This window comes from Hippopotamus amphibius, chromosome X (genome assembly GCF_030028045.1).
Source record: "Hippopotamus amphibius kiboko isolate mHipAmp2 chromosome X, mHipAmp2.hap2, whole genome shotgun sequence".
Classification (NCBI taxonomy): domain Eukaryota; kingdom Metazoa; phylum Chordata; class Mammalia; order Artiodactyla; family Hippopotamidae; genus Hippopotamus; species Hippopotamus amphibius.
Window position 1 is genome coordinate 103,281,002 of NC_080203.1, and position 144,179 is coordinate 103,425,180.

Below are 144,179 nucleotides of genomic sequence, written 5' to 3' on the forward strand. Positions count from 1 at the left end.
TACTTTCTTGCTTGGACTGAAATACCCATTATTTTCTTAAAATATTATATACATAATAATAGACTTCTAGAAAGTGGTTTTTTGGTATAATAATATGTAATATACCAGAATACTTGAGAATTTGGTATTATAAAATACAGTACTACATTTTGTGATATGGCAAAATATCTGATAGAATGTTCTGCTCTAAATTTAGATTTAACTGCTACATATATGTCTTGGAAAGCGCTTCAAAGTACCCCTAAAGAAATATGATAATTAGCAATGAGTCGTAGAACCTGTTTTTGGCAAAAAAGGCATTTTTGAAGAAGCCTCTCATTTTGTGTGCAAGACTTTCAACATTTTAGTTATATACAACACATACTGCTGTGGATTTAATGCTATTGGAAATTAGAATTTTGAAGTCATAATAACTAATCTGTATTATTTGGTGTATTTTAAAATAAATTTATGTTTTTAACTCTGCATTTGTGCTGAGGCGAATGTATTGTAAAGAGTACAATTTTATTAATAATACTAATTTATTGAGCAGTTCTTCAAAACTCAATAGTGCTTTAAATAATAGTATGTATTCATTCCTAAATACAGTTAGGAATAAGCAGTTATATTCTATTCACAGATTATTCTCGTGTCCCCCCAAATAATTAAGCAATTACACTAGTTTACTAGTGAATGTGAAATGTATCATTAGAGAGGTGAGCTTTTTTTTCTCCAATGACACAATCATATTTCTGTAAGTACTGTGAATTGTGCAAAAAATCTTTTTTGTGAAGTAAATTCTGTTCACTTGGGAAATGCACATTCCAAAACTAGCACGTCGTGTTTGACTATTCTCCAGTATATGGCTTTGCAAAATGATTTCCCCTAATAATTGGATTCTACAAAATCCATTTTAAAAATTTGTGTTAATTTAGCTCCATTAAGTCCATGAGATTAAAATTCAGACTTCCTTTCCAAGTAGAGCTCCCCCAGATGTTCAAAGTTGGGAAGGCTGTTACCTTTTTAGAGAATGGACTGCCCTTCCTAATCAGATTCTACAACCAAACTTTTGCACTTAGAATGTTCCAGTCCTACTTCTGGAAAGTCTATATAAAACTCATGGTATAATTTGCATGTTCAAGAGCAAAGGGATTCTACTGCTACCAGCATCTTCAGAAGACATCTCTAATATTGAAAGACTAAAGTCCTAAAAAACAGAGACAAAACAGATCATTTAAATCAATCTTATTTAAATACATCCACGTATAAGGGTTACTACAGTCAACTTGGACAAAATTCGGCGACAGAAGTTATTTAACTGGTAATTGCCACTTAAGTACAGATCATAAAACAAAACTTATGGGGGCAGCATCAGAGGTCCCACTAGAACAAAGGCAAAAAGATCATGTGCTAAAGATTGACAGTTGTCAAGTAGAGTGTATATCTTCTTCAGACTGATTGCTAAGTCACAACTACGTTACACACTTTATAATAACAGTACACATTAAAGCATGTAAATTAACCCTACACAAAATATATTTTTAAAAAGCATTAGCAGGAACAGTATTACTCTACTTATGAAACTGTATTCTGTGTATACACATATACACATTCAGATGTTTCTCCCCTCATCTTTGTACAGTGCTCGTTATTTCTGAAAAAATGAGAGCAAGGTGTGTATTTGGGTACTTTCTGAAAATCTGTGTCCACGTTCAAGACATTACGTCCATCTGCTGGTTTCAATATAGTAGGTGGTTCTAGAACAAGAAGACATAGCTTGGCTCTCAGGTGATTCTGAATACAAAGAGTAAGTAGAGATAGGCTCTGAGAAGAGTGGAGGAGGGGAAGACACAAAGGTTTCCTTATGCAGACACTTGTGGCAATTTCCAGAATTCTTGTCCCCAAAAGTGTAGGAAAGAATGACAGGTTTTTGTGAGGGCAAGATAATTAATAGGGATTAATAGTCAGGGACAGAAGCATCATTGTTCTGGTATCTTTCATGGGCCTGGTGGGGTGAGGGGGGGAGGCAAGGGGTGTTAAAACACTTCTCTAGAAAAAAAATATTATAAGCATACCATAAATGTACCATGCCAGACTAACCATGTTTTGACAGTGGTAGCTGGGTAATGGCCACAATCAGGAGGTGGAAACTTACAGACACAGAACTCAACAACTTCAAACAGGTTCCTTTATCCAGGAGAGTTTTCTCAGAATCTCTGATATGTTAGTGCACCATGTACATCTCCAAAAGGGGGTAAAAGAATAGAACATTCCTAACTTATTTCATCATCGAATCTGTTTTTCCACAGGGCAGTCCTTGGTCCTAGTGTCCTACAGTTGGGGAAACACCGCAGTACTCAAGTAACATGCAGCGTTTGGTTTCCATTTTCTCTTATAACAACAAAACCACACGTACACTGTAGGAGGACCTTGTTAATACTGTGGAACAGCAGTGGGATGCTAGCCCTGCTGTCCAATGCAACAGCCAACCCACGTGTGGCTCTTGAAGCACTTGAAATATGGCTAGTCCAATTGGAGATGTGTAGTAAGTGTAAATCACACCAGATTTTGAAGTACCAACAAATGTCAAATATCTCATTAAAAATTTTATATTGATTACATTTTGAAGTGATAATATTTTGGATAGACTGAGTTAAATCAACTACATCATTAAAGTTAATTTCACTTTTTTTGCATTTTTAATGTGGCTCCTAGAAAATTTTAAAACTACATATGTGGCTCACACTTGCGGCTCTATTTGTGAAACTCCCATCTGTTCTCTTCTGCAAGATGGCTACTAACAGCTTTAACCTGACAACAGAAGTTTTAATGAAAATGGATGCTTAAGATAGACAACTCGAAGTATAACTAGGGCCCTCATTAATTATGTGCTAATTTATTAGAGAGCAGTTAACACACAATGAAGAGCCACTCATTAATCAGTGTATGCTTGCATATATCTGTTCACTCAGATACATCTAAGAGCTAAATGCTGGGTTTTATTTCATACGTGATTCTGACTAAGTCATTGTCTCCCTCCCTCCCTCTCTCTCTCTCACACACACACACACACACAAAACAGACATACACACAAACTATTTCCTACAGGGACAAAACAAACAAACAGGAAATAAACAGGAAGTCCTTGCAAACTGTGTTTTCACAGTCTGTGACAGTCAAACCTTGTGTATCTTTTCTTCCTCTCTCCCTCTCCTTCCTGGATATTGTGCATGGAGGAGAAAGGCAAGAAAAGAAAGAGTCATCTGCTCTTTTAACCATGCTACTCACCAACCCCACCCCCTGCACAGAATAAAAACATGGATGATTTGGTTTTCATTTTAAATTATTTTTTCAAATTCAGTTCAGAGGGGTAACGGGTACATAAATGCAAAAGAAGATGCAGGAAATTCTGCAGATAAGGAACTTGGCCATTTGTGGAGAAGTCCACATGGAAATGACAAGGTTCAGTACTTGAAGAAAATAAAACAAATATATTTTCCACCCCAAAGGCATCATCCATCAGGCCTCAATTCATTAGCACTTGCAATTAAAGAAACCAGGAGAGAGAGGGCACCTACAGTATGAGATTTATGATAATGTAGGAGGCCCAGATATTTAATGTAGCATGAACTTTTTTTTTCTCCCACAGCAGTACAAATAAAATGACCAGGTTTCTTTATGGAGGAGAAGCAGGATAAACACAGCTGCTCTTCTCCTCACGTGAACAGCTGCGCTCGGGCTGGGCCGTCTTGGACCTGTGATCTGACTGCAGAATGGGTCCAACTGGTTCAGCTGCTGACCTTGAGGTCGGCCCTGCCATCTAGAGGGGAGTCCAGCCTTCCTGAGCCTGGAGCTCTTAGCTACCAACTAACATGGATGGAAGAGACAAGGAGAAAGCCTACCCTCCCAGGTGACAGGAGGTCACATGATTAAGCATACACAGGAAAAAAAAAACATATCAGAATATACTATTTAAAGAGGAGAACGAGGACAAGAAGTTGCTGAATCAGAAGTAGTTTGGGATTAGTGGTCTCAAGAAGCAATAAAACCCATGAGTAAGATGACTGGTTTTTAGCAGCATTAAACGTGCCTCCACAACTCACGCTGAGATGTTGAGCTGTGGCAAGCTTTCCCCCACTCACCCCTTACCTGCCTTCTCATTTGCTTTTCTTGCCAACTTTGTGCCCAAATCACCCGGCCTTGGCAAATATGAGGCTTTGTCATTTCGCTATTGATTTGGGACAGTGTTAACCAATAACTCAGGTCCCCAAAGGAAGGCCTTATATGCCTTGGAGAGTATATTTCTGTCGCTCTATGTCATGCAGTTCTGAGGCTTGAATTTAAAGTGCAGACCAAACTCAACCCCAAATTATTTTATTTCCCAGTTCATGTTTGCTCTGCAGACCTAGCCCGCAGCTCCTTTTCTCCAGTTACTGGCACTGTAATCCTTTGTTTCCAGTGAGTAAAATAAATATTTGCATTAAAAGGAGCTCCTGAGTGAACCAGCCTATTCCTATGTACTCAGCCCCAGTGAATCAGAACCTTCCGAGGCACAGATGCTATAGTCAGGATTGGTTCTAGAATATAAAAAACATGCTTCGTTTTTACCCATCAGGTGATCCAGACTCCAAGCACTGCATCCACACAGGGAGATTCCAATTGGCTGAAATGCTTACTTGAAGTCATAATTGAGCATGGGTTTCTATTGCACGTAGCAGGTACTTAAAATATAGCTTCACTTTTAAACATATAAAGGACCTGCCTATTATAAAACTCTCTTATACCCATTTCCTCATTGACCACCCTGCAAGGTGGAGAGGGTGATGGGATGATGGTGATTATTACAGTGGCCCATGGAGGTCACCGAGCAAGGATTCGAGATTTCCAAATCAGGGTTCTTTGCATTACCAATGTCTTTTCTTTTAATCATGTGTTCCCTGAACATGGTTGTAAATCACAAACGTACGTTTGTTGCACTGAAATTATTGAGATTTTCTCTCTATAGAAACTGAACGAATTTGAGCACTATCTTGATTAAAATCTTAAGTGTGTCAAGTTAAAGATACAAGTGGTTGTGGAAAAGTTCCAATTTAGCACAGAAAATGACTGTTTCTCGAGGTATCAGAAACTGAATACTATTACCTTAATAGTGGAGTCAATTACCTAAAGAAGCACAGGGGAATATATGCTGTGAAACCTCTGTTCTCAGTCACCAGGTTACAAATGGAATAAAAACGTAAAATCTGATGACTGAAATGGGATTAGGCAAAATAAAGATACATTGGGTGGGGAGGGGGGGAAGAGAAGGTACATAATTGTGTTAATGAAACAAAATACACAGAGTTGTAATATTTTCCCAAACTCCCCGTTCTCCAAGTATAAGGCAGTCTCCCCCATTGTTGACAGATGTTTTCAATCTATCCTCAAATATTTCCACTGTTACCTTCAAGGTTTATAACTGCTTGTGTCACATATAGTAAATAACATTAAAGTTATCCTAGCGGTGGTGAAAATACCCTTGTAGCCTTCAAGAGGCAAGGCACTTCAGAACTGTTCAAAAAAGAATGTTATTACATAGAAGGGAACATATTGATTAATTAAATAGGAAGTGACATGCCACACTTTTCTACAGCAACACTAAAGGTCTTTTTCCCCCTTCTTGGGAAAACAATATAGAAGAGGGTCTTCCCAAACCTGTAATTCTACCCTCTCAGGAAAATGAAAGTTTTCAACATGTTTAAGTGCTAAACAAGCTTACCCTTGTTTCTAATTTGCTGAGTTGTCAATTCATAAAGACCCAAACATGGCCTTTTCTCGGATTTGACACACAAAATGGGTGCCTTTTCACAATGACTTGTACAACATCCTCATAGTTGTCCTTCTGGACCTTAGAAGGGCGGGTGAGCAGAAATGAGATCAGTTTTTCTGAAGTTCCTAGAAATGAAACTGATATGTTGAGCTAGATTATCACTTCCTAGTGCTTCAGGTTTTAGGTCTTAAGGATGAATGGTGGAAGAATCAGCAAACAGAAACATAAGCTAACTTCTAGGGTATTTTGTTCACTGCTGTTCTAGTCTAGAATACCAAATAAATACACATGGGAAGTGAAACCCTGGGTCTGAAGCCTCATCCTGTGCCTTCCTAACTGTGAGACTGGTTCAATTATGGAAATCACCTTGAAGGGTTGCTGAATGATGAAAACAGCATGCATTCTATAAAGCCCTGCATACTGAATGCTTATTACCATCAGCCTATGGGGTCATATGAAATGAATTTAAATCCAGATGGTGAAAAGCTGGTACCAGTACCATTTCAAAAGGAGACTACTTTGTAGAAGGCATTTTGTCTTCAGACTTTCTGAGAGGTCCTTGACCATTCATGAAAGAACTTCTAGAACCCAACTCTGGGAGTCACCTGAAAGCTGCTATTTATGTGGTATTGCTCCAATCTGAGTATGTTCAAAGATGAACAATTGAGGCCAATTTTATATACTCATATCTGAGGATATGAAAATGAAACAATGAGCTAAAAAGGTACATGCTTTTCAAAACCACTTTGTCCTAGTTTGTTCTGATGAATGCAGACATAAAATCATAAAATATACCAAGATAGTTCTTACCTTTCTTCAGCCCCAGATTCTTTGAGAATCTTGTGACTGCTAGAGATCCTCTTCCCAGAAAAAAGATTGCATGCATGTGCGCATGCCCGTGTGAGCACACCCACACATTTTTAGGCAACACGGTATTCCCCAATGCTTCCCAAAGTTCATCTATGAATCAAGAAGTTAGGAACTACTGAACTAGATAAGTACTTAAGTTTCCCCATGTAAACCTAAGCGCTTATTGATACATATATATTCTACATCTATCACGTATATTCAAATATTTAATGACTATTTAAATAACTGTTAAATCTTATACAGTATGCAATTTCCGCCTCACTCTGATATATGAAATTGCCATTGACAAATTCTAGAAAATGGGTAAACTCCTGTTCTGAGTGTTGAAGTGACAGATGCTCCCACAGTGTTCTGGAAACCACTACTTGAAGTAGTTTTACAGCTTCTATGTGTTTACAGCACAGCTTAATTTAATGTGACAACTTGGCTCACTGGGTAGTGTAGACAAATTCTAGTGAAGCCTGTGTCTTGGAGGGTAAGGTGATCAGTCACGGAGCCCACACATCTCTTAATCTAATAGTATAAAATTGAGCAGTGTTCTTTTCATAATCACTGGTCCCTTTCTAGTCCAGTGTGTGCCTGTCCCAAGGGACACAGTATTCCATCCAAGGCGGAAATGACCCACCTTTGTAGTGGTTACCCTGATCTTTGAGATGAGTGATTTTTACCATGAGTATATTTTACAGTTCAGCTAATAGCTTCATAGGAATTACATAGGCATTTTAAAAATTACTAACAGACAGTACACAGCTTATGCTTCAGACTGAGAAAAACACTTAACAGCAACACTTGCTACAGTATTTGCTAGCCTGTGAATTTTGCTATTCTAATTGAGCTTTCAAAAAGAAAAAGGAACCAGGAAAAGAGATGCTCTAAGACCTAAGAGAACTTGGAATTTGGGGGTTTAAACACAGTTATGATATGATTTCTTTAAAGTGCCCAGGGTAATGATAAAAAATAGAGATTCATATGCAAATTTCTCCATTCATTAAAAATCATGAATTTCAATAAGTAAAGGCAAAGGACAACCAAGAGTTTCCCTTTTTGTCCTTCGGCAACCTGACACATGTCTCCTACCAGTTTTCAGCTGGGCAATTACTTTCGTTTTCTGATTGTCTTTATTTCTGAATTTAGGGGTGGAGAGCACCCACAAATGGTCAAATTCTCTCTCCAATTGCAAAGGTATTTTTGGCATTTCACTGCCATAGTCCACATTTCAATTTTGTTTTCTATGCCGTAAGTGAAAGACAGATGATTTCTCTTTCCCTTTTTCCTCTGATCTCTGGTCTCCCATCTATTCCCTGAACTATTCCACCTCTAGGGCTTTTAGAAGAGTTGTGGTGTCTTTATGTTTGCAGGTTCTTGCACTGTTCTCCCTTCAATCAAGTATCATGTTGCCTTCACCTGCCTGCTCCCTTCCTTCCTTCCTTCCTTCCGGCGGCAATGTTAAGGCTCATGGTTGTGATACCAATGTGGCTTATGTGGAAATTGCCTCAGGTAGTAGGCTCAGGAAACCTCAGGAACCTTCTGCAGGGCCATGGTAGGGCATGGAGCCTTCTAAACAAAGACGCTGAAGAGAGGGAACTCAGCCTGGTTGGGCTGCAGCAGATCAATTAGAAAGCACACCGTCCCGGAGAAGCCTTCATACAAGCTGTATATACTTTCAAGTACCCGGGAACCAGCCTTGAATTCCTCGGTAAATAAAAATTCAGCAAACCTAAGAGAAGAAGAAAACATGAACACTTTTCACATGCGTGTTTCCATATTATTGACCCTGGGTTGCTTCTTCCTCCCCTCTGCTAAGTTCAAGTTTTAGCATCATTCTCTTTCCAGATGTGTATAATATTTTAAGAAAGACTTCTTCCCTGTTAAAAAACGGAGAAGTCATTATGCCATTGTGTATGTTTCACAACAAATCATGTTGGCAAGCAAATTCAACTGTTTTCAGCATTTGCAAAGCAAAACAGTTTCTGAGGATTTCATTCTTTCTATCATCTGATAATTAAGAGTAAAAAAGACATATAAATAGCCATACTTTTATTTATCCTGACTAGAAGCAAGCTGATATATGCCTGTGCCTTTTAAAAAAAAAGTAAATATGCTGTGTTTTTGCAGGCATATTATTTCTGAGCTGGGTTTCATTTATATGTGACAGAGAGCAGAGACTGTGAAAATAAACGGGCAAGGTTTTATACAATCTGTGCTTTGGGCAAACAAAAGAATAAGATGAATGGGAAAAGGCAGGCAACATTTTATAATCATGACATCAAATAGCAAACTCACCTACAAGATAGATTATTTTTAGGACATCTGCCTTAAAAATAAATCACTGACCTCTAAATTCTCTATAAGAGATCTTTTTTTCTTTTACCTGTATTTGTCACAAAGCCTATTCAAATCATGTATAATGAGTAACATTTTTAGTAGTTTACAGGTTTTAAAGTGCTGTCACCTCTTTACAGACTTGCTGTACCCATTCCCATCGACAACAAAAATAATCACCAATTCAGAGGCTAGAGCTCACAGGTTGAAAAGACCTGACAGCTGATTCTGCCAAAAATTTATATTATTGCTACTACATAGGGGGTCCTATGAAGAGTAATTACTTATTTGATCTTTTTAGGGCTCTTGGAATTATTGACGGTAGCTTAAAACAAAGCAGCAGGAAGCATATTGCAGTTCTGTTTGGGACAATTTTTCTCTCAACTACTTTCCTGAATATGCAACAATTTTTAATGGAAGTCAAAATTTTAAACAGTAGAATAATGATGCATCTTAAGAGTTAATTCAGAATTTGTAATAATACACGGAAACTTCAGCTTCAAGGGGTCTCAACCTTTTTAGTTCTATGGATCATTTGGCAGCCTGGACTCCTTCTCAGAAAAAAAAAAAAGTCTTCAAATATGTAAAGTAAAATACACAGGATTCCCAAGGAAATTAATTATATTAAAGAACTGTTAGCAAAAATTTTTAAACCAAATTTGTGATACATTGATATATGGATTCTTTATTAACACATTAAATAACAAGATCTAGTAGTGGGTCTAGTAACTGCTGACATTTCTAAGTAGTGATGGGGTAAAATATATTTCACAATATCTGCAACAAGAGTAATAACATGAGAATATCTATGACTTCTATTGGTGACAGAATCACAGCTACTGCGAATTCAGAACTGAAGGAAATGCTACATTTCAGCTTGAAATGTAATACTTTTCTCAAGTAAATTCATAAACCCTAGATTACGAAGCCCTGGTGTAGGAGAAAGAGGAAGGGCTTTGGGGTTGCAATACCCAACTCTGATAATTTCAGTTTAGATGACCTCTGGCAAAGTTCTTAATCTGATTTTAAAATGGTGAAGTTGCAGAATTGCATAAGATTATCTGTAAAGATCAAAGATACCAGATATCAGGGCTCTGAGCAAATAGCAAGCATTCGATACACGGTAAATAGAATTTTTAAACAAAAACGTAGTATAGCAGAATATTTGTAAAATAGAGACAACCATTCCATCACATTTTAAGAGAAATCCACAGTTAATTTTGCTCCTTCCTCTGACCTTTCCCCCCTAGGGTTTGATTTATTTATTACATTATTGAAATCATAGTCTGTATAATATTTAGTATCCTACATTTTTAAATTAAAAATAATATAATAAACTTTTTTGCACTTTTTAAAATAACCTCTAAATGATATATAGGAATTTACAAGAGTACCAGCAATGTGTGAAAGTAGCAGTTTCATTGTATTCTGAGCTATACTATATAGCATGTTATCATATTAAAGTGAAAATGATTGTTTCTAAAATTTACCCAATGGTGCAAGATTCAAAGTAACAAATTCATTTTCCTAAGAAACTCTGTCAAAATAGAAGTCAGAATGGTAATTATGGGACTAAAAAGAATTACAGACACTGATAACACTACATATCAAAATCTATTGATTATGACCAAAGCTGAACTCAGAGGAAAATTCATTGATCTGAGTCATTGTTTTGTTGTTGTTGTTATAAAGATGGAAGGTATTCTGATTAAGCATTTTTTAAAAACTGTAGAAAATAATAAAATAAAGGGAAGGAACACTGTAAAATCAAAAATAAAGGCAGAAAATAATGAATTAGAAGCAAAAGAGAAAAATAAAAAGAATTAATAGAAAGCAAAAACCAGTTCCTTGAAAGGATAAACAACATAGACAGAACCCCAGTATGTCTGGCCCAAAAGGAAAAGCATTAGGAATGTGAAAGGGCATGAAACCACAGACATGGGAAATTTTAAATATCATGGAACAATACTGTTTGAACTTTATGTCAAACATTCAAAAATACATATGAACTAGATGCTTTAATAGTAGTTTATTCACTACCGAATATAATTCAAAAAGAGGTAGAAAACTTGAATAATTAAATAATCACAGAAGAAACTGAAAAGGTTGTCAAATATTTTTCTGGAACCATAAATTTCAACTCTGCCTTAAAAGAGTAATAGGTGATGTCCAAATAATGTTTATTTCAGGAAGGTACCTATTATTTCGACTTAACTGTTTCAGGAACTGCCAAAGAAAGTCTCCCAAATTTGGACCACACCACATTTAACTTTGAGTTATAACGAAGTGGAAATTTCAGTACACTAAAGAATTAAATAAAATGCCCAAACAATATTCAGATATTACCTGTACATTTTCAGTCTTTACCTGTAAGTGAGAAATTTAAGTTGTCTGAAGGGCCCTGTCATCCCAGACCTTATAACTAAGACTCTGTAAACTAGGACTGGTTTCCCAGAAAAATAGAGGGGCTGTTCTGATCCTTTTTAATAGGCTTTCTATAATATGACAAACTCTGATGAAATTTATTCCAAAGGTGATACTGAATTAGCCTAAATAAGATCGCAAGTGACTTTTTTCCCCTATATTTGGGAAATAAAGGGCCCCATTGCAACCTAAACAGATTAGGGAGCCATGAATCAAAATATATTAACAGACTTCCTAAACAATGGAGCTACAAATAGGGGACTCACATATGTTAGTACTTTTCCTTCCGTGCATACATGCAAATATCATAAAGGGTATTTTATGAGTTTTTTTTAAGATGGAATATTAGATAAATTGCCTTGGGAAGGCCTCTCTGAGAAAATGACTTTTGAGTGACGGTCTGAATGAAGTGAGAGCGCTGGGACATATATGTAGAAAGTGAACATCACAGGTGGAAGAAACCAAAACTTCAAAGGCCTTGAGGTAGTTTGTAACTGGCACCTTAACAGAATCACAAGGAAGCCACTGTGGTGCAAAGAACCAGGAGCAAGACATGTAGGGCATGATATCAGAGACGTAATGGGAGGCAAGATCCTGGAGGGCCTTTTGTTCAGAGAACAGACTTCGGGTTTTACTCTGAGTCATATGGGAAGCCATCAGGTTATCCTGAATGGAGGAGTGTCATAATCTGACATGATACACATTATAAGAAGCAAATTTAAAAGATCATGGTGAGACATAGATGCACTCCTAATGAAATCAGCATAAAAGCAAGGATGTTTATTATCCGTATTATTATTGAATACTGTTATGGAGATTCTGACCCATGCAATAGGAAATGGAAAAAAAAAAGAGTATATAGTTGAGAATGGAAGTAACAAAATTATAATTATTTGCAGATAATATGTGTGTCTACTTTGGAAATCCAATGGAATTTAATGAAAATCTAATAGAAAGATTAATGGGGTTCAGTACAGTGGCCAGATGTGTCATTTTGATATTTATCAAAACTAAGATATTTGTAAGATACAGTGAAGATTTATATGAGAGAAGGGCATCTTAGATTGGTAAACTGCAATAATATGTATGTTTTTAAAAGCTTTCATAAATGCTGGTAATAAATGACCTGAAAATATAATGGAGGAAAAGATTCCACTCACAATTCTGGAAACATAAAATTAATAAAATAAAATTAACAAGAATATACAAAGTCCTTCTTCATAAGATCTAAACTTTACCAAACGACATTTTTACAAACTTAAATCAAGGGAAAACATATCATGCTCTTGGGTGGAAAAACTCAACATTCTAAAAATTTTAATTCTCACTAAATAACATATAAACTCATTGAAATTCCAATCAAACATTCATAGGATTTTTTAATTTTTGAAAAATTGGTTCTAAAATACAATTGGAAGATTCAACGAAGGAGAAAAGCTAAGATAAATTAGAAATAAATGAATAATGAAATACAGAAAGTCCAGAAACAAACCTATACATTTATATAAATTCAGTTTGTAATAAAATTGGAATTTCAAATCATTGGGGTAATTGGTCAACAGGTGTTATGGGAAAGTTTTGTTTTTTCATTAAAAACACAAAGATAGATACCAATCTGACACTACTTTAAAAAGTAAGCTAAACTAATAAAAAAATTTAAAAGTTAAAGTACTTTTTAAATTGGTGGGAGAAATGGGTGAAGGGGTATAAATTTATTTTAAAAATTAAAATAAAAGCCTAAAAGTATTAAAAGTGAATGTAAATTAATATTTTTATAATCTTGGAGTGGGAAAGGTCTTTCTAAGTATAACACAAAATCCAGAAATCTTGAAAGTTTGACAACTTTATCAAGAAAAACACTTAAAATTTTGGTCTGGCAAAAGACCACAAAATAAGTTGAAAGAAAAATGGCAAAGTAGAAAAATATTTACGGCATATATTGACAAAGAGTCACAGTCCTCAACATAAGCATCACGATAGGAAAAAAATGGGCAAAAGAGCAAGACAGTTTAAAAATACCTCTGGATTTAACGACCTCAATTTAAAAATTTTTCTGACAAGTGCACAGAAAGGTATGTATTGGATATTTGGGACAATTTTGTTTGTATTAGTAAACGTTGCACATATACCAAGTGTCCATTACTTAAGGATTAGTTAAATTAATCATGGTACAACTATAATAAATGACTATATAGTCATTAAAACAATGAGACAGATCTACACAAACTGAAATAAAGGATGTCCCTTAAAAATTGTTTATTTAAAATTATAAAATGCAGACAGTATGTACAGCACTGTTACACATACATAATTGTAGGATCTTAATATGTACATAGAATACACACACATATATATATAGATATAGGAACACACATTCATGCAGAGAGAAATGTCTGGAATGATATAACTCAAATTGCAGTTACTATGTGCCAAGCACTGTTCTAAATGATAAATGAGGACAGTATGCTAAGTGAAATAAGCCAGTCACAAAAAGACAAATACTCCATGATAACACTTACATGAGGAATACACACCAGTCAAACTCATAGGAGCAGAAAATAGAATGAGGGTTGCCAAGGCCTGGGGTGGGGGAGAGGAAATGGGGAGTTTTTCCTCAGTGGGTATAAAGTGTCCTTTATTGAAGGTGAATAAGTTCTAGAGATATGCTGCCCAACATTGTGCCTGTAGCTAACAAGATGTTACTGTACATTTTAAAATATGCTAAGAGAATAGATCTCATATTAAGTGTTCTCACCAGAATAAAAAAAAAATTCAAATATACATACACTTTGGCCCAGTAATTCCATTTCTAGGGATTTACCTACAGATATACCCATAGGTGAACAAAATGATATATGTACAAGGCTATTCATCACAGCATTATAGGTAATGCAAAATATTGGAAAGAATCAAATTGTCTTCCATATGGGACTGGTTACATAAACTATGGCTCATTCATAAGATGTAATACTACACAGTAATAAAAATGAAAAGTCCTTTATTTACTGATTTAGGGTGATCATTAAGATACAAAGACCATTTGTATCAAAAAAAGAGGGACAAAATATTACATATATGCCTATCTGCTTGTATAGATATACAGATATGTATAGCTCTGAGAAGATAACTAAGAGACTGGTAACTCACTGTCTCCTGGGATGTGAACTAAATTGGTATAGCGTACAGTGGAAGTATTTCTTTTTACACTTTTAAAACTATGTGACTCTATTACCTGAACATTAATTGGATTAACATTTGGAGAAAACAAACAAACAAACATGCAAAGAAAGGCTGACCTTTGGGCTCGGTAGATGTATTTAGAGTTTCCCGTGAGCCGGTATAGCAGCAGGAAGACGTAGGCACTGCCAGCCACCCCGTGGCAAATCCCTGGCCCCTTCTTTAGCAGGCCCTTCTGCCACGTGAGTTCCCCACACCGGATACATGTGTCCAGGTACTGTGGTTTCTTGGAAACCAGATAAGCTTTGGCAAACAGATAAGCAATTCCTGTGAAAACATCAAAGACATCAGAGGAGATACTCAGGGCTTAATGCTATAGAGTGGAACTTCTCAAAGAGGCTCACACATCACCAGTGTATTAGTAAAATATCCATTCTAATCTAGTAGGTCTGAGTTGGGGGCCAGACATACTGCATTTCTACAAACTGCCCTTCCGGGGACCACATTTTGAGTAGCAAGTCTATAGAATCTTCTCCAAGGGAGTCTTATTTTACCTGTGAGATTAAGTTGTTTGAATTGTATGGTGATATTGGCCTTGAGAGAAAGAGCAACAAGTACCTAGATTGATAAAATCCATAATTTACAAATGGGTTAATATTTAAAGGCACATACCCTGATCAGCATTATGCATATCTGGCTATTTGGAATGGCTAAATGTTTATACAGTTTGCTCATTCCCCCATGGATGTTCAGAATTTGTAATGTTAAAGTACTTATAACTATACGCCTTTTCTTAAGAGCCAAACTGGGAGTCCTTCCAAAAACAACAATGATCTCAAGTGACCTAGCCAAGACTCTGGCTTTAGCTGTGAAGTGAGGCCCTCCCTGCTTGACTGTTCCAAGGAAAGACACGTTTCTTCAAAACTCCTCAACCAAGGCAATGTCAATTACACAGGCAGGAACGAAAACAAAAGAAGTGACAGCTATTAATAGAAACAATTTCCCCCACATTCCAGGTGCTCATAGTCAGAGAGGAGATTAGTAACCCAAGATCACTCTCTCTCTTGCCTCACCTACCCTTCTCCTATAGAAAGGGGGGAAGACTGGAATTTAGTAGATATTTTGACTAGCTCATCCATCAGGGTTATCTCTGCCTGTCTTCGACTAGCCTATTTTACAACTGTGTAGAGATAGAAATTACCTTGTAGAAGATCGACAGTAATGTAAATAATACCTGTCTAGAAACTCACATTCTGTCCAGTAGACATTGCATTGACTTCCCTCAGTCTTTGTGGCAGCAGCTAGTTTTTGCATCTATGAAGCAAATTCATGTCAGCATTCCTAATGGCCTAGAAATATGTCTGCTCTTTGAACCAGCTGTAACACCTTTCTGGTTCCCTCATTAATTTATGAGTTAAATAAAATTGTTGACATATGTTTATTTTATGTTTGTATGAGAGTCATGATTTTTTTCTCTTTAAAAAATTTATCCTTTGGGACCTCCCTGGCGGCACAGTGGCTGAGAATCTGCCTGCCAATGCAGGGGACATGGGTTTGATCTCTGGTACCGGAAGATCCCACATGCCTTGGAGCAACTAAGACCATGCACCACAACTACTGAGCCCGCATGCTGCAACTACTGAAGTCTGTGTGCCTAGAGCCCGTGCTCCACAAGGAAGAGTAGCCCCCACTCACCACAACTAGAGGAAGCCTGTGAGCAGCCATGAAGACTCAAAGCAGCCAAAAAAAAAAAGTATCCTTTAACACTCCCTGTGATGAACACATAACAACGGGCTCTTCTCAGCCAATGCTTTCCAGTCAACCACTGACAATAGTCACCTATAGCACTGTCCTCCTTCAGTTTTAGGAAGAACGTGTCATTCCCACAAAGAATGATATATTTTTTAAAGAATTGAACTTAGTTAATTACACATTCATTCAGTCACTACATCCATTCATTTCTAAGTGTTCATGGATGATCTGCTGTATGTATAGCCCGAGGGAGGGCCAGCTTCATGGGCATGTGATCTGTACAGCCTCACAAAGGGCCTCCAGAAGGGCCTCGCCCTGGATTGAATGCTCTGTTGTTGCCATCTTGAAATTCTTAATCATTTTTTTAAAAAGGGTCTGCATGTTTATATTTGTACTGAGTCCCCCAAATTATGTAGCCAGTTCTGGCCCTGGGTGATATAAAATAAATGCTAAACATGATTCCTGCCCTTCAGGAAGGCACTGTCTAGAAAGGGAGAGAAAAATATGTACTTGTGACTGATACATAATAAGACACGTAGTTCATGATGCTGTCGGGACAGAAAATGAATGGCGCTGAAAATAATACTACAGAGATCAGAGAAGTGGAAGTTCCCTGAGGGAGACAGTCGGGGAAGCTTTGATGGAAGTAAGGCTTTCTTCAGGACTGTGTAGGGTGCACAGGAAACTGCAGGCCCGAGGAGAGGGAGAGAGAGCATTCCCGGCATCAAATCAGCAAGGGCAAAGATTCTAAGCCACAATAAACAAGTCACGTGGAGACGAGTGGGGCAGTGTTCTAAGCAACAGGACAATGCGTTGGAAGGGTAGATTGGGCCCACATTTTGGATGATTTTATAAGTCCAGTCGGGCAGCTTGGACTGTATTCATGGGCAGTAGGGAACCAGTGGGAGGGTTTTGTTGTGAATTGGTTGGTTTATATTTTTAATGATGTGATTATTATTATAGATGAAATGCCCCACTGTGGGGTCAACCAAGACCTAAAGAAGGGCAATAGGGTAGCTATGAGCTGATCGTGGTGGCAGAGAGATGGCAAAGAGGCTAACGAGACAGCTCACAGGATTAGTGGCTGTTTAGATATTAATTGAGCACCTACTATATACCAGGACAGTAGTAGGTGCTAAGGTTTTTAAAAGCCCCTGCCTTCATAGTTTTTACAACCTAACTGGGGGCATTCATTAGGCTACGTGAGGGGAAAGAGAGGCGTTGTGGAAGCACAGAGGAAGGCTCCTAACCCACACTTGGAGGTAGGAAACGCCCCCTGGTGAAGTGACACTATCTAACCTGGGTACCAAAGGAGGAGTAGGAATAGGCCAGGTGAACCAGAAGGCCCTGGTCCTCTATCGGATCCCTTTACTTTACTGGCAGGTGCCCCATCTTCCAGTTGCTGAGAGCCGGCTGCTGAAAGAGCTCAACTGCTGCCCTCTTCTTGGGAGATATGCCCTCAGCCAAAGGGGAGGCTACGCTAGGCACTCCCTTCCCAGCAGAGTTTGGCCAATGACTGACTGCTCAAGACAGACCAACTCTGCAGTGTCATCTGTGCTTCTTAGCTTCCCTCCAACCTCCCCAGAATCCAGGTGAAGCTACTCTCCAGGTGAGACACAGAGAGCCCTTTGCCACCCAGCTCCTACTCTGTCCTTCTGCCACTTCTTCCCCATTCCCTCCGTAAGGCTTTTACTTCAGCAAAATCAAACCACCCCATAGTTCCCCTTCCTTCACCATGTGGTTCCATGCCTCTGACTGAGGAACAAACGTCCCACCTTTCTTAGTCTGACTAACTTATCTCAGGGATCACCTCCTCCAGGAAGCCATCTCAGAACTGGAGGAGGGCCAGAAATCCCTCCTTTGAGCTCCCATCACTCATTATACAAACCTTAGCACTTATACAGTATCATATTAAAATTACCTGGTGTTTAATATAAATTATTTTTAAATTGAAGTATAGTTGAATTATAATATTTGTTTCAGATGTACAGGCTAGTGATTCAGTATTTTTACAGATTAAACTCCATTAAAAGTTACTACAAGATGACTAATTTCCTGTGCTATACAATATATCCTTGTTGCTTATCTATTTTATACACAGTAGTTTGTATCTCTTAATCCCCTACCCCTATCTTGCCCTCTTCCCTTCCTTCTCCCCACTGGTACCCACTAGTTTGTTTTCTATATCTGTAAATCTGTTAAAATTACCTGTTTTCCTGTCTGCTGCCCCTAGTATTGTGCCAGCTACCCAAGGTCAGGTACTCTGTCTTGTTTTTCGCTCCCTGATCTGTGGCGTGGTGTTTGACACATGGCAAGGCCTCCACAAATGTCTGCTGACTCTACAATGTCCTATTTCTTACTGCAGTGCAGGCCGATGCAGAAGCAGAGATGAAAGATGTGGACGGAAGACAGGCTGAGATGGTCTAATTGCTAAACCAGGCCATTAGCCCCAGGCAGCTTAATGGGTATTGATCCTATGGTTCTGGCCAGAGACAAAGGGCTTCTTCCTGCAGCCTGGATCACGGAATGGTACATGGAAGGGACCTTAAAAAACTTCTAAACCTATTGTCTCCTTACCTAACCTAATGAAATCCACAATAAGGTGGCTTAATCTGAAAGGAAAGGATGCTGGATTTCTTTGCTTTTGCCGGGAACAGTGTCATTTCGTCAAGGGAACACTGATTATCGTGCATTGACATGAAACCCTGAGGCAGCAATGATATGTGTCTTTGTCAAATACAAATGGGAAAAGGCATCATTACTTAAGAAGTATGGTTCAAGAGGCTAAATCTTGGAAAATGTGATCTGGCAGAGCCTTGGGACAGCCAGACTTGGCACGAATCGTTTCAACATCCTAGAGAATCAGCTCACAGGTCCATTCTGGGACCTGCAATTTCACTGAAGCACGCATTGTACATTGTGCACTACAAAGCTTAGTGACCAAAGACACCTGCATTGTACAAGTCCTTGCTGTTCTCTACTCAAAGTCACCTACCCAGGAGCCCTCGTGAAATGATTTAAAAAAAATATAGATACACCTGTGTTTCACCCAGAATAAAGGAAATGCACCATCAGTGTGATCACAGTAATGATGCAACACAATGCGATCTAGAGTTTATTTTAGCCACAACATTTGTTTTCATGATTTTGTATATGGCTTTCATCCTGTATTGCAGAATCTTTAAGGCAAGGAAGGGGTCAGGTGAAACTGCCCACTATACTTCACTGCATTTAGTGAGAAAAGCTCTACACTGCATTGGATATTTATAAATGTGAGTGTCTGCAAGTCTTTTGGGCCATATTCCTCAGGAACGGTAAGGGTCCACAGGATAAAAGAGATCTGTGGTGAAAAAAAGGACTGAGTTTCACTGCTCTATCTCAACCCACTGGTTTCACAGATGAATAAACAAAGGCACAAAAGAAACAGTGGTTTTCTCAAGGTTACTTAGCTGATTAGTCTTGGAGCTACAATTAGAAGCCAGAGTTATTAACTTAAGGGTCCAGAAGTATATTCACGCTACATAAATGATAACTAAGGCTGTCACCTGTAGAGGTGGGTTGAAGGAAAGTCAACAGCAAACAATTATAGGAGGAGATAAAGTATCACTGATGAAGTTCCACATTGTGGATTATTTCTGGCAGGTTTTTAATCACAGAATCAGTCTGCTGCCCCAAACCATCTGCACTGTTCACAAATCTACTCTTAAAAAATGTTTTCCTCACATAAGTGAGAATTATTTTTCTAGGTCATCTCCTGTTTTAGAATTTTGGGAGAGCTTACTGTTGCCAACTTCAGAGGCATCTTGATGGTCTTTAACCTGCACTGGGATTTATAATCACTCTTGATGCTATTTTTAGCACATCTCTTAAACGAAAGACCAGCACCCTTGAGACGGAAGTGCAGCTTGGCAGACATAATGGACTCCATTTGGTTCTTTATTCATTTGTGAATTGGTTTATTTTTGGCAGTCCAGTGAATACGTGGGTTGAATGATTTTGCTTTGCAACCTACATTTACTCTAACTAAGATACTGAACGTGAATGATAAATGAGGATAAATAAAGTCCCCAAGGTGATGAATCCTATGCAGTACAATTATGGTCCATGATTTACAAAGACAGATGGGATATGATGTACAGAGAGAATGGAATAACTGCCCTTGAAGACCCCCACATCAATTAAGTGACCCAGCCACTCGTTTTAGTAAATTACATTCCCACTTTTCACAGGGCTTTTTACTATACATTGAATCCTTTCAAAATAGGCTGTATTTAATTTGGGACATCTCCAAAATTCAAGGATCCTGGGATACTTGGAGGATATCCAAAGGCCATCACAGAAAATGATTAAAGGGAATAGGAAATGGGAGTGTTGAGTGCTACGTGAAGAGATAGCATTTCCAGAATGGTACATAACTGCTGTTCTTCTTCAAAAAGTTCAAAGCAAGAAAAAAATAGGCTCAAATGATCACTGGTAGGAACTAGCCTGGACATAATGCACAATGCCCTGGCACTGGTACAAGCACACACGGGAGCCTCTGAAGTTCTTCCTTAAGTAAAAATGGCAGGCAGAGAAAATATGGCCAATGGACTCAGACTTCTATTATTCGTCATCTCAAACCGTATTGAAGGAAAAATGAAATTCCAATTGGATTAAAGAACATTAATTAGGTAAGGAGGGGAAAGGAAGTAATAAAAATCAGGTAACAAATAAAAATCAAATATATTTTAAAGCTGGACTCATGGCACTGAAGCATAGCCTTGAAAATTAAATACACTCCTAATAAAAAATGTGTGTGTTATTTCCGTATTTTAAGTCTCTCCTCTGGCCAAATGACCGAAATGAATTGTTTTCTTTGAATTCAACTTCTTTCGAATTGCCCCTTCTCTAAGGCCTAGTTAGCAGTGTAATGGGATGAAAAAAGAAAAAGAAAGAAAGAAAGGAAAAGATGGGGTCTAAGTTTCCAGGCTCAATTCCAGAGAGTTCACTGCAAATGGGTTCTCATTTCTCTAGATTTTTCATTAGCGGATAATGGAAAGCCTCATTTGAAGAAGAATTAAAGAACAGTCCATCTTAAATCTTAATGTGCATACAAATCAGCTAGGGATCTTGTTAAAATGTAGATTCGGATTCAGTGGGGCTGGGGTGGGGCCTGAGATTCTGGATACCTAATAAGCTCCCAGGCTGCCCAGGCCACTAGTCCAGGGACCACGTTTTGAACTGCCAGGTTCCAGATCTGCACTGTCCCATGAAGCTACTGAATGCTTGCAACAGGGCTAGTCTGTGTTGGGATGGGAGATAAGTATAACATACACATGGGATTTCAAAGACTTAATATTTTAAAAATGTGAAATTACTCGATTTTTAAATCGGTTGCATGTTGAAATAATATTTGGCGTATATTGGGGTAGATCTATTATTAAAATCCATTTCACCTGTTTCTTCCTATGTTTTTAATAGGGCTGCTAAAAAGTTAATTTCATATGTGGCTCATATATTTTGTTGGACAGCACTAGTTTAATTTGTATACAAATACTGTAAATAAAGATTATATATTCTTTAAACACAGGATCATTTCTGGAGATCCTTTACTGAGAGGGACTTTTTTGGCTTTGAAAAGTTTCATCTTAACCTTTTCACCTCCCATGGTAATGGCATAAAATGAGAAACAGCCTCGCTTCTCAGAAAATGCACCCATCTTTGGCTAAACCCAATGAAAGGCAATGCTTTCAGATAATAACGTGAGTGAGACCTGGGGCGCCATGGCACCAGTGCACCAGCTCGTTCTCCCTCTCGATGGCCTCGCCGAGCTCAGGGGGCCAGTTGCAGTTCTGTTCCTGCTCCATAAGGAAGTCCACGCTCTGCCACACCAGCTCCTGCTCCGAGGGCTTGAGGTGCTCGTGGTAAGAAAGGAGCATCTGGAGGATGGACGATAGGCCATGGGCAGCTCCTGTATAGACAAGCAAAGCATCATTAACTTGCGCAATTGGGAGGAGAACCAGTTTGAAGCCTGGGCATAAGTATTACAGATTGATGAAGGGGTTGAGGAAAGCCAGGCATTCTAGGCAAAAGGAACAGGCACAAAGGTTACAAAGGTATGAGAACACTCTGCCTGCTGGAGATTATGCTAGAGAGAACCAGGGAAGGGAGATATAAAGCTTGAGATTGGAGAGGGAGGCAGGCGATCTACAAAGGGCCCTGCAAGTCATGCTTGCAAGGGGTGAAGGGGAGCCACTGAAGGATTCAAAGGGGGAGTAACTAACTTTCACTTTACGAGATTCATATCTCAAAAGTAGCCACTGTGATTCAGTAGTCTGTTATTAATCCATTTAATATTAAAAACTTGAAAATATCAGTGGCTGAATCCTAGTTCCCTGTGCAGAGGTACTATTGGCAGTGAGCATATAAGCTGCTAAACTTTCAGCAAAATGAGGCCGATGAATTCACAATTGAGAATAAAGGATTTTAGTCTTTAGTGAAAGTCATTGTTAAAAGAGCTACATTTCTGACAGGTAGACTCTGAAAACAAATATGAAATTGTGCTTTGTAGTATCCATCAATATTTGTTTTTCAATGGCCTTTTAAAGGGTGCCCAGTGAAAGCAATAGTGATGCCCTATGTCAAAAACAAAATCTTCCAGTCTTTAGCCAATGCTGCTATTAGAGACTGCCTTCCTCCTCCAGGCCTCTGCCAAAACCCTCACTCACCCAAGTATTCGGTCCCATAGTAAGAATACATCAGAGGGAATGGTTTCCTCTTTTTTATGGCATATTGCTTCCCGGAGTCCAGGATCGCCTGGCAAATTGATTTGATCTGTGCTGGGGTCAGCACCTGAGTAAGGAAATCAAGAAGCAGAAGTCAAGTCAGGATCTTCACTATTCCCCAGATATTGGATTTTCTTGCTTAAAAAGTCCAGCAGCATATCCCCTCAATCCTTTTCCTATTTGTAAATAAGCTTAGCCCACCATACCTGTTTTTTAAACCACTGATTCTCTCTTTGTTGTCAAGTTTATCTCCCCTCTTCAGAAAATGTGCTGTTCTGATGGGAAACACACACCTTTACTGCTATAGGCTTTTATAAAAAGCAAAGACCACCTTACAGCTGTTATATCATTAATCCTTGTCATAGGAACAAGAAATGGCTCAGAAAAGAACAAAGACTGGTCCTAAGTGACCATGCTTAACAAAGCTGTTACTCCTGATGTATGGCGCGGGTCTGGCTCAGACAATGGGCCTTCAGTTTGTGTCATTTTGACCGTGCTTATAAAGCCACAATTCTATGACAAGCTTCTGCGTGACAGACTCACTGGAGCCTTTCGCAGTCCCTGAAGGAAACCAAAGTCCGATAAGGACAAAGGCAAAAGAACTTTCACTATCAAAATGACTCTGAGTAGAGAATGGCTAAAAGGCAGTCTCCCATATTTTAGTCAATCTACCCACTGTAAGTTTTAGGGCTATAGAGAATGTAATGTTCTCAAGCCTACAAAGCATCATTGTGTTTATTAGGGTTCTGCTCAGGTTTGTGATGTTCTCTGCCTCCCACTCTGCCTCGGGGCAGACGGGATGTTCCCTTTGGCACACTCTGCATGTTACCATTACTCTTTGCCACAGCCCTTGTCACCTGTTGTGTTCTCCTCTCTCTCTCTCTGTCTAATGGATGATCAGATGCAAAGACTGTGGCATCTCATCAGCTTGCTATCCTTGATTCCTGACTCTGAGCCTGAGGGGGCCTTTGGTAACTGATGAGTGAGTGCCAAGTGTACTGGCATGAAAAGCAGAGCCCTTGCTCCCCTCTTTCCTTTATTCACTCCCTCCCTCCTTCTTCCACTTCCTTCCACAATTATTTCTTAAGCCCTTACTATAACCAGGAAAGCCTGTTTTAGATGCTGGAGACACGACAGTGAACAAGATGACAAGACCTTTTACTCTCATGAAGGCAACCTTCCAAAATGGTAGATCCACGTAAGAAAAGTACTAGCCAGAGTAACGAAAAAAAGAAAAACTCACCTAAAGTTCAGGCTTGGCCTGACTGAATGAATCTGGGATCAAGGAACACCCTATTGGATTTCAGTCTTTCTCCGAAGACTCACACATCAAATTTTCCTACCTGATATCTGCCATTAGACTCACCCACTCCTTTTTGAAATAACTGACGATTTCTTAAATCAACTTGCTCCTCCGATTTACCCAACATTAGAAGGGCAAAATATAATCCAGGTTTTGGCCTCTTCAAATCTAGCATTTAATTTGGAAAAATACTTACATGAAGAGGAAGTTGTTCATTAATTAATTCTGCCAATTAACATCACTGAGCTACTAGTCCAGCGAAGCCCTCTATTAGGTATTGTGGGGGAAGCTCTAGAAAGCCTGGGACACATTTTTTTCCCTACAAGGAGCTTACTATCTAGTACTGGAGATAGACATAGACAAAAGCCTACAATAGAGCAATTAAAGTTCATGAGCCCACCTCACACTGGTCAGAACGGCCATCATCAAAAAGTCTATGAATAATAAATGCTGGAGAGGGTGTGGAGGAAAGGGAAGCCTCCTATACTGTTGGTGGGAGTGTACATTGGTGCAGCCACTATGGAGAACTGTATGGAGGTTGCTTAAAAAACTAAAAATAGGGACTTTCCTGGTGGTCCAGTGGTTAAGAATCCACCTTCTAATGCAGGGGACGCGGGTTTGATCCCTGGTCGGGGAACTAAGATCCCACGTGCTGAGGGGCAGCTAAGCCTGTGTACCTCAACTGCTGAGCCCGCACACTCTAGAGCCCACATGCTTCAACTAAAAGACCCAACGCAGCCAGATAATAAATAAATATTAAAAGAACCCCTGAAAATAGAACTACCATATGATCCAGCAACCCCACTCCTTGGCACATATCCAGAGAAAACTCTAATTTGAAAAGATAGGTGTACCCCAGTGTTCACAGCAGCACTATTTACAATAGCCAAGACATGGAAGCAACCTAAATGTCCATTGACAGATGAACAGATAAAGAAGATGTGGTATATATGTACAATGGACTATTACTCAGCCATAAAGAAGAACGAAATAATGCCATTTGCAGCAACATGGATGGACCTAGAGATTATTATACTAAGTGAAGTAAGTCAGAGAAAGACAAATATCACATGATATCACTTATATGTGGAATCTAAAAAAATGATATAAACAGAAATACACTCTGACGTAGAAAACAAACATGGTTATCAAAGCCGTAAGGGGGGAAGGGATTAAATTGGGAATTTGGGATTAACAGATATACATTACTATATATAAAATAAACAAGGACCTACTGTATAGCACAGGGAACTATGTTCAATATCTTGTAATAATCTATAAGGGAAAAGAATCTGAAAAGGAATATTATATATATATACATTTATATATATATATATGAAGCAGAACCACTTTGTTGTATACCCGAAACATTGTAAACCAACTATACTTCAATTAAAAAAATTTTTTAATTAAAAAAAAAGTTCATGAGCCCAGGCAGGGGTGGAAAGAAATAGTAATGCAGAATAGGTAATGCATCAACTTCACTAAGACTTTATCTCATTTTCCATTTGTTTGCTCAGAAACAATTATGTCATGGATTTCAACTTAAATTTCCCTTTTATTAGGTACCTATCTTTGCCTATTGAGTTTACTCCTCCTTCCTGCATAAAATTCCTAAAGATCCTATCTTCCCAGGCCTTCCCACCATCATTTCAGGGCTCAGCCTCGGCTCTTTCCTTAGCTGGACAGCACATTTTTCCTAAATGATTTCCTCTTCTGCATCTATTCGAATTGCTACCAATATTTCATTTGCCACTGAAAACATCTTACTTTCTCTGTGTCTTTATCAGCACCAACTGATCTCACATTTAGTCTTACTCTACTTAATATCTTGCATCATCAGCCTCATATCAACCCCTCCATCCTGGCTTACTCTCAGAAACCTGCCAAGAGCCTCAAAGGGCATGAACTTAAGAGGAGTCTATCCTGGTCCCATCCCATAATTCACGGGGAATATATCTGGCTCTTCACCTGAACTGAGGTCCTGTCTACCACTATTGGTCTTGAATCCACACGACAGAGGCAGTTTTTGTGATAGGAAAAGGCCACTGGATTTTTAGGGTAAGTACTTATTTGAATTACTAAAACTCTCCCTATTTGACTTCTGTGCCAATAATTGAAAATTAGATTGTTCTTTCCTCAGTTGAACATTTATTCATGTCTCCTTTCTCTCCCCCAACCCCACCTGCTTGTTTTGAACCCAGAAAAAGAAAATCAACTTGGGTTCTATGTGGTGCCCTCTTTCTTTCCATCCCTAATCCACAGCTCAGAATAGAGAATGACTTTATAAAACATTTCAAAACCTCCCCAGTCATGCATCACGTCCGGGCGGTTTCCTCTTATCTCGCAGAAACACTGTGAAAAACAAAGAGAAATGGTGCTTGTTGGGCTGGATAAAGACCAGTTCTGCGTGCAGTTCTTTATCGCTAGGAACAGACAAGACCTACCCTTGGCTTTATTGATCAGCAAATAAAAAGTGAAAAAACAGTGCTCATGAAAAGAGTGTGGAGGAGAGCACTGAAGAAGAGGGTACTGTTCCCCCCCCCAACACATAGGACATTAGGAAGAAAGATGAGACACGGGGGCTGGGGCTGCTTCGTGTTGTCTCATTTTTCTTCCCTCTCAGACATCCCTCCGGGCCCCACTCCCAGCACAGAGGAACATACGAGCACACACACTTCCAAGAAGGTGGCATCCGTGCTTCTGAAACACTATGATGCCTTGAGAATGAGGAAATGGCATTTCTACTGGGGAAAAAAGTGACTGGGGACGGCAGAGAGGGGCTCCCTGCACATTAGGCCTTTATTCAAACAAACCCAGATTCCCTCTCCTGTATCTGTAGCACATAAGGCTATGCATGCGTTGATGCTTGGATGGATTTGGTTCTTTAAAAAATTTTTTTTATTAAAGTATAGTTAATTTACAATGTTGTATAAATTTCTGCTGTACAGCAACATGACTCAGTTATACACATATATACATTTTTTTATATTCTTTTCCATTATGGTTTATCCCACGATATTGAATCTAGTTCCCTGTGCTACACAGTAGGACTTTGTTGTTTATTCATCCTATATATAATAGTTTACATCTACTAATCCCAACCTCCCAGTCCTTCCCTCCCCCTTCCCCCTTGGCAGCTGCAAGTCTGTTCTCCCTGTCTGTGAGTCTGTTTCAGTTCATTTGTGGCATATTTTAGATTCCACATATAAGTGATATCATATGGTATTTGGATTTAGTTCTTTAAATAATTTCTTTTACACTGAATTGAAATATCTCAAAAATAGAAAGCAAGTCTCTGGTAGTTTGGTGTAAATAGTTTCATTAATTTAACCGATTCCCTTCACTGATCCTTGAACAGAGGTGTTTGCTGTGAAATTGTCCTACTGGGCTGGGCTCTGAGTATGAAGAGATGAGAGAGCAATAAAGCCTGTTGTAGGTTTCTTGGCCCCGCCCAAAGGTCATGTTCTGATGGAACCACCTTCCTGCCGAGGACAGATGACCTTTGTTAAGGAAATGAATGACATGGGCCAAGCCACAGAGAGCTTGCCTCACCACAGACCCCTTTCCAGGGTCAAGTGTCCCGCCCACAGGACGGGACACTCTGAAGTGGCAGTCTTTGCTAGCTTGATATCAACCACTGCCGGCATTAGTAAGCAACAGTCCCAGATGCTCTGAGTATGTGACTGCCCATCCCGATGGAATGCAGAAGGTCACTCCAATATCATGCCAAACACATATGTAACAGAGCAAGAATCTGACATTAACTTAGGTGATTCCCTCCAGCAATTTATTTCACCCACTCCTTTGCCCCACCATTCCCGTGGAAGCACAAGCTTCTGCTCTGAGAAAGAAAAAAGCCATTTGATGACCAATGAACATCAAAATGACTTTTTTTTAGGTCACCTTTAAAAAAAATGTTATTGGAGTATAGTTGATTTACAATGTTGTGTTAGTTTCAGGTGTACAGCACAGTAAGTCAGTTATATATACACATACACATATATTCATTCTTTTTTTGAGACCCATGGAGATAATAGGTCTGAGGAAAAAAGGCTTTTGCGTTGTTAGAACCTGGGTATTTTAGTACTTTAAGTTGATAATATAAACAATAGACTTGAAGGATATGTAGAGTTGGGATGGAGCTAAAGCTGTTCAAGGTGGGAAGAGGTGACGTGGAACAAAACCCAGGAAGTTGAAGGTCAATATGGGACTTCCCTGGTGGTGCAATGCAGGGGACATGGGTTCAATCCCTGGTTCGGGAAGATCCCACATGCTGCAGAACAACTAAGCTCGTGCGCCACAACTACTGAGCCTGAGCTCCAGAGCCTGTGAGCCGCAACTACGGAGCCCGCATGCTGCAACTACTGAAGCCTGTGCGCCTAGAGCCCGTGCTCCACAACAAGAGAAGCCACCACACTGAGAGGCCTGCACACCGCAATGTAGAGTAGCCCCCATTTGCCGCAACTAGAGAAAGCCCACGAGCAGCAGCAAAGACCCAATGCAACCAAAAATAAATAAATAATTAAAAAAAAAGTCAATGTGGAGTTCCTGCTCTCCTAGCTCCACCCCCTTGCACTAAGCATTAGGAGAGATCCTACAACCCCCCAAAAAGGTTTGGGGATCTGTAGGTAGTTAGGCTGTGTGACCCCCCCCACTCCCACCTAGAACTGGGGAGATGGCAGCCTCAAAGATGTAGCTCTTGCCTCAGGGTCTGGGGCAGTAACAGTGATACTGCTACATGGCAACATCCACAAGAGAGCCAGAGACAATCCTGAGTTTCCTGTGGGTACCACGGTGGAGCAGAAAAACATCCCACACCCTAAAGCAAATTTTTCTAAAAAAATTTGCTGCCCAAATTTAAAAGTTAGGGAAACTTTTTTGGTACAGAGTTAATATAAACATATGGTTAGAGTTTTACTTTTGAGGCCTCTCTGGGGCTTTGATTTGGTTGGAAGCCACTAAGTTACAGGTAAGAGCCAGGTCTTCAGGAAATCTCTGGAGTGGGTGGAGATGTACTTTAGGTGTTGAGAACACAAAAACTCAGGGGAGCTGCTTTGACGCAGAAGCAGCTTAAAGAGATAAGATAGGGCTGAGGGAAGGTTTTCAAACAGGAAACAGATCATGATGAATCAGACAATTCATATTATGTGCCAAGCCTGTGCTGGGCACTTTGAGAGAAGATATAATCTTAACAAATAGACTTAACATCTGAATCATGCAAATAATGAAATATTTTGCATTTGTTTAAATTCTCAAAGTCATGATCTATAGGGGTAAAGTGGATGGAGTGAACTTAAGGGCTTCACAGAGGGAGAGGGACATGAGCTGAGCTTTGAAGGACAATTAGAAAGTGGATAAATGAAAGTAGCAGGCGAGAGAGAGAGGGTATTTTAAGCGGTGGGATGATGGGGAAAACCCTGTGTATTAGGGCAATGCTTTTCAAACTGCAATGTGCATACAAATCGCCTGGTGCTCTTGTTAAAATGCAGATGCTCATTCAGTAGGTCAGGAATGGGGCCAGGAGCCTACAGTTCTAACAAGCTCCCAGGTGAGGCTGCTGCTGGTCCCTGGACCACACCTGAAGTAGCAAGGGATTATCGGAGCACAGAGGCTGGTCGCAGCAGAGGATTTCTCTTGGGAAGGGCAAGAACTTAGATGGAAGGAGCTGTAGGAAGTTCCCAAAGACACTGAAGGAAGCAAGAGGGAGCACCAGGCAAGAACACTGCACACCATAGTTTCAATGATTCGATTACCCAGAAAAAAGAAGCGGCAACAATGGGAAATTCTTTTCCAATATGCCGTGCACAGGAAAAGCGTGTCTAAATTGGTAAAACCCAGCGGGGAGCTCTCTTCACCCACGTGGCCAGGTTTGTTATTTTCTTAATTAGCCTCCAAATGCGTCACATGTGCTGGTGCAGAATGAGCAAGTCCCTTCCATCTGGTTTTCCTGATGCTCCCTGACCATCATTATGCTGGGTGATGAGGAATGGAAGGGGGGCTGGTCTACTTAATGATTATCTTCCAATCATTAAAGGGATTCAGCAGGGAATTTCAGTTATAAACGTTTGGTCCCAGATACCGTTTCAAAGTTGTTTCTTTTCCCTTCTCATGACAAGAAAGCCAAGCCAAGAAAACACTGGAAACTAGAAAAGAAAAACAGGTTTTACCCCATTCTTGCAGACTGACTGCCGGCTTGAAAGATTTATTACAAATACCTGGTAACCTAATCTGCACCAAGTATCACTAGATGATTTCATTCTGTTTCCTGCAAGATGAAATGTCTCAGAGCCTGAGCTTCCTTGTCTACAAAAGGGGGATCACAATGACTTGCCCCACCTACCTCCTCAGGCGATGATGAGACTATTATTACAAAAGCAGTTCCCATTTGGGATTAGCAGATGCAAACTAGTATATATAGGATGGATAAACAATAAGGCCCTACTGTATAGCACAGGGAACTATATTCAATATCCTGTGATAAACCATAATGGAAAAGAATATGAAACAGAATCTATATATATGTATAACTGAATCACTTTGCGGTACAGCAGAAATTACCATAACATTGTAAAACAACTATACTTCAGTAAAAAAAAGAAATACTTTACTTTCTCATTAACTTTTCTATTAGCTTCCTATTGCTGCTTAAACTTGGTAGCCTGAAACAACATGAATTTAGTCTCTGACCACACCCCAAATCGATGACATCAGCCTCTCTGGGTGTGGGACATAGGCATCAGTAGTTATGAAAACTCTCCAGGTGATTCCAGAGTACGGTCAAGTTTGAGAATCACTGAGAAACTTCGCTGCACCACTTTCTGGCTTAGAAAGTATAAGTAGGCAAGTTACTTATACTTTCTAAGCCTCAGTTTATTCATTTGTAAAAAAGTATCAATAATAAGACCTCCCTACCTCACTGGATTGCTATGAGGATTCCATATAAGACACTTAGCACAATTCCTGCCATGAAGCACATGCGCAATGCAGTAAGGTGTGGTTAAAATAGACATCACAAGTCCAGCAGTGACTCAACCCCACCATTCAGCACCACAGGCCTTGGAGGTCTGTGCTCAGAATCTCTTTCATAAAATAACCCTGCTGTTGCTCATCTCCTGCACCCCATTCTCCATCCAAGGACCAGCTTGTGTCAGCCTGCATGCCTAAGGCACTGTAACTTGTAAGTCATAGATTAGTAACGTATGGCTCTTCATGTCTGTGTATTTACTTCTCTTTCCTCATTACCACACTTTGGGCCTTTCACTGTCCCACTATCCCCAAACCACATTACTTTGCTCTTTCAAAAATACTTGCCAAGTTTATCTGGTCTCTAGATAAGTCTCTGTCACTAACTTTGTAACTTTAGACCAATCACATACCATCTTTGGTCCTCAGTTTCCTCACCTGAAAAAACAAGGAGTTAAGCTAAAGTGGTCTTTAATGTGTCTTTCAGCAATAGTATTTTGTCATTTTGTGATTCAATACTTTACGACAACCATTTACAAATCTGTAAGTACTTATTTGGACACTAATTCTGGGATGTGGATGGGACGGTATGTTTCAGTGGTTTCATTTCTTACAGGCTAGGCAAAAAGCCCTTTGCAATGAGATTACAGTGCATGTTTAACTTGTCCTCTATTCTAGGCATTTTATTTTATCAAGAGGCATATTCCCCGATGTGATCCAGCAATCCCACTCCTGGGCATATATCCAGACAAAACTATAATTCAAAAAGATACATGTGGGACTTCCCTGGTGGTCCAGTGGTAAAGAATCCGTCCTGCAATGCAGGGGATGCGGGTTCGATCCCCGGTCAGGGCACTAAAATCCCACATGCCATGGAGCAACTAAGCCTGCGCGCCACCACTACTGAGCCTGCGCACCTCAACTAGAGAGCCAGCATGCTGCAAACTACAGAGCCCATGTGCTCTGAAGTCCGAGTGCCACAACTACAGAGCCCATGCATCCTGGAGCCTGCATGCCACAACTAGAGAGGAGAAAACCCACATGGCACAACTAGAGAGAAGCCCACACACCACAAAAAAAGATCCAGCATACCGCAACGAAGATCCTGCATGCTGCAAGAAAGATCTGATGCAGCCAAATTAATTAATTAATTAAAATTTTCAAAAAGATACTCCCATGTTCATAGCAGCACTATTCACAATTGCTAAGACATGGAAACAACCTAAATGTCCATGTACAGATGAATGGATAAAGAGGATGTGGTACTGTGTATATATACAATGGAATATTACTCAGCCATAAAAAAGAATGAAATAATGCCATTTGCAGCAACATGGATGGACCTAGAGATTGTCATACTAAGGGAAGTAAGTCAGAAAGACAAACATATATCACTTACATGTGGAATCTAAAAAGTTGATATAAATGAACTTATTTACAAAGCAGAAATAGACTCACTGATATAGAAAACAAACTTATGGTTACCAAAGGGGAAAGCAGGGGAGAGATTAAATTGGGAATTTGGGATTAACAGATACATATTACTGTATATAAAATAGATAAATGACAAGGACCTACTATATAGCACAGGGAACAATATTCAATATCTTGTGATAAACCATAATGGAAAAGAATATAAAAAAGAATGTATAACAATCACTGCTGTACAGCAGAAATTAACACAACATTGTATATTATTTTTCAATTTAAAAAGTCATAACTTCTTACTTAAAAAAAAAGGATGGGACTTCCTAGGTGGCACAGTGGGTAAGAATCCGCCTGCCAATGCAGGGGACACGGGTTCGATCCCTGCCCCAGGAAGATACCACATGCCTCGGAGCAACTAAGCCCGTGTGCCACAACTATTGAGCCTGTGCTCTAGAGCCCGTGAGCCACAACTATTGAGCCCATGTGCTGCAACTACTGAAGCCCACGTGCCTAGAGCCCGTGCTCTGCAACAAGAGAGGCCACCGCAATGAGAAGGCCGCGCACCACAATGAAGAGTAGCCCCCGCTCGCAGCAACTAGAGAAAGCCCGTGTGCAGCAACAAAGACCCAACACAGCCAATAAAATAAATAAATAAATAAATTTATAAAAAAAAAAAAAGGATGCATATCCTCTAGGTACTTTCTTCCTAGTAGAAAGCTTAGAGAACTTGAAGTTGTTTTAGCCTCTTGGCATTGGTTACTTGACTATCTGGACTCTTTGTCTCCTGATGCCTCCAAAGTGAATGACTATGTTATTAAGGCCTGATGTGTAATTGACCATTTCACATCAGACCCTCCTGTAAGCCACGGTTGAATGAATATGTCATTGCACTATTCTAAAACCATGGTTCAACAGACATTTTTCAAGTGCTTGCTGGGTGCTTGACACTGGGCTAGAGATTACAGGAATATAGAGATGAGTAGTTGTGTACAATCAGGTACCAAGTAAATGCCTTTCTTATTTGGAAAGGTCAATTCTGATTAAATACTTATGGCTTACACTATTAATGTAAGTCAATCAACATCCATTCTCCCCTTATTCCTTGCTAACTGGATCTCAATTTTATTAGCCTGACAATTGTGTTTAGCTCCAGGTGATAGATAGTGAATATCAGCTTCAGCCAGTCATGTCAATCCCATTGTCCTTTGCCAGATATTCAGTTCTCAGCCTTGCTTGAAGCTAGAGTTGTCTATGTGACCTCATTTTGATCAGTGGGGAAATCCGCTGAGGTGGGAGCTTCTTGGAAAGCGTTTGATTTCATGATAAATGGAAATAAACTGGACAGACTTGGCTGTTACTTGCCTTTCCTCTTTTTGGTGTCTTGAATTTTTATGTGAGGGCTGGAGCTGTGGCAGCCATTTTACAACCTAAGGCAATAAGTTTGTGGATGAAACACCGACATTCAAAGAATGAAAGAGGAGAAAGATCCTGGGGGTTGTGGACATCACTGGGCATCTGTACCACAACCAGGACTGCCTATCTCCAGACTCTTGTTATGAGAGAAAAAGTATTTCCTTTTTTAAAGTCACTGTTCATTGGATTACTTACAAACTCACATCAACCAGGCAGCCATAAAGTGCCAACCTAACAGCACTGCTAGCATTCATTTCCCTGTAAAGCAATTTTTGCCCACATATTTTTCTGTTTCCATGGAAACCTCTAGCTCTGGAGCTCTTCAAAGTGAGACTAACTGCCTGAGTGGACAAATTCAAATGCAGTTTTAAGTGCTGGCTGTACTCACAAGGTTGTGATTGATTTTTCTTGTTAAGTGCTATCCTAGAGCCTGGAGACAAAGCCTGGCAAATACACTGTCACCTTGGTGCCATTGCCCTGGGTGACCTCCCTACTCCCACTTATCTTGCTCCAGGTCAGGGACAAGGGACATGCTCCAATCTGCCCCCGGGACAGTAGATCCACCAATCCTCAAAGTCGATTTGGGGAGGCAGAGAGGATCCTCGTGGGAGCCTCAGCAACAAGCACTGTGAAACAATCTTCTTTACCAGGAACCACTGTCACCTCAACTTCAGTGACTGTATTACGTACTACCTGCCCTATCACTTGAGAGAGCTAGTCACGAAAATGCTCCTAGAAGGACAATATCTGAGCCATTTGTGACATTTTAAGGCTCAATAACTCTTTCACCTAGATATTTTCGACAGAATAAGCTGAGAGGGTTTCTTTGCCATACTCTTTGCCATGGGCCTGTGGGATTGATGGGTGCCCTGAAGATCAGAAGCAGGGGAGAGAAGGCAGAGGTTCTTTAAAACAGCTTATATCTTTTTGTCTTCTTTTTTTCCCCAATACCTTAAAATACATTTTAATAAATGTGTTCCTGGGGGATGGGATGAATTGTGAGATTGGGATTGACATATACACGCTACTATGTATAAAACAGATAACTAATGAGAACCTACTGGGAACTCTAGTTAATGCTAGCTCCTTTGGCACAGGGAACTCTACTCAATGCTCTGTGGTGACCTAAACGGGAAGAAAATCCAAAAAAGAGGGGTCATATGTATACGTATGGCTGGTTCACTTTGCGGCACAGAAGAAACAGACACAGCAGTGTAAAGCAACTACACTCTACTTAAAAAACAAATGTGTTCTTTGGGGCTAAAGGAAGCTAAGGCCATGAATAGTATCTTCTCTGCATGCAAAATAAAACCTGAAGCTACTGGTGAGGTGGGGGTGGGGTGGATTGGATAATCATGGTTGGGAAATTCGGAATTTCTGACTTTGTCATGGTATCGCTCTGAGGGAGTGATGTAATAACTAACCTCTCTGCCTTCACAGACTCCATCGGTAAAATGAGGTAGCTGACCAGATAACTTCCCGAGACCTTTCTGGTTCATGGTGGTTTATAAATATGAATCTAACTTTCCTTCCTCCCTTGTATTCATTGAGGCATTGGAGGGAATCCTCTGTGTGATCCTGTCCAAAGTAGTTTTGTTATGCTGACGCTATGCTTTCAAGTACTTCGAAGGGAAAATGATTCTGGTTTTTTGTTTTCTGGTTTCTTTTCGGAAACTTTTAGCCAGGGATCTTTAGGAGAGCTAGATTATACGATTCCAAAAGAATTGCTTTCTTTATAAACAACACATCAAAAAAGGAGATTTGAGGTGACTTGGCCATGCAGGTGGGCTGAAGGGAGTTGCCACTCCCTTACCTCCCTCCCACCCCCACCCCATTAGGGACCAGGCAGCCAGGATGAACAAAAGCATCTCTGGCTGCTTTCAATTTTTGTTTTAGGTCCAGGGGAAGGAGGAGGAGGAAGAGAGAATCTCAGGAGGAGCTGGCACTGTGGCTGAAGAGGAGAGGAGTGAAGTAAATCGACACCTTTACTCTGTTAAGGACACGAAGCTCCCCAAAGCCGCTTCCTTAGATTTCAGCATCCACAAGTTTCATGTGGTTGCTGCACAATGAACACAGCTAGGGAGGCTTCTTCCTGGTCCTTACAAAGGCTGGGGTGAACCACCGCGATATATAACCAGTGCTAAGCAAAGCAGGATTTATAACCTTGTAAGCTAGTAGCTAAGCTCTTTGTCTTATATAAAGTTTATCCTGTAAATATTTATCGAGCCCTACTATGGCTCACTCGGAGAACATCTGTCAACAAAAGAGGGAAAAATCCCTGCCATCATGGAGATGACATTCCAGTCTGAATAAATTCATATTGTACTCCATATTTTATTACCCCCAATATGTCTTATGCAGCCACTCTCCATAATTTGTTATTATTTTAATGGGGCTGTCTTCATAAAGAAATCAATGTTAAGTAAATTGTGTGCCTCATCTCAGGTTGCCTGGGGAAAATTTAACAGGAGATGAAATCCATTCACAGGCTCCGATGTTCAACTGAGGGTAATCACCAAAAGTGTAAGGATGGACATAGGCGAGAAATGGCCAGCTGGTCAGTTGCTATTACAGATAATTACATGGAGAGGTTTAAAAACAGAGGGCCCACTCTATACCAAGATTGTATAGGACGTAGGACTGAACACATCTTTTTTTTTAAAAGCTCCATTCAGGATGCTGGGATACAGACATTGCTTTACAGGGCTTTGCATTGCAAATCCAGCATGACTTTAGTATTGCAAATAGCACAGGTGGTTGGAACAAGGAACTCAGCTTAATCTTATGTGGTTCACGTAGGCTGTGCTGTTGTTATTCCCAGTCACAGACTAGACTCTTAATTATAAGTTTAATGCCAGGTACCATCTTAGAAATATGCTTCATTAGCTGTAACACAAAATACTACTGACCATTTACTAATTTTTCAAAAGCATGTATCTCCATGATACAGAGAGAGGAACCCCATGTTTAATATGTAAAGGGAGGAGATACACTAAATACATAATTAGTTATGAAGAGGCACTTACAAAATAAGGTCTCCCAATCACATGATGAAGGAACAACTCCAGACAAAACTGATCCAGGTGATAAATGCATGTGAGATAAATAGGTTTACTGTGAAAGATGTATAATTTGGACTTCTATTACAGTACATCAGTGTCCAAGGGAAAGAAGTACCTAGGTGCACTAGTTTAAGAATGTCCACAGCAGCTTAATTCCTATTCAGAAGTTTTATTCATAAGACCTGGAAACATCCTAAACGTCCGTTGACAGGAGAATGGATAAATTTGGAATATTCCCACAATGGAATACTACTCAAAATAAAGAGAACAAATTACTCATACACACAACAGGGATAGATCTCATGAACATGCCGAACTAAAGGAGCCAGGCACAAAAGAGTACTTGCTATATGATTCCATTTATATGAAGTCCAAGAATAGGCAAAATCAAACTATGGTGATAGCGGTCAGAAGAGCTGTTACCTCCGGTATCATGTGTGTGTCTGTGGGGGGGCGGGGCGAGGGGGCAAGTGGTACTAACTGGGATAAAGGGACTTTCTGGGATGATGGAAATGTTCTTTTCCTTAATCTGGGTAACGAATACATGAGTCACAGTGAAATCACTGCACTATGAACTTAAGATTCATACGTTTTGGACTTCCTAGGTGGCGCAGTAGTAAAGAATCCACCTGCCAATGCAGGGGACACAGGTTCGAGCCCTGCCCAGGGAAGATCCCACATGCCGCGGAGCAACTAAGCCCGTGTGCCACAACTATTAAGCCTGTGCTCTAGAGCCCGTGAGCCACAACTATTGAGCCCATGTGCCACAACTACTGAAGCCCACGTGCCTGGGGCCCGTGCTCCACAACAAGAGAAGCCACTACAATGAGGAGCCTGCACACCACAATGAAGAGTAGGCCCTTTTGGAACAACAATGACCCAAAGCAGCCAATAAATAAATAAAATAAAAAAAAAAATTCATGTTTTGCTATATGTAAACCATTCTTCAATTTTAAAAAGCAAAATAAATCAAGGTATTGAACAGCTTATCTATGAAATGACAGAACAAATGGTTTAGCTGCTGGTTAACACATTTTGTCTGAATGTCAAGGTCCTTTGGTCAGAAGATACCAACTTTGCTAGCTATCCTAAGAAGGGCCTTCCTAAATCTTGTGTGAAATTAAAAAAAAAAAAAAGGTGGGCTCCCTTCTGGGCAAAGGAACTACATAAAGCGGCACATTCTCTCTGGGCTGATGCAGCCCCAGGCCAAGGCTTAGTGACCAAAACACTGAGGCTGGATTTCACTTCCTTTGCCCTTTTGGCCAGGAGCCCTTGTGCAGGGCAAAACCCTGCCAACCACACAGGGCTGCCCAGGTCTCTGGAAGGAAGCTCAGGATCTGAGGGCAGCGAGGCCTGAGAAGGGACTCACACCTGAACCCAGAAAGCTGCCCGACCCCAGGCAGTGTGCTCTCTTTTGGTGACACTGGTGTCTGCCTCTCTCTTTCACCTTCTACAGACCCATTTTCTCTCCTCTGTGGCTGAAGGTGACCTCCATCACACCATAATACACACGAGCTTCAAGTTTTATAGTGTCCCTCAGGTTTAGTCACACTCCAGGATCAGATAGAACCACTGAAACCTATTTCAAATCCTTGAGAGAGAATCTGATTGGCTCAGCCTTGGTCAGGTGCATTTACCCCAATTGCATCCATCTGGGTGCAAAACTCCACCCAGAGAGGGAGGAGGATGATATTTCACAAAGAATATGGATCATTTTGAGCTAGGCAGACTTTCCCAAAAGGGTCTGCTATGCTTGTAAAGTATTAGAAAATAGGACTTCCAGTGGCTTAATCAAATAAAAGGTTAAGTTGGATGGACCTACAGTCTGTCATAGAGAGTGAAGTAAGCCAGAAAGAGAAAAATAAATACCGTATGCTAATGCATATATATGGAATCTAAAAAAAATGGTACTGATGAACCCAGTGGCAGGGCAAGAATAAAGACACAGACGTAGAGAATGGATTTGAGGACATGGGGTGGGGGAAGCTGGGACAAAGTGAGAGAAGAGCATTGACATATATACACTACCAAATGTAAAATAGGTAGCTAGTGGGAAGCAATTGCATAACACAGGGAGATCAACTCCATGATTGGTGATGACCTAGAGGGGTGGGATAGGGAGAGTGGGAGGGAGGTTCAAGAGGGAGGGGATAGGGGGATATATGTATAAATACAGCTGATTCACTTTGTTGTACAGCAGAAACTGGCACAACAGTGTAAAGGAATTATACTCCAATAAAGAGCTAAAAAAAAAAAAAAACACAACCAGGGAGAGAGACCAAAAAAAAAAAAGTTTATTTTCACACATTAAAAAAAAGTCAGAAGTGGCTGCTGATAATGTTTACTGGTTTGTGATGTCAGAGCCAGGATGTCACAATTTTCTCTTCCGTCCCTCATGTTGGCCTATAGGCACAAAATGGCTGCTGTAACTCCAGATGTCATGTTTATACTCAAGGCAGGAAGAAACGGGGAAGGGCAGCACCAGTCATGCCCATTTTCTCAGGAAAGCAAAAGGTTTCCCCAAACTCCTGAGCAGACTTATATTATGTCATTAGCTAGTACTGCTTGCCATAGCCGCCCTGACAGAGAGGTTGGAACACCAAATAATCATCCAAGAACATTGCTATGCCAAACAAAATTACGCTTCTGTTAGTAAAGACAATGTGGAAAATGAATATCTGGTAGGCAGCAGACAGTGTCTGGCCCCACACTGAACTATAGGAATCCACATTCTCTGAAAAATTTGTTAGCCATTCATGATCATGTCTGAACACAGGTGACGGAAAGCACATTTAATTCCTTTTTTTAAAAAAAAATTCATTGCTTCTCACCACACTAAGCCTCTTGATTTTGCACTCCACCATCTAGGATCCTTCAGCTAGGATCTGCACTCTCTCTCAAAAGCTGTCAGGGAGATCATTGGTCAAGGCAGACCTATCAGCTCCCAGTCTAATGGTCCAAGCGCTACGCAAATGCCTTTTGACACCAAAAGACAATACAGGATTACAGAAAACATGATTAAAGGAGCTCTGCTTTCTCTAATTATACTGCTATTTCAGTAGTGATCTCAAAGATAATTATTTCAATATATGCAAATAGATCTATTCCATTTTAAATCTGTTCCTTAGTATGAAGCAGGCGTAGGAGTTGAAGGGAGAGTGCGTAGCCAACTGCAGGCAGGCTCACCTTTCAAAGGAATGGGTGGGACTAGATGACTTCTAGCCGTCCCTACATGCCTGATATTACACTTTCTAAATAGTTGGCAATCACAGTCTCTCCAAATCACGAGGGATGTTTCCAAGAATCAAGTGTAGATTAGTGTTACCTTTCAACTGACAAACGGATGTATTCTATTCAGTGAGAAAAGGGGCATGGAAAAGGACAGAATGTACCTACCCACATGGTAAGTGGAGAAATTCAAATCTTCTAGCTGATTTTCACAAATAAATAAAATTGTGTTCAAAGACAATGACATTGCTTTTTAAGTTTAAATATTGTGTTTATCATATATACATTTAATGACAAAATTGGAGGAGAACCATAATCGTGGCGGGGAGGGTTTGTTTTGATATTTGTTCATAAAACCTACATTCATGTTACTGCATACTTATATATGTTAATCTTGTTCTTACTTCAACTCACATCCTAACTTCAAAGTGTAAGGAAAAGAACAAACCTTAGGGATCCACTTATAAACCAATATGAAGAGGAATTCTAAACGTCTACAGTTGGAAACAAATAATTATCTGTGATTCCCTGGGCGAATCACTTTTGCTGTCTGCATCTCAGTTTTTTTCATCCACGAAATGGAGACATTAAAGGACCTTAAAAGCCCTTTCTTGTTCTAAATTTCCAGGTTTCTGTCATTTCGTTACAGAAATTTACCAAGGTCAGAGTTTGCTCTGGTGGCTTCAAGTCTTTGAGTTCCCAAGGTCCCCATGCTGCCCTGAGTCTGACATCTCTTCATTTAATTCTGTGAAGTTCCCCAGTATTCTGTTAATAAAACCCCCTTTTACCTTTATTCTTGTAAATGTTTAGTATAGAATTTCAAAGGATTATAAGAATGATGCAAAATTTCCCATATACTATTTACCCATAGTCATCTTTTGTTAACATTTTGTCACATTTACTTTATCATTGCTTATTTTTGAAGGGGGAATTTTAAAGATGCAGACATGATGCCTCTTTACCCCCTAAAACTTCAGTGTATAAATAAGGGCATTCTCTTACCTAACTACAGTGTAACTATAAGAAATCAGGAAATTCAACATTGATACAATATAATTATATAACCTATATTTAAAATTTTCCAATAATCCCAATAATGCCCCTTAAAGATATATATATATATATATATATATATATATACACACACATATATACACACACACACACATGTGTGTGTTTGTGTGTGTGTATGTGTTTTGTGTTACAGCATCCAATCCGGAATCACACATTGCATTTAGTTGTCATGCCCTTTAGACTTCATTAGTCTGGGACAGACAGATCCTCAGCCTTTGTCTTTCTTGACTCTCACACTTTGGAAGAGTCGGGCAATTTATTTTATAGGATGCCCTTCCATTCGGATGTGTATGATGTTCCTCATGATCAGATTCAAGTTATGTATTTGGGGCAGAAAGCTCCCAGAAGTGATGCCATGATATTTGATCTGTACTGGTGCCCACCTCCCCCCTTTAAAAATTAAGCTACTTCAACTTCAATTTCTATCGTCTGAGACTTTTTAAATTACAACTAATTTAAGGCTTGAGTTGCTGAACACCCACAGGCTCTTTTAATACCGTCTCAACAGTAAGATGTGTCACCACTTAGGCATGGCTACTTCCCAGTTGGAAAGGACCAGAACTTAGGCATCTGGGCCAAAGATGACCAGCTGTTAAATAGACTCCGAGAGTCAGCTGAATCAGCTAAGTCGGTGGAGAGCAGACAGGTAGATCCAGGAAGTCAGAGACCATGAGGTCAAAGTTGGCAAGCACCAGTCAGCAAGGATCATAAACACTGATTGCAGGGCAGGGGTTATGGGCTCACTGCCTGGCATTATAAAGCTGATGGGTGGAGCTGGCTGTGGGCCCACAGATGTTAGTCACAGACCTCAGAGGATGGCAGGAGTAAGGTGTTCCTGCCTATCGCAGCTTCTGGGGTGCCCGTACTCTCTCACATACCTTGGGCTTGGCACTATTATGTGATTTTCCCTTACTCCAGACCAATGCTTCTCACACTGTAACGCGCATCTGGATTCCCTGCAGAGCTAGCGAACTTGCAGAGCCAGATTCAGTAGGTCTGGAGTGAGGCCTGAATTTTTGAATTTCTAATAAGTCCGCAGGTGATGCCGGGTGGTGCTGTTTCAGACCATGCTTGGAGTTCCAGAGCTGTCAGAGCACACGGTTTTGGGCTGTGTCAGAAATGGAGGAGCCAATACTAGCATGCACACCTTGGAGTGGGCATTACTGTGAGATTCTCCTCTACTCTAAACACCATCACACAGGAACTTCTCTGAGTCTGTCGATTCAGACAGAATTCACTGAATACCTTACGAAGTCATTTAAACCCAAACTGTGACTCCTCAAAGATAGAGGGGATGAAAAAGGAGAGGATGACATATTTGGCACACTGCCAAGCCAGAAATGAAGTGGAACTCCCTAAAATGTGAAGCAGTGAACAATGGCTTTATACAAAATAAATTCACATGAAATCTCATTCCGATGGCCCCGAAAACATGTGTGTCCTGAGAAAGGGTGGCTTGCCCCCTGGCAGGGGAAGTGTTGGTTTTGCAGTAATCCTCACTTTTTCTACACAAAATTATAGTCTACCTCCACAACATAACAAACCTGGTGACTCAGGCTCCTTTGCTTTTAGCAAGCACCTCTACATAGGCCTGTCGCAGCCTTCCCATGATACTCCCAGATGTTCTAAAACTGAGAAGGTTAGAAATGAAGTAGCAAGGGCGTTACTCACAGGAAACAAGAAGCTGCTTATTATTAACAATTCACAATTCAGGCAAATTCTTGAAAGTCAGTCTCTTCTGTAAGGCTCTGTTTTGAAAAGGCAAGAATGCCGGCTGGTATTACAACTCTGTGGCAGGTAAATTTAGGACATGGCAGCAGAAACACTATGTGAAAAGCCAGTCTAGCCATGCAGCAAAATGCTGATTACATTTGCTTTCAATTAAAGGGAAAGGATGTTCAAGTGCTGAGGACAAAACATGTTTTACTCCAGCAGAGGGAGCCTATGAAACAGCCAAAAATCAACCCTAAAATACCCGTGTGTGTATGATTTTGTCAGAGTGAATTAAGGGGCATTTGCCAAAAAAAAAAAAAAAAAAAAAGGAAAAAAGTTAGCTTATTGAAGCATCAAAGCATGACAATGACCTTGAAATGATGGTTTCAGGTGCTTAGCGAATAAACAGATTGCCTCCTCCCTCAGGGAGCCTTTGTGTTGGCGACTTATCTACTCATCAAACTCAGGGAAAGCCAACATTAAGTCACACACCACACTTGACTTCAGGAGGGACTCATTTAGTAAACAATCAGAATTTGGTTGTAGGGGCAGAGGAGGGCTAACTTTCGTAATTTAATCTTTGTACCAATCCAGAGAAAAGAGCCCAGTGCCATCTTGAAGATGAGGAAACAAAGGTTCTAAGAAGCTAGTGATTTGTTTATGCTCACACATCTAGGAAGTGTGAGAGGTTGGATTCTTATTTTCTTTTTTCTAAAATATTTATTTATTTATTTATTTAGGCTGTGCCAGGTCTTAGTTGTGGCACATGGGATCTTCATTGCGTTGTGTGGGCTCTTTAGTCTCAGTGTGTGGGATCTTCAGTTGTGGCATGTGATTCTTAGTTGTGGCACACATGTGGGATCTAGTTCCCCCACTAGGGATCGAAACTGGGCCCCCTGTGTTGGGAGCATGGAGTCTTACCCACTGGACCACCAGCAAAGTCCCTGGATTCTTATTCTAAATCTTCATTCTACTCTTAGAGGATTATACATCCACATCTTTGCCATGTAATGCACTACTTCCCATTGTGGGCGGAGCATATTTGCTACCTTATTTATTGATGGTCTTGGCCATGTGAACTGCTTTGGTCAAAGAAATGTTAGTGACATAAGTAGAAGCTTTAAACATGCTTGCATAGTTTGTCCTGTTCTGGAACACATGAAGTGGGGCTAAATCCTACCCATGGCCTGAAGCAGAGCCACTCCACCCCCTCCAGATAACCTGCAGACCATTAGCAAGAACAATCAATATATGTTATTTATTGTAAGTTACCGAGATGTGGGATTCTTTGTTATAAAGTAAATCTGACTAATACAACAACTCTGTGAAATATATCTAGCCCCAACTTGCAGATGAGAATACTGAGGAGTTGAGGAATTACGTGGATAACTCAAATAGGAAAATAATTTCCCAGGGGCACCCAGCAGGGTTCTCCTGGTGTCTCATTGGCCAAAACTGGGTAACATGGCTACCTACAGCTGCAAGAGAGGCTGGAAAAGTATCTGGCGTTATAAGCCCCTACTGTGGCGACTAGTGTCCACTAGTGTGGAAGGAAGAGGCGATAAATGGTTTTTGAGCAGGCATTCAACAGTGTCTGCCATCCCAGTGTTGTCAGGCTCCGATGTCCATTATCTTTACCAGTTTCCTATCCTGTGTTCTATCAGAGGTAGGCAGAAGCTACTTGGAAGTTCCCTCAACTTGATCTTGTTGAGCTCAATATGGTAACATGACTTGGACCATCCTTTTGCACTTGCTATGAGAAGAACATCCTCCAGGTAACTGATGGCCCAAGGAGAGTGGAGCCGACCTGAACCCACAGAGAGCTGCCCCAGGAGTGAGGAAAAATACATATTTGTTGTTGTAAGCCACTGAGGTTTAGGGGTGTTTGTAAGAAAATTTAAAATGGTAACAGTGTTTTGAAGTTCACTCAGCCCCATCTTGCTATCAATTCCAGACTCCAAACTAATAGTAGAGGTGAGCTTCCACGTGTAACCACCCAGGGGGTTCTGCACAATGCACTGCATGTAGCCACCTTAGTCAAAGAGCATTCCAAGGAATCTTCTAGGACATCCCCCTCTCCCCACTGCCCTCAGTTTGACTGGTACACAGTACTGTGAGTTTTCTTCCACTCAGAGAGAGTTGAAGGTGACCAAATCTCACATGTGAGTGCCAGGAAAGTGCTGAATGTGGGGTGATACACTTCTGGGGGCTACCCAAGGGTCATCAAGAGGAGGAAGTGATGGAGGCCAGGGTAGAGGTTGACTCCTTAACCACCATCATCACCTCCACCACTGTTGCCCAACTGCTGATACTTCAGTCAAGGGTGGTATGGTATGCCTTATCCCTCCCAAACTTCAGGTCAGAGAATCTTTTGAGAGGAAGTTGGTAAAAAACAGCAAAGGAAATGCCAGAAATGTGCTACCCATTGTATTTTGGCCACAACTGATACTTAAAAAATGCGTGATATATTAGGTATACAACATCTAATTTAAACCTTGGCCTCTATTCCCATGCAACTTACAATCATTTAGTATAACAAAATAATTCCCAGATGGATAAAATATTTAAACAACGTTTAAAAAGTAACCATAAAAGTTGTAGAAGAAAACACATTAGGAATGATGTTACATATGTTGGCAAAATATATGACAGACTGTATTAACATTTAAAATTTCACACACCAATCAGAGAAAGAGTAACAATTCAAAGGAAAAAGGAAAAGGACATGAACAAGGAATGTGCATATAATGATACGCAAAAAACTTAACACTTACGCAAAGATCATCTTCGAACATAATAAGAGAAATGCAAATTAAAATTAGATACCAAGTTTAATCTAGCAGAGGGGCAGAAATGGGTAAGCAAAATTTGTAGCACAGGCAACTTGTGGGGAAACACTCTCATACACTATTAAGGGGGAAGGTAAATAGGTGCTGCCTCTTGGGAAGGGACTTCCCAACATCTATCAAAAATTGTCTTAGCAATTTCAACAAACATTTGTTCCCAGGTTTACAAAGATATATGTATAATGAACTGCAGTGTTATATGCAATGGCAAGAGACTAGAAACAACCAAAATGCCTGTTACCAGGGTACTAGTTAAATGAAGTGTAGTACCACACCCACTCGATGAAATATTATTCAGTAATGAAAGGCATAAAGTAGATCTATGTGTACTGATATGGAAAGTTCTTCAACATATCTGGTTGGGCTAAAAAAAATAAAGTGTATAACAGTGTTTGTAGCATGCTCCACTCACTTGCATGTGTGTGGTGGAGATGTTAAAATATTCCCAGGCAGATTTACAAGGAACAGGTAAAATTGTTCACCTATGGGGAAAACTGGAGACAGGGAATCTTGGGTGAGAGGAAGACTTACTTCTCATTTTACGTAGTTGTTGCTCAGCAGCTGCAGGGGATTGATTCCAGGACCCCCGGAGATACCAAAATCCTCGGATGCTCGAGACCCTTATATAAAGCAGTATAGTGCAATAAATACAGTTGGCCCTCTGTATCCCTGGGTTTCCCATACCCTGATTCAACCAACCAATCTGCAAATCCATGGATGTGAAACCTGCAGATACAGAGGGCCCAACATATACCCTTTGTACACTTGGATGTGTGTGTGTGTTTACCAAGTACGTACAATGCTTTTTAAAATGAAAATCTAGTTAATAAAAGTAAGAGTTGAACAGTCCCTAAAGGTGTACAGGAAAAACAGAAACAAAACCAAACTGCCTTTCTATTACTCTAGAAAAATCGATGCATTTAAAAGGACAACTTTGTTTTTTTTAAACAATGATCTAGTGATTAGACTGCGGAAGGTTGAATTTCCAAGGACTATTGAATTTCATTCAGTAGACAGAGAATGACCTGAAAAGCAAACTAATGACAGTTTTTCAGTCAGTAAGGAAAGTAGAGTTATTTACATAACTCTGAAGACACAGGAAAGATAATGTCTGCATTATCTTCACGGCTCATCTTTTACTGCAGAGAGGCAGAAGGGATGAGACCCTCAAGTTATCACTATGGTATGACTGGCCCAGGAGAACTGAAGTGTTTCTTAGGCACCGAGCCATTATGAAATTTATAAGCTGTCACTTCTGTTAAATCAGGGGGAAAAACCCATAACATTCATTCTCTCCTTTAAAGTAGAAATAAGTGCTCTTGGCTCTCATGGGGGTAAAGGCAGGGTAGCTGCATTCTCAGGAAGAACTGAACTGTACCTGGTTAAGGAAACCACACGCAATGCCCCCAAAACTGCTGATTAAAAGGTGCCACTTCTATGGTACCTTGTTATCCATCAGTTCATGAAGAGATAGTTAGTGCATTTTTTTATATCAAAAGAAGCGAAGGGGAAACAGTGCAGTTGGATGTGATATGGTCATGCCTAATGGGAATGTACAGTTTCATGGTAGGGACAGAATTAGGCCTTACTTGGCACAAGACTGGAGACAAAGTATAATGGCAGTTGGAGAAGCTGGAGAAGGCTCCACACAGGGTTTGGAACATAAGCTGTGCCTAAGGGTAAGAGTATCCAGATGGGTAAAAAGGCACGAGCAAAGGCCTAGAGGTAGACTGCCAGCAAATGGAGAAAATGGCCCCCGGCGGCATAGTACATCACGTTGCGAAGGAGAGAGAGAACATTCAGGCTGAGTAGAGAAGCTCAGTCCACTTTGCAGCAGGATTGAAAACCATGCAGAAGTGTGCAACTCATGTGTTGCCCTAGTGTTTGCAAAATTCTGTCCTACTCAATGATAACAGATGATCTATGAGGGATGGGGTCCTGGTCCTTGTGGTTAAATATTTGAGAAGTTTAAAAAAAAATGGGTTTTCTTCCCCAATGTAGAATTTCTCAGTGTAGTATGGATCTCTAAGAGTGGGCTAGAGTTTGAGAAGAAAATATTTGACCAAAAGTCCCCCTTTTTGCACAATCTGCAATAATATTGAGACTCTGGGGAATACCAGGGAGGCAATGGGGAACCCCTTCCGGAGAAAGGAAGGGATCCAAGGACAAGGTCTATACAGTATGGCTTGTAAAATGAGTTAAAGTATGGACATGGAAACATTGGAAGCTCTCCGTGATGAGTGTCCAAGTTTCTCTCCAACTTCAGTTCCCCTCTCATGTACGTATAATTCTGACACCTTTTCACCACCCTAAGAACTGGTGAGATGCCACGTGGGAGGTCCATCCTGGGGTGGGGGTGGCTCTTAGAATAAAGGGGGAGCTGAGAATTAGGAGCTAAAACATGTGGTGAAGAGTAGCGGGGGCTCTGGAAATGATGTTGTGTGAAAGACAACGGAAGATGAGATCAATCTCGACCTCAGAACTGGAAACTCTCCTTGGGGGCACCTGAGAGACATGCATGTGAGAGGAGCTGATGGCAGCTGCTCTGCCTTGGGCTGCGGGGGTGGGGCCAAGGGGATTCCACCCGTTAAGGGGCAGGAGATGAGCTAGATCAACCCCGAAAGAGCTTTTTCCATCTCAAGCTTCCAAGTGCCTCCACATCCCTGGGATATGGTGGTTTGCTAAGGTGGACCACTTGAAGTTCAAGGTCAACAATTTCAAGTCCTAAAATCAGAAGGACTGAAATGCTGGACATAGGACCAGATGCAGGCCAAAACTGGCTTTTCACACATGAATATTTTCTGCAACAAAGCAAATCATTTTCTTGCAACTTGAGAGGAGACATAATTCTCACACGAGCTGAGGAAAACAGGGGGAAAAAATCACCAAATGTTAACTAAAGGTGATAAAATGTTATTGGTATTCTATTTAGAATGCCGCTTTTAATGTTTTATTTCAGTGAATGTGAAAATATCTGTAGTGGGTTGTTACTGATCCACCCAACCTTACCTCTGCCTTAAAGATGACCTTCAACCAGCATTTCCTTTAGCCTCTGGGTTTTCTGAAACTTAACACCTGTGGCTAGAGAAGGACTACATAATTGATCTTCTTCAGAGTCAACCAAACACCTTGAATTTACATATCAAGCAATAGTATGTCTGTGTCTGGCAAATGCTGTGTCAAGCTCTACAAAGAGTCTGAAAGACTAATAACACAGTGCGTGACCTCAAAGTACATATAATTGGATAAAAGGAGCAGGGCTACACAAATACTCTGCTACCTGCTGGAGCTGCAGACACTGTCTCAGGAGCAAAATAATGGACTGAAAAGGACAAGGGTGTTTGTTACTGAGATATCCAAATCCAGCCCGGTCCAATCTGGAAGTGATGAAATCTCATATTAAGATTTTCTTCATGTGGATTTATTTATTTATTTAGGCTGCATCAGGTCTTAGTTGCAGCACATGGGATCTTCTGTTGTGGTGTGTGGGCTTCCCTCTAGTTGTGGCATGCGGATTTTCTCTTCTCTAGTTGTGGCACACAGGCTCCAGGGCACGTGGGTTCTGTAGTTTAGGGCACGTGGGTTCTGTAGTTTGTGGCACGCAGGCTCTCTAGTTGTGATGCGCAGGCTTAGTTGCCCCGAGGCATGTGGGATCTTAGTTCCCTGACCAGGGATCAAACCCACATCCCCTACACTGGAAGGTGGATTCTTTACCACTGGGCCACCAGGAAAGGCCCCTTCATGTGGATTTAAATGAGACAGGGGAGCTACTGATGTGACAGAAGCTAGGATGTCATCTGTGGGGATCAATGTCAAGAAGTTGCAAGCTAAGGGTCGGTGCCACTTCACCAGCCCTTTAGGTCATTCCAGGAACACTCTAGAAGAATGTGTGCGATGGCAAGGACACTACTTTAAGTTGGGCACGTGGGGTTCAACGTTAAAGAACAGCCTAGGATCCAAATGATCATACTGGAGACAAGATCTCATGTATTAGTTTTCAACAGTTGCTATCAAGGGTCCGAGGTGTTGAGGAATATAGCTGAACCCCTCAGCCTCGGCCATGGTCTCATGGTTAGTTCTGCGGTCTTGGCCCCATTTGCAAATGCTCTGCGGCACTGGGATGCAAAATGGCCGTAGGAATGCTGGCATCTCCGGTTCTGGACGTGGGGCCACCAGCAATTAAGAACTGCATGGACAGGGAAAAGTCTGCGTTTGAGTGGTACCCAAATCCAGGTGACATTGGACTTAAGTCCTTGGAACTTCTCTGCGACTTGCCCCAGCTTCTGTAAGACGACACAGACTCTGGAGCTGGTCCCTGTTTCCCCAGACCTGATGGGAAGATCCGGAACTGGGTAGATGAAATTTACTGATTCCATCACAGGTCTGAATATCTGCCTCCTTTACTTCTTTAAGAGAGGTTTCATCCTTCAGCAGCCAAGTGGTACCCAAACCTCTAAGTGTGTACTGTTGTAGTTGTCTTCCCATGTCTGAGACCTCAAGAGTCACCTGCTCTTTCACCTTGGGCCTTCTTTCTCTGGAGGCTCCCACACTCTGCATTTCATCCTAGAAGTTAGCTGGGTTTTAGGAAAGTAGGGTTCCAGAAAACCCCAACTGGTCGATAACAACGAGCACTTGAGGCATGGCCGATTAGGAGGGCTACAGGGAGAGATGAGGAAGCCAAGCTGAGTCATCTCAGGATGTGTTTACCTGCCTTTCTGGGGGCTTCCCCACTCTATGCCTTCCTAGATGTGCTCCAGACCTCTCTCCTTCGCGACATATTCAAGGAAGAAAGGATAGATTTTGGCAGAAAATTCAGAGGGAAAAACATTCTAGGTAGGCGTGACAGTGTAAGCAATGGCTTGGTGTCACTCTTCAAGTGCTCTGCAGAGAAATGAACGGAGCTTGTTGATGGACCGGGGTAAAGGAAAGAGAAGATGTGATGACATGAATACGAATCTCTGAATACATGGAGGGTTGGAGGTTCTGTGCAGCTGTTTTTCATTTCCAGGGAAAATGGGGTAAGAGGAACTTTTCACTGCATAAGAGGAACTGATCTTAACATCTGACAACATGTTCAAATGCAAGAAAGTGGAGAGACCAAAGCCAGTGTCACAACTTCACCATTTTGCTTCCTTGATCACGGGCAGATTTTGTCACTCGTAACTAGTATTTAATTAGCAAGTTTCCAAGGTTAAAAATAAAGCATGTCACCAAATTAGGATCATATAACCTAAAAATAACTTGGCTCAACCAAATTTCGACCCTACCTTTGTCAGTGCCCTTACAAAAAAAAAAAGTGATTTTTTTTCTATAAATTCCATTTTACATTTATTCAGTGTCTCATTTACTATCTTTCTACATCTTCCCTTACTTGGGTTTCAGCTCAGTGTGGCATAAACTCTGCTAAATTTAGGAAGATCCGGTTACATCTCTAAGTAAAGTGTTTTCTGCAGACAATCCTGTCAGAAAACATCCTCAAGGAGAATTTATTATGAGGTAAAAGGGGATGAGAACACGGGATCTTGATCACTGGCAAAAAAAGGAATGTGTTTCCAAATGAGAATCTCTGTGAAAGCGCTATATAAATGATAATAGTGGTAAAATTATAATAATTATTATTCCGTCTTTTGATTCCATTCTATTTTATTCAAACTTGGGATCCCATGCACAAGACTGAATACAGGTATATAATTTAGTTCCAGAATTTCTTTTAATACACTCTTCTGCATAATTATCTCTTCAAACAGAACAGTTGAGGTTGAAATATTCCTTGAAATCACCCACCTTCTCCCGCTAAATTCCACTGGTGTAAGAGTTAAGTGACTGTGGCCATTGGGAACAAGAGTGAGAGGGGAAGGCCCCAGAGAAAGGGAAGTGGAGGTTTGGAATATGAGCTGTGTTATGGACTAAATAATATCACTCCAAAAAAGAGATGTTAAAGTCCTAACCTCCAATACCCGTGGATGTGACCTTATTTAGAAATTGATGATTAAGTTGAGGTCATTATGGTGGGCCTTAATCATACGTAACTGTCCTTATAAAAAGTGCAAACTTATTGCAGCACTGTTTACAGTAGCCAAGACATGGAAGCAACCTAAATGTCCATTGACAGATGAATGCATAAAGAAGATGTGGCATATACATATATACACAATGGAGTACTACTCAGCCATAAAAAGAATGCAATAATGCCATTTGCAGGAACATGAATGGACCTAGAGATTGTCATACTAAGCGAAATAAGTCAGGCAGAGAAAGACAAGTATATATCACTCGCATGTGTATCTGATTTTTTAAAAAATGATATAAATGGAATTATACAACACAGAAACAGACTCACAGATTTTGAAAACAAAATTATGGTTACCAAAGGGGAAATGTGGGAGTGGGAGGGATAAATTAGGAGCTTGGGATTAACATACACACACGACTATATATAAAATAGATAACCAACAAGGATCTAGTGTATAGCACAGGGAACTCTACTCAATACTCTGTGATACCCTATACGGGGAAAGAATCTGAAAAAGAATACATATATGTGTATGTATAACTGAATCACTTTGCTGTACACCTGAAACTAACACAACACTGTACATCAATTATACATCAATAAATTTTTTTTAAAAAGTGGAAATTCGCACACAGTTGGACACTCCCACAGGGCAGACAACGTGAAGGCTGAGAGGGAATACGCCACGTGAAGATGAAGGCAGAGATCTACAAGCCAAGGAATGCCAAAGACTGCCGGGAAACCACCAGAAGCTATGGGAGAGGCCTGGAACAGACTCTCCTTCCCAGGCCTCTGAAGGAATCAATTCTGCCCACACCTTGGTCTTGGACTTCTGACCTCCAGAATGGAGACACAATACATTTCTGTTGTTTAAGCCACCAAGTTCGTGGTATTTTGTTACAACAGCCCTCGGAAAGTAATACAGGGTGGTAAGGGCAGGAGGTGAGGAGGGAAACCACTCCTCACAAGGACCAGAGCTCCCCTTCCTCTGGTTATTTCCCCAAGAGGCTCTCCTCAGCTACTGTTTTAGTGATTCAAGGTCAGGGATAGGATTAAGAGGTGTGGGGCCCCGTGTGGCATTTTCGAAGCCCATCACCATAAAAATAAGCACGTGGACCCAGCCTGGATCATTATATTTTCGATACATACCTGTGAAGTTCCAGTTTGAGGCCAGATTGGGGACCTTGCTAATTGTGCCTCATGGCCTCCTGCAAGGGGAGGGCCCCGAGGAAGCTCAGGTGTGGCAGGGTCAAAGGAGTAGGGCCTGGGGCATCATTTTTCAGTCTGGCCTTCAAGAAGCCCTTCGGTACAACATGGTAACTATAGTTAACACCACCGTATGGTATATTTGAAAGTTTCTAAGGAGAATCCCAAAAGTTCTCATCACAAGGAAGCAAATCTTTTTTGTAACTACATGAGGTAATGGATGTTAACTAAACCCATGGTGGTAATCTTCACAATATATGTAATTCTAATCATTATGCTGGACACCTTAAACAGCACTGTATGTCAATTATATCACAATAAAACTGGGGGGAAAAAAGCAGCAGCAGTCCTCTTTCAGCTGGGGTAGGCCAGAGGTTGAGCAGGCCAGCTCCAGGCCTCCCACCCTACTTCTGACCAAAGCAGCTATGCTCTCTTCCCCTCTGCGAACTGGGCTTCCACAGAAGAAAAATACATGGCTGGGACTTCCTAGGTGGCACAGCAGTGAAGAGTCCACCTGCCAGTGCAGGGGACAAGGGTTCGAGCCCTGCCCTGGGAGGATTCCGCATGCCACAGAGCAACTAAGCCCATGCGCCACAACGATTGAGCCTGTGCTCTAGAGTCCGTGAGCCACAACTACTGAAGCCCTCGCACCTAGGGCCTGTGCTCCACAACAAAAGAAGCCACTATAATGAGGAGTCTGTGCACCACAATGAAGAGCAGCCTCCGCTCGCAGCAACTAGAGAAAGCCCGTGTGCAGCAACGAAGACCCAACACAGCCAATAAATAAATAAATAAATTTATATTAAAAAAAGGAATATACGTTTAAAAAAAAATAAAAATAAATGACTGGAAATTCCTTTGTAAGACCCCCTACGCTACAGTCAAACTCACCTGGTAACCATTCTTCACACACTCTCCACCCTCCACCCTCCTTTTGTTAACACCTCTCCCTCCTGGCAACGCCCCTTACTCCTGATTCCACCCACTGAAGTCCTCCCATGCCATACAGTGTTGGTGGATTACTCCAAAGCTCTGCCACTTAAAAATACTTATTCCCTGCTTAAAAGAAGCCCGATTCTACTTAAATATTGGGCTAGGATTCCTAGAAGCCATGAGGGGTAGACCAGCCCCTGGTGGTCATATGTCCCAGTCCCAGTCAATGGGGTGAGCGGGGAGTTTGCTAGGAGGCCTCCAGGAAACAGTTGCCTCCTTGATAAGAAAGTGGAAGGAGAAATCTTTGTGCCATGCCCCTCTGTCTTGCGTTTGAATACAGTTGGGTGAGGTTGTGATTCTCAGAGCTTACCACAGCCATCTTGTGATGGTAAGCGGAGAAAGAAGAGGGCAGACATCCTTGGATACCTGAATCAGCGCTGGAGGCCACCTATCTCCAGGCTGCTTCTTCTGTAGGAAAGAACAACCCCTCTTCCTTAAATCATTCTCAATCAGGTTTTGTTACTTACAGTCAAGAGCCTGCCTAACTGATATATTTCCTATCCTCCAAGGCCCCATCCAGGAAACAGAGATTTCCCCACGTACCATCAAGCAAAATTTCTCTACCTCCCCTCCTTCTTCTTTGTTCCCACAGTCACATCGGTTAAGGTTCCTTATCACACTTGATTATTCATATTCGAATTTCATTTTTTCTTTTAAATTGCAGGACCTTGAGGACAAGACCTTAGTGTGTTCTTCCTCTGATACAAGTGATCTTAAAAAGAAACAGTGCTTCTAAAACTTTAATGTGCCTACAAATCACCTTAGGATAGTGGTCCCCAACCTTTTTGGCACCAGGAACCAGTTTCATGGGAGACAATTTTTCCATGGACTGGGGTGGGGGCTGGGGGCTCAGGAGGTAATGTGAGTGATGAGGAGTGATGGGGAGCGGCAGATGAAGCTTAGCTTGCTTGCCCACTGCTCAGCTCCTGCTGTGCAGCCTGGTTCCTAACAGGACTGGGGGTTGGGAACCTCTGCCTTAGGATCTTGTTTAAAATACAGATCCCTGGGGCCCAACCACAGAGCTTCTGATTCAGTGGGCGTTGGGTGGGACCCAAGAATCTGCATTCAAACAAGCTCCCAGATGATGTGGATGCACAGTCCAGAGCTACTCTTTGAGGAAACACTGCTCTATGACACTGTTTACCTTTGGTATTATCCTTGTCACACACCAGCTCTTGCTGGTAACCTCTTTCCTTTTTGTATAGTATCCTCAGTAATTTTGTGAACTCCTTGAGGGCAGGCACCATGTTTTATGCTCCTTGGGACCTCCAGAGTACCTAACACAGTGGCACTCAACAACTTTTATTGAGTAACTGAATGAAATGAATGAATGAGTGAAGTGAATACAGTCACTAATTTCCCATTCCCAGCAGTGATAAACATGAGACGACTAGTACATCAACTGACATTTCTGCAGAGAGAGTAAAAGCTTCAGAATTCTGGTCAATAAAATACAGCCAAGAGTCCTCTTCTTAACACCGGACCCCACTACAATGTAGAGACACTAGGATTCCACCCCTGATTTCTGCTGCATGAAGTCACATTTTTTATGAGTCATATATTTTCTATCACACAGTTTGTTCCTTCCAGTTCTCTGAGCCAAGAAATGCCTCTTAAAATAATCTAATAAGTAAATAAATTTTCTTCCAGGCAAAGCCTCTTTGTCACATATACAGTTATCCCTCAATATTCATGGGGAATTGATTCCAGGACCTCCCACGGCTACCAAAATCCGAGGATGCTCAAGTCCCTTACCTACCATGAGCCCTCCTCATCAGCAGACATAGAGCCTATGGATCGGCAGGGCCGACTGGCTGCATTATCTAGCTGGAAAACACTGTCCAGAGTGGTAGGAGTACATAGACAGTTCTTCCTGGAACCTATAATTGTTGAATTGTTGCAAGGAACATGAAATTTCATTCTTATTTTGTTCTGATGGCCTTGTTCTTAGGAGGCCCCTCAGGGAGTAAATCTCTGGTATCAGGACAGAGTGGCAGATGAAAGCTTCAATTTCATCCACTGCACAATTGCACTGAGGCCGGGGCGGGGCGGGGGGGGGGGAGAGACAGCAGGGGTCAAGGCTATTGGTGGAAATATTTTCTTTCCTCCCCAAAGTGGAAAACAATCTCTTTGCTGATGACAAAAGTTTAAATAGTGGCATTATTTCCGAATGAGTATTGCTTCTACATCTACTGCTATTGCTGTTCACTTTAACGAGAAACATTCACATCAGTAGGATGCCAGGTCTGTGCCACTTTTTCCAAAGCAAAGGCAACGGTCAACAGACAGATGGAAAGATATCCCCAACGAACACCTGCTGAGCTGTTTTTTTTTTTCTGTTCTGTCAACAGCAAGGGTGGAAGGACCTGTTTAGGCCATGAGAAGAAAATGTGGTCAAGATAAAAGCTGATAGTGGATTCATTTCCAAGGTGTGAAAAGCACTGACGAAAGATACGTGATCACCTGGGTTCTATTCATTATATTCCAACCTCTGGCTACACGATGGTGATCTGATAGACCCAGCACCTGATGTTGGTTTACTTCTATACTCAACAGCTGTATACCAAGGACCCAGGCATAGTGGTTAAACCACCACCTTTGAGACCCCACTGCGTGAATTCTAACTATAGCTTCACTGTGTATTTTCTGTGAGAAGCTGGTGAAACTGCTCTCCTCTCTGAGCCTCAGAGTACTCACCTGAAAATGGGGACAGGAGTAGAAATGATCTCACAGGGTATGTCCTTGCTACTCAAAACGTGGACTTGAACCTACAGTATTGACACCACCTGAGAGCTTGTTATAAATGCAGAATCTTGGGCCCTACCCCAGATCTAGTGAGCCAGAATCTGCATTTTTAACAAGTCCCCAGGTGATTTCTACATGCGTTAAAATTTGAAAAGCATTGGGTAGGTGATAAGGAAATAGTCTCTGAGCCCAAATTGCTTGAATCCTAGCTCTATTGGTTACCAGCTGTGAGCTCTTGTTATGGAACTGAACCAATCTGTGCCTCAGTTTCTTAACCCATAAGATGGAGATAATAATAAAAACTCAACTCATAGGGCTGTTGAGAAGATTAGATGGATGAATGCATGTAAAGAGTTTAGAAAAGGGGATGGTGCATAAGTGTTCAGTAAGGCGGTCGTTACAGTTGAGGATTAAGTTTTAAACGCCAAGTGCAGTAAATAACGAATGTTAGCTGCAGTGGACAAAATACTGTTGGGTATTTCAGGAAACAGATGATTAAAAATTTGACCCTGATTTCATGACACTTCTGATATTTGCGGTGAGCACTTAAAAATAAAACTAATGACAAGTAACAGTCTTTCAGACAAATACCATATGATATCACTTATATGTGGAATCTAAAATATGACATGAATAAACTTATCTAAGAAACAGAAACAGACTCACAGACATAGAGAACAGACTGGTGGTTGCCAAGGGGGAGGGGGGTGGGGAGGGATGGAGTGGGAGTTTGGGGTTAGCAGATGCAAACTAGTATACATAGGATGGATAAACAACAAGGTCCTACCGTATAGCACAGGGACTATATTCAATATCTTCTGATAAACTGTAATGGAAAAGAATATGAAAAAGAATATCTACGTATAACTGAATCACTTTGCTGTACAGCACAAATGAACACAACATTGTAAGTCAACTATACTTCAATAAAGTAAATTAAAAAAAAAAGTAACAGTCTTTCAGAAGTACCCATCCAAATGTAGTCAAGACATCTCTTCCACAGCCTAGAGTTTAAATGATGTATCTCAATTGTAATACATGAACCAAACTTGAATTAATACTGCTCTAGACACCATGGAGTGACTAATACGGTGGAAGAAAAAGCCACATTCCTTGACTTCCTCCTTTTTTAAGCAGTTCTATAAATTGCTCCCTGCAATTTATAAAGCTGACAGCAGTTAAAAGAGCCGTATCTAGTAAGTCCTGTGGAAACAAGTTGATTTTGCCTGATGCGGGGAAAGGGGCTGAGCTGATTTTACACATCTGCACCGTTTCCTACAATAAGATGTGTCCTGTAACGGTTCTCAAACTTAGCTGCCTATTAGAATCATCTGGGAAGTGTTTCTAAAACACTGAGACCCAGGCACCACCACCCAGAGACGCTGATTTAACTGCTTTGGAGTGGGGCTCAGGCATGGTGGTGTTCAAAGTTCCCCAAGCAACTGTAATGTGCAGCCATGGTTGAGAACCCCTGTTACAACACACGTGAGGCCCAAAGGTGCCCCCCAGTTAGTGGAGGGAATTAGCAGAAAGTGAACAAGAAACAAGGACAAAAGCGAAAGAGAAGGGAAGGCCACCAGGAGGGATAGCTAATAGCATTTTGCTTCTACGTCTTGGGAATGAACCACCAGGAACGTGGCTTTGCTCTACCAGGCCAAGTAGGGGTTTTGTAAATTTGAGTTCCAGGCAGACATCACAGATCCAAGCATAATCAGAACCCTGAAGGAGCAGGAGGAGGGGGAGAGTTCCAGAAATGGAAGACTGAGCAAAATGGGGTAAGAGCAAACCATCTAAAAAAATTGCCATAACATTCATGCCCTTCAACTCACAGAGCCTTGGGGGAACATTTTTTTTAAGAACTTTTATTGAGATATAATTGACATACAATAAACTGCATATATTTAAAGTGTACAATTTGATATATTTTTTTCTTATTAGTAATGTATATATGGCAATCCCAGTCTCCCAATTCATCCCACCACAATCCCCCCCCACTTACCCCCTTGGTGTCCACATGTTTGTTCTCTACATCTGTGTCTATTTCTGCCTTGCAAACCGGTTGATCTGTACCATTTTTCTACATTCTGTATATATGCGTTAATATACAATACTTGTTTTTCTCTTTCTGACTTCACTCTGTACGACAGTCTCTAGGTCCATCCATGTCTCTACAAACGCGGGACCACTTTTAAAACTTATTTTCCTTATCAGCCAGACCTGGAAACAATCCACATGTGAGCAGAATGGGTTAAACATATTGCAGTAAAATCGCTCAGAACACTGCAAGCAATGAAATAAAGCAGGAAGTGCCACTGCACTCGATAGCATGGATGAATCTCACGGGCACAGTGTTGAGAAGGCTGACACAAGAGAACACAGACTACATGGTTACATTTATGTGACATTCAAGAATGAGCAAAACTCATCAACGGTGGTAGAAGTCAGAAGAGTGGGTATCTTCTGGAGGAGGTACTGACTGGGAGGGGTCTGAGGGACCTGTTGGTGTGGGTGCCGGTGTATCTTGCTCTGGGTGGGGTTACAGTGTGTGCACGCACGTATATGTGTTCGTTGAGTTGAACACGTAAGATGGGTGTATTTTACTGAGTGCAAGTTATACCTCGACAGAAAAAAAAAAAAAAAGAAAATGAAACTTATCTGCTATTATTATTACTCACTCACTCAATATATATTGAAAACCTATTCTAAGCCAGGTCAGGTTCCAGGTGCCAGATTCGGAGGTGGACTAAGCTGCCCTCTTGGCACTTTCATCCTAGTGAAGAAGGCAGACCATTGGGCATAAGTGCATACGTGTAACATGTCATCAGGAGGTGACAAATGGCACGAAGGGAAATCAAGCAGGGTAAGGGTCTGCAGACTGTGTGTGGGGGGTGAGGGTGGGGTGGGGCACACTATTTTAGACGGTAAGGTCAGAGAAGGCCTTTGTGAGAGAGAGGGCAATGTTCCAGCAAGTTCAGGGTATCCAGTTTCCAACCCACAGCAGATCAGAAGCAGCGCATTAGATGAGGACAAGAACGTCATTTGAAGGCAGACAAATTGACAGAAGCAAGGAGTGTCAACTGACGGCCGGGGAAGGGCGCAGGAGCTATCAACTAGCAGGCCCAAGTACTCAGAGGGCCCAGCAGGAGGGCCACAGACCCCTGCCCCCACTGCCATAGCCTTTAGGACATCCCTGTGATGAAGTTGCAAACAGCCTTCTGTCCCATCACCCCCTTACTGCACCAGCACCATTTCCTGGTCTCTCCTTCACTAGACGGTAAGCACATTGAAGGCAGGGTTTTGGTCCTCTTTGCCATTGTATCCTCAGCACCTACCACAAGAAGGGGACACAGCAAGGCAGTCTATAAATAGTTACTATCTGCCTGATTGTCTTGATGACCTTGAGTCACCTCCCCAAATGCTGCTAACGACGCTACTATTTCCAGAATTCTCTGTGCAAGCATGTACTAGAATTTAGACCTCAGAATGAATAATACATCAAGTTTCAACTTTTATGACTGGGTGTTTAAAACAAGAGAAAAGTGCCAGCCATCTGGAGAACTGACTTATAGGAAACTCCTCATTTCTCGAGTTGCTGGGAAATGAGATGCTCCTGGGCTGATCAATCTTGCCTGACATCACCCTATAGCTCTCTTGGTCTCTCAGCCTGGAGCAGTGGTGTCCAGGCTTCAGGATGTATATGAATCACACACAAGGGGCTGGTTCGCAATGAAGGTTTCCAAGCGCTATCTTCAGAGATTATGATTCACTAGGTCTGGGATATGGACAAGAATGATAATAAAAACAAAAACAAGCATCACTGAGCACTAAGTAACTGCCAGGCGCCGTTCTACATGCATTTCATGTTCTCTCCCATCTAATCCACAAAACAATCATATGACACCCTTTATAGATGAGGAAAATGAGGCACAGAAGTTTCAGGTAACTTGCCCAGGGTCACACAACTAGCGAGGAGCTCTGGGGATTCAAACTCAGACAACTGGACCCAAGGCTCTGAAGCACTCCAGTCTATTGCCAACTCTGTGTATTCACATCAAGCAGGCCACGTATATTAGTGGTGGAGGAGAGTCACTTTAAGAACACTGGCCTGTATCAGTCTTCTCCTTCAATTCCTGCATCCTCTAGCTATAATTACTATGACTTTGACCCTGGCCATTCAAGGAACCCTTCCATTTCCCACATTAGAAGGGGACCACAGGCCCTATCCTCCTTGTTTTATATGAGAGGATGACTCAGATGTAGAAAACAAACTTAAGGTTACGAGGGGGGGAAAGAGGGGTGGGTGGGAGGGATAAACTGGGAGACTGGGATTGACATATACACACTACTATATATAAAATAGGTAACTAATAAGGACCTACTGTATAGCACAGGAAACTCTACTCAATACTCTGTAATGGCCTATATTGGGAAAGGAATCTAAAACAGGGTGGATACACGTATATGCATAACTGATTCAGTGTATACCTAAAACTAACACAACATTGTAAATCAACGATACTCCAATAAAAATTTTTAAAAAATGAGATGACTAGGCCTGCCTGCATGAGAAGGATGGAATATGACACAAATCATGGTGAGACAGGTAAGCAAAGGCATCTTTCTAACCATGGTTTGGGATGGGAGACAAAAAATTAAAAAAAAAAAAAAAAAAAAGGAAACCACCAGAGCCGTGGAGCAGAGGAGATGAACAAGGGCTGGTGGGTGGCAGTGGGTACTGTGTGGGAAGAGGACGAGAGAAAGCTAGTTGGCATTCAGCAGTCTACTTTTTTGTCCTGGGCTGAAGCAGAGCCTCATGTGGGAGACAACGTCAAGATGGGGACTGTCTGCCTGAAACCTTCTTTTGGCTTTGTGAGTGTGTTTGGTCTGGGAGCAGGGCAGGCTAGAAGTGTCAGGGTTAATGCCCCCAACGAACGAGAGACAAGAACTGGTGGATAAACAGTCCACTCTCCTCACTCCTCCTAAGGGACAGCTCTGGAGTGTGTTCTACACCATCTATCAAAAGTCCCCATGGGACTGTGGCCCAGATGCCCACAGGAGGAAGAGGCTCCTTATCATATACTATGTCAGATTTCCTCCCTTCCCTTCATTACCTTCTACTCCCTCAATGTGCTTCCTGAGATCATCTCCCAAGTAAACTGCTTGCTCCCAAATCCTTGTCCCAGGGTGTACATCAGTGAAACCCAAACTAAGACAAGGAGTACATACAATTGATATAGTGCCCACTACAGGTGATGGTCCAGAATTGGTGAATCTCTTAGTGTGTTAGGGAGGGCCCCTGCTGGTTGGAAAGGTGGCTGATCAACACTTGCAACTTCTGCTTCTCTTGTGTAATTCTTTTTGACTCTCTCCTTTCTAGTTCTGTGACCTGAAATGTTTATAAATGACCCAAACTGGCCTCTTACATAAAGACGGGAGAAAATTAGGGTTGCTGCTTCTAGGACTGGATTTTTAGTAAGGGCCAAGCATTCTGTCTACAGGGATAAAAGGAGGAAAAGCAGCAGGTGGGAAGCACTGAGACATCTGTTTGACTTTTGTAAACACCAATTCGAAGCCTAGACCATGCCTTAGGTTTCCCTGTGTGGCAGATTATACTATCCAAAAATATTCAACCACGTGCTTTTCCAGGGCCTTTCCATTCCCCTTCCCCTTGACCCTCAAAGGACACTGTGATTTGTTTTGACCAGAGTACTTCAGAAGTGACAGTATATGACACCCAAGGCTAGGCCATGAAATGCCATACACTTTTCCCATATTCTCTTAAGATGCTCACTTAATCCAGCCACCATGCTGTAAGGAACCCAAGCAGTCCATGGAAAGGCCAATGGGGAGACAAATCAAGGCTCCCAACTGCAGACGAACTCCTAGTAGAGAACCAGCACCAACTTGCCACCCATGAGAGTGAGCCATCTGGAAAATAGTTCCTCTAGCCTCAAGTTGAGCCCTCCCAGTGGATAAAAGCAGAAGAAACAAGCCCTCCCTGCTGAACCCTACCCAAATTGCACATTTTTTGAGTAAAATAAAAGACTGTTATTTTGAACCACTGAGTTTTGAGGCAGTTTGTTACACAGCAATAGGTAATTGATACACTTAGTTTCCCCAGAATGGAAAGGTGACTCAGAGTTTTTACCAGAACCCTTGTTTTTTTTGAAGCCACAGTATATTTCTCCCTTTTTGAGGCCTGTAGTCTCAAGTTCTCCCCTGTACCTCCATGCCCCTATTTCTTTCACCACTTCTGCTGGAGCAGTAGGGAATGTTTCCCTTCTCACCAACAGCAGGAGCCTTCATGTGACTGTAAATATTTGTTAATTGATAGACAGGCATAATGTTCCTTTTATCTCATCCAGGCTGGTTACCTTGGAAACCTAATTTTCCATGGATTCCCTTGGTTCCCTCTTGCAAACAAATTTTATTACAGCAGAGATTGAATTGTAGGTACTTTGAGTAAACTTAATAAATCCAAGGACCCATGTGGTCTAATCTTGGAGCAGTGTCTCTTTTAGTAGCTACCGACCATCAAAAAGGCAGCTCTTTTGTCTTTCAAAATATAGTAATAGAAATCCCTTCACAACCCACATAACATTTTCTCAACCCCTGGCACAATTTCCAATTCCTCTGTCCCTCACAGGTGCTTCAGAACCTTTTACACAGAAATGATGTCTCAAGCCTCAGAATCCTTTTGGGTTCTTTTTCTCCACTCTCTCTTTTCTCTCCCCTTCTCCCAAAACCTTGATTTAGTCTCTAGGCCAGCAAGGAATAACTTTCCTACTCTAGGAAGGTGAAAGGGACCATTTAGAGGGATTCTGAGCAGGTAAATATGGGTTTCTTTTTAGCAGGTAGGAGATTCTGAAAAGAGGTAGGAGGAAAGGTTGCGACCAACAATTTTGATTTTGTCTCAATATATTATAAAGCATTCATTTCAATCTAACTAGCTAATGAACACCGACAAAAAGGAAAAAAGAAGAAATAAACTTTGTTAGTGAAAAAATGTGCTTAGAATCTACCATGAGAATTTGATTTTTAGATATCATCTTACTATCAGACAGTCTTCCCATTCCGTAGCACCAAGGAAAATGTAAAGCACATTTGTGGCAACAAATCTGTTAAGCGGCCCAGAAAAACAAAATTTGGAGGGATAAAATTCCTGCTTTAAGTTCAATTCTCTTTGTCAACTCAATTAGCCAATTTGGTTGTTTGTCTGCAGTCACCACTTCTGGCTCTCTTTTTTCCTATGTTAATGGGAATGTTCAAGATGACTAAAGGCAGTTTGATGATTTCCTGGTAATGATTTTGATTCTGAAGAGGTATTTACAATCAACCATTATTTCATATTTCAAAATACCTCTTAGGGATTTTCTTTTCCTTGGCACTGATCTGCTGTGGTCCACTCTACCTATTATCCAGGCCGCCAATGAGTCATAATTCTGAGTCAGGAAAGAAATTTACCAGGTACTTGGGCTAACAGTAGAAACCTTATTTAACAATAATTACAATAGGAAAAGTAAATTACTAACAGACCTTCCATTGTACGAAGATATTCAGGAGTAGCTAAAACCAATTAATCATTCCCTCTTGCCCTGCAGAAAATTCCATTTATTCTTAGTTTCCTGACTATCTCCTCCAACCCTTAGCCAAGGGGTTCTCCAAGTGTGGTCACTGGACCAGGAACAAGGGAACCTGGGTCACTGGACCTGGGAACTTGAGAGAAATGCAAATTGCCTGTCCCTGTCCTAGACCTATGGAAACAAACTCTGAAGTGGGGCCCAGCCAGCTGTGCATTAACAAGCTCTCCGGGTGATTCTGATCCCCCTAGACTTTGAGAATCACTGCCTTGGACCATTTCATTGGATCAGAATGGCACAACAACCTGAAAGTGAAAGAACCTGATTTCTGTTCTGTGCTCTGCTTAATTTACTGTGTGGCTGTCATCAAGTCACTGCACCTCTCTGGACCTCAGTTTTCTCATCTATAAAACAAAGGACATGGGTCAGAAATTCTTTTAGGTCCTTACCAGGTCCAGAAAGTAACAAAGGCACTGCCCTCAAGAGCACTAGCCAAGTACTGTAATATCCTGCCATATGATTCCCCTTTTTCTAACATGTCAGGTTTTGTTTTTTTTTTAATTTCAGGAAAGGCTAACCCAATCTTGTCAAGATGACTAAATACTTTAAACATCTAGAAGCTGTATTTAAAACGTTTCTGTTGAGACCAAATCATTTGTTAAAGTCGCTGGTGAATGTTCCCTGACAGTTTTCTCCCTTAGAATTTATCATTTCTCAGCCAGAAATATTAATTCATCTGCTCAGTCTGGGAATCTTGATGGGCAATTATTTTTTATTTGCCCCAAGAATAGATTCATAATTTCGTCCATTCAGAAGAATATTCTTCCAGTACAAAAGTGACTCAGCATTAGTTAGAACTGTTATTAATACGCCAACCTAGCATATTCTATTGGTAAGAAAGATGGATTAACACATCCTTGCAATAACATTAAAACTTCATTTTGATGACAAATGTTACATGAGATTTATATTCTCAGATGGTACTATGATACGCATTTTAAAAACCTTTCATTTTTTTTTCCTGCCGATAAATTCATTTTAGTATTTCTGAGCTGAGGCCCATTTTAAGCCGAGACATAGAAAATGGGGCTGGGCGCTCTTTGTTGAATTTCAACAAATGGTTCATTCCATCAATTTGTCAAACTTCAGAATGTGACAAGCAAGCCTTTGATGAAACAGATAGACTTTCCAGATGGGATGAAATCCTGACACAAATTGTTTTGAAATTAGCTTACTCTTTCAATTACTGAGGGAACAGGGAATGAAAAAGTGAGGTTTTTATCCTGAAGAGTCACTGATCATAGGAAACTACAGAGCTTACAGAGTTACAGTGAAAAATGGTTCAGGATCTGGAAAAAGAGAAGGAGGAAACGCATATCGTGTGAGGGAAAAGTCCTTTCACATGGCCCTTTTGCCTTTAAAAATAAACATTAGAAGAAGAAACTAAGACATTGCTTGCGTAAATATCACAGTCAGATGCATGTGGAGTCAAATGGTCCACACCTAGGTCGGTTTTCAGTCCAGCCCTAGGCACTGTAGGAGGGAGAAAAACAAACATGGGAAGAGGAAAACCAGGATCAAGAGACCAGGATCCTCACCAAGCAACTAACTAGGTTACGCTGAACACACTGCTCCTGGACAAATGGACTTGTGAGGGTGTGGAGGCCAGGCTTGTTTCAGGTCCCCTGGACAGGGGCTGTCTGGGTGGGAGTCGTATATGGGCCTGCTGCTTCAGGTAAAGCCCTGTAGAGGTAAATCAGAAGGCTGTTCCTCCTTTGTGAGATATTTCTGCCATAGGGGAAAGTCCACCCAAGGGTCTGTGTTCCCTCTCTTCATTCAATAAATATTTGTTGAGCACTATGTATGCGTTAGACACTGTTCTAGGTGGCACATCATGGCACAAAACAAAGATCTCTGTCCTCCAGGAGCTTAGATTCTTGTGTGGTGTGGAGAAAAAAGTTATCGTAGCAGGCCCGAGACTGCCATTCTTAGAGAGGCCTATTTGCAAGGCTGGTCTAGCCTGGCATTTGAGAATTTGGATTTCTGGACAATTTTCCAGAACAAACTGCCTCAACTGTTTGTGCAAACAATACAGTTTATTCTGAACGCCTGCTTTCCTTCTGGGATAGTGGAACTTTGATATGCACTGGGCAGAGGAAGCCTAGTTGACCAGCCCCTGGTAAAAACCCAGGGTTCTGTGAGTCTCTAATGGGCTTCCCCCGCAGACAACATCTCCCGTGTTGTCACAGCTTGCTGCCAGGGGAATGAAGTGTGTCCTTTTTGACTCTGCAGGGAGAGGACCCTTGGAAGCCTGTGCCTGGTTTTCCCCCAGATTTCACTCCCGGCAGCTTTTCTCTTTGCTGATTTTGCTCTGTATCCCTTCACTGTAATAAATCATAACCATGGTTATGACTGTGTGCTGAGTCCTTTGAGTTCTCTGAGTGAATCATCAGTCCTGCGGTGGTCTTGGGGACCCCCAGCACACAGGAGGAAGAGGTTCAGAAACTTTGCAATTAATATTATAAATATCTAGTATACTAAAAGGTGATCAGCATTAAGGAAAGAAGAAAATATAGAGCAGGGAACAAGGATTGGGAGGTTGTGGGGGAGGGGTGTAGTATTCTGTATTAAATAGGAGGGTCAGGGCAGGTTTCACAGAAAAGGTGCCATCTGCTCAAAGACCTGAAGGAGGTGAGGATACTAGCTAAGGTGATGTGTGAGAGAAGAGTTTTCTAGGCAGAAGGTACAATTCATGCAAAAGCCCTAACATGGGAGGGTATCTGTATGATTAAGGAACAGTAAAGAGGCTGGTGTGTCTGGAGCAGTGAGAGCCACGGGGAGATAGGCAAGAGATGAGGTCAGAGAGGTGAGGCCAGAAAGGGAGGTGGCCCACCATATACGACCTTGTAGGCCACCATGAAGACAACAAGAAACAAAAATGAGCAGGATAATAACTAAGACTAAGTCAAGGGTGGGGTAAATATGTGCACCATGGCCCTTCATAGTTGGTAAGTAGGCTATATATCTGTACTGGTCTGAGGGGAAAAAAATCTCAGGTGTTGAGTCACTGCATTCCAGTCTTAAGGCAAGAACTATGGCAAAAGCAACCACATTGGGTTGACCCTTGAACAATGTGGGTTTGAACTGCGCAGGTCCAGTTACACATGGGTTTTTTTTTTTTCAATAAACACGTACTACAGTACTACATGATCCGAGGTTGGCTGACCCCATGGATGTGGAACTATGGAAATGGAGGGCTGACTGTAAAGTTACATGCAGAGTTTTGGCTGTGCAGAGGCTCACTGCCCCCAACCCCCACATTGTTCAAGGGTCAACTATAATTGCTTAATAATTGGGCTAAATAATTACGATCCATTTTCAGCTTTTCATGTGAACAGCAAACAGCAAAAGCACGTTACTGAGCAAGAGCACACCGTTCTGGCCTCACTCTGTAGTTATATGTGGTTAATACCTAGCATCAGCCTTACTGGAAAGGCAAGAGGATAAATGGTCTATGATACCCGTGAGGTAAAGGAAGCTGTTGGGGACTCTTTACAGCAGCCCTAATGAGAGATGCTGAAGGCAAAGGGGATGTGGAAAGCTCCTCAGCATATGCCCCACACCCTCTGCAGCACACCCATCTCCCCACACCTCGCCAAAGCCCAGAACCCTGAGAACACACATCTACACCCAACACACGACTTCCTGCTGCCTCTGACATCACACACTACAACAGACAGCAAGGCTGGCCACAAAGTCTTTCCCACTCTGCATCCAGGCCCTTGCAGTCTTCCTTTGTAGTATCTCTCATTGAGAGGTGGAGTCCAGCTGGCTACCCTTTGACTCTGGACTGCCCACGTGACATTGCTTTAGTTAACACATGTGGAAGTGGTGATGCAGCCTCCAGAGGCCTTGTGTGCTTCTGTCCCCACTCTTGGAGTTCAGTCACCCCAATCAGGCCAGCCATCAGCTGGCCAATGGAAAGACATGAGTGAGGCCACCCCAGAACAGCCAGTTCCAGCTGACCTTTCTGCTTCGTGCAGACATGTGGGCAAGCCCAGCCACGATCAGCCAAGCCTGGCCCAGACCAGCTTAACCACTAGATGGACTTGGGAGCATTAATCATAACCAAAAAAGAAGCCAGAAAGTTTTAAGGTTCTTTGGCAGCAACAGATAACTGAGACACGTGCCCAAGCTTGAGTATCTCTGCAAAAGCTCTCCAGATGCTGCCTGACAGGGGCTTCAAAGTTGAAATCACTGCAGAATCTCTCATGGGCTCTCTCAGGACAAAGGCAGGTCTGACGACCACTTCAAAGCTGGAAGGACTTGGAAGGAGGCCGCTCACTTCAAAGATGGGATGCTTAGCTTCAGAAAACCTTACATTTTGGCTTGAGAGTTGAACAACTGTCACACAGCTTCTCCCTCTCCCTCCTCTCTCTGGCTCCCCAGGAGAAGACCAATTGAAATGTTGGAAACTGTCTCTGCTCAAGTACAACAAAGGGCAGATTCTCTCACAAGTCAGGAAGGCTGGCCTTTGGCAAAGCGGGGAACAGCAGGAAGCGCACAGACACTGGAGCAGCTAAGAAAGAACTCAGGGCCTGGGTGAAATGCAGGCAGGCTGCCCAGCGGGGAGACTGGCAGCGTTTCAATACCACAGCCTCATTTTGTAGAGCTGAGAGAATATTTGCATCTCCCAAGAATAACAGAGCTGCCTACTTCACTGTATGCTTCTTGGGCAGCGACATGTCAAGTTAGTTGAAAACCTGAATGTATCCATGCTCATCAACCTCCATGCTTTTTTCATTTTCCTCAAGTCCCCACTTTTTTTTTTTGCTCAACTGCTGCACAAGGTATCCCCTTCTAATCACTGTGCTCTGAAAAGGTCAAGATATTTTGAGTGCCATTTAAAGTCATACCAAGAACTCTCTCGACATGAGTCAAAGAAGTACAGTGAAAGCAGGCATAACGTTCCCATGAAAATGGGGATCATAAAATGAGAGATGAACTCAAATTGAAGCATCACGGTGGGCTGCTTCAATTCTGCGTCTGTTTACTTGGTACCATGTACGGTGAGGAGCAAGACATGACACTCCTTGCCCGCTGGAGTCTGACGTCTTGGGTCTGCTCTCAATGAGCCCTCAGCCCTGGCGGAGCTCAGGACACAAAGTGTCAAGTACTATTGATGGAAGCAGGTTCCAGTTTCTAGGCTAGCAAAAGAGGGAGCCTTACTTACAGGTCTGTCAATAAGGGCAGAGGCACCAATGTGAAATGAGAGCACAGCACTCCAGCATTCACCTCTCCCAGGATGTGCGAGTTCAGGTCATACACTTGGAGGTACACACGGAAAACCCTAGAACTCTACTTTGTCTTCTCTCTGCCACACAATTCCACCAGGACCCCAACCAGCCTTTAGACTCTGACATAAGCTATTCCCCATTTTCTTTGGAAAGCAGCAAAGGGAATTCTCTGTCAGAACTAATCTCCTGATTCAAGACAGAGCAAAAGAAGCCCACCTATCTCTCTTTGCAATCTCCATCTTCTTCCAGACTTTCTATGGGAATCTGTGAACACTTCTATATCCTTTAGATGAATGAAACAAAATGAAAAGTTGTCTTTTATTGCACTTTTCTCCTCCAAATCCTAAAATCTGCACAACACAGAAATCATCATTCCCTTTCATCCAGTGACCAGGCTACAGATAAAAATGTATCAGCTAATTCAGAGCCAGAAAGCATAGAGAGGATTAAACAAGGAAATCACCTTCAAAATGTCATAAAGCCAAGCTGAAAAGCCTGATCTTGACCATATACACACACCATTTTTAATCAAGAGAAATACAACACCCTCTCCCCCACCAAACTGTACTTTCCTTCATCTTCGAAAGAAGAGTGAACTCCTAGCAAGTAAATTATTTTAATAAGGTTAAATGAAGAAGAAGAAGGAAAAAAGCAGTTTCCCAGCTTCACAGTGGGCAAAACCCTAATCTAAGGCAGGTCTAATTAACTCTGATGCAAAAGGTCATCGAAAAATCAACAGAAAATACATAGTCACATCGTTGGAAAGATAGTCATTATTTAAGAATCAATGTCCACCATAAAAAGGAATGAAACTGAGTTATTTGTAGTGAGGTGGATGGACCTACAGTCTGTCATACAGAGCAAAGTAAGCCAGAAAGAGAAAAACAAATACCATATGCTAACTCATATATATGGAATCTAAAATAATGGTACTAATGAACCCAGTGACAGGGCAAGAATAAAGATGCAGATGTAGAGAATGGACTTGAGGACAGGGGGTGGGGGAGCGGTGGTGAAGGGGAAACTGGGACAAAGTGAGAGAGCAGCACTGACATATATACACTACCAAATGTAAAATAGATGGCTAGTGGGAAGCTACTGCATAACACAGGGAGATCAACTCGATGATGGGTGATGACTTAGAGGGCCGGGATAGGGAGGGTGGGAAGGAGTCGCAGGAGGGAGGGGATATGGAGATATATGTATAAATACAGCTGACTCACTTTGTTGTACAGCAAAAACTGGCACAACAGTGTAAAGCAATTATACTCCAATAAAGAGCTTAAAAAAAAATCAACGTCCAAAGAATGTCTCTAAAAGGAATATAATACCCCCAAGATGTTCATGTTCCATGCTGTTTCATTCTTTATCAAAAGACCTATTGATTGCTCCTTATCAAGAACTGAATCTTGAAATGTCCCAAGAGGCAGTCTAATTATAATTAATAGAACAAGATTTTCTTTAAAAATCATTAGCGATTCATTAAGCTGACAACAAAAGCTGTTTAATACTTGAACTGTCTAATAAAATTGCAGGATAAGGGGTACCATCATATTTGTGACTTTGGAAATTCTGTTGTTGAACTTCCAAACTACTCTGTGTGCACCGTATGATGTCCATTTACCATTCCTTTTGATTTTAGGTGTAATTTGTGCCTTCAAAACCCAATATGTATATTTATCTCACTCAAAAGAAATGGAGTTTGGATGTTGAAAGGCTGTTTGACCTTTGCTTCTGGCCTCTACAAAACCAACCCCATGGCCCCAGCAGACACTTGCTCTCTCTCCTAATAGTGAATATTGGATTCTGCTAAGAACAAAGTTGAATCACAGAGGCAGGAAAATTTTACTTCTAAGCACTTTAGGTGTGGCATATAGTTAGTTGCCTACCCAATATCCATTTCTCCCTTCTTTCTTCCTAACAGAAACCCAGCAGTTTTCAAGGTGGTCCAGATAGATGCAAGCTTTCCCAGTCTCCCTTGTGTGGCCATGCAACTGTCCTGGTCAACAGATACAAGGAGAAATTTGGTGATGTCTTGGACAGCTTCTGCTTACCTGGTCAGTTCAGACATAGTACAGCCTTCCCTCTGCTTCTTGCCTTGAATATAATCATGGTATCTGGAGCTTTCCCACGGACTCTGCAACAATGACCTGGGAAAGACCCTGACATCGCCAACTCATTGAACAAATACCAGCAGCCTTCTAATGCCAGACCTCTTTACATGTTGGAATAACCACCCTGATCTGTTTAAGCCACCATAGTCAAGTTTTCTATCACCTACAACTAAAAGCATTGCTAAGTGATACATTTGGCCAGGAAAGGAATCCGGCTTCCACCCTCAGATCTGAGTAGATTTAATTGTTTAAAATAATCCCTGTTAGGTTATGGTAATAAGTCTGCTCCTTGGGAACAGAAACATATGAGTGCCTCGCAGTGAGCGATGGCTGCACACACGCTCTAATAATATCTCTCATCACTCCCATTTCACCCAAGACCAAAGCAAGCAATGACACCATTTTATTAAAGCAGTACTCAGCCACGTGCACCACTGATCACTCATCACAAGTTGAAGTTTACAAAGGAAAGCCGTGGCCTTCTGAGGACACAGCACAGAGTTTGCATCATATATCTCTCCTTAGAATTTGGGGTTTCTTCTCTGATGCAATGCAATGGAATTACCTTCAGTATGACATTCATGACAACTCTTCCCTCAACAGCATTTTTTTTCTTTTTTTTGCCATACTGCACTGCTTGCAGGATCTTAGTTCCCCAACTAGGGATCAAACCCATGCCCCCTGCAGTGGAATCGTGGAGTCCTAACCACTGGACAGCCAGGGAACTCTCCCAACAGCATTTTCTGACGAAAATAAAGTTGACCTTTCTAATGACCAAGGTAAAAAGTTCTTAAAGGACACAGACATAAAAGCAGTAGTTTCCAATGTGAATACTGTCCATGGAGTAAGCAGAATATTTTTACTAAATGAACATAAAGAAGCAGGCAATGCCTTTAGGTGACCAGGTTGAGCTTATGGGAGAAAAGCTATACCAGTACCCCATTTGCTAGTTTGCAAGAAGGGGTACTCTATGAAAGCAGGTTGTTCAAAAGTGTTTAGCAAAGGACCACTCAGTGGAACACTGGAATCACCTAGGAGCTTCTAAGAAATGCAGAATCTCATGCCCCATCCCAGATCTTTAATAGGTTCTCCAGGTGATTCAGATACATTAAAGCTTGAGAAGCACTGGTTTAGAACACTAAGAATGTGCCTGACATGTTATAACACCTGAAATCAGGAGATGTTAATTACTCCCACTCCAGGGAATGACAGGCATTGCCCAATATTCACAGGGCCATAAATGCTGCCTGTGGACCTTGCAAGGATTTACAGCATTTGCCATGGCAACAAGAAGGAAATTTACTCTGCCTGTGGCACCAATGATTAATATACTTGACTTGCCTAAAGATATTAATTTTCCCCTAAAGGGTCATTTATCAAGGTCTCTGAGGTTAATATATATTCTTCAAGATGACAGTGATAGCGAGAGTTGTTGCTGGGAACTATGCAGTGGATATGCAATGCCGATTTTTCATAAAGATGCTTCCTCCTGTCATCTCAACGAGGCAACACAAATAGCTCAGAAGTCTGGTGTGCGGTCTGGTTTATACCACTGGAAAGGGTTATCTGGGACATTGGTGCTATTTGATCAGACCCTAGGAAGCTGTCAACAGATTGTCCATTGCATTATCAAAAGAACTGGGAGCTTATTTACACCCAATCATGGCATCGATTCACTTAAAAAACAAAATGCACATTTTGCTCTTCTAAGGAGAGTGTGAACATCTAATCAAATACAATCACATATACCTTGCTGCCTATATTGATTGTGACAGCCCTGAAAGTCAGTGGTGTTCTGAACAATGTACCAAGGAATGGAGATTAAACAAACTGAAGTTTAGAGAAGTTACTCTGAATTCATTAAATAAAAAAAGTGATCACTGGAAGCAGGAACTTTCCAAGAGAGCATCAGCATTTCTTGTCCTACAAACCAAGTCGGAAATCCTTGGCAATAAGATTTCTGCTTCCAGCAATATAGTAGTCTAGGGCAGTGGCTCTGGAACTGTGGTCCCTAAAACAGCAGCATCAGCAGCAACTGGGAACATGCTAGAAATGCAAATTCTCACACTCTATCCCAGACCCACCGAAAACCCAATGACCTGTGTTTTAATGAGCCCTCTGGGTGATTCTGCCAGCAGTTAAACTTTGAGACCCATTAAGATCAAGGCTACTCAAGCTATCACTGGTGAAAGGCCAATTTTGTTTATTTCTAATACATCAGGGACTGATGTTTTTGTAAAATAACATACTGATATATTGCCAAAAAATAAAATTAAAAAGACATATGAAATATGAATCCCCATTTTTTTTATTAGATCCAACTGACCAAAAATTTACTTGGTGTAATTACTAAAAAAGTTCCTAAATGCTTAACTCTCCATTTCTGTACTTATATTCTTTTACATCAGGAACAAATTTGCAGAATGGCACTGGCCTGCAAGCCACACTTTCAGTAGCACTCATCTAGATACTCAGAAAGGCCTTTCCCTATAACAAAGGAGCTGCATAATTTTATTCATTCTAAGATGCACCATTTTTTTTTTTTACATTTTAACATCTTTGTAATTAGAATGTATCTCAAAATCACTGTCTGCCCAGAGACAGTAGACTTAGCTCCCATGGTCTGTGCATGGTGTATCAAAGCCTCCAAAATGGGTGTCAAGCACTTGGAAAAAATGTCAGAGATAAAGTGGAACCCTTTTAAAAGAAATGCTGCATCACCAGTGCTTTTGACAGCACAGGCGATGATATTTTGTGGAAAATCACAGACACTAGTGACTCTAAGGAGAAAGTAATTAAAACCTGTTAAAGTATGAATGTGAGAAAGTGTTATGAATATCATCAACCAATTTACTTTGCTTATATTTTTCCTCTAGGTATACACAAGAGTGATATATGATTAAAATCACTGCCTAAAGAACTCTAAAAGAGCTCTTTCAATAAGTGTAAAATGCTAGTGATAAGAAGTATTGTCAGTTTAATGGACCATTTTTTTCCCTCTTTCTTACTGGTACTTAAAAAATGCATCTTAATTTGGCAGAATCTTGTAATTGATTAAATACTGCATATCCTTTATGAGACTTATTTACCAGTGTATATTTAGGCTCAAATACAGCAAGGGGAAGCCCGAAGTCCCCTTTAAAAAATAAAATGAAAACAAAAAACTTGAGCTGAACCATATGTGATGAGCAAGGCAAGGCTGCCCAGGGGGCAAATGTTGCTATCTCCTGCATCAAGCTGGGAACACCCAGGAAAAAGGCTAAAATGGTTCCAGGTTGGCAGTATCCCTGAATCCCAGAAGCAGCAAACACAGATCTCTGCAAAGAAGCATCCTCAATTTAGACACCACATATTAAAATCAACCAAGTACATGTGCATGGTGGAAGATCAAGGACCCAAGGAAACAAGCCCCCATAAGTGACAGCACGCAGAAACCATAAACAAGAAAATTACACCATTAAGGACTTCCAACATTTACATTGCCAGATATGGAGTACCTTGAAAAATGCATTAAATGTTCCCCCTCAAAAGTGAAATCACAAAACAAGCAATATGAAATCATGAGAAAAGCTCAGCTGGAACTTTACAGAAAAGAAAAATAAAACATAGATATAAAACTCAACCAGTGGGTTAAATGGCAGGTGAAACATGGCTCAAGGGAGAACTGGTGAACTGGAAGATAGATCTAAAGAAGTTACCTACAATGCAACACAGAGAGATAAGTAAATGGAAGACGTAAAAGAGAGGATAAGCAATACAAAGTGATACAAAGGTGGACTATACATCCATTTGGATCTCAGAAGGGCGTAGAGCAGGGGTTCTCTACCTGCAACTGTGGAGTGATAAGACTATTGATGCCAAGCCCCCATCCAGCACATTCTGACTTAGTTGTTCTAGAGCGTGGCCTGGGCTTTGAGAATTTTTAAAGCTCTCTAGGTGATTCTAATGTGCAGCCAAGGTAGACAAACATTGATATAAAAAAATGGTGACGATTACAAACTTGATTTAGTCACTCTTCCTAGAAGTGACACCAAAAGCACATGTGACAAATGAAAAAGTAGATAAATCGGGCTTTATAAAAATTAAAATTTCGTGCTTCAAAGGAAGCCATCAATACAGTTAAAAGATAACCCACACAATGGTACAATACATTTGCAAATCATATTTCTGATAAGGGATCTATATTCAGAATATATAAAGAAATTTTACAACTCAATAAAAAACAAATAATTAAGGGCAAAGTATCCAAAAAGACATTTCTCCAAAGATGTGCAAAGAGCCAATAAGTACATGAAAGGATGTTCAACATCATTAGTGATCAAGAAAATACATATCAAAGCACAATTATACACCACTTCACACCTGCTTAACAAGGCTATAATCAAAAAGTCTGATAACAGTAAGTGTTGGTGAGGGTGTGGAGAAACTAGAACCCTTATATGTTGCTAGTGTTGATGGAAAGTGGTGCAGCTGCTTTGGAAAACAGTCTGACAGTTTCCCAAAATGTTAAACATAAAATTACCATATGACCCAGCAGTTCCATTCTTAGGTATACACCCAAGAGAAATGAAAACATTGAAAACAGATGTCCACAGCAAAAACCTATACAAGAATGTTCACAGAAGCATTTTTTGTAGCAGCCAACAGCTTTTAATAACTCAAATGTCCATCAACACATAACAGGATGAATAAAATGTGATATATCCATACAATGAAATCTATTTGGCAATAATAAGGAATGAAGTACTGACACATGCTATAACATGGATGGACTCTGAAAACATTTTGCTAAATGAAAGCAGCCAATCACTAAAGACCACATAGGGTATTGTTCCATTTCTATGAAATGTCCAGAAAAGGCAAATTCCTAAAGACAAAGAAGTAGATTAGTGGTTGCCTAGAGCAGTGGGAATAGGAGAAAGGGTTGGGTGGAATAGAGGCGTGACTGCTAATGGCATCAAGGTCTCCTTCTGGGGTGCTGAAAATCTTCTGAAATCGATTGTGGTGATAGTCGCACAACCCCATGGACACACTAAAACCACTGACTTGTATACTTCAAATGTGTGAATTATTATAAGTCAATAAAACTATTACAAAATGAAGAGGTGATATCTGAAGAGCTAGTGAAATTTCCAGAACTGATTAAAGAAACAAATCCATACATATAAGAAGCACAACCTATAACAAGTAGGGTTATTAACATGAAATCTACTCTAGACACACTATGGTGAAACTGCAGATAGCCAAAAAGAAGGAAATCCCTGGCAATCAAAATTCAAAGGGCAGTTCCTTAAAATAATATCAGGCTCCTGCCCCACCCCTCCACATCCACATTCTGACTCCTCCAAGGCAAAAACTGAAAACATTTTTTGGGGGCACTTTTTTCTAGCTACTTATCTTCATAGATCTAGATTATATGCTTGTACCACTATTTCTTGACTTTTCCATTTTAGGTGTTATCTCTTAACCTCCTAACATGGAAGATGATGACTTAGCTCTCTTATCATATCTCCACATATACATTTCTTTTCCCAAACACCCCAAATAGCTATATCACTTTTTTCTTTTACCAAAACAATATGAGGTTAAATCAATATTCATTAAACAAAGTCATGTGCAGTGGTTATCATTTCCTTTCTCCCTCTGTACCCCCCACCACAAGTTAATAAATTTCCTTTTCTTGTTATATTGTTTGGTTTTCTATTTGTCTACAGCAAATTCATGCCCAAACTTTCTAACAAACTTGCAAAACTCCCCTAGGAACAGCCAAACATATCAGGTAAGCCGCCTATTCTTTTTTTTAATTTTTTTCTCTCATAGCATCATCCCAGCTGTAGCTCTGCTTAGTATTTACCAGCTGCCTTCAAGGCCTGATACCCAGCAGACATCTCAGGCTGTCCTTCACTGTCACTCTCCAAGTTTTCTGATTCCACTGGCATTGGAGCTCCAGGTTTTGAGATCTCACATTTTCCTATTTCCTGGTTCATTCCCCCATTGCAAAGGACCTCCCTCAAAAATGTTTTACCAGCTCTTGCAGTGTTCCATGTGGTGGCTAGTTCATTTGGAACGTCTGGCCCCTAAGTTCTTTTAACACAGTGTGTGATGCTAGATTACCCCTGCCTTATGCTTTTGAAAGAAAAAAAAAGTTTTAACTTTTTTTTTCAGAACTTGCAAAGATTTTTTTCTACTCTCACATTTGATTGATAATTTTGGCTGTGACAGAATTCTAGTTGAGAATTTTCTCTGTGAACTTTGGAGGCCTTGCTCCATTGTTCTCTAGCTTCTTAAGTTGCTATCCAAAGTCCAGTGCATACAAACACATGGAGGCTAAACAGTATGCTCTTAAACAACCAAGAAATCACTGAAGAAATCAAAGAGGAAATAAAAAAATATCTAGAAACAAATGACAATGAAAACACGACAATCCAAAACCTATGGGACGCAGCAAAAGCAGTTCTAAGAGGGAAGATTATAGCAATACAATCCTACCTCAAGAAACAAGAAAAATCTCGAATAAACAACCTAACCTTACACCTAAAACAGAGAGTGAAGAACAAAAAGCCTCCAAAGTTAGCAGAAGGAAAGAAATCATAAAGACCAGATTAGAAATAAATGAAAAAGAAAGGAAGGAAACAATAGCAAAGATCAATGAAACTAAAAGCTGGTTCTCTGAGAAGATAAACAAAATGGATAAACCATTAGCCAGACTCAGGAAAAAAAGGGAGAAGACACAAATCAACAGAATTAGAAATCAAAAAGGAGAAGTAACAACTGATAGCACAGAAATACAAAAGATCATGAGAGACTACTACAAGCAATCATACTGCAATAAACTGGATAACCTGGAAGAAATGGATACATTCTTAGAAAAATACAATCGTCCAAGACTGAACCAGGAAGAAATAGAAAATATGAACAGACCAATCAATCACTTGTACTGAAATTGAGACTGATTAAAAATCTCCTAACAAACAAAAGCCCAGGGCCAGATGGCTTCACAGGCAAATTCTATCAAACATTTCGAGAAGAGCTAACACCTATCGTTCTCAAACTCTTCCAAAATAGAGAAGGAGGAACACCCCCAAACTCATTCTACGAGGCCACCATCACCCTGATACCAAAACCAGAAAAAGATGTCACAAAAAAAGAACATTACAGGCCAATATCACTGATGAATATAGATGCAAAAATCCTCAACAAAATACTAGCTAACAGAATCTAACAGCACATTCAAAAAATTATACAGCATGATCAAGTGGGGTTTATCCCTGGGATGCAAGGATTCTTTAATATACGCAAATCAATCAATATGATACACCATATGAACAAACTGAAGAATAAAAACCATATGATAATCTCAATAGATGCAGAAAAAGCTTTTGATAAAATTCAACACCCATTTATGATAAAAGCTCTCCAGAAAGCAGGCATAGAAGGAAATAACCTCAACATAATAAAAGCCATATATGACAAACCAACAGCCAACATCGTTCTAAATGGAGAAAAATTGAAAGCATTTCCTCTTAGAACAGGAACAAGACAAGGGTGCCCACTCTCACCACTATTATTCAACATAGTTTTGGAAGTTTTAGCCACAGCAATCAGAGAAGAAAATGAAATAAAAGAATCCAAATTGGAAAAGAAGTAAAATTGTCACTCTTTGTAGATGACATATTATACATAGAAAACCCTAAAGATGCTACGAGAAAACTGCTAATGCTAATTGATGAATTTAGTAAAGTAGCAGGATACAAAATTAATGCACAGAAATCTCTTGCATTCCTATACACAGACAATGAAAAATCAGAAAGAGAAATTAAGGAAACACTCTCATTTACCATTGCAACAAAAAGAATAAAATACCTAGGAATAAACCTGCCTAAGCAGGCAAAAGATCTGTATGCAGAAAACTAGAAGACACTGAGGAAAGAAATCAAAGACGATACAAACAGATGGAGAGACATACCATGTTCTTGGATTGGAAGAATCAACATTGTGAAAATGACTATCCTACCCAAAGCAATCTACAGATTTAATGCAATCCCTATCAAACTACCAGTGGCATTTTTCATAGAACTAGAACAAGAAACTTTACAATTTGTATGGGAACACAAAAGACCCTGAATAGCCAAAGCAATCTTGAGAAGGAAAGATGGAGCTGGAGAAATCAGGCTTCCTGACTTCAAACTATACTACAAGGTCACAGTGATCAAGACAGTATGGTATTGGCACAAAAACAGAAATATAGACCAAAGGAACAGAATAGAGAGCCCACAGATAAACCCACGCACATATGGGCACCTTATCTTTGACAAAGGAGGCAAGAATATACAATGGAAAAAAGACAGCCTCTTCAATAAGTGATGCTTGGAAAACTGGACAGCTACATGTAAAAGAATGAAATTAGAACACTTCCTAACACCATACACAAAAATAAACTCAAAATGGATTAAAGATCTAAATGTAAGGCCAGACAGTATAGAACTCTTAGTGAAAAACATCGGCAGAACACTCTGACATTCATCAAAGCAAGATCCTTTTTGAGCCACCTCCTAGAATAATGGAAATAAAAACAAAAATAAACAAATGGGATCTAATGCAACTTAAAAGCTTTTGCACAGCAAAAGAAAATTAATCTCCAAAATATATAAGCAGCTCATGCAGGTCAATATCAAAAAAGGAAACAACCCAATCCAAAAATGGGCAGAAGAGCTAAACAGACATTTCTCCAAAGAAGACATACAGATGGCCAACAAACATGAAAAGATGTTCAACATCACTAATCATTAGAGAAATACAAGTCAAAGCCACAAGGAGGTATCACCTCACACCAGTCAGGATGGCCATTATCCAAAAATCTAGAAACAATAAATGCTGGAGAGGGTGTGGAGAAAAGGGAACTCTCCTGCACTGTTGGTGGGATGTAAATTGGTACAGCCACTATGGAAAACAGTATGGAGGTTCCCTTAAAAACTACAAATAGAACTACCATATGACCCAGCAATCCCAAGCCTGGGCATATATCCTGAGAAAACCATAATCCAAAAAGAAACATGTACCATGGTGTTCATTGCAGCACTATTTACAATAGCCAGGACATGGAAACAACCTAAATGCCCATCAACAGATGAATGGATACAGAAGATGTGGCACATATATACAATGGAATATTACTGAGGCATAAAAAGGAACGAAACTGAGTTATTTGTAGTGAGGTGGATGGACCTAGAGACTATCATACAGAGTGAAGTAAGCCAGAAAGAAAAACAAATACTGTATGCTCATATACGTGGAATGTAAAAAAATGGTATTGATGAACCCAGTAACAGGGCAAGAATAAAGATGCAGGTGTAGAGAACAAACTTCAGGACACAGGGGTGGGGGGGCATGAAGGGGAAGCTGGGACAAAGAGAGAGAGTAGCAATGACATACATACAGTACCAAATGTAAAATAGATAGCTAGTGGGAAGCTGCTGCATAACACAGAGAGATCCACTTGATGGCTGGTGAGGATTTAGAGGAATGGGATAGGGAGGGGGGGAGGGATTCGTGGGAGGGAGGGGATATGGGGATATATGTATTAATACAGCTGATTCGCTTTGTTGTACAGCAGAAACTGGCACAACAGTGTAAAGAAATTATACCCCAATAAAGATCTTTTAAAAAAAATCCAGTGCAGGAGATAGGATTAAGATGGCAGAGTAGGAGGACGTGCACTCACTCCCTCTTGCAAGAACACCGGAATTACAACTAAATGCTGAACAATCATCAACAGAAAGACACTGGAACTCACCAAAAAAGACACCCCACATCCAGAGACAAAGGAGAAGCCGCAATGAGATGGTAGGATGGGCACAATCGCGTTAAAATCAAATCCCACAAATGCTGGGTGGGTGACTCACAAACTGGAGAACAGTTATACTGCAGAAGTCCACCCACTAAAGTGAGGGTTCTGAGCCTCACATCAGGCTTCCCAACCTGGGGGTCCAGCAATGGGAGAAGGAATCCCCAGAGAATCAGACTTTGAAAGCCAGCAGGATTTGATTGCAGGACCTCCACAGGACTGGGGGAAACAGAGACTCCACTCTTGGAGGGCACACAAAAAGTGTGCTCACCAGGACCCAGGGGGAAGGAGCAGTGACTCCATAGGAGACTGAACCAGACCTACCTGCTGGTGCTGGAGGGTTGCCTGCAGAGGTGGGGGGCAGCTCTGGGTCACCAAGGAGACAGGGGCACTGGCGGCAGGGGTTCTGGGAAGTGCTCATTGGCGTGAGCCCTCCCAGAGTCCACCATTAGCCCCACCAAAGAGCCTGTAAGCTTCAGTGCTAAGTAGCCTCAGGCGAAACAACCAACAAGGTGTGAACACAGCCCCATCCATTAGCAGACAAGCAGGTTAAAGTTTTACTGAGCTCTGCCCACCCAGCCCTACCCACCATCAGTCCCTCCCATCAGGAAGCACGCACAAGCCTCCTAGATAGCTTCCTCCACAAGAGGGCAGACAGCAGTACCAAGTAGTATGAGCAGTATTTTGTTTTGTGGAACTGAAAACCACAGCCACAGAAAGATAGAGAAAATGAAAAAGCAGAGGACTTTGTACCAGATGAAGGGACAGGATAAAAACCTAGAAAAACAACTAAATGAAGAGGAGATAGGCACTCTTACAGAAAAAGAATTCAGAATAATGATGGTGAAGATGATCCAGGACTTTGAAAAAAGACTGGATGCAAAGATGGAAAAGATGCAAGAAAAGTTTACCAAAGACCTAGAAGAATTAAAGAGCAAACAGAGATATGCAACACAATCACTGAAATGAACAATACACTAGAAGGAACCAACAGCAGATTAACTGAGGCAGAAGGGTGAATAAGTGACCTAGAAGACAGAATGGTGATAATCACTGATGCGGAAAAGAATAAAGAAAAAAGAATGAAAAGAACTGAAGACAGCCTAAGAGACCTCTGGGACAATGTTAAACGCACCAACATTCACATTATAGGGGTCCCAGAAGGAGAAGAGAGAAAGAAAGGACCTGAAAAAATATTGGAAGAGATTCTAGTTGAAAACGTCCCTAACATGGGAAAGGAAATAGCTACCCAAGTCCAGGAAGCACAGAGAGTCCCAGGCAGGATAAACCCAAGGAGAAACACGCCAAGACATATAGTAGTCAAATTGACAAAAATTAAAGACAGAGAAAAGTTATTAAAAGCAACAAGGGAAAAACAACAAATAACATACAAGGGAACTCCCATCAGGTTAACAGCTGATTTCTCAGCAGAAACTCTGCAAGCCAGAAGGGAGTGGCATGATATATTTAAAGTGATAACAGGGAAGAACCTACAGCCAAGAATACTCTACCCAGCAAGGATCTCATTCAGATGCGACAGAGAAATCAAAAGCTTTACAGACAAGCAACAGCTAAGAGAATTCAGCACCACCAAACCAGCCCTACAACAGATGCTAAAGGAACTTCTCTAAGCGGGAAACATAAGAGAAGAAAAGGACCTACAAAAACAAACAAAAAAAATTAAGAAAATGATCATAGGAACATACATATCGATAATTACCTTGAATGTAAATGGACTAAACGCACCAACCAAAAGACACAGACTGGCTGAATGGATACAAAAACAAGACCCATATATAAGCTGTCTACAAGAGATCCACTTCAGACCTAGGGACACATACAGACGGAAAGTGAGGGGATGGAAAAAGATATTCCATGCAAATGAAAATCAAAAGAAAGCTGGAGTAGTAATAGTCATATCAGATGAAATAGCCTTTAAAATAAAAAATGTTACAAGAGGCTAGAAAGGACATTACATAAAGATCAAGGGATCCAACCAAGAAGAGGAGATAACAATTATAAATATATGTGCACCCAATATAGGAGCACCTCAATACATAAGGCAAATGCTAACAACTATGAAAGAGGAAATGCAAGGCAGAAATAGAGACACAGATGTAGAGACCATGGACATCAAGTGGGGAAAGTGGGGAGGGTTGGGGGGGATGAACTGGGAGATTGGGATACCAAATTGTACACTCTAAATATATGCTGTTTATTGTCTGTTAACTGTATCTCAATAAAAGTTCTTAAGAAAAATCCAGTGCAATTCCTTTTAAGGAAGCAGTTTTTTCTTTTTAGAAGCCTTTAGAATCTCTTTTTATTCTTTTTCCATCCAACATGCTGGCGGGTCCCTTAAATCTAGCAACTCATGTGTTTCACATTTGCCCCACAGTTTCAGAAGCCTTGATGTACCCGGAAGATTACACTCCCCCCCCCCCCCCACCCCGGGGAATTACTGGTAGGAGAGCATGCCTCTTGTCAGGACAAACTCTGAGATGTGATTTATACTCCAGAGCTCCCTTACAGAATGAGACAGAAGGTGGGACTTAGCCTAAAATCACACCTTTGGTTGGCTTCCAACACTTCAATGTTTCCCCCACTCCCATACTGGTTTCTCCTGAGAACCCTTCCATTTTCTTTTTGTTTGTTTGTTTTTTAATTTTTATTTTTTTTGCTGCATCGGGTCTTAGTTGCTGCACACAGGATCTTTCATTGCAATGCACGGGTTTCTCTCTAGTTGTGACGTGCGGGTTTTCTCTTCTCTAGTTGTGGCACACAGGCTCCAGGGCGCGTGGGTTCTGTAACTTGTGGCACGTGGGCTTTCTAGTTGAGGCGCATGAGCTCAGTAGTTGTGGCACATGGGCTTAGCTGCCCCACGGCACATGGGATCTTAGTTCCCCGACCAGGGATTGAATCCACATCCTACCACTGGACCACCAGGAAAGTCCCTGAGAGCTCTTCCTTAATGGAGCACAACCACATCTCAGTCAGCTTCTGGAGAAGCTGGCCTAAGACCATCATCTAATTGCTCGGATTTGGGAAAGGATCTGGGAGTGTAACCACTCTATCAAACTTGTAAATGACAAAGTTGAAGCTGAGTCTTATGGGCTTCTGGAACTTTGGGACCAATGTAGACCACTCTCCTGTACTGCCATTTTTATTCAATATTAAGTTAAACTTCAGAAACACCTTGAGGTTCAGAGGGTCGAGTTCAAACTATCCTTCCAGATGGCTTAGGATACAACTCACTCTCCTCTTGGCAGTGTATATGTTAATAGAAAAATATGCAGCAGTTCTACCTGACTTAAATCTCTAGAAGAAGCTCTACAGTCAGAAAAACGTGGGTTCAACTGCTTGACCAGCTGTGTGATGAAGGCAAGTTACTGAACCTAAGTCCCAATTTTCTCCCCTGAAATGGATATAATATGTTAGCCACAGTGCCTGTAATATAGTAAGTCCTATCTTGTGAGTTATTTTCTGGTGGTGGTGGTAAGTCTGTGGTACTACCACCATATGCCTTCACCCAGTTCCCACATTTCAGAGATGTTCGGCCAAGGTTAAGGGTATGGTTCTAAAAAATTAGTCTCCAGACGAGTAGCAGTATCACTGCAAACTTGTTAACAGTGCAAAGTCTCAGGCCCGACTCCAGAGGTACTGAATCAGAAATTGTGGGGAAGGAACAAGCCCTCTGAGGGATTCTAATACACCCTCAAGTGTGAGAAACACTGAGCTAAGGCCACAGATCAGAGAAAGATATAATAGAGCCCCATGGAGATGAAGGCCACAGACCTAGAGCCAGTTGGTGTGGTATTGAAGAGTGTAAGCAGAATTAATGATTATACATGACAACTCAATGATTAGGGATAAGAAGATATCATAATGATGCCTCTATTATTAGAGTTGTGTAGTTGTAAATATCAAGCTCATCATGTCATAAATGAATATGAATAGGAACTAGAGTAAAACACAGATTTAAGTTTATAAAATTGACAGTGAGTCTGTATGACATAGCCTTGAAATGCAAATAGAAAAGTGCATTAATGCAAGAAAAACATAATTTCTGGGCCCAGAAGCTGAAGAAACACTTGGAAGAATCCTTAATTGTATTAATCCTTTTCTGAAACAAGCTATCGACTGTACATGATCTGGAACATTTGCTGAGGAAAACTGATTTGAAGCTGTCACTTCGCCAGAGACACAACTACTGAAATTTGCCTGAAATTCTGAGTCATGCAAGCAAATGATCTTTAGAAGTGAAGAAGAGAACTTAAGAGCAGCAAAGAGCTCCTTGAATCTACCACTCAGATTCTGGGGAAAGAGAGCAAAAAACAAACATTCCAACATCACCTGCATAGCAATTTCCTGCCGATAAAGCCAATTAGGTGATTTACTCTGAGGAGCACAGACACAGGAAAGCCAATTCCTTGATTAAGTCTTCAAAGAGCCTGAAATTTTTAAAAAAGAACACCCTTTTCCTGGAGGAAGCAAAGTGCAAAGGGTAACTTGCACAGGTTCGGGTTTCAGGGGTGATGACCAGCCACTCAATTTACTTTGACACATAATCTCTCTGAGCTGCTCAGCTTAAATCTCCTGCGTGGCGCAGCAGAGGCTATTTTCCTCCAGCCCTTTATGGCCTCTGTTTGAAGATCTCAAAGCTCTGCTGTTGTGATCAGGGGCACGGCAGCTCTGAATACCACCACTGGGAATATTAGACGGGCCGAATGTCCAAAAAACATACCTGTATTATTTAGTCAACACAGGGTCTCGCTTCACATTAATGACAATAATACTCAACACACTAGTAAAACAAGGACTGACAGATACAGAGCCTTTGCTCTGTGCCTAGCAGACCCTCTGCTAAGCATGTTACATGCACACTCTCAGTGGATCTTCATACCACACCTATGAAGTGGGTGCTGCTTGTGTTACATTTTGCAGATCTGGAAATCAATCCTCAAAGATGCTAAGTAACCTGGCTAAGGTCAACCAGCTACTGTGATGGAGCCACGAGTCAGTCCCAAGCCTATCTGACTCTGAAAGCCCTGTTCTTAACCATCATCTTTTAATGCCTTTATTGAGACACTAACCTATTTCAACAGCTGCCACTGGTGATACACGTGCAATTCCCTTTTTGCCTTACAAGGAAAGAGGAAAACATTTTCAATAGCAAAATTACGTTACTGAAATGTGCCTGAGAACAATACTCCTTTTCTGGTTGAGTACTGGTTCTCTTCAACCTTAGAGAGCTGTCAAGTCTGTTAGGAATGTGGCTCCCTCCTAAAGTCATTGTAGGAGTGGAGAGTCAGCTGGTCCCCATAGTGTTTGCTCTGAGATTGGTGATGCTTCGGTTGCCATGGACACCAGACTTCAATACACCACTGAGCACGGGGAATCCATTCCATGCAAATCAATGGAGCCAGCAGATGGGCAGAGTAACAGCTAACTACACATAATGCTATGACCAATATTTGTTTTGCCACCTCTCGTTTAGATGATGCTCTCACCCATGAAGTCTGTAAAGACCGCCTCTCATCTGGGAAACAACTTCTTTATGGCCCAGGTAGCAACGCTCACACTTCACCGTGTCAAAGGCATTCATTTGTCTGAGCTGTTGAATACGTAAAGCTAATTCAGAAAAGGAAATGTGACCTTACACAAAACACTTCTTTGTTCAGCTTGCTAAAAGAAAGTGGATCAAATGACTCCTTGAAAATTCCATTTGTCCAAGTGGCTAACACCCCAAGAATAATGAGCCTGTTAACTTGGTAGGTTTCCTTAGTAACTAAATCCATAAAGAAAATAACTAGGAAAAGATAAGAGGTACTTAGATATATATAAATAATGCATAAGAACAATATGTTTTTCTTTGAGACAAACCAAACATCCAACATCCAAGGCATTGTACTTAATTAGTGAATGTAGGCCAGAGAGTAATCAGTAAAAGTGAATCATGAAGAGAGATGCTTGTTTGGACACATCATGGATTGCTGGCCAGTTTACCAAGAGACCATCACCACATGGGGATATTAAAGGACCCACCCTCCTCCCACACACACGGAGGAAATCCATTGTGTATTGTGTATGAGCCTGTCGAATGACAAACAACTCTCATTAACCAGCAAAAAGGAAATTAGCCAAGTTAATAAGAAATTAATACAATCTATCATTTTCACATTCATAAGTCAATACAGTGAAATGCCATTAAAACCATCTTATATGGAACACTGGGAGGTCAGGTTATTAGCAAAACAAATAATTCAGTACATTTAAAATAATTTTGAGACTTCCCTGGTGGTCCAGTGGTTAAGATTCCACGCTCCCGATGCAGAGGGCAAGGGTTCGATCCCTGCTCAGGGAAGCTCCGCCTGCCTTCGAGGTACGGCCAAAAAAAACAATTTAGTAATTTTTACTACGCACATTTCCCCAATTTACTTATTCTGTAATAAGAAAATTACAAACCGTGCACTCCAAATAATTACAATACAAATAATAAGCTTAGTTTTTAGTGGACTGTGTACTAGTAGATTAATTAAAAGGGATAAAGAAGTTATCTCTAAGGAAATCCAGATTATTGTGAGTGTTAGATCATCGTATCAGGAAAAAAAAAGGAAAAAATGTCTGAGCATCTTCAATTTAATTTAGAATTGGGGCAGCACTCCTTTATGTCACACAGGTAAATTGAATTGGATGATTCTAAAATGGGAGTGGTTCCACGAGCATCCGTTTTTAATCTGATCTGGGAATAACAGTGTCTCATTATGAAATCATTTAAAACTGCTGCAATATGGTCTGTTTGGGTCTTTAAAGAAGTTGTAAAAACCAAAACAAACAAAAAAACCCTGTATATATAGTGCAAAATTACATTTATCAGAAAAAAAGAAATCCATGCACTCAATAGATGCTAACAGAGTCCTTAAACCTGCAAGAAAATGTGCCAGGCAGTGAATCTTTCCTTCAGCATCACCTATGAATTGGAGAGCTGATGTTCTGGCATTTGTGGAAGAAATCATTTTCAATACAACGGCCAAACGATGAAAATCATGAAGTTTGGGGCCGGGGTGGGGTGGGGGTGGGGGGATCAGTCAAATCTGTTGACAGCAAATCCCATAAAACTAAAAAAAAAAAAAAGTGATTTTGAGCTTTTTACTCAAATCTGCTCAATGAACCAGCAGCAGCAGCATCACCTGGGAGCTTGCTAGAGATGCAATATCTTGGTCCTCACCCCAGACCTGCTGAATCAAAACCTGATTTTAACTGGATTCCCAGAAGATCTGCCTTCACTTTAAAGTGTGAAGAGTGCTCATTGAAAGCACAGATTTGGCAACCAGCCTGTGGGGCATGGAACCCCCCCCTCTGCCATTGACTAGCTGTGTCACCTGGAACAAGTTCCACAGCCTCTCTGTGCCTCGGTTCCCTCACTGGGGAGGATGGACATAGTACTGGTGCCTAGGTCATAAGTATTAAATGGCATAATATCTGTAAAGTGCTTACAACAGTGTGCACAATAAGTGATCGAGCAGTGCTAGTTCTTATGTCCTTTTAGTCATCACAGGGTTCTGGATCAAGAGTAACAAAGGATCTAAGCTGAAGCCCACAGAAGTGCCCCATTTCCTGAGAGGTCTCTAATTGAGCAGTTAGGAACTGGACTCAGCTTACAAAAACCCAGCTTCCCCAACCTGTGTCATTTCAAGCCAAACTACAGGCTTTACTTATGCAGTGCACACCACACAGCTGCTTACAAAGCAGGGAGCACTTAAATTCAGACTGAGTGAAATCTTGCATATGCATTTTGTTCAGTGAGTGTTGAATGGAATGATAAGGGGCCACATTTTCTATCTGAGCAATCGCCATCCTCATTTTTTACCCATCAGTTTGTCATATATTAAAAAGTCTGATGAAACCGAGTATTGAAAATAATGTGGGAAAACAGGCATCCCCAAACGCTTGTGGAGGGAATGGAAATTGATGTAACCTTTTTGGAGAGCAGTTTGATAATTTCCATCAAGTGAAAAATATCTATAAACTTTCACTCAGCAATTTCGTTTTAAAAATTTATCATATATATATATATATACATACACACACACTTGCAACAGAAGGCAAAAATACATACACAGACATATGTATGTATATATTACATGTAAATGTTGTATACCTATATGTGTACCTTATAGGTATTAGTGTGTATACTTTCCAGCATTGATAGCAAAAAAGGAAAGTATATTTTACAGCATTAATTTTCATACCAAAAAAGGAAAAAAATTTGAATCAACTTAATGTCTATCAATAATGGTTAAATGATGGTATAGCCATTAAATTAAACCAGTATAAAGAATGAGACCTCTCCACGCAGTAACGTGCAAAGATGCACAAGGCACATAAGAGAACAAGCTGTAGTGTGTGTGTTTTATACACACACACACAAAATATCACATAAATGGATAAAAAATATAGGTATTTTATATAACCAGAATATTTCTTTAAAAATGTTCAAAGACATTTTTTAAACAAAGAAGATGTTCTTTTATGCACTTCACTTTGTTGTGCTTCACAGACATTGCATTTTTTCTTTTCTTTTACAAATTGAAGGTTTGTGACAACACTGTGTCAAGCAAATCTATTAGAGCCATTTTTCCAACAGCATTTGTTCACTTTGTGTCTCTGAGTCACATTTTGGTAATTCTCCCAATATTTCAAACTTCTCATTATTATTATATTTGTTCTGATGGTCTATGATCAGTGATCTTTGATGTTACTACCATGACTCGCTAATGTTAGGCTAAGATGGTTAGCACTCTTTACCAATAAAGTATTTTTAACTAAGGTGTGTACATTTTTTTAAGACATAATGCTATTGCACACTTAATAGACTAGTGTTATTAAGTGTAAATGTAACTTATCTGCACTGGGAAATCAAAAAACTCACGTGACTTGCTTTATTGAGACATTCACTGTATTGCAGTGGTTTGGAGCTGAAATCACAATATGTTTGAGGTATGCTTCTATATCTTTCTGTATCCTCTTATTGTGTTTACCTTGCATGACACTAATAATTTTTAAGAAAAACTTGGGAAAAAATCTCAACCTAACATTTACACCTTTAGGAATCAGAAAAAGAAAAAAAAAATAGGCCCAAAGTTAGCAGAAGGAAGGAAATTATAAACAAACATTAGAGCCAAAATAAATGAAATGGGGAACAGGAATATAAAAGAATTAATGAAATTAAGAATTGGTTCTTTGAAAAGACAAACAAAATTGACAAACTTTTAGCTACACTAAGACAAAAAGACTCAAAATCAGAAATTAAAGAGGAGACATTAAAACTGATACCACAGAAATACAAAATATCATAAGAGACTACTATGAACAATTATATGCCAACAAATTGGACAACCTAGAAGAAATGGATAAATTCCTAGGAACATACAACTTACCAAGGCTGAATCATGAAGAAATAGAAATCTAAACAGATCAATAATGAGTAAGGACATTGAATCAGTAATCAAAACCCTCTCAAGAAAGAAAAGTCCAGGACCAGATGGTTTCACTAATGAATACTACCAAACATTGAAAGAAAAATTAATGTCAATCCTCCTCAAACTCTTCCAAAAGAAGAGGGAACACTTTCAACTTCATTTTATGAGCCTGGCATTACTCTCATACTAAAGCCAGATAAGGACACTACAAGAAAAGAACACTACAGGCCAATATTTCTGATGAATATAGATGTAAAAATTCTCAACAAAATACTGGCAAACTGAATTCAAGAACACATTAATGGGATCATACACAAGGATCAAGTAGCACTGATCCTTGGGATGCAAGGATGGTTCAACACATGCAAATATGTGGGGTGATGGATGTGTTAATTAACTATATGATGAGAATCCTTTTACAATGTATACATATATCAAATCATCATGATGTACACTTTAAATGTCTTACAATTTTGTTTGTCAACTATACCTCAGTACAGCTGAAAAAATGAAAATAGAAATGTATACACACTACAAAGGACACTGCATGCACATAGTCTGTTCAACAATTGAGTAAATAAAAAAATTAATGTTTTCCTTTAAAAATGTGATACATCACATTAATATAATGAGAGAGAAAAATCATGATCATCTCAATAGATGCAGATAAAGAATTTGACAAAATTCAACATCCTTTAATGATTAAAAACTGAACAAACTGGGTATAGAAGGGATATACCTCAACATAATAACTGCCATATATGACAAGCCCACAGCTAACATCATAAGGGTGAAAGGTTGAAAGCTTTTACTCTAAGATCAGGAACAAGACAAGGCTGCCCACTCTCACTCTTATTCAACATAGTACTGAAGTTTTAGCAAGAGCAATTAGAGAATAAAAAGAAATAAAAGGTATCCAAATCAGAAAGGAAGAAGTAAAATTATCTGTTTGCAGATGATATAATCTTATATATAGGAAATCCTAAAGACTCTAACAAAAAAACTGCTAGAAGTAATAAATGAATTCAGTAAAGTTGCCAGTTATAGCATCAACATACAAAAAATGTGTTTCTATACACTAAGAAAACAACAAACTACCTGAAAAATAAAGAAATCCCATTATAATAATATCAAAAATAAAATACTCCAGGATAAATTCAACCAAGGAGGCAAAAGATCTGCACACTGAAAACTGTAAGACTGTGATGAAAGAAATTAAAGATAAATAAATGGAAAGACATCCTGTGTTTGTGGATCAGAAGGATTGATATTAAGAGCTCCATACAACCCAAAGCCATCTACAGATTCAATGCAATTGCTATCAAAATTCCAATGGCATTTTCATGGAAAGAGAAACACAGTCCTAAAATTCATACAGAACCATGAAAGACCCCGAATATGCAAAGCAATCTTGAGAAAAAAAGAACAAAGCTAGAGGCATCATAGGCCCTGATTTCAAACTATACTGATCAAAACAGTATGGTACTGACATAAAAACAGACACACAGACCAATGGAACAGAATCAAAAGCCCATAAATAAATCCCCACATACATGGTCAACTAATACTTGACATGGGAGCCAAGAATACTCAATGGGGAAATGATAGTCTCAACAAATGGTATTGAGAAAATTGGATAACCACATGCAGAAAAATGAAACTGGACCCCTTACACCACTCACAAAAATTAGCTTGAAATGGATTAAAGACTTAAACGTAAGACCTGAAAATGTAAAACTCCTAGAAGAAAACATAGGGGAAAAGCTCCTTGACATTGGTCTTGGCAATGATTTCCTGGATATGACACCAATAGCACAAGCAACAAAAGCAAAAATAAGTGGAACTATATCAAACTAAAAAGCTTCTGCAAAGCAAAAAGAAACAACTAGCAAAAAGAAAAGGCAACCTATGGAATAGGAGCAAATATTTGTGAACCATATTTTGGTAAAAGGTTAATACTCAAAATATATGAAGAACTCATACAACTCAATAGCAAAACAAACAACTCAATTTAAGAAATGGGCAGAGGAGCTTCCTCCACAAGAGGACAGACAGCAGTATCAGCAGTATTTTGTCTTGTGGAACTGAAAACCACAGCCACAGAAAGATAGAGAAAATGAAAAAGCAGAGGACTTTGTACCAGATGAAGGGACAGGATAAAAACCTAGAAAAACAACTAAATGAAGAGGAGATAGGCACCCTTACAGAAAGAGAATTCAGAATAATGATGGTGAACATGATCCAGGACTTTGAAAAAAGACTAGAGGCAAAGATCGAAAAGTTTACCAAAGACCTAGAAGAATTAAAGAGCAAACAAACAGAGATATGCAACACAATCACTGAAATGAACAATACACTAGAAGGAACCAACAGCAGATTAACTGAGGCAGAAGGGCGAATAAGTGACCTAGAAGACAGAATGGTGGTAATCACTGATGCGGAAAAGAATAAAGAAAAAAGAATGAAAAGAACTGAAGACAGCCTAAGAGACCTCTGGGACAATGTTAAACGCACCAACATTCACATTATAGGGGTCCCAGAAGGAGAAGAGAGAGAGAAAGGACCTGAGAAAATATTGGAAGAGATTCTAGTTGAAAATGTCCCTAACATGGGAAAGGAAATAGCTACCCAAGTCCAGGAAGCACAGAGAGTCCCAGGCAGGATAAACCCAAGGAGAAACATGCCAAGACATATAGTAGTCAAATTGACAAAAATTAAAGACAGAGAAAAGTTATTAAAAGCAACAAGGGAAAAACAACAAATAACATACAAGGGAACTCCCATCAGGTTAACAGCTGATTTCTCAGCAGAAACTCTGCAAGCCAGGAGGGAGTGGCATGATATATTTAAAGTGATGAAAGGGAAGAACCTACAGCCAAGAATACTCTACCCAGCAAGGATCTCACTCAGATGCGACAGAGAAATCAAAAGCTTTACAGACAAGCAACAGCTAAGAGAATTCAGCACCACCAAACCAGCCCTACAACAGATGCTAAAGGAACTTCTCTAAGCGGGAAACATAAGAGAAGAAAAGGACCTACAAAAACAAAAACAAAACAATTAAGAAAATGGTACTAGGAACATACATATCGATAATTACCTTGAATGTAAATGGACTAAACGCACCAACCAAAAGACACAGACTGGCTGAATGGATACAAAAACAAGACCCATATATAAGCTGTCTACAAGAGATCCACTTCAGACCTAGGGACACATACAGACGGAAAGTGAGGGGATGGAAAAAGATATTCCATGCAAATGAAAATCAAAAGAAAGCTGGAGTAGCAATAGTCACATCTGATAAAACAGACTTTAAAATAAAAAATGTTGCAAGAGACAAGAAAGGACATTACATAAAGATCGAGGGATCCATCCAAGAAGAGGAGATAATAATTATAAATATATGTGCACCCAATATAGGAGCACCTCAATACATAAGGCAAATGCTAACACCTATGAAAGAGGAAATGCAAGGCAGAAATAGAGACACAGATGTAGAGAACAAACATATGGACACCAAGTGGGGAAAGCGGGGAGGGTGTGGGGGGAATGAATTGGAACATTGGGATACCAAATTGTACACTCTAAATATATGCTGTTTATTGTCTGTTAACTATATCTCAATAAAATTCTTAAAATTAAAAAAAAAATGGGCAGAGGAACTGCATAGACATCACTCCAAAGAAGACATACAAAAAGCCAACAGTTGGATGAAAAGGTGTTCAGTATCACTAACCATCAGGGAAATGCAAATCAAAGCCACCATGAGGTATCTTCTCACACCTGTCAGAATGGCTATCACCAATAAGGCAAGAGATAACAAGTGTTGGTAAGCATGCAGAGAAAAGAGAACCCTTGTACACGGTTGGCAGGAACATAAATTGATATGACAATTATGGACAACAGTATGGATGTTCCTCAAAAAAAGTTAAAATAGAACTACCATATCATCCAGCATTCCCACTTCTGGTTATTTACCCAAAAGAAATGAAAACAGGATCTAAAGGAGATATCTGCATCCCCATGTTCACTGCAGCATTGTTGACAATAGCCAAGGAAAGGGGTGGTCATGAGACAGACTTTGGTAAGGGAGCCAAGGGGCAGACACTTTGGTAACCACCCAACGGCCATTCCCCTCTCCTTTCTTCTTGTCAGAACTTGCATACACTAAAGGTCAGAGGTTAGAAATGAAGGAGGATACTAGCCTTTCCGGTGTCCCCAGAAACCAGAAGTGGACAGTGCTGGGTTGTTGACCAAGTGCTGGGCAATGAGGCAGAACGGAAATTCTTCAAGGATAGAATATCCCATAAGAAAAAAATTCAAAGAAAAAAACCTCAGACCCAGTTGCACAGGGAACACGTTGCTTGGAATGGCAGCAGCCATCTTGTAATTCTGAAGAGTGATACAGCTCACACATCCAGAACAGCAGAGAAAATGGTTGGAAAGGGCTTGGGTTCTGATGATTTTCCTGAGTTGCTGAACCAATCCTGGAATGACCTATCTTTACACTCCTTGTCAAGTGAGGTAATAGTGTTCCCATCACTTAGATCACTTTCTACCTGACAATCTATTATTTGCAGCTAAAGGCATCCCCATGTATATAGCTGCCAACCACCGGCCTTAAGAATGAGCTAAGGACCCAAAAACAATCTAGCAAAAGGTTTTTTCCCTTTAATCATGGCAGGAAGATAGATTCCTTGTATTGGGTATAATTTTCTATGTGATGTTCAGAATCACTTTTGATTTTTTGTTAGTAGATGCAAAGGGAAATAACATTGATTTCATTAAGCAGCTACTTTGTGCCAAGCACTATACTAGACACTTTATCTAGGGTGAGTCATCGGCAGCAACTTCCAGACCAGTCCCCTTTGGCTGGGAAAAGAAAATCACATCTACATTTTCTCCAATCTTATTTAAACAACTTGGCATTTCCTTTCATTACAAATGCAGACCACGTACCACCAGGAGTACTTGTGACTTTGCCACCTATAGAAATCACAGATATATTCATGTCACACTGCAGTTGTTCAAGATATCTCAAAATATCATTGACCCTCATCACTCTTTCAAATGTACCACATTCCTTAGGCCCCGCTGCAAAACCTTATTGAATGGGTTCATCAAGCAGCACACATGCTACTGCATCACACATTTTAAAATGTTTTGGTAACTGAATGTTAATATAATTGGCTTCCTTTGTAATCCTGTGTATTTTATGCATCAAAAAATGTTCTTCTAAAGAGAGATACTGTAGGTTTCACCAGATTTACAAAGGAGTCCTCGGCACAAAAGGGGTTTAGACCCCCTCTAACGAGTCCCCCTTGTGACCCTTCTTAATACTACTAGTCAACCCACTGTCTATACAGAAAACCAGGGTAACCTTTTTTTTTTTTGTAAAGGTGAATAAGATGGAGACATTCGCCTGTTTCAACCTGAAACAAATGTGAACTCAGCTGCTCTCAGCTCCTGCCTGGCCTCTAGCCCTTGCTCACTCTGCTGCAGCCAGGCCAGCCACCTTCCTTTTCTTGGACATCTCCAAGCAGTTTCCCATCTCGGGGGCTTTGTCCTTGCTGTCCCCTCGGCCTGGAATGTCTGCTCTTAAGGCAGCCACTTCATTCTTATGCTTCAGTGATGAGCTAGGACATCACCTCCACAGAGACTCCTTCTCTGCTAATGGATGCCAGGCAGCACCCCTCCCCTCTCCAGCCCCACCTGCACTTATTTCCTGTTTACTCCCTTCCGAGCACTTCTGACAACATAACTGTATATTGATTTCTGTTCACTGCTCAATCCTGGCATCTACCAAAGTGCCTGGCACACGTGGAAACCTGACAGTCACTGAATGAATGAATGACAGAATAAGCGAAAGAGGAAGCTCTCATTAATCCATTTTACAAGTGAGGAAATTAAGGCTCCAAGATGTTAAATTATTTGTCCAAGGTCACCCAGGGGCCAAAGTTATTACTTTAACTGTGGTGCCTAGGCGCCCCCTTAGTCCCTCCATCTTTCTAACTTCCTTTTCCCTGCTACATTTCCACCAATCTGGAAAGCAGAACAGACCCAAAACAAGTTTTTATGGTGTGATTTCCTAAGACTTTAGTGCTCCATTGCTCAAGGATATCTGCCTAAAAAACCCTCTAAGCTATTTCCCTTGTGTGTTTCCAGGAGGGCCAAATTAACCAAAAATATATTACCTGGGTAGAGTGCTTCTTTCTGTCTCTCTCTACATATACACACTTTTTTTCATCTCTGAATCTTATAAACAAATGCAAATAATAAAATCAAATGTAAGGAAGAAAATTCAGAAAAGGGTAAATGAAGGAAGAAAAAAAATTAGATAAACCCAGGGCGAAGTTTAGTATACAAAAATACACATAATAAGGTATTGTACACAAGCTATGTGGACCACAATTCTGGCCATATGCTTCCTAGAATAAAACATAAAGTGAGAAACACAATCAGTTACACAACTTATCCTGGAGATTTAAAAAATTCAGCCAGTTTCCAGGAGGAACACAATTCTTCCTGTTTCGAAGCCCTGAGAGAAATTCCTCTTGTGGGTCCTTATAATGAAAGCAGGACAGGATATAGTGATCAGTATTCTAAACTACAACCTTATAAATAAATATATCGAGCTTCACAAAATGGTGTCTTAATAGACACAGCTGGTATAATGCCAAAATCTATGTAGCACTGTATTGCCTTGCTGTTCAAAGCGCTGTCCCTGGACCAGCAGCAACCAGAACTTATCAGAAATGCAGAATCTCAGGCCCAATCCCAGCCCTGCTGAATCAGAATCTGTATTTCAGTACAAGATCTGCAGGTGATGCCTATAATGTTAAAGTTTCACAAACACTGGTCTAGTGGTTAAGCTTGATTTGAGGTCAAATGTGTAAAAAACTAGTATTCCTTCATGCATTCAACCTATATTGACTGATATCTTAGCAGTAGGAAATGATTTTTTTTAAATTTTATTGAAATAGGAAAGGATTTTTTTAAACATCAAAAGCACCACCATAAAGGAAAATACTGATAAATGAGATGCCATTAAAACAGAGTGATGAAGCAAGCCACAGAGTAGACAATCTTTGCACCACCACCAAAACAAGGAAAGTCGAGCGCCCAAATATGTACCAGGCACTGTCTTAATGCTTGAGGACAGCAATGAAACAAAAGCTCTCTACTCTTCTGGAGCTTGCATTCTAATTCAGAACACATAAAATAAGTAAAAAGGAAGCAAGAACGGGGCATAAGTTAGGGGACAGGTGACAGTTTTAAATAGGGTGGACAGGGAGGGCCTCATTGAGGAGCTAACTTGGACAAGGTTAGAGAGCTAACTATAAAAACAGCTAGGGGAAGAGTATTCCAAGCAGAGGGAACAGCGAGTACAAACACCCTGAGACAATAAATGCCTGAAACAGCAAGACGGCTGGGATGAAGCAGAGTGAGCAAAAAAGTAGAGTATGTAAGCAGGGGCCAGATCACACAGGGCTTTGTCAGCCATTTTAAGGATCTCAGCTCTAACTGCGACTGAGATGAGCAGCCGCTAGAGGAAAGGTAATAGGGAGCCACTGCAGGATGCTGAGCAGGGTAGTGACATAATGAAAAGTGTTTCGAAGACGCCTGGTTTCTCAGAGGTACATGGAATGGCTTGAGTGAGAGAAGCCAGCTAAGAGTACATATACTGCACTGATCCCAGTACAGGGTGATTCATCCATTCGACTATTTATTAGGCAGCAAAGATGTGCCAAGGTGAGTAGGGAAGAGGTAGACTAGGGTGATAACCAAGGGCACTGCCAGAGGAAAGTGAATTTAAATGACACTGGAGGGAAAGAAACCCAGGACAGAATGACAGATTAGAGAAAGGACAGAAGTTCTCAATTCAGTTTAATCAAGGTTTATGGCTCATCTACTGAGGGCAAAGCCATATGCAGGCTAGGACGTGGGGGTGGGCATGGTGCAGAAAAGTTGTGTTTCCCCCTCAAAGGGCTTCCAGTGTGGCATGCTTAGCCTCTGCGCTGCACCTTTCAAGGCTGAACTTCTCGGATGACCACAGCTGAGGCTGGCACTGAGACTAGTTGATTTGCTCAGGCTAAGAGCTGGTTGTTGTTTTTTGGTTTGGTTTTATTTTTTAAACCCTCAGGGCTTGTTCTATCTCCTGGGAGCAGGCACCAGAGCCCCTCACCTTGATTAGTATAAAAAGAGAGCTCTGGTTTGGCCGCAGGGCAAAAGAGAGGTCTTAATAAATGTCTTTGTAGATCAGCACTGCAGACTGGCTCTGGGCCACCAGCCTTGGGGCAAGGAGTCCTCCTGATCTGTTTCCACCCGCGTGGCCTGATGGGTCTCCCAGTCTGCCATTCCATTCCGGAGAAGCAGCACAGAAAGGGAAAGCAGCAAGTTTAAGGAAAACAATTGGGGAGGGGGGCGGAAACCCAGGAATTTGAAAATTGCCTGCCGCCAGACTGCGAGGTCTGAGGAGCAGATGCAAATATAATGCAAAGATATGTAAATAGCCCTGTGGCCTTCTCAAAGGTTTTATACAACTGGGAGGGCCCCTGGGAAATCGCTAGCAGATAACAGTGACTCAGAAGCAGAGTGAACTATTTCAAGACAACTTTGTCACACAGCCCTCTGCTTCCGTGCTAGCACAGTGCACAGTCTTTAGAAATCTTCCCCTCCCACTTGAATTAATCGCACCTGCTATAAATTAAAACAAAAACCAAGCTTGCCTCTGTAGAGGTTATCTAAGTTAATTACACTTTAAGAACACTGTGTACCTTTAATTTTTCTTCAAACCCCGCTCTCACCCAAATAGAGCCAAGTTAAATGTGTCACTTCCTCCCTAGAACAATATTTAGCTCCAGTGGGTTATGAATGAAAGTGCCTCTCTTTCAGTTCTAGTTACTATGAACCTTTGGAGGATTTTTTTTCCTACTCCACAGGAACTGGCACATTCTCTTCTAATATCCACAGGCTGTATTCAAAGTGAATCCAGAAAAAAAAAACCAAACCCATATATAGTTGTGAAATCCAATTCACGTCAAGGAGCCACTGGAGAGCCATTCATTAAGAAAAACTGCCCTGTCAAGTATGATGTCGTCTTGACAATCCTAACGATGCATTTTAAAGTGGGGGGAAAAAAACCCCACATTCGATTACAATGGGGTAAAATTCTGTCCGCATTTATTCAAAAGAGGACATCCCATCAGATGTGCATTTTATAAGAGGCATGAAATGAACTGCATAGAAAACAACACAGCAAGCACATCAGACCTACAGCTGGGCAGTTATTCTGGGTTACAGACTCAGGGGTCGCAGAAGCAACTTACCTTCACCTCAGTGATGGAAACAATAGTAGCATAATTAACCCCCCAAACTTCTATTACTTTCTAGCACTCTAACATTCGACGGTGCTTCAGCTTTTGACAGGAGGGTCAAAGGAAGGGAAATCTCTTTCATTTGGGATTTAAAAAAAAAATTCACTTGAAAGGGCCTCCAGAAAACTACTGGGCAAAGAGGCTTCTGGGGAGATGCCACGTCCGCCGTTAACACACGAACAAAGCGCAAAGACTCAGAATCCGAACAGAGAGACTGGGGGGGGGGGGGCGGGGGGGAGGGAAAAAAGCAGGAGATAAACCTCAAGAGACCCAAGAAACGGCCGTGTCAGACAAAGAGTAACAGAGATGGAGAACAGCCAGGGGCGCTGTTCCCGGAGCCGGGAGTCCGGGGCAGGGCGGCAGGGCAGGGCCGGGCAGGCGGCGAGCGCCGCCTCGCGGTCGGGGCTGCCTCTTACCTCCTGGGCGAGTTTCTGCTTGAGCACGAGCGCAGCGCACAGGTAGCCCGCGCGGCCCACGAACAGCTCGTCGGAGCCGCACTCGAGGAAGGAGACGGGCGCGCAGACGGCGCACAGAGCCCGGAACTTGCCCAGCGGCTGCACGTAGTCGGACCGGCCCAGGGCGTGGTATACGAGCGTGGCCACGGCGTACACGCCCGCGCCCCCGAGCAGGAAGGCGGCGCGGGTGTCGGCGTCCGGCTCGCCCCACTCCTCGGCGCGGGCGCACGCGTCGATGAGGCGCTTGGCCGAGCGCAGGTAGCGCTCCCGGGCCCCGGCGAAGAGCGGGCTCTGAGAGACGTGGTAGAGCATGTAGGCCACCCCGGCCACGCCGCCGTACAGCCCCCCCTGGCAGCTGCTGGCCGCGGCCGCCGCCCCCCGGCCCTCAGCGCCGCCCCCGAGCGGGGGCAGTTCCTGGAGGATGCGCTCGATGGTGGCGGTGACCAAGGGCGCCACCGCCTCCTCGCACTGGCCCGCCAGCAGGCTGCCCTGGTAGTCATCGAAGCGGTTGGCGAAGCAGCGCTTGGTGTCCATGCTGCTGCCCGTGCCCCCCAAGGCCGAGCCGGGGTCCGCCGGAGGGCGCGCCCCGCGCACCACCTCTCGCTCTTTGAGGCACTCGGATGGCGGTGGATGCGGCCGGGATGGAGCGAGCAGGCTGAGACGGGAGGTGACAAGAGGAGGCGGGCGCGAGGAAGGAGCGCGGAGCGGATTGCCAAGTGGGGCACCGGACTGCCGCGAGGCTCCCGAGTGGCCCCGGCGAGCTCGGAGGATGCGCGTCGCGCGCCCCCCTCGCAGAGGCCGCGCCCTCGCCAAACCCGCCCCCTCCTGCGCCGCCGCAGCTCCGCGGCCTCTCCAAGGGGCCGAGGTGATCTCCGGCAGGACCCACGCTGGGGCCGCGCCACTCCTCCCGCTCCGCCCCCGGCTCCTCCCCTCTCGGCGGAAAGCCAGGGACGCGCGGGACACCGATCCGGAACGCTGAGGCTGGGCATACGCACACCTGGCGGTGGAGGTGAAGACCTCGAGTCCCTCGTGTACTCCAAGGGTGGTCCTCCTCGAGTCAGCAGATCGGCATCACCTGGGAGCACGTTAAAAATGCAGCAGCTCAGACTTCGCCCCAGACCTAGCGAATCAAAATCAGCATATTTAACAAGATCCCCAGGTGATTCGCATGCATATTAAAGGTTGAGAAGCCACGCAACTAGTAGAGGCTCCTCGGGAAAAACTGAGCGCCCTTCTGAAACTTGTTTTTCGTCTTAGTCACTTTGGCGTTCTCCTTTGAGTGTTTTATCCCAAAGGCTGAGGGATTCGAGTGCATCACGCACGTTTCGTGCAGTAAAACGGTGAAATGCCCCATAGGGAAACTTTTTCTCGGCCTTGGCTGTCGTGTTGTTTTTCTTGGAGTATCCAGAAGTAAAAGTTCAAAGAACCACACCCGGATAAGGTAAGGGATGGGGTTTCTTTCTCCTACACTAGAGACCACCCCTGACCCCCATTTATGCATAGTAAGCGCCCCATAGATGTCTTAAGGTCATTAACTAGTGAATATAAGGGTAAACGCTGCTGAGAAATCTGAGAATTTTAATTAGGCGTTTTGACCGTTTTCTGTGTCCTTAGTTACTTCCTTCCCTCTTTTCCTTCCTTCCCTCTTTTCCTTCCTTCCCATGTTTCTTCCCTTCTGCTTCTCCACCTCCCCCCCTCGCCGCAGGCGAGTGTCTCCTTTAGGTCCTGGACCCTGAAAATAGATGAATAAACAATATAGACATGGTCTTACACCTCTTGGAGCTTACAGTCCAGTGGGAAAGACAGAAAATGAACACTTACACAAATGAATTGCCTTTCTTTTGCTCAGCTGTTTTGAAATAATTCTTCCTTTCCCAAAGTGTTGATCAGTGAATGCCAAAGAGGTCACCTTTCTCAGGGGTATTTGCATTTTGATAGGGACCTTGCAAGACACAAAAGAATAAGTGACTCATGGAAAAGTTTCCATGACACTTTGTGGGGAGAACAACTACTGCATTTACTTGAAAGGCCAGTTTTGCTTGGAGGTAATTTTTTTTCCTCAAAAGTGTTAATTGTCACAATGATTTGGAAGCAGAGATGAAATAGGCTGCTGCTCTGTCCTTGCTTGATGTATTCTGGAGGATTTCATTTTGCCAAGGTGACTACCAGGACTGACACATTCACAGAGTGGATGGTACGGCCTCTGTCCTCCTGTAATGTGCCAAAAGAGGTTCATTTTTAAAAATTAATTAATTAACTTATATTGGCTGTGTTGGGTCTTCGTTGCTGCACATGGGCTTTCTCTAGTTACGGCGAGTGGGGGCTACTCTTCGTTGTGGTGCAAGGGTTTCTCATTGCGGTGGTTTCTCTTGTTGCGAAGCACGGGCTCAGGCTTCAGTAGTTGCGGAAGGTGGGCTCAGTGGTTGTGGCTTGTGGGCTCTAGAGCGCAGGCTTAGTAACTCTGGCACCTGGGCTTAGTTGCTCCGCTGCATGTGGGATCTTCCTGGCCCAGGAATCGAACCCATGTCCCCTGCATTGGCAGGTAGATTCTTAACCGCTGTGCCACCAGGGAAACCCAAAACAGGTTCATTTTTAATTATAATAATAAAAAGCTAAGTCCACTCTTAGGCAGGGAGTGTGATGGGCTAACGGTATCAAAGGAGCAACTGGAATGTTTCGTTTCTCCTTGGGGCTTCTTGCTCATCCCTCAGTTGTAGTAGGCATTAGGAGTGATTTTTTTTGCCCCATTGGGCAAGGAGACATCAAATGCAAACCTTCACAGGCAGAAAGGAAGCCTTATTGCACTTTATTCCTCCCTAGCTCATCCTTGTCATGCATCTAGATGCAACTCTGTTCATTCTGAGTCTGATTATCCTTCCACACAACCCAGCACCAGGGTAGCACCAGCAGCAGTGACAGGGACTTGAGCTGATCGCCTTCAAAATAAAACTGGCAGCAGGTCTCCGAGAGAAGGAGCTCTGCTTATTTCCCAGTTGTGTTCCGGCCCCCGCTCCCCACCCCCCCTTGCCAAAAGATGCTGCGTAACAGGCAACCACAGAATCTTGTAGCGTATAATAATGTTTATTGCTCGTGCATCTGGGATCTTGGCTGGGCTCTGGGAGTGGACTGGCTGTTGCTTGGGGAGACTGGGTTGACTGTGCTCTGGTCCACATGTCTCTCATCCTCCAGCAGTTCAACTCCAGCATGCCTGCATGGCAATGGCAGAGGGGCCAGAGCACAAAGAGGAAACATGCAAGACTTCTTTAGGTCTGGTCTCAGAGCTGACATACTCTTGTCTGCCGTATTCTATTGGCAAGTCACATCAGCAAATACAGGGTGTCTTTATGAAACTCTAAAGCTATGTGATAAAGGGTGTGTATACAGGGTAGGGTGAAGTATTAGGTAGGGTTCCTAGGGGTTTCTTTTGGACAGTGATGCCCACAAGTAGAACAAAGGTCACAAGATGGTTGAGAAACAGCCTGGTTGGGGAAAAGCAAGAGATTAGTGGTATCCAGAAGCCCTCTTAAACTCACAAATTATCCCTTTTTACCTATAAAGTTCTTTCCCAGAGACCTCACCACTTGACTTGTCTCTGTCTGTATAAAGTTCTTTCCCAGAGACCTCACCACTTGTCTGTTGCACAATTACCTGGCAAAATTTCAGCCCAGAACATTCTTCAGAGTGAACCTAGCTAGTTAGATCACCTGAGGCTTCGCCTCTAATTATCATTTACTTGTAAGCAGTGTTGTTTATTTTAATATCATGACTCCGCTAGAATACACTCTCCATGAGGGTAGGGCTTTTTGCTATATTAATTTACTTATCTGCACCAAGAGCCTGGAAGAGTCCCTGGCAAGTGTAGTAGGCACTCATTAAAAGCTTGTGACATGATGACTGAATTTCCATAAGAGCACCATTAGCAAGGTCACCTGGGGTGTAGCCTGCAATGAAGCCTTGTTGAAACTTTAGCCTGACTTGATTAAACCCCAACTGTTTTCTTGGATCCTTTTGCTCCTGTGAATGTGAGAATGTAAACATTCTGCAGTTTCTGCCTCCTTTCTTTGTCTGTTTCTCCACAAAGTCTGGTGACCTCTATACTTTACCTTGAATTCAGTGACTTCACACATTCTATTTTTAATAACTAACCCTGTGTGGCAGATTATATTTTCCAAGTACGGCCCTAACAATATCTGCTCTGCCACATGCTCCTCTACAATGTGACCTTGACACTCCTCTCATCAGGAGGTAAGGTATGTGCCCCCTCCTCCTGAATCTGAGTGGGCTTATGATTTACTTGTAACCAATGGAATGTGATCAGAATGACACTGCATGACATGCAAGGCTAGGTCATAAAAAATGGTACAGCTTCCATGTTACCTGCTGGAACACTCATATTTGGAGCATTGAACCACCTGGTAAGAATCTAAGGGAGGCTGCCATTTTGTGAGGAAGCACAGACACCATGAAGAGTCCATTTGTACGTGCTTGGGTGAACAGCCCAGCTGAGAGCGTCAGCTGACAGTTATGTGAGTGAGCCACCTTGGATAGACAGCCCAGTTGAGCCTTCAAATGACTATAGCTCCATGAGAACCCCATCCCAAGCCCTTCCAGAATTCCTGACCCACAATATTATGAACAAAATAAAATAGTTGTTTTGAGCTACTAAGTCTTAAGGTAATTTGTTATGCCACAAAGGTAACGAGAACATCCTGCTAGCTTCCCATCATCCAGTGCCGTAAAGTCCCTGTGATTAATAGTGCACTCAAGAGGCTTATTACAGAGGAATCTAAGCAGGGAGATGGCAGGTATGCAGGCACACAGAAAGTTGTGTTCCAAAATAATTATTCTACTTGGACTCTTTAGAAGTAGCAATGACCCCACAAGAAACACGCAGCCTATACAAAACTTGCCAAAGCCATTTATTTTGCCCTTACCTGCAAGATTTTTCCTGATATTTACAGAATCTCTAGCAGCATTTGCTGACAGGCAGCTCCCAACACGTGGTTTCTGTGATCTTGCTGAATTGCGCAGTTCATCTTCCGCAGTATTTTCTTAGTATGCAGATTATGCAAAACTACGGATGGAAAATAGTTTTAGCACGTTCATCAAGGAAATCACATAGAAATTATGCAAAACTATCTAGAAAAACATACTGAAATTGTTTCCTCTTATGAAGATCACTGCTAAGGGTGAATATGAAAAAAAATCAGTAATTGTATGATTGTCAGACCTCAACATGTAAGGTTTAGTACATTTTATGGGATAAACCATCTTAAAGATACTTTCAGGAAGTTTTCCAAAGTTTCGGCCAAAGCCTGCATTTTGGAAATGGTTTAGATAACTGAATCAGTGCTATGTACAGTCCATATAGCACATTCTCTTTGGAGATGCATCTCTGATTTTTAAAAAATTTTTATATTAGACTATAATTGGGTCACAATGTTGCATTAGTTTCAGGTGTATAGCAAAGTAATTAGTTATATATGTGTGTATATATATATTCTTTTCCAAATTCTTTTCCCATTTAGGTTATAACACAATATTGAGCAGAGCTCACTATGCTATACAGTAGGTCCTTGTTGGTTATTTTAAATATGGTGGTGTGTATATGTCAATCTCAAACTGCCAATTTATCCCTCCCCCACCTTTCCCCTTCGGTAACCATAAGTTTGTGTCTTAGGTCTGTGAGTCTGTGTCTGTTTTATACATAAATCCGTTTGTATCTTTTTTTTTAGATTCCGCATATAAGGGATATCATATATTTGTCTGACTTACTTCACTTAGTATGATAATCGCCAGGTCCATCCATGTTGCTGCAAGTGGCATTATTTTATTCATTTTTATGGCTTGTAATATTCCATGGTACATATACCACATTTTCTTTATCCATTCACCTGTCCATGGACATTTAAGTTGCTTCCATGTCCTGGCTATTGTAAACAGAGCTGCAGCGAACATTGAGGTGCACGTATCCTTTCGAACTATGGTGTTCTCCGGATATATGCCCAGTATTGGGATTGCTGGGTCATATGGTAGTTCTATTTTTAGTTTTTTAAGGAACCTCCATGCTGTTCTCCATAGTGGCTGTACCAATTTACATTCCCACCAACAGTGCAGGAGGGTTCCCTTTTCTCCGCACCCTCTCCAGCATTTATTGTTTCTAGATTTTTTGATGATGGCCATTCTGACTGGTGTAAGGTGATAGCTCACTATAGTTTAGATTTGCATTTCTCTGATAATAAGTGATGTTGAGCATCTTTTCATGTGCTTTTTGGCCTTCTGTGTGTCTTTGGAGAAATGTCTATTTAGGTCTTCTGACCATTTTTTGATTGGGTTGTTTTTTTGATATTGAGCTGCATGGGCTATTTGTAAATTTTTCAGATGAAGCCCTTGTCAATTGCATCATTTGCAAATATTTTCTCCCATTCTGTGGGTTGCCTTTTCATTGTTTTTAAAAGCTCTTTATTGGAATATAATTGCTTTACACTGTTGTGCCAGTTTTTGCTGTACAACAAAGTGAATCAGCTGTATTTATACATATATCCTCATATCCCTTCCCTCCTATGACTCCTTCCCACCCTCCCTATCCCAGCCATTTAAGTCATCACCCATCATTGAGTTGATCTCCCTATGTTATGCAGCAGCTTCCCACTAGCTATCTATTTTACATTTGGTAGTGTATATGTCAGTGCTACTCTCTCACTTCATCCCAGCTTTCCCTTCACCCCCCACCCCATGTCCTCAAGTCCGTTCTCTACATCTGCATCTTTATTCTTGCCCTGTCACTGGGTTCATCAGTACCATTTTTGTTTTGTTTATGGTTCCCTTTGCTGTGCAAAAGCTTTTGAGTTTAATTACATCCCATTTATTTATTTTTGTTTTTATTTCCATTACGCTAGGAGATGGATTGAAAGTGATATTGCTGCAATTTATGTCAGAGAGTGTTCTGCCTATGTTTTCCTCTATAGTAACAGTCTTACATTTAGGTCTTTAATCCATTTTGAGGTTATTTTTGTATATGGTATGAGAAAATGTTCTAATTTCATTCTTTCACATGTAGCTGTACAGTTTTCCTAGCACCACTTATTGAAGAGGCTGTCTTCTGTCTATTGTATAGTCTTGCCTCCTTTGTTGTAGATTAATTGACCAAAGGTGCATGGGTTTATTTCTGGGATTTTTATCCTGTTCCATTGTTCTATATTTCTGTTTTTCAGCTAGTACCATACTGCTTTGATGACTGTAACTTTGTAGTATAGTCTGAAGGCAAGGAGCCTTATTCCTCAGCTCATTTTTCTTTCTCAAGACTGCTTTGGCTATTCGGGGTCTTTGGTGTTTCCATACAAATTTAAAAATTTTTTGTTCCAGTTCTGTGAAAAATACCGTTGGTAATTTGATAAAGATTGCATGGAATCCGTAGATTGCCTTGTGTAGTATATTCGTTTTGACAGTATTGATTCTTCCAATCCGAGAACATGGTATATCTTTTCATCTGTTTGTGTCGTCTTCTATTTCTTTCATCAGTGTCTTACCATTTTTGGAGTAGAGGACTTTTGCCTCCTTAGGTAGGTTTTTCCCTAGGTATATTATTCTTTTTGATGCAATGGTAAATGGGATTGTTGCTTTAATTTCTCTTTCTGATATTCATTGTTAGTATATAGAAATGCAACAGATTTCTGTGTATTAATTTTGTACCCTGCAACTTTACCAAATTCATTGCTGAGCTCTAGTAGTTTTCTAGTAGCATCTTTAGGATTTTCTATATATAGTACCACGTCATCTGCAAACAGTGACAGTTTTACGTCTTCTTTACCAATTTGGATTCCCTCTATTTCTTTCTCTTCTCTGGTTGCCATGGCTAGTGCTTTGAAAACTATGTTGAATAAAAGTGGTGAGAGTGGACATCCTTATCTTATTCCTGATCTTAGAGGAAAGGTTTTCACTGTTGAGTATGATGTTAGTTGTAAGTTTGTTATATATGGCCTTTATTATGTTGAGGTATGTTCCCTCCATGCCCACTTTCTGGAGAGTTTCCATCATAAATGGGTGTTAAATTTTGTCAAAAGCTTTTTCTGCATCTATTGAGATGCTCATGTGGTTTTTATTCATCAATTTTAAATGTGGTGTATCACACTGATTGATTTGTGGATATGAAAAATCCTTGCATCCCCTGTGATAAACCCCACTTACTCATAGTGTATGATCTTTATAATGTATTGTTGGATTTGGTTTGCTAGTATTTTGTGGAGGATTTTTGTCTATGTTCATAAGTGATATTGGCTTGTAATTTTTTTTAGTGGTATCTGTGTCTGGTTTTGATATTAGGGTGATATTTTATGGTAGCCTCATAGAATGAGTTTGGGAGTGTTTCTTCCTCTGCAAATTTTTGGAATAGTTTCAGAAGGATAGGTGTTAACTCTTCTCTAAATGTTCTGTAGAATTCGCCTGTGAAGCCATCTGGTCCTGGACTTTTGTTTGTTGGAAGTTCTTTAATTACAGTTTCAATTTCATTACTTGTGATTAGTCTATTCATATTTTCTCTTTCTTCCTGGTTCAGTCTTGGGAGATTGTACCTTTCTAAAAATTTTCCCATTTCTTCTAGGTTGTCCATTTTATTGGCATATAGTTGCTTATACTAATCTCTTATGATCCTTTATATTTCTGTGGGGTCCATTGTAACTTCTATTTTTTCATTTCTATCAAATTTATTGATTTGAGCCCTCTCCCTTTTTTTCCCCTTAGATGAGTCTGGCTAACGGTATATCGATTTTATCTTTTCAGAGAACCAGCTTTTAGTTTCATTGATCTTTTCTATTGTTTTCTGTGTCTCTGTTTCATTTATTTCTGCTATGATCTTTACGATTTCTTTCCTTCTACTAACTTTGGGTTTTGTTTGTTCTTTTTCTAGTTGCTTTAAGTGTAAGGTTAGGTTGTTTGAGATTTTTCTTGTTTCCTCAGGTAAGCCTGTATCACTATAAACTTCCCTCTTAGAACTGCTTTTGCTGCATCTGATAGGCTGTGTATCGTTGTGCTTTCATTTTCATTTGTCTCTAGATATTTTTTTATTTCCTCTTTGATTTCTTCAGTGATTCATTGGTTGTTTAGTAGCATATTGCTTAGCCTCCACATGTTTGTGTTTTTTACAAGTTTTTGGTAGTTGATTTCTTATCTTATAGCATTGTGGTTGAAGAAGATGCTTAATGTGATATCAGTTTTCTTAAATTCACCAAGGTTCTCAAAAGAGCAGCCAGAATGATATAAGCCATATCATCTTGTAACTGATGATATCAATGTTTCACATGTCCCTCAAAGTAAAATCCAGAATCCATAGGAAGGCCTAGAAGACTCATAGCCATCTCACCCTCATCACTTCCCCAACTTCTCTTTTTCCTCTTCCCCTTGCTCCTTCAGTTCCAGCCACACTGGCTCCCTTGATGTTCCTCAAACATATTAGTCATAGCCTTAACTTAGAGAGTTTCCTTTGCAGTTTCCTCTTCCTGGTATACTCTTCAAAGAATATACTCATGGCTTGCCTCTTAAAATCTCTCTCAGTGAAGTATTCCCCAACTTCTTATTTTAAATTACAACGCTTCCCCAACCATTAGTGTCTAAAAACTATGTATTTTTACTGATTTATGTTTTTTTTTTTGTCTCCCTGCACTAAAATGTAATCCCCATGAGGACAGAATTTTTGTCTCTCTTGTTCCCTGCTTTATCCCCAGCATCTAGATTAATGCCTGGCATACAGTATTTTCTAAATATTTATTGATGTCTGGGATACCCTTCATAATATCAGAAACTTCCAGAAATCCTAACTGATGGCTTAGCTTTGCTGCCTGCTTTCTTGACCAGTTTCTTGATTGTGCTCCTCTGCACAGGCAGTCATAAAAATTGTGCATTTTTAAAATAGGATTGGACGTTTTTTTCTTGTCTCTTTGTCTCTACCTTCAGTATTATAAATTTGAAGCTTTTTAAGCCATTATAAGTCAAACATCATCACATATTGTAATGGCAGAATTAGAAACCAGGTGCAATAAGTAAGTGGACTTGGGCAGCCCAGTCAGATCAGTCACATTGGCCAAGAACAAGTAATAATGCACACCCTACCGTGTTGGTTGTGAAAGAAATATATTTACTATTTTTCTATGTGTGCTGTAATGTGTGTGTGTGGGTATAAGGTTTGAATGTATTGTAGTAAATCATTGCTGTAAGGGACAATGCTAAAACAGATATGCCTCTATTTTATTTTATTTTTTAATTTTTATTTTACATTGGAGTATAGTTGATTTATAATGTATTGGGTTTCAGGTGTACAGCAAATATATGCCTCTATTTTATTATTTTTTAAATCTTTATTGAATTTGTTACAATATTGCTTCTGTTTTATGTTTTGATTTTTTGGCCACCAGGCATGTGGTATCTTAACTCCCTGACCAGGGATAGAACTTGCACTGCCCACCGCCCCCCAGCCTTGGAAGGTGAAGTCTTAACCACTGGAACACCAGGGAAGTCCCTATATGCCTCTATTTTAAATTGATGAATCTGTGTTGTTACCTTAAATCGGCAAGTGGAGATGGAGTGTTCATTTGGTTAGAGTAAATTCTTTAAGTTGAAAGTTATAACAGTTTCCTACATGTAGTCATTTCTAAGGTTTTCTCCAATGTTTAGGATATTAGGAGCAAAGGAGTGATTAAGGATCTCCATTATAGTTCAACAGCTGTCAAATAATAATGTAGTAATGAATAATGCATTAATACTCCTGCTTTTCATCTTATGAGAAACCAATATTTCTACTTCTACATCTATATAGTTCTCATTGTTGGAAGAAGTTCCAATGTCAGAAATATAACATAGTTTATTTTATGTTAATAAAATCAATATAGTCAATCAGTCAATCTCTATACATTTGCATGAATGTAAGAGGTGGTAGTTAAAGGATCAGCTTTGTCTCAAATAATTGATATTGATATGACTCTGGAATGCCCATGCTTACAATTTTCCAGCTGTTATCAGTGTGAGATGACTTCTCAAGATAGCTTGACCCAGCATTCCTATGAGGTACAATAAGGAGTGATACCCAGAAAGAACCTGAGTCTCAGCCCATAATCCAAAAGGCAGAAAAATCCATTACCAGATGGCCAGAGAAAGGTAACTGCTTTAGGTTGGCAAAGATTGAATGAATTATGGAGCTGGAAGGCTCCGAGAGATTATTAATTTAATCCTTTCCTTTAACAGTGAGGAAACTGAGATCCCTGGCAGTCATACAACCAGGAGTCACTGAATGGTTGTAAAGAGGAGAGTGATGGGATCATATCTGTGATTTAGAAAGATTATTTTTCTGGAAAATTGCACAATATATTTGAAAGGAGTAAGATGTATCGGGATGGTAAGTAGAATAATCAAGAAATGAGGAAATCTGAGCTAGGTCTGTAGCAGGAAAGATGGAAGGACTTAGAAGGAGTGGCGATATTATGCAGATAGGATTTATAGGGTCCAATGACCAACTAGATGTGGGAGTAATATAGGATAAGAGCCAAAGATTATGGCTGTTTTCTGCTCTGGATAGTTGGACCAATGGAGGTGCTATACACCAAGCCAAAGGATACAGGTAATAGAATAGGTATGAGGCAGGAGGGGAAGGGCAATGGCTAATACAGTTTTGAAACTGTTGAGTATGACTTTATAGTCTTATTATGGGAGATATATATAAAATTTCAGCACTTATGCCCTGAAGATGCACTTAAAATTCAGTAAGACTGATTAAAGGAGGCTGATGGAGGTAAGCTTCGGAAATGGGATAATATAGTGATAATATGGGAAAAGGCATGCAGCTAGACTTCAGAACAAGGTCTGTTATGCTTGCCAACCGAGCTTCCATTACAGTCTATCAATAATATCTTAAGTTTCCTTTGAAAGACAACCATCCCCCATTACCATAACGTGAGATTTGAGAGGAGCTAAACCATTTCCAAGTCCCCAAGGGGAAGCATATGTCCCAGGCCTGCTCTAGAAGAAATAATTCTGAGCTTTCTCAGCTAGAAACATTGGGAAAGCTGGGATTACTAAAGTAAAAGGATTAAACTTACAGCTTCTGGTGGCCATCCTATGACTGAGGATAAAGCCACACAGTGGGAAGCAGAACTGAGTAATAGAAAGTGTGACCTGATGACATTGTTGGCATGTCTGCACCTGGCCTTATCTGAAGGACTCAGTTACAAGGCCTAGTACATTTCTTCTTTTGTTCAAGTGGGTGACTGTCATTTGCAAAAGAAAGGTCTGGACTGATTCGGGTTTTTGACCATTTAATTTGCCATGATTTGTTTAGAGAAGCTGGGTAGGTAGGGAGAGAAGCAAGGGAAAATGTTTGTAGAAGTCGCGTTTGAGGAGATGACTGAGAACAAGAGCTTTTTGAGAATTAGTGGAGGTGTTGCATTAGGACCTAATATCAAATTCTTGCTCCACCGAATCTAACCACGTGACCTTGGAAAAGTTATTTAACCTTCCTAAACCTCAGTTTTCTCATCTATAAATTGGTAAATATAGAATCTGCCTCACAAAATGGTTAGTATAATGCCTATAAACGATATAACTTGTCTAACACTGAATAAATGTTAGCATTTGTCCAAAATCATTATTATTCTGCATGTAATTGCTTCAAGAAGTGAATTTCCCGCTAATGCCTGCTTGCCAGCTAACTTCTTATATCATTCTCTTTTTTCTAAATTGGTTCTCCTTAGAAAAGAGTCATGAGGCGGGGGAAGGGGGTGTTTTGCTTATTCTTTCTCAACGATTCCTAAATCAAACACGTTCCATTTACAAGCTTAAAGAATTTTTTTTTTTTTAGTGTGACAAATTCAACTTCTAAGGCGAAAAGAGAAATTATGCTGTGTTTTTCAGCTTTGATGTGATTGCGGGTAATAAAGATTCAAGTTGACAAATTTTGTTGCTAATGCATAAGACAATAAAATTAATCCTTTTTGAGGCTTTCTGGTTCTACAGTGGTAAGAGTGGGCAGGAAAGTAAAAACATGTGACATAAAGCCATGCAGGTGAGCATGTCTGCAAAGAGAAGATAGGCAGGCACTACTTGTGGGGGATATTTAACTCAGTTGTTTTCGATCTTTTAGATACAATGGAAGCTTTCCACAATTTCTCCTTACTTTATCACTGTCTCACAACTTTGAAAAGAAAACCTGCAAGATATCTTGGGTCGTTTTGGTTATTTGATGTGCTTCTGGAAAGATTGATAGAGAAATATAGTTTCATTACTGGCTGGAAGTTGTGCAAGACAAATTTAGTTGAGAAAAGAAATCAGTATCTTCAGTCTTTATATTTTCTCCTTCGATTAAATGTTCTAGAAACCCATCAATATTATGTTTCTATTGAATGTGGAGGTAAGTGGCTCATATGTGGTCACTTGACATTCAAAATTAGAACCTCCGCATAACTGAACCTTCAGGCCACCAGTACACAGTAAAGCTGGTTTTTATTCAGAATGGGACATTTAGCCTTTTTTCTGTCAAGAACACTGTACATTTGGACTTTGAGCTTCCTATGAGACATTGAAAATTGGAATTCAGATATAGAGTACTAGTGAATGCAGAAGAGTTAAATAGGTAAGTACATAGAAATGATGAGTGTAAAAGCATCTGAAAGATTGGCCTTCTATAAAAGGGAGCCTGACAATAAGTCAATGGAATAGAACATCATGACAGTCTAATAGGTTCCTGCTGGCAGATAAATGTCATGGAAAAGCAGAGATATTTATCTTGTCTCAACATTTGTTTTTAAATCTGAGGTCTATTATCTCTTCTAATGGCTTTATTTCATTTACCAAATGGTTAAATATAAATAAAATGAGACCATTTATTTAATACAAGCTGACTTGGGTTTCTGATGCAGACTTAGTATCTAGACCAAAGAAAAATGTGGAGTATGAAGCTAGCTAAGGGATTAACATCTGGATGTCTGTTCGGTTCTTCCTAATTAACTAAAACAGCATTAAAGCCATTATTTTCCTATGGGTAAAAAAAATTAACCAAAGGGGAGGACTTGCTTTCCTGGGAACTATACTTCCATGCATTTTCATCATTTCTTTTTTTTAAATTTATTTTTATTGAGATATAGTTGAATTACAATGTTGTATTACTGCTGTACAGCAAAGCGATTCAGTTATATATATATATTATATATGTATATAATATATATAATATGTATATTATATGATACATTCTTTTTCATATTCTTTTCTCTTATGGTTTATCACAGGATATTGAATATAGTTCCCTGTGCTATACAGCAGGACCTTGTTATTTGTTCATTCTATATATACTAGTTTGCATCTGCTAATCCCAAACTCCCAGTCCAACCCTCTCCCACCCCCGCCCCAGGCAACCACCAGTCTATTCTGTATGTCCCTGATTCTGTTTCTGTTTCATAGATAGGTTCATTTGTCATATTTTAAACATATAAGTGATATCATATGCTTTTGTCTTTCTCTTTCTGACTTACTTCACTTAGTATGATAATCTCTGATTGCATCCATGTTTGCTGCAAATGGCATTATTTCATTCTTTTTTGTGGCTGAGTAGTATTCCATTGTATATATGTACCACATCTTCTTTATCCATTCATTTGTTGATGGACATTTAGGTTGCTTCCATGCCTTGGCTATTGCAAATAGTGCTGCTGTGAACAGCATAGGGGTACATGCATCTTTTTGAATTATAGTTTTGTCTGAATATGTGTCCAAGAGTGGGATTGCTGGATAACATAGTAATTCCATTTTTAGTTTTCTGATGAACCTCCATATTGTTTTCCAGTGGCTGTACCAATTTACAGTCCCACTAACAGTGTAGGAGGGTTCACTTTTCTCCACAACCTCTCTAGCATTTGTTATTTGTAGACTTTTTAATGATGGCTCTTCTGACCAGTGTGAGGTGGTACCTCATTGTAGTTTTGATTTGCATTTCTCTAATAGTGATGTTGAGCATCTTTTTATGTGCCTATTGGCCATCTGCATTTCTTCTTTGGAGAAATGTCTCTTTAGGTTTTCTGCCCATTTTTGGATTGAGGTGTTTGTTTTGTTGTTGTTGAGTTATATGAGCTGTTTGTGTATCTTGGAAATTTCGCCCTTGTTGGTAGCATCGTTTGCAAATATTTTCTCCCATTCCATAGGTTGTCTTTTCATATTTTTCATGGTTTCCTTTGTTGTGCAGAAGCTTATAAGTTTGGTTAGGTCCCATTTGTTTATTTTTGTTTTTATTTCTAGTGCCTTGGAAGACTGACCTAAAAAAAACATAGTAGGATTTATGTCAGAGAATGTTTTGCCTATGTTCTCTTCTAGGAGTTTTATGGTGTCATGTCTTATGTTTAAGTCCTTAAGCCATTTTGAGTTTATTTTTCTGCACGGTAAGAGGGTGTATTCTAACTTTATTGATTTACATTCAGCTGTTCAACTTTCCCAACACCACTTGCTGAAGAGACTGTCTTTTTCCCATTGGATAATCTTGCCTCCTTTGTCGAAAATTAATTGACTGTAGATGTGTGAGTTTATTTGTGGGCTGTCTATTCTATCCCATTGATCCATATGTCTGTTTTTGTGCCCATACCATGCTGCTTTGATTATTGTAGCTTTGTAGTAGTGTCTGAAGTCTGGGTGGGTTTTGCCTCCTCCTTTGTTCTTTCTCTTCAGGATCACTTTGACAGTTCTGGGTCTTTTATGATTCCATGTAAATTTGAGGATTATTCTAGTTCTGTGGAAAAGATCATGGGTAATTTGATAGGGATCACATTAAATCTGTAGATTGCTTTGGGTAATATGACCATTTTAACAATATTAATTTTACCAATCCAAGAGCATGGGATATCTTTCCATTTTTTTGAATCATCTTCAGTTTCCTTTATTAATGTTTTATAGTTCTCAGCATATAAATTTTTCACCTCCTTGGTGAGGTTTATTTGTAAGTATTTTATTTTTGGGGTTGTGATTTTAAAAGGTATTGTTTTTTTACATTCCCTTTCTGATATTTTATTGTTGGTGTAAAGAAATGCAACCAATTTCTATAAATCGCATGTCCTGCTACCTTGCTGAATTTATCAGTTCCAGTAGTTTTTGTGTGGAGTCTTTAGGGTTTTCTATATATAGTATCTTATCGAAATCATATAATGACAATTTTACCTCTTCCCTTCCAGTTTGGTTAACTTTTATTTTTCTGTTTGATTGCTGTGGCTACAACTTCCAATACTATGTTGAAGAGTTGTGAGAGTGGGCTTCCTTGTCTTCCAGATTTTAGCCGGAAGGCTTTCAACTTTTCACCATTGAGTACTATATTGGCTGTGGGTTTGTTATAAATAGCTTTTACTATTTTGAGATATGTTCCCTCTTATACCCACTTTGGTAAGTGTTTTTATCATAAATGTATGTTGAATTTTTTCAAGTGCTTTTTCTGCATCTATTGAGATGATCATGTGGTTTTTGTCCTTTTGTTGATGTGTATCACATTCATTGATTGGCGTAAGCTGAACCATCCTTGTGAACTTGGGATGAATCCCACTTGGTGTATAATCTTTTTTAAGTGTTGTTGGATCTGGTTTGCTAATATTTTGTTGAGAATTTTTGCATCTATATTCATCAAATGTATTGGCCTATAATTTTCTTTTTTGGTGGTGTCTTTGTCTGATATCAGGGTGATGGTGGCTTCATAGAATGTCTTTGGGAGTGTTCCCTCCTCTTCAATTGTTTGGAAGAGTTTGAGAAGGATTGGTATAAGTTATGCTTAGTAGAATTTGCCTGTGAAGCCATCTGCTCCTGGACTTTTGTTTGTAGGGAGTTTTTAAATTACAGATTCTATTTCAGTTCTGGTGATTGGTCTGTTCAAATTATCTATTTCTTCTTGATCCAGTTTTGGTGGGCTGTATGTTTCTAGAAACTTGTCCATTTCTTCTAGCTTGTTGAATTTGTTGGCATATAATTGTTCACAGTATTCCCTTATGGCTTTTTGTATCTCTGTGGTATTAGTTGTTATGTCTTTTTTCATTTCTTTTTCTTTATTTTTTCTTTTCTGAACTGGAATTGCAAAACTTTTTTTTAAAGCTCTTTATTGGAATGTAATTGCTTTACAATTTTGTACCAGCTTTTCAGGTACACCAGAGTGAATCAACTGTATTTATACATATATCCCCATATCCCCTCCCTCCCACCCTCCATGTCCTGGCCCTCTAAGGCATCACCCATCATCGAGTTGATCACCCTTTGTTATATATCAACTTCGCACTAGCTATCTATTTTACAGTTAGTAGTGTATATATGTCTATGCTGCTCTCTCACTTGATCCCAGCTTCCCCTTTGCCCCCCACCCCCCCCCAACCCAAGTCCTCCAGTCCATTCTCTGCATTCTTATTCTTGCCCTGTCACTGGGTTCATCAGTACCATTTTTTTTTTTAAAGATTCCATATATTTGAGTTAGCATACAGTATATGCTTTTCTCTTTCTGGCTTATTTCACTCTGTATTACAGACTCACCTCCTTACATATAGCTCCATTTCATTCCTTTTTGTGGCTGAATAGTATTCCATTGTATATATGTGCCACATCTACTTTATCCATTCATCTGTTGATGGGCATTTAGGTTGCTTCCACGTCCTGGCTATTGTAAATAGTGCTACAGTGAACATTATGGTACATGTTTCTTTTAGGATTATGGTTTTCTCTGGGTATATGCCCAGTAGTGGGATTACTGGGTCATATGGTAGTTCTATTTGTAGTTTTTTAAGGAACCTCCAAACTGTTTTCCATAGTGGCTGTACCAACGTACATTCCCACCAACAGTGCAGGAGAGTTCCCTTTTCTCCACACCCACTCCAACATTTATTGTTTCTAGATTTTTTGATGATGGCCATTCTGAACTGGTGTGAGGTGATCCCTCATTGTGGCTTTGACTTGCATTTCTCTAATGATTAGTGATGTTGAGCATCTTTTCATATGTTTGTTGGCCATCTGCATATCTTCTTTGGAGAAAGGTCTATTTAGGTCTTCCACCCATGTGTGGATTGGGTTATTTGCTTTTTTGGTATTAAGCTGCATGAGCTGCTGGTATATTTTGGAGATTAATCCTTTGTCCATTGCTTCATTGGCAAGTATTTTCTCCCATTCTGAGGGTTGTCTTATTGTCTTGTTTATGGTTTCTTTTGCTGTGCAAAAGCTTTTAAGTTTCATGAGGTCCCATTTGTTTAGTCTTGATTTTATCATTATTCTAGGAGGTGGGTTACAAAGGATCTTGCTTTGATGTATGTCATAGAGTGTTCTGCCTATGTTTTCCTCTAAGAGTTTTATAGTGTCTGGCCTTCCATTTAGGTCTTTAATCCATTTGGAGTTTCTTTTTGTGTATGGTGTTAGGAAGTGTTCTAATTTAATTGTTTTACATGTAGCTGTCCAGTTTTCCCAGCACCACTTATTGAAGAGGCTATCTTTTTTCCATTGTATATTCTTGCCTCCTTTGTCAAAGATAAGGTGTGCATATGTGCTTGGGTTTACGTCTGGGTTCTCTATCCTGTTCCATTGATCTTCCTTTCTCTTTTTGTGCCAGTACCATACTGTCATGATCACTGTAGCCTTGTTGTATAGTTTGAAGTCAGGAAGCCTAATTCCACCAACTCTGTGTTTCCTTCTCAAGATTGCTTTGCCTATTCAGGGTCTTTTGCATTTCCATACAAATCATAAGATTTTTGTTTTAGTTCTGTGAAAAATGCCATTGGTAAATTGATCGGGATTGCACTGAATCTGTAAATTGTTTTGGGTAGGATAGTCATTTTCACAATGTTGATTCTTCCAATCCAAGAACATGGTATGTCTCTCCATCTGTCTATATTGTCTTTAATTTTTCATCAGTGTCTTATAGTTTTCTGCATACAGGTCTTTTGCCTGCTTAGGCAGGTTTATTCCTAGGTATTTTATTCTTTTTGTTGCAGTGGTGAATGGGAGAATTTCCTTAATTTCTCTTTCTGCTTTTTCATTGTCTGTGTATAGGAATGCAAGAGATTTCTGTGCATTAATTTTGTATGCTGCTACTTTACTAAACTCATCGATTAGTGCTAGCAGTTTTCTGGTAGAGTCGTTAGGGTTTTCTATGTATAATATGTCATCTGCAAAGAGTGACACTTTTACTTCTTTTCCAATTTGGATTCCTTTTATTTTTTTTTCTTCTCTGATTGCTGTGGCTAAAACTTCCAAAACTATGCTGAATAATAATGATGAGAGTGGGCACCCTTGTCTTGTTCCTGTTCTTAGAGGGAATTCTTCCAGTTTTTCACCATTTAGAATGATGTTGGCTGTTGGTTTCTCACATTTGGCTTTTATTATGCTGAGGTAATTTCCTTCTGTGCCCATTTTCTGGAGCGTTTTTATCATAAATGGATGTTGAATTTTGTCAAAAGCTTTTTCTGCCTCTATTGAGATTATCATATGGTTTTTATCCTTCAGTTTGTTGATATGATGTATCCCATTGATTGATTTGCGTATATTGAAGAGTCCTTGCATCCCAGGGATAAACCCCACTTGATCATGGTGTATAATCTTTTTAATGTGCTGTTGGATTCTGTTAGCTCGTATTTTGTTGAGGATTTTTGCATCTCTATTCATCAGTAATATTGGCCTGTAATGTTCTTTTTTTGTGACATTTTTGCCTGGTTTTGGTATCAGGGTGATGGTGGCCTCATAAAATGAGTTTGGGAGTGTTCCTCCTTCTGCTATATTTTGGAAGAGTTTGATAAGGATAGGTGTTAGCTCTTCTCTAAATGTTTGAAAGAATTCTGTGAAGCCATCTGGCCCTGGGCTTTTGTTTGTTGGGAGATTTTTATTCACAGTCTCAATTTCTGTACCTGTGATTGCTCTGTTCATGTTTTCTATTTCTTCCTGGTTCAGTCTTGGAAGACTGTACTTTTCTAAGAATTCATCCATTTCTTCTAGGTTATCTAATTTAGTGGCATATAGTTGCTTGTAGTAGTCTCTCATGATCTTTTGTATTTCTGCAGTGTCTGTTGTTACTTCTTTTTCATTTCTAATTCTGTTGATTTGCTTCTTCTCCCTTTTTTTTTCCTGATGAGTCTGGCTAATGGTTTATCAATTTTCTTTATCTTCTCAAAGAACCAGCTTTTAGTTTCATGGATTGTTGCTGTTGTTTCCTTCCTTTCTTTTTCATTTATTTCTGATCTGATCTTTATGATTTCTTTTCTTCTGCTCACTTTGGGGTTTTTTTCTTCTTTAATTGTTTGAGGTGTAAGGTTAGGTTGTTTATTCGAGATTTTTCTTGTTCCTTGAGGTAGGACTGTATTGCTTATAAACTTGCCTCTTAGAACTGCTTTTGCTGCATCCCATAAGTTTTAGGTTGTTGTGTTTTCATTGTCATTTGTTTCCAGATATTTTTTTATTTCCTCTTTGATATCTTCAGTGATTTCTTGGTTGTTTAACAGTGTATTGTTTAGCCTCCATATGGTTGAATTTTTAAAGTTTTTTCCTGTAATTGATATCTAGTCTCATGGCGTTGTGATCAGAGAAGATGCTTGATATATTTCAGTTTTCTTCAATTTACTGAGGCTTGATTTGTGACCCAAGAGTGATCTATCCTGGAAAATGTTCCGTGTGCACTTGAGAAGAAAATGTATTCTGTAGTTTTTGGATGGAATGTCTTGTAAATATCAACGAAGTTGAGATGGTCTAATGTGTCATTTAAAGCTTGTGTGTCCTTATTTATATTCTGTTTGCATGATCTGTCCATTGATGTAAGTGGGGTGTTGAAGTCTCCTATTATTGTGTTACTGTCGATGTCCCCTTTTATAGCTGTTAGCAATTGCCTTATGTACTAAGGTGCTGCTATGTTGGGTGCTTAGATGTTTACCATTGTGATATGTTCTTCTTGGATGGATCCCTTGATCATTATGTAGTGTCCTTCCTTGTCTCTTGTAATAGTCTTTACTTTAAAGTCTAATGTGTCTGATATGAGTATTGCTACTCCAGCTTTCTTTTGGCTTCCATTTCCATGGAATATATTTTTCCATCCCTTTCCTTTCAGTCTATATGTGTCCCTTGGTCTGAAGTGGGTTTCTTGTAGGCAGCATATAGAAGGGTCTTGTTTTTGGATCCATTCAGCCAGTCTGTGTCTTTTGGTTGGAGCATTTAATCCATTTACATTTAAGGTGATTATTGACATGTGTGTTTCGCGTACCATTTTCTTAATTGTTTTGGGTTTGTTTTTGTAGGTCTTTTCCTTCTCTTGTGTTTCCTACTTAGAAAAGTTCCTTAAGCAATTGTTGTAAGGCTGGTTTGGTGGTGCTGAATTCTCTTAACTTTTGCTTGTCTGGAAAGCTTTTGATTTCTCCCTCAAATCTGAATGAGATTCTTGCTGGGTAGAGTATTCTTGGCTGTAGGTTTTTCTCTTTCAGGACTTTCAGTATATCCTGCCATTCCCTTCTGGCCTGCAGAGTTTGTGCAGAAAGGTCAGCTGTTATCCTTATGGGTTTTCCCTTATATGTTATTTGTTGCTTTTCCCTTGCTGCTTTTAATATTTTTTCTTTGTGTTTCATTTTCATTAGTTTGATTAATATGTGCCTCATTGTATTCCTCCTTGGGTTTATTCTGTATGGGACTCTCTGCGTTTCTTGGAGTTGATTAATTATTTCCTTTCCCATGTTGGGGAAGTTTTCCATTATAACCTCTTCAAATATTTTCTGAGACCCTTGCTTTTTTTCTTCTTCTTCTGGGATGCCTGTGATTCGAATGTTGGTGTGTTTAATGTTGTCACCGAGGTCTCTGAGACTGTCTTCCATTCTTTTTATTCTTTTTTCTTTTTCCTGCTCTGTGGCAGTTATTTCCCCCATTCTATCTTCTAACTCACTTATTCGTTCATCTGCCTCAGTTATTCTGCTGTTTATACCATCTAGAGTATTTTTAATTTCGGTTATTTTGTTGTCCATTACTGTTTGTTTGCTCTTTAGTTCTTCTGTGTCCTTATTAACTGTTTCTTGTATTTTCTGTATTTTGTTGTCAAGATTTTGGATCATCTTTACTATCATTACTCTGAATTCTTTTTCAGGCCATTTTCCTATTTCCTCTTCACTTATTTGTTCTTGTGGGTTTTTTTTTCTGCTCCTTTGCCTGCATGATGTTTCTTTGTTTTCTCATTTTGTCTAATTTGTAGGATTTGCTGTCTCCTTTCCCTGTGCTGCCTAGTAGTAATTCCTCTTGTTTCTGCCCTCTGCCCCCTGTGGTGGGATTTGTCCAGTGTCTTGAGTAAGCTTCCTGGTGGGGGGTCTTGTGTCTGCTTTCTGGTGTGTGGTTCTGTGTCTTTTCTCTCTGATGAGCAGGGCTGTGTCAGGTGGTGTGTTTTTGGGTATCTGTGAGGGTAATATGGCTTTAGGTAGTCTGTGTGCTGATGGGTGGGTTTGTGTTCCTGTCTTGTTTGTAGTTTGGTGTGAGGTGTCCAGCACTGGCAGTTGCAGACAGTGGAACGAAGCTGAGTGCTAGACTCTGATACAGAGCTCTGTGAGAGTTCTCTGCAGTTAATCTTCTCTGTGTCTGAGTACTCCCTAGTAGTCTAGCATCCTGGATTCAGTGCTCCCTCCCCAGAGCCTCCTACTTGACTTCTGATGGAGTAGTCCAGACTTCAGAGGTTGCTTGTCCCAGCAATAAAGGAGTTTAAAGAAGAGTGTCCAAGCCCCAAACTAGTGGCAGAGTGTTGAATCAAACAAATGCTAAATCACGGAAACACATACATGTATAAGACACACAAATACTGAATCCAATAGAACATAGGGCACTAGAAAGACCTGATAGAAGAACCGCAGTATGCAATCAGATAATCAAAGAGAAACCCAACAGATATTCAAAACCAAACCAAACCAAACAAAAACAGAAAACACCATACACACACACATACAAATCCAGGGAGATTTTGAAAGCTAGGATCAAATATAATAAAGAGCAAGAGTACCACCAGACAGACTGAAGTTTCTCAGAACGAAATCAGACAATTATACTTATTAGAACTAAGATAAAAACAAAACCTAATAATAAAAACCAAAGCAGTGTGTCATGTGGAGAATAAAGAAAATAGAGCAGACCAATAATATTGCTTATAAGTATATTAAAATAAACTAAAAAAGGATAGAAGACAGGGCAACAGAAGAGTGTAGTGTGACTGGAAACATGAAAAGAAAAAGAAAAGAGAGAAAAAAATAGAAATGTATACAAGATAGAGAAGGAAGGAAAGTAGGGGAGATAAAGTTATCACCACAAAAAGCTAGCTAGAAATAGAAATATGTAAAAAGTCTAAAACTAAAAATAGAAGAAAAAAATAGAATGAAAGAAAAAAATATGTTATAATATGTGTAGATCCCTTAGGACTAAGATTGTAATTAATTAAAAAAAAAACACGCAGACACAAAGACATATCCAGGGAAATTTTGAAAGCTAGGATCAAATATAATAAAGAGTGCAAGTACAATGAGACAGACTGAAGATTCCCAAAACAAAATCAGACAATTATAATCAGAACTAAGATAAAGACCAAACCTAATAATCAAAACCAAGTCAGTGTGTCATCTGAAGAATAAAGCAAGGAAACAGTGCCGAGTGATAATATTGATTACGTTAAGATAAAAGAAACTAAAGAAGGATAGAAGACAGGGCGATAGAAGAGCATAGTGTGACTGGAAATACGAAAAGAAAAAGAAAGAAATAGAAATGTATAAAAGATAGAGATGAAAAGAAGGTAGGAGAGATACCGTCAGCACTACAAAAAACTTAGGAATAGAAATATATAAAAAGGCTAAAAATAAAAATAGAATAAATAATAGAATAAAAAAATGTTATAAAACATGCAGATCCCATAGGACTAAGATTGTAATTAATTATACAAAAAACTAGAACTGACCCCAGAATGGACCAGATCGATAGAATTAATAATAATATTTCTGTTTCCTTGGGGTCTCAGCTGTAAGTGTCCTTCTACCCACCTTGGGCTTTTTGTATTATTCTGCGACCAGCAGAGCTTCCTTTATTGTTCGTCTGTAAGCATCAGTGTGTGGGGAGAGAGAGGGTACAATAGTGGATGCTTCGCCTGGGGGTGAGTGAGCAGTGGCGTCCTGCCTGGGTCGCAGCGGCTTGGGCGGTGCCTGTTGCAGAGGGACTGCAGTCGCTCAGGCCGAGAGAGCGACTCCAACCACGGCTCCTCCTCCCTGCTATGACTCTGCCAGGGCGCCCTGCTTAGGTCATGGCAGCTCAGTTGGCCATGGTGGTGCTTGTTGCAGGGGGATGCTAGTGGCTCAGGTGTACACAGAATGTTCCAGAGCTGGGCCACTCTGCAGACTTTTGGCTCTCGGCTGCAGGCACTCTAGGCCAGCCCTGCCCGGGGGCCTTTGTTATCCCTGAGTGCGTTAGCCAGGCCCAGAGGGGTCCTTCCTTTGTCCGTTGCAGGTGCTGAGAGAGGGAGGCTACACTCGCAGCTCTTCTCCACTGCTTGTGAGTCAGCAGTATCGGCCTGCCACCATGGCAGCCCGGCTTTCCACTGTAGGCTTTCTTTGCTGTGGATTTCTTCCCTCCTATCTTCTCAGTCCATCTCCCCACTGCCAACAATGTTTCTCACCCTGAACCAGTTCTCCGGTTCCCACGTTCCAGCTCCCAGACCCCCTGTTCAGTTGTGAACGGATGTCTCAATCTGGGCACACTGAGCTGTGGTGCAGACCCTCCATGTGTTTCTCCCTCTTTCCTGTCTGCCACAGCTCAGCCACTTCACCCTCTTTGAACAGTCCCAAATGCCTCCCTTCTGACCCAGGGAAATTCCTTGTTGGAGAAGGGGTTTCCCCATCAGATAAAGGACGTTTCCCCAAATTCAGCAATCTCCCCTCTGTTTCAGATCCCCCCACCCCAGGGTGTGGGACCCATCCCTTTCCTTTCTTCTCCTCCTATTTCTCCTTTTTTTTTTGTTCCCTCTGTTCTACCCAGTTATGTCAGGATCTTTGCAGTCCTTTCTGGTGTCCGAGGTTGTCTGCTGGTGTTCAGCTGGTTCTCTGTGGGAATTATTGCATCTTTTGGTATATTCCTGATGCATCTGTGGAGAGGGATGCATCCCACGTCCTTCTACATTGCCACCATCTTTCTTCTCCTTCATTTCTTATTTTATTTTTTTGGGTTCTCTCTCTTTTCTTGGTGAGCCTGGCCAGAGACTTGTCAATCTTATTTATTTTTCAAAGAACCAGATATTGTTTTTATTGACTTTTTTATTGTTTTTAATCTCTATTTTATTTATTTCCTCTCAGATTTTTATTATTTCCTTCCTTGTGTTGACTTTAGGTTTTGTTCTCATTTTCATAATTTCTTGAAACTTCCTCTTTTTCATAAAATATTTGGCAGAAGAAAAATAATTTGAATCTTAGATTTGTATCATCCTAGATGTGTAAAGTTTTAAGACTTCATTTAGTATTACATACCATCCAAAGCAGGCATCTGTCTACATCCATTCAAATTACATTTAGCTCCTTATAAAGAGAAAACATATTTGAAAAAATTCAAAGTACAGCAGAGGTTTATTTCTCTCTCCTGTTTGAAAAGTCAGCAAGATGGCAGAATAGAAGCCCCAGACCTTCCTTCCTCCCAAGAAAATACTGATCCAAGCATGCAACCAGTCACACTGTAGTCCATAGGAAAATTTCTTGCCATAGTCTCTTTCCCTGCTACAGTGCTCTGCAATCTTGGAGCAAACTCCTAGCTTTTCCCTGGGGAGTGAAAGAGAAGACTGGATCTTACTTTCAATGTTCTGACTTTTAGGGGGCTACCCAAGGTACTGGTTTCTGTTTCACCCGTCTTGGAACACTTATGTGAACTAGCACACTCTGTATGCCTGGAGGTTGCTGAGCTGGCTGGCATGCTAGAGCTTCAGGGAAACCACAATGCAATAGACAAAGGCTGATACAGCTTGGTAGCCTCTCCTTCATGAGGAAGGGAGTGGAGTGTGCAACCAACTTTTCAGGGGGATATGCAAGGGACTAGTTTCTGTCTCACCTGTCTCAGAGCATAAACAGAAACTGACATTCTCTAATGCCTGGGGGCCCACTGAGAACAAAAAAGGAGCTGGCCAGCATGCTGCTGCTTCAGAGGGCCCGCAGTATAGCAGACAGGCAACAGAGGGAGCAAGAGATTACAAACTACTGGAGAAAAAAAACAACCCAGCAAATCCCTCTAATTAACATTTTACATGCACAAGTTCAGAGAAGAGACATCCACAGAAAAGGTTTGAGGCCCCCAGAATTTCTAACTGGGCTGATTGTTGAAAGTATTTCCCTGTATGAAGTTGATCCATAAAGGCTGAGAGAGTTGACTGTTTTTTCAACTGTGCAGATACCAACACAAAATTACAAGGAACACAAACAAGGAAAAATGGCCCAGTCAAAGAAAGAAAATAATTCTCCAGACACTGACATTAAAGAAACAGGGGTATATGAATTACCTGGCAAAGAATTCAAAATAACTATCATAAAGATGCTCAAGAGCTCAGGAAAAGTATTCATGAACAAAATGAGAATTTCAACAAAGAGAAAATATTAAAAAAAACAAATTTTGGTGCTGGAGAATGCAGTAACTGAATTAAAAAATTCCTTAGAGGAACCAGACATGAACAAGCATAAGAAAGAATCAGCAAACTTGAAGAAAAGGCCATTTGAAGTTATCCACTGAAAGTAACAAAAAGAAAAAAGATGGAAAAATAGTGACAGAAGTCCACGGAAATTATGGGACATCAAAAAGATGACCAATATATGCATTATGATAGTCCCAGAAGGAAGAGAGAGAGAAAGTGGCAGAAAGCTTATTTAAAGAAATGATGGTTTTACTTCCCTGTATAGTTGGACAAGAAAAAGAAATGGAAGGCATCCAAATTGGAAAGGAGGTAAAACTGTCACTATTTGCAAATGACATAACACACAAAAACTATTAGAACTAATAAATGAATTCAGCAAAGTTGTAGATATAAGATTAATATGCAGAAATCTGTTATTTTTCTATACACTAATAATGAACTATCAGAAAGAGAAAGTAAAAAAAAACAATTCTGTTTAAAATCAAATTAAAAAAAAAAATACCTGGTGGTGGGGGGTGAGGGGGCAAAACCTAGGGTGATTACCTTGCGGTCCAGTGGATAGGACTCTGTACTTCCACTGCAGGGGGAATGGGTTCAATCCCTGGTTGGGGAACTAAGATCCCCCACGCCGCATGGCATGGACACCTAGGAATAGACTTAACCAAGGAGGTAAAAGACCTATACTCTGAAAACTATAAAACATTAAAGAAGAAAATTAAAGATGATGAAAAGAAATGGAAAGATACTTCTAGCTCTCAAATTAGAGGAATTAATATTATTAAAATAGCATTACTACCCAAAGCAATCTAATCTATTTTGATAGGAATTTAATTTCTATCAAAATACCAATGACATTTTTCACAGAACTGGAACAAATAATCCAAAAATTCATATGGAACCACAAAAATCTCCAGATTTCCAAAGCAGTCTTGAGAGAAAAGGACAAAGCTGGAAGTATCACCCTCCCAGACTATACTACAAAGCTATAGGAATTAAGACATTATGGTACTAGCACAAAAACAGACACATAGATCAATGGAACAGCATTGAGAGCACAGAAATGCACATTATGCTCAATTAATCTATTACAAAGGAGGCAAGAATATACAACGGAGAAAAGACAGTCTTTTCCACAAGTGGTGCTGGGAAAACTGGACAGCTACTTGTAGAATAATGAGATTAGAATATTTTTTTTCACATCCTATGCAAAAATAATCACAAAGTGGATTAAAGGCCTAAATGTAAGAGTTTAAACCATAAAACTCCTGGAAGAGAACATAGGCGGAACACTGATATAAATCAGCAATGTTTTATTGGATATGTCTCCTAAGGCAAAAGAAATAAAAATAAATGGGGCCTAATTAAACTTAAAAACTTTTGTATAGTAAACTATTGACAAAATGAAAAGACAACCCACGGAATGGGAGAAAATATTTGCAAATGCTATAATCGACAAGGAGTTAATATCCAAAATATATAAATAGCTCATTGGGAAGTTTATAGCGATACAATCCTACCTTAAGAAACAAGAAAAATGCCAAATAAACAATCTAACCTTACACCTAAAGAAACTAGAGAAAGAAGAGCAAACAAAACCCAAAGTTAGTAAACTGAGAGAAATCATAAAGATCAGAGCAGAAATAAAAACAAAGAAAACAATAGCAAAAATCAATAAAACTAAAAGCTGGTTCTTTGAGAAGATAAATAAAGTCGATAAACCTCGAGCAAGACTCATCAAGAAAAAGAGGGAGAGGACTCAAATAAAATTGGAAATGAAACAGGAGAAGTTACAACAGACACGGCAGAAATAAAAAGCACCATAAGAGATTACCACAAACAACTATATGCCAATAAAATGGACAACCTGGATGAAATGGACAGATTCTTAGAAAGTATAACCTTCCAAGACTGAATCAGGAAGACATAGAAAATATGAACAGACTAATCACAAGTAATGAAATTGAAACTGTGATTAAAAATCTCCCAACAAACAAAAGTCCAGGGCCAGATGGATTCACAGGTGAATTTTATCAAACGTTTAGAGAAGAGCTAACACCCATCCTTCTCAAACTCTTCCAAAAAATTGCAGAGGAAGGAACACTCCCAAACTCATTTTATGAAGCCACCATCACCCTGATACCAAAACCAGACAAAGATACTACAAAAAAAGAAAGCTACAGACCAATATCACTGATGAATTTAGATGCAAAAATCCTCAACAAAATACTAGCCAACAGAATCCAACAACACATTAAAAGGATCATACACCATGATCAAGTGGCGTTTATCCCAGGAATGTGAGGTTTCTTCAATATATGCAAATGAATCAATGTGATACACCATATTAACAAACTGAAGGAGAAAAACCACATGATCATCTCAATAGATGCAGAAAAAGCTTTTGACAAAATTCAACACCCATTTGTGATAAAAACTCTCCAGAAGGTGGGCATAGAGGGAACCTACCTCAACATAATAAAGGCCGTGTATGACAAACCCACAGCAAACATCATTCTCAATGGTGAAAAATTGGAAGCATTCCCTCTAAGATCAGGAACAAGACAAGGATGTCGTCTCACCACTACTACTCAATGTAGTTTTGGAAGTCCTTGCCACAGCAATCAGAGAAGAAAAAGAAATAAAAGGAATCCAAATTGGAAAAGAAGAAGTAAAAATGTCACTGTTTGCAGATGACATGATGCTATACATAGAAAATCCTGCAGATGCCACCAGAAAACTACTCGAGCTAATCAATGAATTTGGTAAAGTTGCAGAATACAAAATTAATACACAGAAATCTCTTGCATTTCTATACACTAACAATGAAAAAGCAGAAAGAGAAATTAAGGAAACAATCCCATTCACCATTGCAACAAAAAGAATAAAATACCTAGGAATAAACCTATCCAAGGAGGTAAAAGACCTGTATTCAGAAAACTATAAGACACTAATGAAAGAAATCAAAGAAGACAGAAACAGATGGAGGGACATACCATGTTCTTGGGTTGGAAGAATCAACATTGTGGAAATGACTATACTACCCAAAGCAATTTACAGATTCAGTGCAATCCCGATCAAAATACCAATGGCATTTTTCACAGAACTAGAACAAGAAATTTTACGATATGTATGGAAATGCAAAAGACCCCGAATAGCCAAAACAATCTTGAGGAGGAAAGATGGAGTTGGTGGAATCAGGCTTCCTGACTTCAGGCTATACAACAAGGCTACAGTGATCAAGACAGTGTAGTACTGGTGCAAAAACAGAAATATAGATCAATGGAACAGGATAGAAAGCCCAGAGATATACTATGGTCAACTAATCTATCACAAAGGAGCCAAGGATATACAATGGAGAAAGGGCAGCCTCTTAATAAGTGGTGCTGGGAAAACTGGACAGCTACATGTAAAAGAATGAAAGTAGAACACTTCCTAACACCATACACAAAAATAAACTCAAAATGGATTAAAGACCTAAATGTAAGGCCAGACACTATAAATCTCCTAGAGGAAAACATAGGAAGAACACTCTTTGACATAAATGCCAGCAAGATCTTTTTTGATACACCCCCTAGAATAATGGAAATAAAAACAAAAATAACTAAGTGGGACCTAATGAAACTTCAAAGCTTCTGCACAGCAAAGGAAACTATAAGCAAGATGAATAGACAATCCATAGAATGGGAGAAAATATTTGCAAACGAATCAACAGACAAAGGATTAATCTCCAAAATATATAAACAGTTCATCCAGCTCAATATGAAATAAGCAAACAACCCAATCAAAAAATGGGCAGAAGACCTAAATAGGCATTTCTCCAAAGAAGACATATGGATGGCCAAGAGGCACATGAAAAGCTGCTCAACATCACTAATTATTAGAGAAATGCAAATCAAAACTACAATGAGATATCACCTTGCACCAGTTAGAATGGGCATCATCAGAAAATCTACAAACAGTAAATGCTGGAGAGGGTGTGGAGAAAAGGGAATGCTCTTGCATTGCTGGTGAGAATGTAAATTGATACAGCCACTATGGAGAACATTATGGAGGTTCCTTGCAAAACTGAAAATAGAACTACCATATAACCCAGCAATCCCACTGCTGGGCATATACCCAGAGAACACCATAATTCAAAAAGACACATGCACTCCAGTGTTCATTGTAGCACTATTTACAATAGCCAGGTCATGGAAGCAACCTAAATGTCCATCAACAGATGAATGGATAAGGAAGATGTGGTACATACATACAATGGAATATTACTCAGCTGTAAAAAGCAATGAAACTGGGACATTTGTAGAGACATGGATGGACCTAGAGACTGTGATACAGAGTGAAGTGAGTCAGAGAAAAACAAATATTGTATATTAACACATGTATGTGGACTATAGAAAAATGGTACAAATCAACCAGTTTGCAAGGCAGAAATTGAGACACAGATGTAGAGAACAAACATATGGACGCCAAGTGGGGAAAGCAGGGAGGTTTGGGGGGGGGAATGAATTGGGAGATTGGGATACCAAATTGTACAATAAATATATGCAGTTTGTTGTAAAAAATAAAAAAAAAGTTAAAAAAAAAAAAGAGAATCCGCCTGCCAATGCAGGGGACATGGGTTCGATCCCTGGACCGGGAAGATCCCACATGCTGCGGAGCAACTAAGCCCATGCTCCACAACTGCTGAGCCTACACTCTGTTGCCTGGGAGCCACAGCTACTGAAGCCCATGCACCTAGAGCCCGTGCTCCGCAACAAGAGAAGCCACAGCAATGAGAAACCTGCGCACCACAAGAAGAGTAGCTCCTGCTCGCCACAACTAGAGAAAGCCCACACACAGCAGTGAAGACCCAATGCAGCCAAAAAAAAAAAATTGTGCAAATAACAATTGTTAGTTTGCCCACAGGCAATAAAACCAATTTACTGACACCGGGTTGTTAGTAAAGGAAAGTGCAGCATTTACTGTAGGGTATCAAGCAAGGAGTAAGAGCTACTAATGCTTAAAGGCCTGAACTCCTTGAAGTCTTTCAGGGAAAGGTTTTAAGAGACAGGGGAGGTAGAGAGTTGCAGGGTGTATAATTTTTCTTGGACCTCCTTCTGATTGGTTGGTGGTGAGGTAATCAGGAGTCAGCGTCATCAACCTTCTGATTCCAACTGGTCTGCAGTCTGTGTGCTTGTGGTCAGCACATAGTTAACTTCTTTCACCTGGCGGGGGTTTCAGTCTCTTTAAAACAGCTCAAAGGACTTGGCTCAGAATATTATCTATAGCCCTTGAGGAGGGACTAAAGGTCCTTGACTTTGTTTAATAGCTAAACTATTGTTTTTGTCTTGTTTGTTTTCCTTTGTTTCTGTATTTTCTTCTCCCATTAAATTTATTCGTTGTAATTCAGGGAAGGCCTGGGGGTAAAGTTTTCTACAAACAAGAGGCAGGCAGAGGACATGTGGGGTTCTTTCCCATGAAGGCCCCATGGAGTCCTTCTCAGTTACAAAACTAAGCTCAGAAATACCAGAAGGAAGGCAATTATAAAGATTAGAGCAAAAATAAATGAAATAGAGAATAGAAAAAGAATAGAAAAAGAATAGAAAAAGAAAGTAAGATTAGATTTGGTCTTTTGAAAAGAACAACAAAATTGACAAACCTTTAGCTAAACTAAGAAACAGGGAGGACTCAATCAGAAATTAAAGAGAAGACATTGCAGCCAATGCCACAGGAATAAAATGGATTATGAGACTACTAAGAAAACTATACACCAAGAAATTGGATAACCTGGAAGAAATGGATAAATTCCTAGAAACATATAACTTACCAAAAAATGAATTATGAAGAAATAGAAAACCTGAATAAAACTACAACTAGTAAGAAGATTAAATCCATAGTCAAGAACTTCCTAATAAAGAAAAGCCTAGGATCAGATGGCTTCATGAATGAATTCTGCCAATTGAAAGAACAATGCCAATCTTTCTCAAACTCCTCCAAAAAATTGAAGACGAGGGAAGACTTCTAAATGTTTTATGAGACCAGCATTATTACCCTGATAACAAAACCAGAAAAAGACACTTCAAGAAAACTACAGATCAATATCTCTGATGAATATAGATTCAAGAATTCTCAAGAAAATACTAGCAAACTGAATTCAACAGCATGTTAAAAGGATCATACACTATGATCAGATGGGACTTATCCCTGGAATGTAAGGATGGTTCAGTATACCTGAATCCATAAACGTGATACAGCATTAACAGAGTTAAGGATACAAATCACGTGATTATCTCAATATATGCAGAAAAACCATTTTACAAAGTGCAATGACATTTCATGATAAAAACTCTGAACAAGCTAAGTATAGAAGGAATTTACCTAAGCACATTAACAGCTATATATGAAAAGCTTGAGGAATTCACACTTTGTGAGTTTTAGTGAGAGGCAGAATCTGCCTCCTCTTATAGAATAAAAAAATACCACACTCAGGTTTTTCCTTGCATCCCTTGCAGCTAGGATATAAGTACATAACTACATTCTGCTACTCAGATACACTTGTCAGTCCATTCAGAGTTTGGATTGAAGTCAACCATGCACTAAATCCATAGCTATAGAGATTCACCTTGGGTGGTAAGTATGGTTGTGTCAAGATAGAGTTCCCAGGGCAGCAGAGACAGAATCCTAGTGGCAGCATGTAATGTCTGATACTGTGGTAGCTGTGGCACAAGCTATAGTATCCACTGCCCCCAGAGATGGTGGCAAATGAGTCCTCAACAGGCTGTTCTGTCAGGTCATTTAAGTCAATGTCCCTGCCTTTAGTCTCTGAGCGTAGCTTTCCACCCCTCCCAGAGTTTCTATGAGCTACCCAATTTCCTGTTAATAAATCACTTTTCTGTTCAAATCTGCCAAAGTTGTTTTCAGACTGACATAACCTCCAATCTCTGTAAGTGTTCCTGGTTTCTATTTTCTCCTGATCTTTGTTGTTCTGACATTTTCAATTTGAAAATAATTTTCCTCAATGGAAAAACAATAGAAACAGAAGTGGAATAGTTTTAACTTTCCATCTGTCATCTGTTATGACCCAACAGATATTCCTATAGTTTCCTGTAACTTCTTGCTGAGAAATTGTTTTTAAAAAGGATTGTATCTTATTTTTGCATGTTTACTTGCTGACCTAAACTCTCTCTGTGTCTTCCTGACACCTCCTTTAGCCCTTCATGCTACTCCTTCTTCATGTTTGGTTAGTTGCTCCATCTTGTCTTTGTCTTTCTAAAATCTTTGTTGTTTAGCAAATGCCCTGTGCAACTCCATTGGATTTTTTAGGTGCCTCTGAATTAGGCAGAACTCAGCTCAACCTTTCTACCTGGGTTTTGCCAAAAGGGAACTTACAGGCTCATAACCAAAATATCCTGGCATGGCTGGAACCAAGTGCTAAAATAATGATGTTAAGATGTCGTCTCTCTCCCCCCCTCTTTCCCCCTCTCCCCTCCTCATGTTGGATCCCTTTTTAAGCAGACTCTTTTCTTATACTGACAAAATAGCCACCATCAGACAGTGGAGATAGGCTTAAGTGGTTAGGATTCCATGCTTCTACAGCAGGGGGCCCAGCTTCGACCCCTGGTCAGGGAACTAAGATCCCACAGCCAAAAAAAAAGTGCTTCTCTGAAGGTTTTGGCTCTCTTTGGCCTGATTTGGGTCACATTCCAGAACAAATCTGATTGTCCAGACTTTGGTCATATGTGTGACCAAGTAATATGTATTTATGTATATGTGTGATAGGGTGTATATTTATGTATATGTGTGTGTGTGTGTGTGTGTGTATGAATGATAGGGTGTTGACGTAAGAGCAAAGGTTGAGAGATGCTGGGCAAAAAAGCAAAATCCCAAACTCTTCTTAGTGTTTCAACCCCATACTTATAACACGACTGTCAAAAAATTTATTCCTGTTTTCCTTCTGTGAAAATTTTGAAATCTCTGCTTACCAGATATCTAGACAGACATATCCAGGGTCTTCTAAGTCAGATGATTTCTAAAACAACAAGGTAATATTCACATTCCTCACACTTCTACATCACCACCATCACCAGCCAATTCTTCTCTGTGATTAGAATTAAATCAAAGGCAACAGTTTCGCTTGTTACCCTCACTCTCCATTGACAGATGAAACTTTCACTGGGGCTAAAGAAGAATTTATCAGATATTCTATCTTTAGTAGAATGAGATTTCTAAAAGTACCTGGTGGCTGAAACTCTCCCTCCTCACTGAACCAGTTATGCTATAATATTAAACTAATTGGAAAGCATTAGAGGTAAAAACAACAATTCAAGGCTGTTAATCTCTCCCAAGTTTTATCTGTCCTCTTCCACCAGGGAGGAAACATTAATACAAATCTTAGTCCTAGTTTTGCCACACACCAGCATATGACCTTAGGCAAGTCTTCTGAATCTCTTTGTATCTCAGTTTTTAAAATCTATTTCAGAGGTTGGTTTAGAGTAACGTGTGGTAAAATATCATAAAACAATTTACAAATAAGACACTAAGATCCTGGCTATACTTATTAGAATACTTTTGGTTGCAAGTGACAGGAACCCAAATCAAGCAAATTTTCAAAATAAAGTCAGGCAATTTATTGGCTTGCAAAACTAAGGGAAGGACAGGGAGATGGTTAGAACTCAGGGACAACTGGAATTAGGGACTCGAGTATTTCTAGGACAATCTCATTCTGTCTGTATACTTCTTCCAAACTTAGGGAAATATGGCTACCTGACAGTTCACAATGTTCACCATCAAAGGGAAACTGAGACTTACTCTTAATTCAATTTAATAAGCTCCTACTATGTAACCAACACTCTTTGAAATGCTAGGGATACATCAGAGAACAAAACAAAGTTTTTGCTTCTCATGAAACTTCCAGTCCATGGGCCCCAAATTTATAATTCTAAAGAAGAGCGCTGATTGGTTTTTTTGGGTGATGAGCTCACTTCTGGGCCAATCAGTGATGGTCAGGTGGAGCTTGATAAAAGGGAGGGCCCTATCTCTAGAAGTTAGGGTCCAAAAGGTGGATCCTGGGAATTTGCGTTTTCAATGAACCTTACCAGCTGATTCTGATTTAGGTGGTTCTTTTTTTAAATTTATTTTTTATTGAAATATAGTTGATTTACAGTGTGTTAATTTCTGTTGCACAGCAAAATGACTCAACTATACAAACATATACAATCTTTTTTATATTCTTTTCCATTATGGTTTATCCCAGAATATTGAATATAGTTCCCTGTGCTATACAGTAGAACCTTGTTTTTATCCATTCTATACATAATAGTTTGTATCTGCTAACCCCAAACTTCCAATCCAACCCTCCTCCACCCCCGACCTTGGCAACCACAAATCGGTTCTCTGTCTGTGAATCTGTTTCTGTTTCATAGATAAGTTTATTTGTGCCATATTTTAGATTCCACATATAAGTGATATAAATGGTATGTCTTTTTCTTTCTGACTTACTTCACTTAGTATGATAATCTCTAGTTGCATCCATATTGCTGCAGATGGCATTATTTTGTTCTTTTTATAGCTGAGTAGTATTCCATTGCATATATGTACCCATTTTCTTTATCCATTCATCTGTTGATTGGCATTTAGGTTATTTCCATGTCTTGGCTGTTGTGAATAGTGAAAGAAGAGTGCTGCTATGAACATAGGGGTGCATGTATCTTTTTGAATTATAATTTTGTCCAGATATATGCCCAGGAGTGGGATTGCTGGATCATATTGTAGCTCTAGTTTTAGTTTTCTGAGGAACCTCCATACTGTTCTCCACAGTGGGTACAACAACTTCATCCCCAACAACAGTGTAGGAGGGTTCCCTTTTCTCCACACCCTTTCCAGCATTTGTTACTTGTAGACTTTTTAATGATGTCCTTTCTGACTGGTGTGAGGTGAAACCTCATTGTAGTTTTGATTTGCGTTTCTCTAATAATTTGCAGTGTTGAGCATCTTTTCATGTTCCTATTGGCCATCTGTATGTCTTCTTTAGAGAAATGTCTCTTTAGGTCTCCTGCCTATTTTTCAATTGGGTTGCTTATTTTTGTTGTTGTTGTGTTTTATAAGCTGTTTGTATATTTTGGAAATTAAGTCCTTGTCGGTTGCATCATTTGCAAATATTTTCTCCCATTCCCTATGCTGTCCTTTCATATTTTTTATGGTTTCCTTTGCTGTGCAGAAGCTTATAAGTTTGATTAGGTCCCATTTGTTTATTTTTGTTTTTATTTCTATTGCCTTAGAAAACTGACCTAAGAAAACATTGGTAGGATTTATGTCAGAGAATGTTTTGCCTATGTTCTCTTCTAGGATTTTTATGGTGTCTTGTCTTATATTTAAGTCTTTAAGCCACTTTGAGTTTATTTTTATGCATGGTGTGAGGGTGTGTTCTAACTTCATTGATTTACATGCAGCTGTCCAACTTTCCCAGCACCACTTACTGAAGAGACTGCCTTTTTCTTGTTTTATATTCTTGACTCCTTTGTCAAAGATTAATTGACTGTAGGTATGTGGGTTTATTTCTGTGCTATTTTGTTCCATTAATCTGTATGTCTGTTTTTGTGCCAATACCATGGTGTTTTGATTACTGTAGCTTTGTAGTATTGTCTGATATCTGAAAGGGTTATGCCTCCTGCTTTGTTCTGTTTCCTCAGGATTGCTTTGGCAATTCTGTGTCTTTTATGGTTCCATATAAATTTGAGGATTATTCTAGTTCTGTGAAAAATGTCATGGGTAATTTGATAGGGATTGCATTTAATCTGTAGATTTGCTTTGGGTAGTATGGCCATTTAACAGTATTAATTCTTCCATTCCGAGAGCATGGGATATCCTTGAAAGAAATTGAGAAACACTTTTGTCTGCACAGAGGCACCATCATTTTTGACCTTGGCTTAGAATTTCACACCTCTATCCACATGCCCTAATGCTAGGAACTATGCTCTCCTGTAGCAACACTTTCTGGTGCTTTGGCAATAAGGGCCAATCATGACAATGAATGAAGAAGTATAAAATTAAAGTAAAACCTGCCATATTGAAACAATTGTGGACTTCTATAAAGTGCTGGCATGAGGCAGAAACTTAGCCATGGGGAAGTCCGTGGAAAAATGACTTTTCTTTATTACATGTGAGAAGTGATGAAAAATACTTCAGGTCTTCAGAATTTCTGCAACAGCATGTTTTTCCAGGCTACGTGTTTAGCCAAGCTTAATTTGCATGGAAATTGGTTGAAGGTGGAGATCAATTTTTCTCTTTAATAAGAGGACTTCTGAAATTTAATGTACAAGTGCTTGATGGAAAGAACATTCCAAGGCATTGTAGGTAACTGAGTTAAAGCAAACAGACTTAGGAAGGGCCAGTTCCCTTGTTCTGGGGGCTGTCGCTTCTGGGAGATGACAAGAAGGGGTGCTCTGCAGGGCAGTCAGGTTGCCAAGCTCATTTGCCTGCTGGAACGATTTTGCATGTGAGTGTCGCATATGGGCCTAGCTGAAGGGTGTTAGGGAAAAGGCATTGGATAGGACTGGATTGGATGGCAAAAGAGACTTGATGAAACCTTTTTATCCCTTCTTTCATTTCTAATTATGGCTTTTTGAAAAATTTGTGTCAGATTATATTTGAATAAATTTAGTAGGCATTAATCATAAAATGGTCCAAAAGACAGATTCTGTAGTGGTGTAATTATTTTCACCATTTGTTACTTTAAAGCCCTTTTGATGATGAATTCATATTAGAGAAAAATTCACTTGGTTAGTTTTAAGTCATAAGACTTAAAAATATATGTTCTGCCTGCCTAGAAAAATAATCCTTTAAAACATATGGTTTAAGTTTCTTTGACTATTCTTAATGTACATGTCTATAAAACGTATGAGTATCTCATCTGACCACATATTCTGTACAGGTGGTCTGTGAGGTGTTGTGGGGGGTGGGGAGGGAAGAGATAAGGAGACACAGGGAATAAAGCATTTCACATTCTCAAGGACCCAGAGAGAAGTACAGATATATAAATAATATTAATGACTAATTGATAAAGGCAGAATAAAATATAGGCTGAAGAGTACTGAGTGTATTAAACACTGTGTGTGTGTTTATATAGAAATTACAGTGTAAAAACCTGCCTTAGGTCATGATTCTCAGAAGCATACCCTGAGAAGAGAATTTGTATGCAAGTGATTTATTAAGGATGTGTTCCCATGGCAGAGTGGGGGATAAAGTAGGGGAGCTGGGGGAAGGCTCCAATAATGAGAGTGGGAGAAGTATAAAGGGAAAAGAGAGAAAGCGAAGTAAGGATTCCATTTTAGGCCAAATTTCATAGAGGGTAGCTTCAACCTGTTTTCATGAGGGAACTCTGGAGTGTAAGTTACACTTCAGAGTCATGCCAACCTGATATGTTTTCATACTTCCACATCCACAATCATTGCAAAGCAGTTCCAGGACCCTGAGGGGAGTCTCCTTCCAGAAGAAGAGCTGCAGGTATTGTCCTGGCTGTTGAAAACACACCAAAATTGAGTCAGGGACACACAAAAACCCATAAATAGGGATCATTGTGCCTTCTACAGCAAGTGTGGGATGTTTTGCCTAATTGTAAAATATACATCATCTCCTATTGCAAGACATTATGATATGATGATACTAATCCTGCTAAGGGGTGATAAATTCATATTGTTATGCCCTTCTGTAGGCAAACATATAATGCTTTAGAGTAGGTATTTAAAATGACTTACTGTTGAATGGATAAGTGAATGAATTAATTAATGGACAAGAAGCAGATAAAAATCCAATTCTCATGAAATTTTCCTTGGAAAATTTTCAGGCTTCCTTTGAAGCCCTGTACATGAAATGAGACTATAGTTCAAGACTTAAAGAATGCAGTATTTAAAATTTTTTCCTTTAAACAATAAATACCTCTTAAAAAATACATCTCATAACCCTATCATTTTCAAAACTAGATGCTTTCTAGTGGTTTTCTATTCTGCCTGAATAGGACCTCTGCCAGGCACTTGGCAAATCTCTGTGAGGGAAGATGGTTCTTTCTTTTAGTTATTGATTTATTATGTATGTATTTACGGAGGGCCTGCTGATGCAAGTTCGTGTGCCTGTCGCACGGTGAAGCCAAACTGAAACATGGGAGTTTGGAGCAGAGAAAGGTTTATTGGAGGGGCGTGAAAGGAGACGGGTGGCTCATGTCCTAAAAGCCCCAAACCCCACCGAAGGGTTTTGGTGAAGCACTTTTAAAAGCCAGGTGAGGGAGCGGTTAACATTATCAATCCTTAGGCTGCAAGAGGCCTAGGGCTATGTGCTCATGGTTGTCAAGTAGTTAACATCTTCCATTTGTTGGAGAGGGTTTTTTTTTTTTCTTTTTACATCTGCAAACAACTCAGGAAATGTGCATCAAATACTGTTATCTAGGTACTTCAGAGAGGAGCTAAAGCAGAGGATATGGGGGAAAGCCTGTCCTGAGAAGTCCCCCATGGGGTCCTGCTGGCTACAGGCCTAGGAGCCCTAGTTCAAGGACATCTGGTTCCTCCCCTGAAGGAGCACACAGAGTAGGAGGAGCTACAGCCTCACTGCAGATGAATTATAATCACAGAAGGCCACACACACATACACACACACACACACACACACACACACACACAGGGTCTCTTTACTTGAGGCATTAGGGAACACTACACAGAATGTTTGTGTTAGTGTTTGTATGCTAAGTTTGCATGTGTCAGATGAGGAAGGAGGGAAGTGGACATTTCTAGTCAGGGATATTGCCCATATGAAGGCAAGAATAACAATAATATCTAGCTAAGATTTATTGAGGGCTTCCTCTGTGATTAGCACTGTAAATCAACATGGTGAAAGACTTTGGGGTCCAGCAGGAATGCAACTGAGGAGGTAGAATCTGATTGTGAATTGTCTTAGATGATGAGGTTAATAAATGTTGTCAGAGTAATTAAATCACTGACTGATTTTTCTGGTGTCACTGAATACAGATCCATGTGCTCCATGTACAGTGAGGCTAAACAAACTGAAACATTGGAGTTTGGAGTGGAGAAAGGTTTATGGCAGGGCCAAGCAAGGAGACAGGTGGCTTGTGCTAAGAAACCTCTGAACTCCCCAATGGTTTGGGGGTAGAAGTTTTTATAGGCAAAATTTGGGGTGAGGGCTGCAGGGTATGTGACTTTCTTCTGGTTGGTGGGTGGTGAGGTCACGGGGCGGTGCTCCAGGAATCTTGGCTCAGCCTGAAGTTACCATCCTCCACCTGGGTGGGGGCCTTAGTTCCTGCAGAAGAACTCAAAGGTATTGTTATGTATATTCCTTGATCAGGAACCAGGATCCTGCTTTAATGGCTGCACTATTGTTTTCTTGATTTCTCCTCCTTTGTTGCTGCATTCCTTACTTCTCTGATTAGTAACTGTTTGAATCTGCCCTTTGGAATCTTCCCTTTGGGAAGGTCTGGAGGCTGAATGAAGCCTATTTCCTACAAACTAGAAATGGGCAACACAGAAAGGATTATTGCCTGAGAGGGCCCCACTTGGTCCTGCTCAGTTTCACGGGCTTAATAAGCAACTCCTAACAAGGAACAGAAAATCCTTTTCTTTGGAAGGTCATTACAGTCATGCATCTACCTGCAGACAGAAAAGACTATCCACTCTCATGAGCTTAAAATCAGAAAATAGTAAACATAAACGCTAGGGATTACCTATTTCAAACACAGCCAAACTGTGTTTGAACATGGATCACACTCATCACGTTGCTCTTACTAATCTCAGTCACTAATTTGAGGACTCTAGAACAGCTCTTTCAACATTAAACTCACATGTAAATAATCTAAGGATCTTGTTAAAATGCAAATTCTGATTTAGTAGGTTTGGGGCCAAAGATTCTGTATTTCTAATAAGTTCTTAGGTAATGCTGATGCTTCTGGTCCATGGACCCACGCTTTGAGTAATAAGGCTAGTTCACTCATTCTCAGCAGTGGCTGTACATTGGAATCACTTGGGAAGCTCTTCAAACTACTAGTGTCTGGATTCCACCCACGTAAATTCTGATTTAATGTTTCAGGGGTGTGGCCTGAGCATTAGAATTTTTTTAGAATTTCCTAGCTGGTTCCAATAAGCAGCACAAATTGAGAACCACCATAGTTAGGTTATAAATGCACAGGCAAATGACTAAGGGGTATTTCTGACATGTAGACAAAGTACCATTCAGAGGAGAAAAAAATTTGTTGAAGAGATGATTTTGGAAAATGGAAGAACTGTTGCTTCTGATTGGAATAGAACACAACATATTTGAACAAAAATTACCAAGACATGCAAATGAAGTGTCATATTGCAATAGTCAATCATTCAGGCTTTCTATTAATAACTCAGCAATTGGTATTGAAAGTATGTCCTTTAAATACTTACATACATTATAATACTGAATTCTCAGTAAAGATATTTTTCCATTTAGAAAAGCAATATGTGCTCACGGTGGGAAATTTAAAAAATATAACCAATAACCCAACACTTAGGGGAACATAACATTTTCATATATTATTTTCATAAATTTTATGCATTTACACAGGTGTCTTGATATTTTTAAACTGTGAAAGTACTGTATTTTCTACTGAAAGTACCTTAAAATATAATTTTTAATGGCTACATTCATAGACTATTGTTTAGTATTTAATCATTTTTTGTAAGTCAATATGGGACATAATATCCTTTCCCCTTATTTGGCAGAGTAGTTCATCATAGTATATGTCACAGCCGAACTTAAATAATTAAATGAAATGTTTTACTGGACTGCCACACTTTCTCATTTCTATTATTTTTTTTACACCCTCATTTCTAAAAGCAAAGACCTATAGTGAAGTCTCAATGTGAAAATTATATAACTCTATAAATGGCAGTACAACTAAGTTGTGATATAGGAATATTTTTGTTATTGTTAATGGGTTGGATTTTACTTTCCCTTTGGACAAATGGGGCTTAGCTTAAAAGCACACAGCAATTTATCTTACTTGGTTATTCATACATCTAGTTGCTAATTTGGATGTTGGTGCTGCTGCCAAAGAGATCTATAGAAATTGCTCAAGACTTGACAGATACTTAAAATAGCTCAAGCCAACCGATGGAAATAGCTTTTGGCAGAGAAGGTGCAATCAGCTTTGCTCTGAGTTGTCTGAAGGAATCGTCATCTCTCTTATTGTAGCAGTGATTAAACTGTAACTCTCATTATTTATTTTCATAGGGTGCTAGCAATGGCATTTTACAATTTACTCAGGCTAGCACTTGGTGACTTAATCACTTAATTAAAATTCCCTGAATACTTCAC

The 144,179-nt window shown here is 40.3% G+C and overlaps 1 protein-coding gene across 1 annotated transcript; it reads right to left on the reverse strand.

The window, feature by feature from the left end:
• Positions 1-7,757: 7,757 nt before the first annotated feature.
• LANCL3 (LanC like family member 3) lies at positions 7,758-102,071 on the reverse strand. The gene is made up of 5 exons (XM_057719126.1): positions 101,198-102,071; positions 23,041-23,164; positions 22,086-22,283; positions 14,701-14,908; positions 7,758-8,375 (listed from the first exon to the last, which is right to left on the reverse strand). The coding sequence occupies exons 1-5, from the start codon at positions 101,768-101,770 to the stop codon at positions 8,216-8,218; spliced, it is 1,263 nt and encodes a 420-aa protein (XP_057575109.1). The 5' UTR covers positions 101,771-102,071; the 3' UTR covers positions 7,758-8,215.
• Between the last annotated feature and the right edge of the window lie 42,108 nt (positions 102,072-144,179).

What these genes read in the sequence shown, in the direction of transcription:
- LANCL3 (XM_057719126.1), bottom strand. Translation starts at nt 101,770, where the DNA reads ATGGACACCAAGCGCTGCTTCGCCAACCGCTTCGATGACTACCAGGGC. An exon ending in CTATGGGACCGAATACTTGG is followed by an intron (nt 22,284 to 23,040) that starts GTGAGTGAGGGT and finishes TTGTCTATACAG; the next exon opens with GAGCTGCCCATGGCCTATCG. An exon ending in CTGGTGCCATGGCGCCCCAG is followed by an intron (nt 14,909 to 22,085) that starts GTCTCACTCACG and finishes ATGTTTTCACAG; the next exon opens with GAATTGCTTATCTGTTTGCC.